General features: G+C 54.0%; 1 protein-coding gene across 5 annotated transcripts; it reads right to left on the reverse strand.

Moving 5' to 3' along the window:
- Positions 1–469: 469 nt before the first annotated feature.
- On the reverse strand, positions 470–117689 carry FBLN1 (fibulin 1). Of its 5 annotated transcripts, none has more exons than XM_035696264.2 (18): positions 117649–117689; positions 115202–115497; positions 66923–67028; positions 60829–60964; positions 58580–58751; positions 54469–54528; positions 52971–53072; positions 52256–52393; positions 50927–51064; positions 45476–45619; positions 44541–44669; positions 43736–43861; positions 41089–41208; positions 40197–40328; positions 38498–38621; positions 23531–23673; positions 21422–21553; positions 470–1274 (listed from the first exon to the last, which is right to left on the reverse strand). In XM_035696264.2, exons 1-18 carry the CDS (start codon positions 117672–117674, stop codon positions 1135–1137), a joined length of 2364 nt encoding a protein of 787 aa, XP_035552157.1. In that variant the 5' UTR covers positions 117675–117689; the 3' UTR covers positions 470–1134. The 5 variants fall into 5 exon arrangements, with proteins under 5 accessions (XP_035552157.1, XP_035552156.1, XP_025312327.1 ...); XM_035696263.2 differs by having other exon boundaries at positions 115202–115500; XM_025456542.3 differs by lacking the exons at positions 115202–115497; positions 117649–117689 and adding an exon at positions 83851–84106.
- Between the last annotated feature and the right edge of the window lie 8917 nt (positions 117690–126606).

Consider the following 126606-nt stretch of genomic DNA (forward strand, 5'->3'; position numbering starts at 1 on the left):
AAGGCTGTGTGACTTGGGCAGCTGAGTTCCTCTCTGAGCCCTGTTTGCTCATCTCAAAATTGTGTATGATCACGCCCACCTCACGGGGGTTCTGGGAGCTATAAGTGAAGTACTGCCTGCCAAGTGCCTGGGGACTCACTGTGCACGGGTGGTCCCTGCTTCCTGCTGAAGAGAATCGTTATTTCTCCCCAGGGATTTCTAGAGGGGACCAGAATCCCATAAGGAATACTCTCAGGAGCCATAGCTCCAGGCCTTGCCTAGCAGGGCAGGATGCGGGGCGTGGAGTGGGCCTGAACCACACTTCTCGGAGGGTGGGCGCAGCATCAGAAATGACATGGGTAGGAAGCTATTCCTATACACATGCCAGGCCCCACCCCAGGATCCCCCCAGGAGGGAGGAGGGGTCGTTCCCAGGTGCTGTGCTAGTGGAGAGCCCCATTCTTGAAAGACTCTTATGCACAGGCCGAGAGGAAAATCACAAAACTGTTTATTTTCCCACTCTGATAAGAAAAGATGGATGCAGGGTGCAGAGAAAACCCAGCCATTCTCTTGGTGACCACGCAGAATCCACACACAAACCCAACAGGCTGTGTCTTTCCTAAGGAATTTCTTTCTGCTTCCAGAGAACTGTAATGCACCTTCTAAGTGTTCCCCAAAGGCATTGTGTCATGCTGCTTCTGGGCAGAACTGGTCATACCTGCTACCTGACAACAGCCATGTCACTGGACATACAACATCCAACTGGCAAAAAAAAAAAAAAAAAAAGTACCAAATGTCAAATTTCATACAGTCAGTGCAAGAAACGCATTTCTCTTGGCATCTGGACTGGCTGCCCCCCGAAAAATGTCTTTCTTTCCTTGGTCCCTTGCAACGCCCCAGCCCATGGGCAGAGAAGGAGAGCAAATGTTAACCTTGGCGTAAAAAAAACAGCAATGTTTTCAACAAACAGTTGAGTAATTGGACTCATTATTTAAATATATCAGACGAACTTATTCATCTGGCCCAGCTTAATACATGTTGGCCTAACGCTACAAACAAATATGTTAATTTGAGAAACGTCAAGAGGGACAGGCATAGTTGTTGTAGCAATGACTTGGCCTGGAGGCACAGGTGTGGCTGCACCACGGATGGGCCCTCAGAACCAGTACTCGGAGACAAAGATGTGGACGTTGACAACGTTTCGGTGGGATACCACACCCCCGACCACGTAGTTCATCTCCAGCTTCAGGACAGCATGAAACGGACCCACGATGGGCCGTACTTGGCGCACAATACCTGGGGAGAGAAGAGAAGGCGTCTCAGACCTCATCACATTCCCACGCGGAGCCAACTGTTTGAGTCCCCTGCATGGCATCTACCTCCCAGGGGTCGCCCTGGGGCTCTGCTTCCACCTCCAGGGACAAATGATAGTGAGCTCACCCTGGCCATCTACCTGACAGAGGATTTGAAAGAGCCTAGAAATGGGTCTGGTGTGGCGTGGATGCCCAGTAGACGCCTGTCCCCCTCCTCCCTACCCACTGTCCCAGTCCTGACCCTTGGGAAGAAGCAAAGCAGACATGATCCTCTCTCCTGTGATATTGAAGATCACAGTGGGGTCCTGGAAGCCCTTTATCCAAGCACAGCTGTCCCCACCGCACATACCCCTGGACCCCTCACGGTCCATGCCTCTGTGGCGGATGACACCTGAGCTCATTGTAACAGATGAGCAAGAGGTGGCTCTGCCAACAGAGCCTCAGAGCAGGTCCAGCCTGAGCAGTGGAGCCTGGCCAGGGTGATGGGCAGGAGGTCAGGTGCTGGAGGGGAGACAGGTATTGGTTCCGGGGAAGCAGAAACCAATGTGTGTAGCAGCTGGGGAGGCAGGGGGTTCTGCGGCAGTGGAGGGACCACACAAAGGCCAGGACTGGCAGCCTCCTCCACCAGGGCTCAGAGTTCAGGGCACCGGCACAATCCATCTCCTGGGGTGGGTATTACCCCGGCTGGACTGTGCACGCACTGCTGCCCTTTCTGGACCTGATTTCTCAGCGAGCAGACGGTACCATGTGACCCCATCCTTGTGCACCGCCCGATCCAGACGGCCTAGCACAGCATCTGCCCCAGGTATGAGCTCTGGGTGTGCAGGGCCACCTCCCCGCCAGACCGAGGGCTCAGCTCTTCACCTCCACGTGCGTTCGTGCATTCCTCCATAGGCACCACGAGGCGTTCTCAGCGATACAGAGAAAATCACAGAATCCTGGCTTAAAGCCCACGGAGGAGCTAAGTAGGGGCAGTGTTCTGATAGAAGTCCAGCAGGGGAGAGTGGAGGAGAGCTGAGGAGTCTGAGGGAGTCAGGGAAGGCTTCTTGGAGGAGGGGGTCCCCCTCCTGCAGAGGAAGCAACGCAAGCCAAGTCTGCAGGTTGGCTGATCCCTAGTGAGTGGGCAAAGAAGCTGCTAAGGTTTAGGGAGGAATGATGTCCAGAGTCCTTTCTCCATCCCACCTGCTCTGATATTAGGGCCTGCCCAGGGTCATGTGATGTAGGGGGTGGCTCTTGGGCTGATCTTAAGCTCCTGAGGTGACATCACTGAAGGCGAGGGTGGGAAGAGTGGCCCAGTGGCCCTTGTCCGGCTGCACCACTGCACGGTGCTGGCAAAGAGCAGGCTTGGGGCCTGTAGCTCCACAACCATGTGCCGAGAGATCACCACAGATGGTTTGCTGCAGCAAACTCCAGGCTGGTTTCTACCGACATCCCTGCCACCGACCCCGGAACCCAGGAACCCAGGAACCCCAGAACTCAGGAACCCCGTGCGGGGCAGTGCAGCCAGGCCCAGGGGCCCGCCTCTGCTGCGTCATGGGCTTGGGGAGTCCCCCGCTCACGAAGGCCCTTCCCCACCAGCGCGGGGTCCCGGTTAGGAACACCGAGTTCACGCTCAGAAGGGGAGTTTGGGTGTGCCATCCCCCCCACCCCTTACACTCCCCGGGCTTATGTTTCAAAAGTGAAATGCCCAGCAGCAGGGGTGGAATTCCAGGCTATTCTAAGTAAACAGGGGCTTTAGCTCTGATGGAGAGATATTGTGCAGGCTGTCAGCACCCTTTCTCTGCCCCTGCCCGGCAGTGACATTGTAGCTTTGTCCTGGGTGAACGCCCTCGAACATCTTTATAGCTCACTGCTAAAGACGCAGGCTTGTCAGTGGCCCTCCGTCTGCCAGCGGCCCCCATGACCCGGCCACTCCCGCCTGCCCTGCTCTGGGCACAGAATCCAGGCTGGGTCATGGCGGGGGGGGGGCGGGGAGCTCGTGGGGAGTGCCTCCCCTGCTGTGTCCCCTCCCTGCTTCTTGTCACCCTCTCCCCACCCCTGGCCCGGGGCCCACAGTGGTGCCCACCAGACTCAGTGGCCTGGGTCACCTTCTGACTTCACCCACCCTGGGGACAGAGGCCATGACTCTGCTTCCAGTGCTCAGAGGAGTTTCCAGGTCTCCAAGGAAGAGGTGAGAGGCTGCAGGAGCCTGAGAACTATTTTAGGACAGAGGAGCGGTGGAGTGGAGGGTATACGTCTGCATGCTGTGGTTGGATGTGTATTTATTTCTATGTATCATTATTATATTTATATAGCATATAATTAATGCATGATATATATTCTAAATAACTTTGTTATTATTGTAATGCCAAATATATAACTACATAATATGAAATATGTAAATATACTTATTAAAAATATATTAGGGGCGCCTACGTGGCTCAGTTGGTTACGGGTCTGCCTTCAGCTCAGGTCATGATCTCAGGGTCCTGGGATCGAGTTCCACATCAGGCTCCCTGCTCAGCAAGGAGTCTGCTTCTCCTTCTCCCTCTGTCCCTGTCCCAGTATATGTTCTCTCTCTCAAAAAGCTGTTTATTTTATTTAAAATCTTTAAAATATATGTATTAAAACCTAACATATATGAATATTATTGTATTATATATAAAATTAGTAATTATATATTTTAAATTTATATAAACTGCAATATATCTGTTATATAAATGTTTATATAAATTTATGATTATATAAAAAGATAAAATGTACTTATGAACGTATATGTAAAATAGAAATGTTATAAAAAAATTTTACACACACATTTGAATAGCATGAACAGTTCAGACCCATAGATGTTTCTAGGCATGTATATGTGTGCCAAGCATGGCGCTAAGTTAAGTATGTAAAGGAAATGATGGGCTATCCTCATGGCTCAGAGAGGGGACAGGGAATAGTAGTACGATCCCAGAAGAGTTTGTTAACCTTCCTGCGTTTTAATTTGCTCTTCTGTGAAACAGGGATTAAAAATAGCAACCTTGGGACACCTGGGTGGCTCAGCGGTTGAGTGTCTGCCTTTGGCCCATGACGTGATCCCGGAGTCCCGGGATCGAGTCCCACATCAGGCTCCCTGCACGGAGCCTGCTTCTCCCTCTGCCTGTGTCTCTGCTTTTCTCTTCGTGTCTCTCATGAATAAATAAATAAAATTTAAAAATAAAAAAATAAAAACAGCAACCTTCAAAATCAGAAACAAAACAAGCAGAAGGACATACTCCTCTGTCCCCTTCAGAAATGATTACTGTCCAGCAAAAAGCATTCTAATTCCAATTTAAATGGGATCTGATTTTCAAAGTATGGCTGATTTCTTGCATGATGGAAAAATAGAGCAAGTATTGGGGATTTTTATTGGATTTGATTTTAAAATCGTACTGAAAGGAAAGCCCCGAATGTGTAGAAAGTGCTTGCATCTGAATCTATCACGTTGGGCGCTTTCTGAGGTTTGGTCTCTGCCAAGCAGTGGCTCGTTGTTCGGCCACAGCTGAGTGCTGCGACAAAAGAGGCACAGAAAGGAGCCAGGGGCTGCGTCAGTGAAAGGGGTGCTGGGAGGGCCGCTGGGAGGTGGGCTCAGCTTCTGATGCAGGTCACATTCAGAGCCGGGGTTTCCGCAGGGGCTTTGCATTTAACCAGAGAAATGATTAAGGCGGTACAAACACGCGTGCTGCAAGTGTGAAACAAGAAGGCGTGGATGTCCATAGCTCAGAAGTGTGTCCCTTGCCTGGCCCTCTGCACCGCCCCTCCCCCCACTTCACGAGAAGGAGTTCTCTACCCCTTTCCTCTGCCCTGAATGCCCACCTCTAACCACCACCCCAGCTAACCCAGCGCTCCTTTTCCAGGCCACACCCATTCTGTGGACCTGACCGCTACTTCTTTTGCCCAGTCACGCCTCCCCTGGAGCTCTGGTTTGGGTGAACATGTTCCCTCCATTCCCAGGTAGTTGAAGCTTGAATTTCACCTCCTAGTCTTCCCTTTGACCAAACTCAGGCCTTCTCCTGGTATTACTTCTTTACAGCTTTCCTACCTACCAATCCATCCATCCATCCACCCATCCATCCATCCACTATCCATCCATCCACCCACACACCCATCCATCCATTTATCTATCCATCCATTTATCTACACATTCATCCACCATTTATCCATCTATCTACCTGCCTACTCTACTCACTCACCCATCCATCATCCATCCATCCATCCATCCATCCATCCATCCATCCACCCACCCATGCACCCATCCATCCATGCATTAGATAACATTCTGCACAGGTAAGGGTTAAGATTCTACAGACATTTAAGTTGGATTTTGAAGAATAATTATGAGCCTAGGAAGCAGGAAGGGCATGCACAAACCCCCCAAAATGATGGTTCAGGCCAGTTTTCAGAACAGTGCCAATCCTGGGGAGAGAAAGGCAGATGAGGCTAAGGAGGTGGTCACGGCCTGCTCCCAGGGCCTCACAGAACCAGGAATCTGGGTCTGCAATCTCCTGGCTTCCTCCCCACCACTGACTCTAGACCAGTGTTCATTCAGAACCACCAACAACCTTCCTACTGCTGAGAAACAACGGAGGGAGGAAGAAAGAGATATGCTGCCCATCTGTGGCACCGCAGAGACTGGAAAGCCTCCCCAGGGGCCCAGTTCCACCCATCGACTTGATTCTGCAGATATAATATTGTCATCTGCTATGTGCCAGGCACTGGGGACCAGCTGGACTGCTTATGTCCTCTTTTATGAAGCCTCCCCAGCCCTGGGGTACCTGATACCCGGTGTCCCTTGGCTGTAATGCCACATCTGCCTGTGGCAGGGAAGCTACACAGTTGGCTCCTCCTTCAGGGGCAGCATCTGCACCTGGTTCATCTCTGTCCCACACTCCCCAGCACAGGGCCTGGGGCGGGGCACAGTAGGAGCTCCATCATGATTATTGAGTGGGATAAAGGCGGAGGAGGAAAGAAGACAAGAGGAAAGAAAGAAGAGCAGAGCTTGAGCTTTCCCCCAACCTAGGAGGGAAGACAAAACTCCGTCCTGAAGGAAGGAGGAGCCACTGAAGGCTCCAAAGGACGGTACTTAATGACCAGCCTGGCAGCAAAATGCATTTCCATCATGCCTGGCGTGTCCGTCTGACCCGCTGGGGTGTGTCCCTCCCCAGCTCTCCAGAGCCCCAGAAGAAAAAAAAAAAGGCCGTGGTGCCGAGTTCAACTGCGTTAATCTTCCAAATCCTTGTCCTTGGCATTTCTGCTTCGGGTCTCAGACGCTGCTGGTATTTCTCGGCGTGTCTGTGCCTCTTAAAGATATAATTAAGCCTTTTTTTTCCCCTTTGAAAAATGTAGGCCCCTCGGGCACTTCGCCTTCACGTCTCGTCTCTGCTTTGTGCATTGCAGCTGAGGCACCGGATCCAGGACCTGAAACGAAGCACATGGGTCCAACAGGGGGACCTTCATCACCTCATGGGGTCTGAGGTCTGCACTCCTGGCACTCCCGGGCATCCCCCGGCGTCTGCTGCTTGGCGCGGCACTCGATGCCCATCTGTTGTGTGCAAGGATGAAAAGCAGCGATGGAGCTGTCTGCATGGGTCTCACAGTGAGACGCTGAACTAGAGAGAGAGACCCGTGGGTTCCTCGGCTGGTTCCGTGCTGACCAGTGGTGTGACCCTGTGCAAGTCGCCGTGCGCTCTCGAGTTCAGCCTTCAACCCAGAAGTCCTGTGATTCCGACTGACAAGGAATACTGGCGTGAACGGGGCTGTCAGAGAGGATTTTAGGAAACCAGGTGATGAATCAAGAGACGTTGTGGTTCTCTCATGTCAGTGGACATTAACTGTGCTTTTAAGAGAGACCCGGCTTAGCAAAGATAGAGGTAAGAAAGTCACGAGCCCACGTCATAAAAAGACTGAGAAGCTGTCACTGCTTGAAACCAGATTAGGGAGCTATTTGCTCTCCTGGTGGCCAGCAGTCCCCCCACGGCTCTATCTTTCTTGGCCACTCCTGTGTCTCTGGTCTGTGGCACAGAGAGGGCCCTTCGTTCTACTTTGTACCGGACGCACAGGAGGCCCTCAGCCCACATTTGCTGAACGCATGAGTGAATGAACGTGACACCAAAGCACAAAGCACAGTTTATAAAATGGAAAAGTGTCACCCAGAAAGCGGAGCGTGGGGAAAGAACGCACAGTGGCAATGGTCACCGAGTTTTCCGTGGTGGTCGGGGGAGTGGGGACGAGGGAGAGCTGGGCCGCACTGTCTGGCCCTGGTGGCTGCCACGCAGAGCCCAGGACAGGGAGGGCCGGGAGGAAGGGGGAGCGCCGGGCCCTGAGGACGAGGTGCAGGGACAGACGACCCCTAGGTCAGAGGAGACCCAAGCGGTCACACCAAACACACGCATGACGGGCAACCAAGAAGGAGCAAATCATCGCCCATGTCTCAAGTTCCTTTGGCACAAATAACGATCCCTGCACATGAGGGTTATGGGCGTAGACGAGTGGCAGAGGAGAACTCGAGGAAACGAAGATACACTGCTGTATGTTGTATGCTGATATAAAAAAGCCAGAAAACTAGATGGGGCGCTGGCCAGCTCAGGCAAGAGTGTGCGACTCATCTCGGGCTTGCGAGTTCGAGCCCCATGTCAGGCCTAGAGATTACTTAGAACAGAACAAAACTAGAGCCTGGATGGTCTGGGGGAGGGACACACAGCAGGAGAAGGGGAAGGGGAAGGGGAAGGGGAAGGGGAAGGGGAAGGGGAAGGGGAAGGGGAAGGGGTGGATCCCCTATGCCCATCGCTTCTGCAGTCCTCACCACAGTGCGGAGGGGAACAGGCCATCCCCGCCCTTCCTGGGGGGAGGAGAGGGGGCTCTGAAGGCCTGATGTCCCAGGTCACACGGTGCACAGCTCTGGAAGCCATCCAGCTGGGACTGACCCCAAAGGCCAGCTCTTCCCACCTCCCCACCGCGTCTCTTCCCTCCTCACAATGCCACGTGATGTGCAGGAATCTTCCAGAACGTGCTGCCCTCGGCCGGGTCAAGCACGGGAGAAAGGAGCCATGAAGCAGTCACATCTGTAATCGGCGGCAGGGGAACTGAGCTCCCGAGACCTTGTCTTCTCTTCCTGTCCTGAGAAAACCCAGGCTTGGACGGAAGGGGGACAGATGTCTGGGCTGCATATTTAAAATACCAATTGGCACTCGACATGTCTCCGCAGAACTCACCATCCATACTCCTGGGCTGTTAGAAACATGCTGCCCCCAGCGGCCCCCCGTGAGCTGCAGCAGCTTGGACGGGGCAGGTGCAGGCAGCTGCGACAGCAGCCCCGCAGCCACCCTGCCCGTCTGGGAGAGCGACACGGCCCTGCGCTAGGCCTCCCTGCCTCCCTCCCACCCTCCCTCATGTGGAAGCTGACATTTCCACAGTGCTTTGTCCTCGGGCCGCCCACTCCCGTCCACTGGTCCGTCCTCCTTGTCGTGTGTGCTCCTGTAGGAGGAAGCAGGCTTGGTGGGTCCAGTGCGTGAGCTCTGAGCATCAGGGAGCCGGCCCCGGGCCACCGCCCCTTCCACCGAGCTGCGTGGCTCACCAGAGGAAGAGAAGGCCGGGCACTTTTCTGGAAGGATTCACCGTCTAATGCACCGACTTTAACGGAGTTGGCCAGAAATGTGGCCGTGACGGGAGGGATGAGAAATAGTTCCTGCCCCTACCACCTGCCTGCTGGGGTCCTTGCGGCCCAGACTCAAGCTCACCAGCACTCGCATCTCCCCAGATGGCCTCTTGCCCCAAAGCTGCTGTCCTCCAGCTCTAGAGAACTGGGACCCCTCTCAGCGGCCCCCCGGCTTCCATCCCTCCCGCTCAGTCACCACGGAGGCAGACGGGTTCCATTTGCCAGACTCTGCAGACCCCCCATCTGCTCCAGGCCCGGCCCCGCTCTGCTCAGGTCAGGGCCCACTGCCCTGCTGTGGCTGCACCCAGGCTTCCAGAACACAGGTCGAATCCAAAGGTTGCACCCTGGGGGTGTGGTGTGGCTCTGCCAAAAAAAAAATCACGTCTCACCCACCATGGCCCCCAGCTCACAGCAGGTGGAGCTCACCTTGCTGTCAACCTGACTTAGAGTTAGAAACCTGGGGGTGCCAGAGAGGGGCAGGTCCCGCCCTCCGCTCTCCAGAGGGCCCTCCTTCTGCGCAGGCATGCAGCATGGGCACCCCGAAGCCCAGGTCCCGACCACAGCACGGTGCCCTCTCCCTCCTTTGCAAGCACGATGCCCTCGGTCTGGGCGTGCACTATGCTGGGTGCCGTGGTGACAAACACCAACCTGAGCACCTCCTGCGGATGGTGTGGCAGCAGAGGCTGGGGAGTAAGGAGAGCAGCTTCGGTGGAGCTTGGGACAAGTGCTCACCCCAGCCCGGACACTGCAGCCCTCGGAAGCTTCGAGAGGGAGTTAGTCTGGAAAGAACAGCGCGGGGGCCAGGGGCAGGGAGTGCTCAGAAATTCAGATACGCAGAGGACCCGGCTGGACCCCCCGAGTAGGCCTTCATCTTGCCCAGGGTCGCACGGGAAGGTCACGGCACAGGAACCCCACATGGGGTCCCGACAGCATGCACGCATTCCTGAGCATGCCACCGAGTCCAGCAGGAATGCACAAGGCCACGGGCACGGTGCCCCGGCTACAGGCATGAGTATTTCTCTGTTCCCGTGCCTCAGTGTCTCCTCTGTTGATGGGGAGAATCACCTGCCAGGTTGCTACAGGCAGCATCTCTAATGTTCTGGAAGAGGGCCTGGCACCCAGCAGGGCCCTGGAGGGTTAGCTATTAGTCCGATGACGGTGATAACTAGGACGCCACTTGGGGTCCCGAGTCCCCGCCTCGAGGGGACGCTCCTTGCAGAGTCCGTCTGGAAACGCCCGACATCGAGGCTGGGAAACTCTTCCTGATGAGGGGGGGACGATGAGTGTCTGGGTCCTTGGCACATTCACGGTCATCAGGTGAGGCTGCTGTAAGACCCGAATTATCATCAAATTTTTCTTTCCTTCTGAGTTTGCAGGACATGCCTCTACTGCTCTTTGGCCAAAACAAGTTCGTTTTTTTGTTTTGTTTTAATAAAGAATGATTTATGAATGTGCCCGCTGATATCGAAGGCTTTTCCAAAGGTGGGTGACCGCAGCAGCGGTAGGAGGGTCAGCGGTCACCCTGGGGGGAACACGGAGCCTCTGCTCTGGGCTCGCGTTAACCCCATGGTGACTGGAAGTCAGCAGGTGCGTGTGGCTCTGCAGCGGGCCGGGGGCCGGGCCTGGGTGACCTCCTCGTGCGTGTGGTGGGTGTGTGCACGCACGTGTGCAAGAAAGGAAAACAAGCAGGGTGATGGAGCGGGGCGCTGCACAGGTGAGCCCCTGGAGGTCCTGCCTCAAGGAATTCACAACTCGTGGAAGAGCAAGTCTGGCAGGAATGCACAAGGCCACGGGCACAGCACCCCGGCCACAGGCATGGGTATTTCTCTGCTCTTGTTCACGGATCTTCCAGAAGGGACCTCCAGCGACCCTGCTCGGAGCATCTCCCCTCCACCCCGTCCACCGGGAGGGCCTTGCCAAGGTCACCAGCGGCCTGGGTGTCACCGAATCCAAGGGGTGTGCCGTCCTCCAGGAAATGCCGACCCCTCCTCCAGGACATCGGGCTCCGGGCTCCTACCCTGCCCGACCTGTGGCGCCTGCTCTTGGCCGCTGCTCTCTGTGTCCACAGCTGCTCCCTCCGTGAGCTCGTGGGGTCTTGGCTCCAACCACCGTCCCCACGCTAACCTCTCCCAAGCTCATCTACTCCACATCGCACCACCGTGGGGCCGTGGCACCTCGATCCTGGAGTCCAAACTGAACTCCTGGCCTCCCCAAAGCTCCCATAGCACAGCCTTCCCGCCTCAGCAGACGGCAACGCCAGTCTTCTCTTTTTCAGACCAAAGTCTGTGTGGTTATCTGCTCCACATCCAGCTCAGAGCAAAACGTGGCACTCCCTCCCAGTGACGCCCGAATCTGTCTCCCTGTCACCCCTTCTGCTGGACCCACATGGGGTCCACCATCACCTCGGCCTAGCTGGCAACGAGAGCCTTGGGCCTGCACACAGAGGGAGCCTTGGAAGTATTAAGTCATCGTACACCTCACCTCAGGACCCTTGGGTGTTGGACAACTGTCTCCGACGACCAAATTTAAAGCTGCTCCTTGAGCAGCCCGGGTGGCTCTGTGGTTCAGCACCGCCTTTGGCCCAGGGCCTGATCCTGGAGACCCGGGATCGAGTCCCACTTCAGGCTCTCTGCATGGAGCCTGCTTCTCCCTCTGCCTGTGTCTCTGCCTCTCTGTCTCTCTCTGTGTCTCTCATGAATAAAATAAAATCTTCAAAAAAATAAAAATAAAAAAATATAGCCACTCCTCTGCTCTCACTCGCCTCCCCTGACCATGAACACATTCTACTCGTTTCTTGTCTGTTCCTGCCCTCTGGAATAAAATGTGTATGTGGCAGGGATTCATGCCTGCCTGCCTGTCTGTCTGTCCTGCTGTGTCCCCTGGGCCAGGACCTGCCCCTGCAGGGCACAGACACTGTTTGCCGGAAGAAGGGATATGAGAAGAGTCCCTAAAGAGGCCCATCAGGGTGCCTGGAACACAGGGGAGGAGACGAATGCTCCGCCTGTGGGGGTGTGGAGGGCAGGCAAGAGGAGATGGCACTGACCTGGGCTTTGAGGGGTGCATAGGAGTGTCCCCAGAGGAGGAAGAGGGGAATATCATAGCTAATGTCCAGGAGAAGAGAGGGGCCTGAGGCACGGGCTGGTGTGGCTGGAGTGCAGTGGAGGGAAAGAAGGGACGAGAGTGCTGAGGATGTCTCTGTGGCTGGGCAGCCGGCAGTCCCAGCAACGGCTGGCTGTAGGGGTGCGAGGGGAGCTATGGCAGAGGGTCCCTGGCTGCACTGTTAGGAACTGAGTGGTTAGAGCACCATCTGCCATGACCTGGAAGCATAACTGCAGAGGGAGGGGGGATGCTTTGGGCCGTTGGGGCAGCAAAGGCAGGAGCAGGGTTGCCAGCGCCACTTGGGTGGACTCTAAAGCACTGAGCCCCGCTGAGCCCTGGGAGGGTCCAGCGTGAGCCCGGGGGGCTGCCTGGAGGCATCATCAGCTGTGAGAGTCTGCGCCTGGGAGCTTGGTGGCGAGCGCCCTCCCCGTAGGGCTCCAGCTCTGCAGGGTTGCGGGGTCAGGTGCGCGCGGGGCCCCAGGCCCCCCAGCTCACGGCCGCCTCTCACCCTCATCCCGTCCCCTGTCCCCTCGGAGGGACCCTCCCGCCTGCCCTCCTTGCCCCTCCACCCTCAGGGGGAAGTCAGGCCGCGGCGCATCCCAGGCCCAGAGGCGGCGGGGCCGGCACCCGGGAAGCACGCTGGCTGCCGGCCAGGGTGTGGCCCGGGGTGACGGGCGGGCTGCGCCTCCGGGAGAAGAGAGGGCGCCTAATCCCCGGGATTTGCCGTGAAAGCAGGGAGAGGGCCAATCACTCGTCACCCGGCAGGGACAGCCGCGCTGTTGTTTTTAGGTGGAATTTCTGAATGTCATCTGTAATGTGTACTGATCCCGGGCCAAGCTTTCTGAATCAGGCTGCAGGACAGGGTCAGCCGCACATGGTTAACCCCTTAGGGGGTGATGATTTTAAAGAGGGGATCTGCGCCCCGCCGGCCGGACCCAGCAATGGTGGCCTGAAGCCGGATGGTTGGGCAAACAAGCACTTTGCTCTGAAAGAGGCCTCCTCTGGCGGGGGGCAGAGGCGCCGAGAGGTGGCATCTTCGCTCACCAGCTGTAGCAGGGCTGCAGCGTGCCAGTCTGTATGTTGCGCACGCACTGCCCATGGAAGAGGCTGCACGCGGTACCCCACTAGGGCTTGGCAGTGCACAGCACACGCAGCTGGATGCGGCGGCCCTGCCACGCCCCACTTCTCTCTCTCCCTGAGACATGAACAGGTACGGAGCCTACAGGAGCTCGGACGGCAGGATACTGGGGAGGCCAGGAGGCAGCTTCGTGAAAGCGGCTCTGTGGCTTGGGTGTCAGTTTGCCGCCGGGCACCCAGCCCAGGGCTTGGCCTGGAGCAGGAACTCGGGATGTTCTTGTTGAGTGAGGTAAGTCGAGGATGGCACGACCTGGAAGGCAGGCCCTCCAGCACCCCGCTTCGGCTTGGCCTGCCTTGCCCGCCCAGGCCGCCAGGATAGCTCCCAGGGAGCCGGAGCCGCTTTGGGGTGAACGCTCTCGGTGCTGCCTCACCCTGGCCTGTCGTCCCCTCAGGGGGCACCGAGCTCTCACCAGCTCCAGCTCCAAAGGGCTTCCTCGCTGACGCTCATGGATCTCCTAACGACCCACCCAGCTGTGTTCAAATACGCACGGGTGGCTGTTAGCCCAGCAAGGCATGTATGACGGCGATTTTGCGGAGATGACGGCTGAGGCTCAGAGAGGTTGCCTGGGTCACACAGCTGCGAACAGTGAAGCAGGAATCAAGCCCAGAACGTCCAGCGCTCGCACTGCGGCCACAGAGACTCCATCACATTTTGCCCCAAGAGGGCCACCCCCAACTACTAGTATCTTTCAAAAGATAACCTTGAAACAGAGTGAACGGTAAACTTGAACCAGTAATAATCCTTACATATATTAAAAATCTCCCGGAGAAGTTTCAGTCCCATCAGTACTCATTTTCTGCACACTCATTGTGCGCCAGGCGCTGCTAGGAGCTTTCACATAATCATTTCGCCTAATTACGTTAATGGGTGTCTATAATTAGGGCACATCCCTTCTACTCCTGACATAGGTAACCATCCCTAAGGTGAGTGGGACAATCACGTGATCCTCCATTCATTCAGACTTTACGGAGCACAGGACTAGCTGCCACAGTGCCCGGGGCAAGAACAGGGATGCTTCAGTTTCTCGGGGACCTTGGGGCCCTCAGAGCTGCCCACGAGGCCAAGGACCTCGGGGCAGGCCCCCCTGCTTGGGAGCTGCAGCTCTGAAGCACTGGCTGCAGGCCCCGGGGCCAGCCCTCTGATTTTCTCTTACAGAAGCAGCGACACCATCCCGCAGGGCAGCGCAAGGGGTGCTCACAAGCGGTGGGCTCTGTGCGTGGGGATGAGGGGATGCACACGGGGGCACCAGGCGACTTGCCCACTCCCCAGCAAAACCTCCAGATCCTGCCCCTGGGCTCAGGGCGGCCTTGCATCGGGGACGGGAGGCCAAGGCTTGATGTTACGGTGTTATCCCTCCTCCAGCAAGTACCAAACATCTGGAAATCAAACCCCGTGTGCGTCCACACGCTCATCTGCATCCTCATGCCAACCCTTAGCCACACCCATGCCTACGCACACCTGTATACACTCACTCCTAAACTCACAACACCCCAGACACACATGCTGCACGTGCACACACACTGTCGGACCCGAGGGCTTTCCCAGGAACAAATTCACAAATGGAGTGGGGTCCGAATTTGTCTTCAGATTCGTAGGTTATAATTAACGCGAGTCTCCAGCCAGAGCGTCCTGCCCAGCCCACCAACAAACCCCCTTCGCTGCAAGTGCCCATAAGGGGTGCAGCTCAGCCCCGGGCTGAGCGGCCCCCCAGTACAGCCCTGGACCCCCCTCACCTGCCCCCTGTGGGCAGACTGGGAAGAGGCAGGCCCAAGGGTGCCGAGCAGTGGCCCCCTGGTGTGGCCGCCTGTGGGAACAAAAATGAGTCAGGACCGTGCAGGTGGAGAAGCAGAGAAGCCTGCTCCCTCCCTCAGCATGGGTCAAACCTCACCTCTTGACCACCTGGGCTTGCCCACAAGCAAGGGGCTCTTTACTCACAAAGGGGTGGCCCGAGGCCCAAGACCCCATGGCCAGGAGCACCACCGCTGCTCAAAAGGAGAGGCTTCACTACCTACCCCGTCTGACTGCTGCTGACAGAGGCCAGTGGTATAGATGCTGGCTGGTGTAGACCAGATGAAAACAGGGCTGTGCCATGAGGTCCACAGGGGTGGGAGGCCCTGGAGACAGGTGGCTCAGGTCTAACTTGCATCCTCAAATGCTCCCCAGCTGAGAGGCCCTGGCAAGCAAGCAGCCTAGTTCCACTGACCTCAGTTTTCTCATCTGCGAAGTGGGGACAACCACCAGCTCTGGCTGCAGGAGGCTGCAGAGGGATCTAGAAGCACTGCGGGCAGTGGGAGCCTCCCAAGGAGCATGGCAGACCTCCAGTAGCTCCCTGCTGGCCATAGAAGTCCGTGGAGGCCTGGCCCTGGGACCCCTTGCCACTTCTCTTCTTGCTCCCGTAGTTTATCCTCCATACTCTGGTAGCACCGGCTGTGCAGGGTGCTTCCCACCCACTGCCTCTTGTGCTGCCTCTGGGCCAGGGATACCTCTGCCTGGCTCACCCCTACTCGGCTCTCAAGACCCAAGGCTTGCGTTACCTCTTCCGAGAAGCCTCCCTTGACTGCTCTGCGAGGCCAGCTGGGCTGCCTCTCGTCTGCATGTCCAGCACATTCCACACTGTACGGGAAGCCTCTGGTTTGGTGTCTGCCTCCCTCTCGGGCTGGGAGCAAGCAGATGGTGTGGGATGTATCCCTCTCAGCTACCTCAGGCTCCTAGAGCCGACCGAGGCCTGGCCACAGGAGGCCTCCACGTGTTTCCTGGGCTACACGGGAGGTTTGGTGGTAGGGCGACAGCGTCGGCGAGACCTCCAGGTACAACACACTCGGTGGGCAGCAGAGGGAGAGCTGGTGCGTGTGCACGCATGTGCAGGTGTGCGGTCACCGGGGATCAAAACCCGACCTGCATCTGGCCCCTGTGCTGCCAGGTGCCTGGGTCCGTGAAGAGCGTGACATTATTGCAAACCCCAGAACTTTCAGAGGTTACCGTTGAGAGCTGCTGCCCTGCGCCCACACTGACGGCGCCCCGCCGAGTGACACCTGGGCAGAGACAGACCAAGACTCACGTGGGAGAGGCTGTCTTGAAGCTTCAGGGCCACACTTTCTGAGTTAAGACCACACCCACCCCCTTGAAACGTATATATATACGGTCAGGATGTTTAAAACACCACCCCACCGAGGGAGGAGACAAGGTCCTGGGGCAGCCTGCCCTGACGCTTCACCCAGCCAGGGCTGCACCATCCAGGGGCTGCCTCCTCCATGCAGCATGCAAAGATTTGCCCCAGTGGGGTGACCAGGCTCTGCCCCCACAGCACCTCTGCGCTCTCCTGCCACTATCTAGGGACGGTCAGCCTCCCTAGAGGCTGAGACTGCGTGCTCCCCTCCCAGCACATAGTAGGTGCTCAGGAAGCACTGTGGAGTGGGGGAGACAGCTAACTGCTCACTCCCGGTGCCCCTACCCCGGCGATGCCCACTGCCAACCCCCCTGACTCCGGCCCTGAGGCTGCCCGGGCACCAGGGAGCCACGTTGGCGCGGCCAACATTGGCTGCTTGCAGATTCCTCGATGTGATCAGAGGGAAGGGAGGACGGCTGCTGGAAGAGACACGCGGGCAGCTCAGGGGAGCAGCCTGCGTGGGGAGCTGCTGCTCGCGCCTGCTGGAAAGCTACACGCCATCGTTTACTTCCAGGGTCTCCGAAGCCATGGGGCGTGGACGCTCAGGGCCCAGGTCAATGGGAAAGACTGGTGAAAACCTCACGAGGCCCGAGGCTGACACCGTGGGGAATGCCGACGCTTATTTGTTCTTTTGGGTTCGCCGTTTTTAGCACAATTAGAGCCTTCCCGGTAATTATGCAAAGACTCAAAAACAAAACTCCCCACTCTACTGGGGGAGAACAATTAGCAAGTCCATCTCTTTTATTTCAGCTCATTTCAGAGGCTGGGAGAGCTAACTACCTAGTAGTTTTAGGGCTGTTCTCTCCAGGGGCCGGGCGTGAAGGATTCCAGTAAGAACAGGACATGTGAGATGTTATGACCCAGGGTGGACCTTGCGGAATCATGGCTCGGTCACATCCTGGTGGCCCTTTCTTGCCAGGGAGGGTCCGCGCTACAGGAGGCTGTGACCTACGGAGCCCGTGCGAGCCGGGGCGCTCCTGTCTTTCCAGCACGGCCTTGGGTAGTCGATCGCTTACTGTATGTCCATGCCTGATGGGGAAGCGGGGTCCCAGCCCCCACGGTGCTCGGGCTCCACGAGGACCCTCAGTGCACGAGACGGGTGTGTGGCCGGTGGGGATGCTTCTCGAGAAGCCACTAGGTCCCCCGTCCACCTGCCCGCGGGCCAAGGATCACGCGGGCCTCTACACAATTGAAAGATGAGTCTAGAAAGCAACTAGCTCCTCTTGGCTTTGCGGGGCAGGGAGGTCTTCACAGAAATGCTGGCAAAGCTGACCCCTGGTATAGACAGATTTCCTGTCCTTGGAGGGAGGGTGGCAGGGAGGGCCGGGGCTCCGTGGGCAGCCGTGGCCCAGTGGCCTGGGGAGGGGGTGGCCCTCGGCAGTGGGTGTGGAGGTGCTGAAGGGACCCTGCCCGTGCCCGTCTCAGCCAGGGTGCCCCCCCATCCCGAGCTACTACCTGTAGGACCTCCTAACTGCAGCCAGTAGCCCGCAGAGAGAGGCACGAATCCGGGGCTGGATGCAGGAGGCTTTGTCGTGGCCCCAGAATACCTGAGGCATTAAGAGGGCATTTTTGCACAAGCTAAAAATGCTTTCTTCATTTTTCACTGACAGCTGGTTAAGGAGGAATGCAAGAGGATGGCCGCTCGGGCTTTCTGCAGACAGCAGGCTCGGCCCTGCTGCAGAGCCGCCTTTATCCCCCCTAAGAATGGGCTTTTCAAGGATACATTAGGGGAAGGCCTGGCCCTTTTAGGTTCTGAGTGGACTCGGGGCACTTTCTTCTGCTGTTATTTGGGGCAAGGATGAGCTCCATGGCCTCAGGGTCCTGGCAGCCTGTACACGCCTTATTTCTCTGGGACCCAAACCCTCAGTCACTTTGCCCAAGTCAGCCCGAGCAGTCGGTGGGCTCCAGGTGTTTGGGGAGCATCCAGCTCTGGCCCACTTTGTCCCCAACGCCAAGGAGCGGAGGACGAGCCTCTTGCTGTCTCTGGCCCTTCCTCCCACAGGGTTGTGGCGGGGAGGAAACACATCTGTGGAGATTCAGCTCAGACCTCACCTCCTCCACGGAGCCTTCCTGACCTCGGTGTCCAGTGCCCGTACGGGGCACGGCCTACAGTGGGCAGGTGTTCAGCCAACACCTGTGAGTAGGTCTGGGTCCCTTCCCAGGCACTACAGGCAGCATGGGGCTGCACACTGGTTCTCGCGGGGCCCAGGAGTCCCCTAAATCCTGCCAGGCACAGCAGATACAGAGGCTTGAGTGGCCCTGGAAAACATTTTCTTCCCTTCCACTGACATAAAGCGTTTCTGTCTAAGACACTGCTTGAAATGAGAACCAAGCCACCAAAAACAAGTTTGCAAACACCCAGGCCCCACAGTGTTTCAGAGGCTCCTCTCAGGTGGTTATTTATCTGCCTTCCCTCCTTTGTCCAAGGGCGACAATCACACCCATCCCTGGAGGCACTTGTGAGAGCTGAGTGGGGTGCAGGTAAACATGCTTGGCTGTGGCTCGCAGGCCGCTCCTGCCTGGGCTCAAGTCCAGCAGCGAACCAGCCACGGCAGGTGGACAGGCCTGTCGCTGTAGAGCTGTGCCCGTGTCCAGTGCCAGCAATGCCAGCCCAGCTACCCCCGGGGCCCAGAAGCTCCCAGGGGACACAGGAGTTTTTTGGGACAGAGGAGGAAAAGGGAAAGAGGTGGGAAGAGACCTGAGCAGAGAAATAAGGGAGTGACCGGCGGGCAAGGAGATGAGAGTCCAACCCGAAACATGGCCCCGAGTCCCACCTCGGTGAGACCCTGGCATCTGGACTCCTCTGGCCTCCGGCCTCTACTTGGGGGATGACACTGGCAGGAGGCAAACTCTGGGACCCTGGTCAGATGCGTGTGTTGCAATAGACTGAGGGGCAGGGGGTGCCGGGCCTACCTGGAAGCAGGACGACTCCTCCAGGGCCACCCCGGGCCCCCCTCCACGCAGAACCAGCCCAGATTCCAAAGACCAGGGCACGCGTGACCAGGTGCAGTGAGGGACGGCCGCTCAGTCTTTGTGGCCTTACCCACATTCCTCCCAGGGGCTCCCCACTGTGCCTTGCTCTGCCCTGAGGCACCATGAGAAACCCGGCACACCCTCCTCCCTCTCCGGGCCTCGATTTACCCCTCTACAGAAAAGCGGGAAGGGATGGTCTCCAGGAGCCTCCAGGCTCCGACACGCCGAGATTTTCTGCCCCAGTGGATGGGAAGCCGAGAGACAGAGGCTCCCAGGTGAAGTCTGTCTGGAGCACGGATGTGGCTAGAAAAATGCACTGGTGGGCACTGAATCTGGGCCCAGCTGCTGCCAGGCCCGACTTGGGTGACCCAGGAGGGATGAAGCTGGGAACGGAAGGTGTCAGCCCTGCAAGGAGCCCCCGTGGGCCCTTGGGTGCGTTTGTGGGGCCACCTCTCTCCTCCGCTGGAATGCAAAGCCCTCGGGGGCAGGCAGTGGTGCTCATTCACCTCTGTCCCCACGAATGTCCAGCCCGGGCCCAGCGACAGATGGGGGCTCGGGAAAGGAGCAAAATGGAGAGAGTGAATGAGGGAAGCAGAAGGCTCTGAGTCCAGCTCTTGGGGTTCCAGGCCAGGATTCACCCCGCAAGGCCGCTCGCAGCCATGCCCGCCGGCCTAGCATCGGAGCGCAGGGCTGGCAGGAATGCCCGCGTTGCAGGTGGGTCGCCACCACCCCCGCCCAAGCGGGACACAGCCTGACCCTGCGCCCCCAGCCCCCGACCATCTGCCCTCATCCTCAGGCCCCCAGGCCTCTTCATACAGCATGGGGGAAACAGCCCCGGGGTGGGCAGTGACTCAAGGGTAAGCAGCAGGTTTTATGGCTGCTGACAGCCAAACTGCACGCCCTCCCCTCCCCGTGGAATCCTAGCGAGGACTAATGTGCCATTAATTGTAATTAACTAATTATTCCTGCTGCCAACTAGCGGAGGAGGCGGCTGGGGGTGGGGAGCCCCTAAATGACTCAGTCATGTTTACAACATGCAAACCCATTTAAGAGCTTGTAAAGTCGCTATAAATGGCTCTTTGGCAACAGGGGAATAACGATCCCCTGTCTCCAGCTGCGGGTTTAACAACGGTCGAGGACGGCCGGGGCACAGGGACCCGGCTTCTGAGATCCAACAGCGCCACCTAGAGACCTCGTTCCCAAACACTCTGCTCCAGGGCCACCCGCATGGATGCTGCTCCTTCTGGTCACCAGCTCACAGAATCCAGGGCCTGGGACAGCATGGGGCCCAATGCGCCCCCCACCATTCTCAATGGAGGAGCTGAGGCCCACGTGAGGGCAGGGCCTGGCCCTCAATGCTCAGCTGCTTTGAAAAATACTCAGAGTCCGAAAGCTAAGTCCCGAATGGGAGCTGCGATGGTTTCCAATCCACGCACCACCACACTCCCCCCAGTGACAGTTCGGGAGAGGCTTATGACCCAGTTCCCCAGACTCACCTGCTTCCCTGCCCGGGCCTCCACGGCGCCTCCCCATCTTGCCCCCCATCCCCAGAGCTCGGCCCCAGCCCTGGTCTGTGCTTCCAGCAGGCTCCTCGCCCAAGGGCTGTGTGTGACCCGTCAGGAGGGATAACAGGACACACGGCAAGGTGAGCGGTCTGGGGCCGAGACCAGAGCGCAGGCTCTGACTCCCCGTTTGCTATCCCTCCTGTTGTGCCACAAGAATAAGAATCCTATCGGGTCCGGTCCCACTGACCCGGGGACCACCTGGGCCCTGAGACAAGCACCTCCCCTGTGTCATATTGTCAGTTCACAGCCATGAGACACAGAGATCTACTTAATCACCCACTGGCAGGCAGGAGGCCTGGCGGCACAGGCAGGAGCAGATCCCCCTCCTCGCCGGTGATGGCCTTGGGGGGGGCGGGGGGGGGTCCAGCTGTCCCTGAAGGACGGGAGGGTGTGAGGAGGGAGGCTCAGATGCGACCTGGGCTGCTCCAAAGAGGTTTCCCAGCAGCCTAGCCAAACGGTCCCCCGCGAGGCCGCTGGCTGGGAGGACGAGGAGGCGTCCGGGTGGACCTGAACGTCTCCGGCCACTCACCCACAGTCATGCCGTCCATGTAGCGCTTGATGATGTCAAAGGAGTCCCGCAGGTTTCCTTCTGTGATGTCGAAGATAATGTCGGCGTGGTTGGCAGGGTACACGGGCATGACGGCCCGGAGGAAGATGATCTCTGGCAAGAGAAGCACGGCATGGGAACCCCGGCAATGCACCCTTGGGTCACGAGAGCCCAGCGCCCGGGAGCCCTGTATGGACGGGGTGGTGGGGTCCTGAGGGCTCACAGGTCATGGCCTACCCCCCTTCCAATCAGCGGGAAACGGAAGCCTGCATTGGTTTTGGATCTTCCCTAAGGTCCTGCAGCTTAAGGGATAGAGGTGCGGGGGCCAGGGAGCAATCGGGAATTAGTCATAAATCTTCACGAAACTGCAAAGAAGGGGGAGGGAAGTGGATGTGGGGACAAGGGGACAGAGGTCAGCAAGGGCAACAGAGCAGGCTGGTCTCCGCCCCTGGGGCAAAGCAGGTTAGAAAAGCCCCTTCCTGGGGTGGGCTGGGCAGCTCGGTGGCCGTGTTCATCACCAGGCCCCCATCCTAACCTGGCTCTGGGCGATCTGGACATGGCACCTGTGTGGGCCTCAGTTTCCCCATCTGCAGAGGGAAGGGGGCAGACCACCAGTGCCCTCCCTCTAAAGGTCAAGGTCAGGATTTCCTGGGCCTGAGATGTTAAGGGGCATCTCTGGCCACACTCGACTCCCTGCAGAATCAACTCACACAGCAGCATGGCCGGGAGGCCACACAAGCGGCCGTTAGGGGTTTGGGAAGGATTTGTATGTGGTTTGGTGGAAACTGTCATTTTGCACAAGGCAAACACTAGTCAGTGATTTTTCTAAAACCCACGTCCGTGCCACCCTGCAGGGATCCTGTGCCTCCTCTCTCCAGAGGAACAAGTTAGTGGGTAGGGGAGCAGGGGGCCACCTGCCCTTTCAGGCAACCACGTCCTCGGGGAGCCTCTCCTGCCCTTGCCACCAACCCCCCAACCGGGTGCTATGTTCCGACGTGCTCCTGTGTTACCCCAGGGAACACTGCACAGCATGTAGATGTGGGATTAGTCATGCTGGCTCAATCAGACACCTTCCCTCAGAGGGTCAGGGGGCTCTTTCTTATCATTAAGCCTCTGAGCTTGGCCCTGAGCCTGACACGTAGGTGGCTCAGGCAACATCTGCTGCATGAATCCCTCATGGTGAGCTCCTCCCAAGGCCAGAGATGAAGACCCCACAGAGGAGGCGGTGCTGGAGACCACAGCAGCCTCAGCATGGGGGCTGCACGCCCCGAAGCAAGGCATGCAGAACAGCACCCACGCATAGCCTTCCACCAGGGGCCAGGAGGGTGCCGTGCCCCAGGTCCCACCCCGGCGGAAAGGGTGCCACGATGGCAGGTCTACACAGCAGGCTAGGAGCCGCCTGCAGGGTGGGGCTGGGAACATTGCTTTACCCCTGGGCTACCTGGGTACAATCTAGTGCCTCGGTCTCCAGGGTGACATTTCTGTCCACAAATAGCATCAGGTGCAGCCCTGTGATGGCTCCCAGAAGCCTTGGAATGGAAGCCCCAACCCCAAGTCAAGGCTCTTGCCAAGACTCTACTGCTCCAGCCAGCAAAACTTGGCTTAGTTCCTCAAAGACCCAGTGCCCCTCCAGACCTTTCCAGATGAGTTCTGCTCCGCTTGGCAGAGCTCCTCCTCTCTCCCTGCTCTTTATTTTTTTTTCTTCTGCTCCCCATTTTCATTACTTATCTCCTACTGATCACTTAGGCCCCAGCGTGGAAGTCACTTCCTCCCAGAAGCCCTCCCTGACGCCCCAGAGCTCAGCATAGAACCAGCACTCAACAGACGTTTGCTGAGCAGCTGTGACCCACAAGAAGTGGCCTCCTGAGCTGAGCCAGGAACAGGCCGGCATGAGGCCGTGCACTCTTGGGGACACCGGGGAGATGCAGAGGCAAGTCTACTTCTTACCAGGGAGGAGTTCCTTAGGGCCGAGCTCTCAGCTCAAGCACCGGGAGGCCCCAGTGGCGGCTGCCTCGCAGGGATGTCTGTCTAGCAGATGCGACCTGCCCTGGGGCCCCCACGCCAGTTGTAGCCGTGGGAGTAGCCACTCACCTTCAGGGCGGGTGAACTCTCGGAAGGTGGGCAGCGACACAACGGTATGGGAGATGGTGTGCACGGGGTCCAACACGCAGGTGACATCGTTGGGGCGGCAGGACTTGATGCAGCGGACAGTGTCTGTCTTCTCTTGGCGGAGCCTGAGGGGAACCACAGCACAAGAGGTGGATGGGAAAGTCAGAATCGCCACTCCCACGGAGACCCAAGTCCCAGGAGGAGCAGCAGGTGGGCCAGGTGGACCTGGCTGCTCGGCGGGGATGCCACGTAGCCCTCCCTGCAGACCCGGCCGGCACCCATGCTCTGCTTTCCATCCGCCCTGTCTAGGGACAAGCGGAGCTTTGCTATTTGCCCAACTGTACGGACCGGGCGTCAGTTTCTTTTTTTTTTTTTTTTTTTTTTTTCGGGCGTCAGTTTCTATAACTGTAGACGAATTCCCTCACTCGACAAGTGTGTTTTGAAGGCCTGCTGGGTGCGAGGCGCCAGGGACGCCAAAGCAAACGTGGGACATGTGGTCCTGCCTCCCCGGAGCCCTGGGTCAGGTGGGTCTCGGGGGTAGTAAGTGAGGGAGCGTATATGCCACGCTCAGCACGGTGCCCAGCACAAAGAGGTCAAACCCACAGTGTCATGCCACACACCGGGACGGGGGAGCATTTTAGCTAGACATGTTTTGAATCCTCTTTATTGTAAAATAAAACACAGATGCTAAACCTACCCAGAACAACGATGTAATTTAGTGAGTATTATAATCGCCACTCAGGTTGAGAAAGAGATCTTCCATCCGCCACCCGAGGCCCCTTCATGTGCCCATACCCGTCTCTGCACCCTTCTCCATGCCCCCACGCCCCCACCACCCCCGACCTCTGACCCGACTGTTCCAGAAGCCGCCTACCTGGGTTTCTTTATAGCTCGTATCACACAAGTGTGCACCCTGAGACACCATCATTTAGATTTGTCCATGAGAAAAGTGTGCTGTCTCTTGAGCCCTTTTTAATCTACAGGTTCCCTCTCTATCCCTTCATTTCCCAGACAGTTGATCTGTTAAGGAACTGGAAGCCTCTGAGCGACAGAGCTTCCTCCATGTGGACATGCCGACTGCATCCTTGTGGTGCAATGCAGCGTGTTCCCCCATCCTCTGCATTTCTGGCGTGCTGGCTGCCCCATCCAGACCTGAGCCGATGAAGGCCCAGTCCCTTTGGCAAGATGACAGTTGGTAGTATGTCATCCATTGGAGGGCACTTGGTATCTGTTTGTCTCTCTCTCTCAGTGACGTCAGCAGCTGTTGATGCTCAGGACCTAGATCCAGTGATTCATCGGGGATTGCAAAATGCTGGTAGTTGGATTCTATCATTTTTTAGTGTGTTAGTTGGAACACTTCTGTAAAGGGTGCTTCCCCTCATACACTATCTGGTTACCACGGGATATCGTTCATAGAAGAAAAGCCAGATCAATGCCTGATTTCTTGCCTTGTTTTTACAAGTGTTTCAGGATCATGAACTAGCTCTCTATCATCATCCAGAGGTTACCAGTTGATTTTTTTAAAATATCAGTATCAACTCATGGATTTAAACTATCGGATGGATTTCAATCCATGGCAATCATTATCCTTTGTTGGATGTTGAGCTTTCCCATCTTTGGCCAGAGGACAGATCAGGATGGCTCCAGCCATCGTCAGTAGCTCTCCTGCTCTCTGGAACAACAGGGTGGTCCAGCCTCATATTATACTTCCCCTGCCCCAGGTACTTCTCCAAGAAGTCTTGGGTTTGTTTTTGTTCTGTTTTTTTATTTTTTTTTATTTATTTTTTAGTGGAAAATGGTATTTCAAGACCACAGCCTAGATGCCCAATGTGGTCGGTGCTGCTGGGTTGGCCATTGCTTCCAGGCCTCTTCAGTGGACAGGCTTAAAGGTAAACTTCATCATGAGTTCCTAGTGATATTTCTGACTCAAAGCAAGAACCACACAGACTTTTAATCTCTTCTATATTACAAAGGAATCTCTTTTCTTCCATATCAGAATCCTGGTTTTCAGCAACACAGGAGAGGATAGAACATCCTGCAATTACTGATGTAGTTAATTCCATATTCTGACTCGGTAGTCTCAGGAGAGCAATAGTAAAATTGCCACCAGTGACACAATTACTTAAAATAATGTTTGCTTGAGGATGTCTGGGTGGCCCAGTGGTTGAGCATCTGCCTTCGGCTCACCTGGGATCGAGTCCCGCATCAGGCTCCCCACAGGGAGCCTGCCTCTCTCTCTGCCTGTGTCTCTGCTTCAATCTCTGTCTCTGTCATGAAAAAATAAATAAAATCTTTTTAAAACTAATGTTTGTTTGGATATGTCCTCCCTATTCTACCGGCATTTTTTAATAGATATGCTGATTCTACATTGTTTGAACATACAGCAATTCATAATATATGTTTTCCTTATAACATTCAGTTGTAGTTGGATGAGTAACGATGCCTAATGTTGGCCTGTTGCTACTTGTGTGTATTGGTAATACTTGTATCCTTTGCACACACAAGTCTCTTTTGTTGGGTCGACAATCCTTGGCTCATGTTTCCTTGAGGATCCTAAGTATTTGCCTTCTTCCAAAATAAGTTTTGCTGTGAAAAAGTCAGATGGCAATATAATTTTTCCCCTTAAATGTTGTTCCTGGTTTTGCTTAGATGCCCACTGGATGTTTGGCTCCCCTTTTCTTCAAAGTCCAATAATTTTACGAGACTATGTCTCGGTATTTGCTGCTCTGAGCAGATATGTTCAGGTATGCTGTGTGTTCTCTCAATGTGGATTTTTCTAATTTAATTTCTGGAAACTTCCTTGAGTTAATCATTTACTTATTTCTTTCCTTTGTTGTGGGTTCATTCCTCAGAGATTTCTATTATCCGTATGTTGGGTCTTCAGTGTCTGTCACTTCAAGCTTTTTCATCTCTTCTATTTCCTTATTTATAAAATTTGTCTTCTTCTGGGTCATGCTTTTTCTCAAGTATTTACTTCTGCAATTGCTTTTTGTTTTAATTTTAAATTATTTCCTGGGTTCCGTCGCTTCATGTCTCAATTTAGTTCATTCTGAATTGCAGTTCTCTTCCATTTTTGATCATTTTCTTAGTGTTTTTGCTTTGTTTTGATATAGGTCACAGTTTTGATCTAGACTCTGAGCATATCTTTCTGGTGTGTTTTCATTATCCAGAAGGATGTCATTCTGTTTCTTATTATCCTTCCTCTTACAATAATTTTGTATGAGATTCAACATTGATGCTTTTTGGTTGATCATTTTCAAGTGAAATTGAAATTTCACTTTCCTGACATTTTAGAAAAAGACATATTCACAGAAGTTTTCCTGACTTCACAGAGCTTCCTTATCTGACATTTTGGGCAGCCTGCTTTCTGATAGTCCTCTACATTTACCTGGACCTTCATTATCCGTGGTCTATTGTCTCTCTCCTACTCAATTCTGCATTTCACTTCCAGCAGCTTCTCCAAACCATGACCTTAAGGGAAGTCCTGCTGGGTCAGTTTCAAGAGTTCCTAGAGGCTAGATGGGGCCATTCCCTCAACACTTCCACGAGCTCCTTGCACACACTGGAATGGAATGAGTAAAATCTTTCCCAGCTTCAAATGCTGCTCTGAAATTTTTCTACTAGGGAGCAGCTGTTGACTGTTCTGGAGTCTCCCACTGCTCTCTCCTGCACAGGTGCTGATAACATGGAAGTGGACATAAACTGTATCTTGGGGTTCATAGGGATGTCATGTCACCTTGTTTAGTTGGGCATGTTTTCCACGGACTTTACAATTTTCTGTCCAGCCATCAGCGTGTTTTGGGTTGCGATCCAGAGAGCTTCAAACACTATGCTGCTTCATCTTTCCAGATTCTCTGTGCTAGAGTTTGCACCCATTGTCTCACTTAATCTCCACAGCTCTTCCCTCTACACCATACTGCCTCCTTCTTTAGCTAATAAAATGTCCTGTTCTATACTTGGGAATTATAGAATAGGGCTTGTATCCAGTAATTTAGAGATGAGGCCAGAGTAACAATCCGACCAGCACTTACCAAGCACTTACTCATCCCAGCAATCATGCCCCCTTCACAGCATTCAAGGCAGCAGGGGGCAGGGTTTCAGAGAACAGACTCCAGAGCCAGGCTGCCTGGATTTGAATCCCAGCCCCACCGGATACCAGCTGTGGGACTCTGGGCAGGTTACTCATCCGCTCTATGCCTCCATGTCTCCCATGTGGAATGGGGATCCTAATAGTATTTTCCTCACAAGGTTGTTGGGAGGGCTAATTGAGTTAAATGCTTGGAGCAGTGCCTGGCCCTCAGTAAGCAGTACACGTGTTAGATATCACAGCTATGATCATTATCATTATACTAATGACAATCATGATTATTATCATTTGCCCTTGGGAGCTGGGGTTAGTACAGTGATCAAGTCAGAAGAGCAGAGGCCTAGGGGTCAGAGGTGATGGCAGTGACCTTGGACACATCCAAACCCTATGAACCTTCATTCCCCATTTAACTCAAGATCCAAATGAACACTCACGTTCCTTCTAATGAGTGAAGAAACCAACACTTATTGACTGCCTACTATATATACCACATAGTGCCTCATCCGCAATTGCATGTAATCTTCAAAATAATCCATGAGGGGGTCATGAAGATCTGAAAGGCACTTATCTATGACTTTGGATAAGTCATACAACTAGTAAGTGGTAAGGAGGACATTCAAACTTTTATTTTTTTCTGCACTGCATGATCTCAGCAGCACTATGTAGCCCCAACAAACTGCAGGGCAGAGATGAGCCTGCACGTAATGCGGATAGAGCCTCACGTGTGCACTCGGGCACACACACAGAGACAGCAGGGGTGTCCTAAAATGGAATCGGCCACCTCAAGAGGAGTTCCACAAACAAAGGAGCGGGTAAGCAAAGCTGAATGGTCAGTTGGTGGTTATGTTGTACGGGGGACTCTGGCAAACTCTGTAAGGTCACTGCATGGCCTCTAAAGCCCTGATACTCCTATGGACATGAAGAAAAAGTGCTTCTTTCAATCAGAATAATCTGGAACATGATGAAAGAATAACTGAATACAGTAACTAGATCCCTGCTATAACTTGCTGACTTCACAGAAGAGGTGATATTTGAACCAAGCCTTGAAAATATCATCCATCCACCTGTTCATCTATCCATCCATGCATCCGTCCATCCGTCCATCCATTTGTCTATTCATATGTTTATTCAGATGCTTACTGAACTCCTACAGGCCAAACATTCTGAAATTATAGAGAATACAGACATAACCCCCTGTCTTCAAAAAAGCCCCAGTGCACGAGGGATAATAAAAAGTAACAACCAGAAGATAACAGAGAAAATGTCTGGATGGAATATGTCCAGGGCAACGTGAGCTCAGATGAAGGAAAGGCTTCATGGAGGAGGTGACCTTTGAGATAACGCTTCAGGGAGAATAGCAGTCTGCAAAGGTTTGGCAGGGCACATGCTAAAGCCGAGGGCAGCACATTCAGGGGAGGGGAAGCATCTCTGCGTGACTAGAACAAAAAGGATGAGTAGGATGGAGCTGAAAGAGGGGGCAGAGGCTAAATGGGGCAGGGCCTTGAATATCATTCCAGGGAGCTGGACTTCATCTGCTCGTACAAGAGAACCAAGAAGGTCCTAACGAGAGAGGGACGTAACCAGACTGGCCCTTCAGAGGGGTCCTCCAGCTGTAGCTTGGAGAATGCACTGGAAGCTGGGAGACTGGGAGCTACTGGTCCAGACCAGACATGATAAAAGAGGTAGGGGAGACAGAGTGGGAGGCCTGAGGTGGCTGGCTGACTAGAAGTGTGTACATTTCCATGGCAACTTAACTGCTGCTTCTGTCAAAAAGTAGAAGGTGGAGAGTTTCCCGTAGGTCCACCTTCCCTACCAGACAGCAAGGCCAGGACACTCTCCCCCAGCAGTGTACACATAAGCGTAGGAAGGATCTGAGGATCCTGAAACACCCTCTACTTGATTCCTCTGTGGCACTTTGCCTTCCCCTCTCATTTCTGCTCGGAAATAGCATTGGCAGCCACAGAAATGCTAGTGACAGAGGCCAGGGTGGGCACAAAGTCATCCATCCCCTCAACAGAGCACCTATGGTGCATTGGGCACCTGGCCAGGAGCTAGGGACACATCACTGAAGGAGATGGACTGGTCTCTGCCGTCACGGAGCCTTCAGGGTGGCGGGAAGACAGATGGGAAACACAGATAAGCGGGAATTGCAAACTGCGATAAGCGTAACAAAGAAGCGTCAACGGAAAGATGGACAAGGGAGAGAATGCAAAGGTGTTGAGGAAGGCCTCATGGGGGAAAGGAACACTTAAGCTGGGCTTTAGCCAACTTCTAAGCCGAGGGCGTAAAGCACGTGCAAAGGGCCTGGGGCAGCAAAGACCTCAGCAGTGTGGCTCAAGGGAAATGAGCAAGGGGAGAACAGTTGGAAGTACAGGACCTCGAAAGGCACTATGGGGACTTGTGACAATGGTTTGGCTGGAATTATGGCGGAGAAGACAAAGAGAGGTAGGTGGGTCGAGGCCCACGTTGGAGATATTGTGGTAGATGGAATAGTCAGAGTTGTGAAGTCAGCAAAGCCAGAGTTCAAATACCAGCTGTGTGACCTTGGGCAAACCACTTGGCCTCTCTGAGTGTCTACGGGATGGACACCTGCCTTGCACCCACCGGACCCGAAGTGCGCTCAGCGGTTCCCAGGAGTGGCACACGTGTTGTGTCGTCCTTCGCTGCCTCCCACGTGGGGGTAAGGTCCCCAGCGGAGGCAACTAACCTTATTCAGGCAAGAGCTGTCTCCAAGCTTCGGCAGCCTTTCAGTATTTTTCCACAAGTGCAGGCTTCTCATCAAGACAAACAGCGAGAGGCGTGACTCTCAGGATAAGAGCTTTTTTCTGACACTGTGAGATGTCAGCTCCGTGCGACACAGCGGGGAAGCCACGCGGAGTCCGAGGACCCCGTCCCGGGGGGCCCAGCTCTGCCACAAATAGGCCCCCAAACCTTGGCCACGTCCCTTCCCCCTCTCTGGGCCTTGGTGTCCCCACATTTATAAAATGAGAGAGGGAGGAGCTCAATGATCTCTCTGTGGGGATCGCCTCCTCCTTTGGGCTCAACACAAAGAGATCACGCATGTGAAGTGATACACGCGAGCCTCCTCGTCCCCACCCCCGGGGCTCCCTGGTGGGGTGTTCGGTGACCTCCAGCAACAGGGCCCCCCAAATACATACTACCTACTACCGTGTGAAAAAACACCCCTCCGTCACCACGGCAGGTGCCAGCTCACCCCAGGGTGGTGACCAACAGCACGGAACCCCCATCATGCGAAATAAGACCAAGGCACATGAGGCATGCTGGGTAGGGATCACCCGCTACAACTTTATTAAAATCCCAGAGGGGAGGGTTAGGAAAGCGACAGGAGGGAGCCCCCGGCGGCCCAAAGCAAGTGCTCAGAGCTCTGCGGACACAAAGATGTAAAGCTTGGCCACAAAGGAGCTGACGGTGCCGTGGCGGTAGAGGTCCATCTTGACGGTCAGGAGCAAGTCCCTGGGCTCAGGGACGGGCTTGGTGAGGGCCACCACCCCGCTGTGGTGGCTCACCTTCCGGGTGGTGAAAAAGCCCTCCTCGTTGCCGCCGACGATAGCCAGCTGCATGCTGTCCCCGGGGACGGCATTGGAGGGGCCCATGCGGAAAACTACCGCGGGCACTTGGATGTTGGTAGGGAAAGAGAGGTGGTAGTAGGTTATTCTCAGAGGCAGCTTGGGGCACTCCTGAGTCTCATGGCAAGGCAAGCGCTCGCAGCGGCTGCAAGAAAAGTGGACAGAGAGACAAGAAGAGGGTTAGCGCCAACTCAGCAAGCGCAGGGCCAAGAGAGCGTGAGGGAAAGCGGGGGCTCGCTGTGCGGGGCCTCCCGCCCCCCTCCGGGTTCGGCCACCGGGAAGAACACCCCTCACTCACCTGCGGGAGGTGCCGAGGACCTCCAGGCCGCTGGCTCAGGCACTAGCCTCTTCCAACACCCTCAGGGGGCGCTGGGCGGCTGGTGGGGGGCTAGGGCCGGCGGCAGTGAGGCGCGTCCCCTCTCGCGGGCCGGGCCCCAGCCCAGGACCCACTCCCCAGGCGCGCCCTGCCCTCGGAGTGGCATCCGGGCGCTGGTCCCTCACCCAGACAGTGCTCGGGGCCACACGGGGCTGGCGGTGGGGTCACGGAGACGACCCTGGGAGTGACCTTGTCCGCCACCAGTGGGCACAGCTGCGGCCCTCTATCAAGCGCTTGGCCGTTCGTCACTGAGCCTTCTCTAGTGTGATCACTGTGGCTGCACCGGGACACTGGCTGCAGTGCCAGTCTTCGGATGAGGAGACCGAGGCTGAAAGAGTGGGGGGGCCTTCCCGAGGCCACAGAGGGAGGGAGGAAGCCAGATTGAGGTCTGCTCCCCATCGTCTCACTGAGTCTGGTGCTCCAGGCCCAGCTTCCTGCGTGTCCAAAGGGACAGCCAGGGCTTAGAACGGAGAAGGAGACAGGTTCTAACTTGCTCTGACAGGATGGAAAGAGGTTCTGACTTCCTCCTGTGACAGGGTGTAAAGAGGTTCTGACTTCCTGTGACAGGTTCTAAGTCCTGCGACAGGTTGGTGAGAGCTCCTAACTTTCTGTGACAGGATGGAAAGAGGTTCTAACTTCCTGTACACAGTGGAAAGAGGTTCTGACTTCCTCTGACAGGGTGGAAAGAGGTTCTGACTTCCTGTGACAGAGAGGAAAGAGGTTCTGACTTCCTGTGCCAGGTTCTAAGTCCTGCGACAGGTTGGTGAGAGCTCCTAACTTCCTGTGACAGGATGGAAAGAGGTTCTGAATTCCTGTGAACACAGTAGAAAGAGGTTCTGACTTCCTGTGACAGGGTGGGAAGAGGTTCTGACTTCCTGTGACAGGGTGGGAAGAGGTTCTGACTTCCTCCTGTGACAGGGTGGGAAAAGGTTCTGACTTCCTGTGACAGAGTGGAAAGAGGTTCTGACTTCCTGTGCCACGTTCTAAGTCCTGCGACAGGTTGGTGAGAGCTCCTAACTTCCTGTGACAGAGTGGAAAGAGCTCCTAACTTCCTGTGAAAGGATGGAAAGAGGTTCTGACTTCCTGTGCCACGTTCTAAGTCCTGTGAAGGGTTGGTGAGAGCTCCTGACTTCCTGTGAAAGGATGGAAAGAGGTTATGACTTCCTGTGCCAGGTTCTAAGTCCTGCGACAGGTTGGTGAGAGCTCCTAACTTCCTGTTACATGGTGGAAAGAGGTTCTAACTTCTTCCTGTGACAGGGTGGAAAGAGGTTCTGACTTCCTGTGACAGAGTGGAAATAGGTTCTAACTTCCTCTGACACAGTGGAAAGAGGTTCTAACTTCCTCCTGTGACAGAGTGGAAAGAGGTTCTGACTTCCTGTGCCAGGTTCTAAGTCCTGCGACAGGTTGGTGAGAGCTCCTAACTTCCTGTGACAGGATGGACAGAGGTTCTGACTTCCCGCGACAGGATAATGATAGCTCCTAACTTCTTGTAATAGGATGGAAAGAGCTAACTTCCTGTTACAGGCCCCAGCTTCCTGTGACAGGGTGGCGAGAGCTCCTAACTTCCTCCGACAGGAGATGATAGCTCTAACTTCCTGTAGTGGAGATGCACGCAGGTTGTAACCTCCTGCTAGAGGACGGGGACACGAACTATCTCGTGCCTCCCGAACGCCAGGCCTTCCCACTCGGACGGCAGCTGCCTTAGGAGGTGGAGCCGAAGTGCAGAGCCGTCTGGGACTCGGCGGAGCACGTCCCAGGAAGTTCTGCCATTTTGACCTTGTTGGGACGCTCTAGCCAGGAGCACGTCCCGTCCTGTCTTCCATCCCTTTCAGCTCTTTAAGTTTCCACGCCTCGTGCTGGGTCCCCTGGACTCCCCTGCACTTGGCGTTTACTGTGCGTGTGGTCTCTTTCTACGTCCTACTTCCAGCTCTTTATCGGGACTGGTAGGAACCATTTCGTTAACTTGGCCAGTTACCTTTGGAGCACTCAGAGCCCTGGGAGCGAGCTCCATGGACCTCCCTGGGTGGGGATGAGCCTCCAGGGTGGGTGAGGAGTCACGCATGGCAGGGGCCCCGAGGGCAGTGGGGGGACAGAGGACAGTAGGTAAGCAGAAGAAGGGTGCTGCTGAGGGGCGGCTTACCCCCAGAGACCCTAGGTCCAGGCCAAATGGGAGCGTTCCAGGCGATTTGGGAGACACCGCAGGATGGTGCCCGGCCTCATGCCGGGTGTATCGGGGTTTCTCCTTCCATTAGCTCACGTCACTGTCCCACTTTGTCCCCCTGTTCTACTGACGGGAAAATCAAAGCTCAATGAGGACACCTACATGACTCCAGAGTCTGTAGTGAGGGGCAGACGCAAAGTTGGCCTCACTTGAAAGCCTGGTTGCGCGTGCGCGTGCATCCACACCCCAGCTGCTCGAGGAAGGGCTTGGTGGGTCTGGCCAGCAGGTGGCACTAGAGTCTCCTTCATGTGACACCGGCTTTCCGTCCTGTGTGGCCTGTACCCCGTCCAAGGACACGGTTGTGATGTGTCGGGGGAGAAGCTTTAACCCGGTGTGTGTGGAGGGAGCGAACGCGAGGTGTGCGTCATGCTCTGGGTATAGTCATTAACCCAGAGCACCCCAAGCTCTTTCCCACACTAGGCATTTCTGAGCCGGCTCCTTCTAGAGCACTCCCTTCCCAGGGGCCGGCAAGGGCTCCTTGGCTTTACCTCCAGTACCTGGCATGGGCTCGACACCTGCTACGTGCTTTAGAAGATGTGCACGGTTAAGTACGGCCCCGATTCTCCTGCTCAGTTCCAACTGCAGCCCTGCTATCCTGCTTTACCCGAAATTTCCTGAAACAGCACAGAAATCACAACTCCTGCCTCTGGCAAGCCACCTGCCTGCCTGACTGTGCGAGACATAAAAGTCTTTGCTAGCCGGTACGCGTGGACCGAGGAGGGGCCGTTGGGGCTCAGAGAAGCACCAGGTTCCCGGGACCGCACGTCTTGGTTTACATCTCATCGTGTACAAGACAACAACGTGTCCCAATTTCTCTGTTCAACCCGTTTGATCGGAACACTGTATTTTCTGTGAAAACGCAATTATTGAAAACCGCCACGCGCCAGAAAAACAATGTCCTCCAGGCCTTGTCCCTGCTCCTGGGAGGCCCAGCCCCTCCGGCCACCCATCCCCAAGCTGTCTCATGCTTACAGCCTTCCCTGCTGGCACCTCCCTGACTGCCATGCTCTCGTCGTTCTGGAGAGACGCCCCAGGAACAGGCCCAGGCGGGGCTCCACCCCTCCATCCACCCGCGTTACACCCTCAGGCCCAGAGCCGTGCCAACCAAGGCTGCCCAGCCTCGCTCTGGCTTCCAAGACCATGAGTCTCAGGGCTCGGGCCTGCTGAGCAGATAAAGAGGATGCTTTCAGTCCCATCCCAGGCCCTGGAACACTCTGACATTCCTCCTGCGGGTCGGAGGGAATCGTGTGGTCAGGATCTTAATAGCCTGGAGGATCCACGCGTCCCAGCCCTGTGGTCTGTGGCCCAGCCTGCTGGGTCATGCTCCAGTTACCGCCCCTTGGCTGCCAGGGACACTGCCCAGAAGGAGACGGTGTGGAGAGAAAGAGAAGGCTGAGCCCCAGAGAGAGAGAGAGAATGTGCGCACACAAATGTGTGTGTGCGCGTGCTTTAAATCTTCCCTCTCGAGGCACCCTAAACACTAACCTCAGAAGTGCCGGCTCCTGGGTCTTTCCTAATACAGCTCTTTAGAATTTTACAAATTGCTTTCTGAAGGTCAGATGAGACATTCTTCATGAGAATTTTTGAGGAGGAAAAAAAGCTATAAAAATAGACAAAAAGTCCAGCCTGAGCAGTTAGTAGCGCTGGGACTAGCCAGTCCTTGCTTGGAGCTCTGGCCTGCATCCTGCCCAAGCTGGTTCAGAGGCTTGTCACTACGCTCACACTAGGCCAGGAGCTCCCGTGGTCCCCTCACTAGGAGGGGGCAGCTGGATAAGACCCTCCTATGGCCACTCAACTTGGGGTTCCAGCCCAGCTCCCCCTTCCTACGCTGGGCTCCTGGCTGGCCCACGATGCCCCACGGGGAGCAGCGAAGGACAAGACTGCAACCAGATGGATTTGTGTGTGCAGCAGTGACGGCCCCAACCACACAGCCCTGCAGGAGCCCGTGTCCCGTCACCCGCCTGAGGGCCTGACCACTCCACCAGCCGCAGTCAGGAGCGGCAGAGCCAGAGCAGCAAAGTCACCCCAAGGAGCCTCCGTGTTGGCTTTGCGGTGCCCCTGAGGCAGAGAAATGGCGTGGTTAGTGAGCATCCTCACTGCGACTTTTTCTGAGCATTGACTACATGCTGGCTGGCGCTGGGCTGGATGCCTGGAGCTCATTACCACTAATCCTCGCTAATCCTCAAGGCCTCACCGAGCAGGTGTTGCAGACAGACAGAGGGCCCCTGGGTGGCCAAGCCACTGACCTGAGGCCGCAGCGCCGGGGAGCAGGACAGCGAGGCTGGAAACCTGGAATCCCTGCCCCAGTTCTTCCCCTTTCTACGCAGCCTCTCAGGCCATGCCGGGACCCGGACACCAGGGGTATCACCCACCTTCCCTTCATCCATAAAAACTGTCTACCCACACCCCAGCGGGGCAGAACCCAGCGTGAGTGTTACGAGGGGGCTTTGCCCCACCATCACCCCTCAGCACCCATGACCCTGAGACGTCACCACCCCCCTTGCAGCTGGAGTGTGGAGGTCCTAAGAAGTCAAGAGACCCGGAATGGACTGAGCGGGAAGGCAAACCCAAGGGAACCCGACTCCAAGCCGGCATCTTCCCAGGATGCCCCAGCATCCCCACGAGGCTCCAGAACAGTCAGCGGGCTGGTGCACCAGGAGTTGGGGCAGACTCCGCGCAGCTCTCTGCTCTGCTCTGCTCTCACCACTGGGGGGCGCTGGCGAGCAGGACCGGGCATTAATCTTGGCCAGCTTCCTGGGAGGGGTGGCTTGGAGCCTCATCCTCCCCCTCGTGCCTGAATCCCAGTCCTGACTCACAGAAAGTGACGAGCCCCCTCGATATCAGGCCCGGGGACAGGGGTGGGGACAGATGGAGCCCTGGGGCACCAACCCCCTAGTGAGCACCACGTGGGTCCAGGTTCCCTGCGGAAACACTCCGCATCCTGGCTGTAAGCCCTTCGCCCCCCCTGTCCATAGGCCTACTTCAGTCCTGTCCCCCATGTCCCCCCACCCTGCCTCCCCGCCTAACTCAGCTCTTCCCTCCCCTTCTCTCTAGCATTGCCTACTGCAGGCACCCCACACCCCCCACCCCGGCCAGCCGGGAGCCCTGCTGCACCTGGGGGCCTCTGCTGTTCTGGCCTGTGCTCCTACTGGGCTCAGTGCCAGGGAATGGGGGGCCTTTGTGGGCCCACTCTGCGCCTGGACTCCGGCACATGGTATGCCCGCGGTCCCCAAACAAGTAGATGACTTTCTCCAGCACCGAGAAGCAGAGCCTTCCACGGCACACACCAACACGCACGGAGGAGCTGGGTCTGCCGATCTGGGCTGTGGCCTCGGCACACAGCGCCCACCCTCAGCCCTTGGGCTCAGGGGGTGTGCAGACGCCCCCAGGGCAGCCGCCTCCCACATGGGTCTCGTGGCTGTGCGTGAGTTACAAGTCCACGCCCAGGGCCGGCGGGTCTTCCAGAGCCCTCAAACCCAGACGCAGACACAGGGTCACAACACGGAACAGCAGCCCAGCCTCAAACTGAGGACACAACTTTCCCAGCAGTCAGAGGACTATCCCCGCCGCCCTCCGGACCTCTGTGTGACCCGCGAGGTCTCCGGAAGGCCGCACACCCGCAAACCCAGCTCTGGAGGGGCCCCTCCCTAACCGGGCGCAGGGAGGACCTGAGCGGTGGGCTTTCCAGGCGGACGGACACACCCGCACTGGGGCCGCGGAGCAGGCCCGCGGGGACAGCGAGGCCCGAGGATGAGCGCGCCGTCACCGGGAAGGGCCCAAAGGGCCACCGGGGAGATGGGCTCTCAGAGCATCTCCCGTTCTGGCATCCAGCAAGCCGGAGGCCCGGCCAGAACCACAGGCCAGGGTGGCCCCCCCCACAAGGCGGAGGAAGCGGACAGCGAGACCAGGGGCACCAGCCAAGGAGGTCCTGACCCCCGGCAGGAGCAGCAGACTGCAGGTCAAGAGGCCGAGTGGCGGTCAGCCTCGCTGGCTTGGAGCTTTCCAGGGGGCGGAGGGAGGGCTCACCCCTCCGTGCTCCGGAATCTGCCCCCCTGGAGAGCTCTTCCTGCAGCTACTGACCGGGGCACCAAGCACAACTCGCTGAATAAACGTAGGGGCAGGGTGGCCTGGAGGGAGACAGAGGGTCCTCCCCAGGTCCTGAGGAAGGGGCTTCCTGGACCCTCCGGCAGCCATCCCAGCGGCCTGGGAGGGAGGGACCTTACAGTGACATGACAACACTCAGCTTCAGGTTTGGGACATAGAACGTGAACAGAATCCGGCTTCTAAGAGGTGGGGTGGGGGGGATGGCCTACTGACGACGCCCCGGCAACCATGTCAGCTCACCCAGAACCAGCACCACCCTCATCTGGGTCAGAGCATGTCCCGACACCTGTGTCCTGCAGGTGAGGAAGCCAAGGCCCAGAGCGCTGCCCCGCGGCCCCGTCTTATCCTGGGCAACTAGAGGCCTGAGGGCTCCCTCCACGCACAGGGCAGGCCCACCCACCTTGACGTCACTCCGTGGCTCTACAGCCAGGCTGCTGGAGACTCGGGGTCCTCCAGTTTCCCGGGACCCCCGGGGGAGGGCACTGATCATGAACCGCCCTCCCCAGCCCGGAGCCGTGCCCCCTTCCCCGGAAGGCCGACGCAGGCAGACCGCGGTGGGGCCCGTGGGACTTACGTGTCTGCGGAGCGGCGGTAGTTCTTGGGGCACTCGAAGGCCAGGCAGCGGAAGCCCCCCTGGATGTTGAAGCAGGTCTCGTTGATGGAGCAATTGTGGATGCCGGTCACACACTCGTCGATGTCTGTGAGAGACCCCGAGGCGCCCAGTGAAGGCCGAGGCCGCCTGCGTGTCCCCATCTGCAGACGGGGAGCCTCCCACCCGCAGGACCGCACCGGCTGTTTCACCCCCAGGATCTGTCAGTGTTTATAGAGTTTTCACTTATTATTCATAGTTCGTGGGATGAGGGTGACAAGAACGGCCCTGGAAGTGCTTCGAGGAGTCCTGTCCTTTCTCCTAACGCTTCAATGGGCAATGCTATCATCGTCTCATTTTAGGGAGGAGCCCACAGAGGTTCGGTGACTCTCCTAAGGTCACACGTTCTGTAAGCGGCGCTGAACCCATGTGGGCTGGTGCCAGGGTCAGCACACCCTCCCCTCATGTGGGACTCGACGCATCCCAGTGGGGACATAGCAGAAGCCACCAGTCCCGCGGTACAGGGGAGGGGACTGGGATTCTACGGTGTGCTCGGGCCCAGGGTTGGGGAAGCTGGGGGCACCGTCCCGAGAGGACCCAGGACAGCGGGAGCAGCCCCACGCTGGGGTCTGGGGGACACCACCCAGCCTGGGAAGCATCTGTGAAGTGATGCCAGATGCCTCATCCTGGTGGCAAAAACAACACTCCTAATCTCAAAGGCTGAGGTTCAGGAATGTGTTTCTGCCGGGCTTGGCAGAACCCCAGGCTGTGGTGAGGGAGGCCAGCCAGGAGCAAGGAAGTCATCTCCTCCGCCAGAAAGGCGAAAACAAAGTGACTTCCATCCAGCGCTGTGGGCGAGCGGAGTGGGTCCCTCCCAGGAAGGGCCACAGCTCCTGCCTGCCTTTGATCAAAGTCCCCTACTTCACCACCAGGGTTGACAAGTGCAGACCCCAGGCCCTCAGGAGCCTCTGGGTCGACGGTCCTGTGTCGGGGGCTGGTGAGGAAGGGGCCGACAGACCCAGCCTCCATGACTGAGCTCCTGGGGCCGTCCCCGGATCCGTCCCAGGCCCTTCATCCACACGAGTATCTACTCAGCACCCCCTCTCGCTTATCGAAGGGCTCAGTCACAGGGCCCGCGATGCCCCCTAGAGTGCTGGGAGCGGGGTACAGGGGGCTGCCACTGGCCCCCTCGTTTAGCCCACGCTGGAGCCAACCCACAGCCCCAGTAGGGCCCTCATGGCCTCAGAGCTCAGCACTATAGAGACTCAGGGCTGCTGCCCACCAGAACGCACCCATCCCCTGCCTGGGCCCTGCTCTGCTCCCAGCAAGTCGAGTGGGCGCGTGAAAGTTTGAACAAGCAGCTCCGTGCTGTGGAATGGGGTCTTCTGGGCACCAAGTTCCCACTTCCTCCTTGGCTGGAATCTCCCTAAAGGCTGTCATCCCCTGTCCTGGTCCCTGGGGGGCTGCTGAAGGCCTGGCCGGGGAGTCAGAACCCACTGGAGACAGATGTGCCAGGTCTGGGAGACCAGGGGTGTGTGGACCCCAGAACACACGTGGGATGCAGAGGCCTCCTTTCCCCCTCCCAGTTGCACCCCGTCTGTGGTGTGGCCCCTGGGTCAGGGAAGTGCAACCCCCTGGGCTGGGGGCTGCCCCAGCGACCCCCCAGGGGTTCCACAGTGCTCACCTTGGCAGTTGCGGCCGTTGGGGGCCAGCCTGTATCCAGATGAAGGGCAGCTGCACTGGAAGCTTCCAGGGATGTTGATGCAGCGATAAGAGCAGATATGGCCACCAGTGGGCAGGGCGCACTCGTCAATGTCTGTGACAGCAGAGCCCACCCTTAGTGTCCTGTGTGGACCCCGGCTGGGCTACATTCCCAACAGGGGGCAGGTCGAGGCCTGGGACGGTAGCCAAGTGGAGCACCTGGGACACGGGAAGCCTCAAAGTGCTGGGCGGCCTCGGAAGCCCTTACGCCAGAGAAGGGAAGGGCCTCGCCTAGGGTCACACAGCAAGTTCCTGGTGTGAAGTACGCACAGGTGGGGAAGGAGGCAGACTGGCGGCTGAGGGAGGGAAAGGCCCAGGGCTTCAGGAGAGCTCATAGGACAAATGTGCTAATAAAAAATACACCTGCCAGGAAAAGATAGGAACCCCAATAGCAGGTGTCCCTGAAGCACCTACGCTGCACCTGAAACCATACAAAGCTTTCCTGGTTTAATCCTCTGACAGCCTGGTGGGTCTGGAGTCAGCCCTCAGACAGCAGGGGAGGGATGGCCCCAGCCAAGGACAAGCAGAGTCCGGAGTCACGCGTGCGGCTGGCCCTGAGCCTCCACCTTGTGCCCGGGTCACCACCACCAGGCCCTATCACGTGCGGTTCCTGCCCCGTGCAGGTCAAGGTCCCGGCATGCACTTCGATCCCCAGTTACGTGTCTGCTATTTCCTAAACCTCACTCTCAATGACTTATTTGTATCCAAACAAATCTCAGTTGGACAGGGAAAAACCCTCACCACCCGCCAGCCTGGAAGGGCGTTAAGTCGAAGGGGGTGGGTGATCTCCCCTCTGCCGAGTGGGGCACCCTCACCTTCGCAGGTGACCCCGTCCACGTCACTCAGCTGGTAGCCTCGCCGGCAGTAGCACTGGTAGGAGCCGTACACGTTGGCACACTCCTGGCTGCAAGGACTGCTGCTGCATTCATTCACGTCTGAAAACGAGAGGGTCCCCGAGGTCACCGCCCGATGACCCAGCCTGGCCCCTGGCAGGGCTGTAAGCACAGCACCTCCCTCAAGCTAACACAGAGGAAGGGCCAGAGGTCCTGAGGTCGGGGCTGGGGGCCTGTCTGGGGTCGCCCCATGGGAAAGAGCTTCCTTCTCAGTCCCCTGTGGTTGATGGATCTGGAACCTCTCATCAGGATGACAGTAGAGCCTCCGTCTCGGTTCCTCCAGTGGGGTCCTGTGGGGCCACTGCCAGGTCAGTTCTGGCCCTCAAATGGAGATCCGATCGCGGCCCTCCCCACTTCACCTCTGCAGAGAGGGAGGCCTGGGCAAGCAGCCGATGTGCCAATATTCCCAACACTCCAATACCTGGCGCTCGCCAGGCTACTCAGCAGCTCTGGGCTTCGGCTCGTCTGTTCCCTTCCCTTAGAGCAGGGATCAGCACACATCTGGCCCACCGCTTGGTTTTGTAAATAGTTTTATTGGCACACAGCCACGCTCACTCATATAGCCCGATCTGTGGCTGCTCTTGCACTGCAGCCACAGAGGTGAGTAGGTGCGACAGACTGCAGCCAGCAGAGCCAAAATCAGTTACTATGTGGCTTTTAGAGAATTTTTTTTTTTTTTTTTTGCCAACCTCTGGCCTAGAAGGCCCTACTCACATGCATTTATGGCTAACCCCTAGCAGGGCAGGAGGGGCGAGCAGCTGAGAATGTCCATTGGCCTCTCACCCGGTGTTTTATCCTGCTGCACCCCCGGTGCCCAGCCTGGCTGCCAGCTGTTCACCCGGTTCCCTGCTTACCTCTGACCCCGTGTGGCTTCTCGCCACAGCCTAGACACTCCCTGAAGGCAGGAACCACATTCTCACTACACACCCTGTTGGGTGTGCTTTATAAATGCTTAGGGGATGACAGGGCACAGCTGGCCAGGCCCTGGTTCTCTGTCCTTACTGTTGCCACTAATGTAGACATGAGTGTGTCCTTTGCAGTCCACTTAGGAAGAGGAACAGCATAAGCCATGAACGATTACAGCAAGAGCACCAGTGGTCTCCACAGCTGGCACTTTGTGTCAGCGCAGGTCACTGGGATGAGCTCTTCACAGGCTTCATCCTCATGCCTCCCAATAACATGGGTCCTGCCACCCCGACTGGGGTCCCAGATGAGGACACTGGGGCCCAGAAACACCGAGGTACTTCTTAACCCAAGCTAGGGTTTTGAACCCAAGCTCTAGGGAGACTGTCACCCCCCCATGCGTGAATCTGTTTCCTTGCTGATACGTGTGCATTGGGTCTGGTTCTTGGGGACAGATTCTAAACTCTTGGAGGGACTCTCGGGCCCAGGATCCTGTCATACTGTCCACCCTTCCATCTGGGTGCATCTGGGCCTATCGGACTTTTGTGATCGTCCTGCCAAGTGTCCAGGGGGAGGGGATTGCTGAGGGCTGTCAAAGCTCTGACCTCAGAACCTCATCCCCGTAGAACATGTGACACCTGTTGAGCACCTACTGCATGCCAGGCCCTGTGCTGAATGCACGTGATGTCAGCTCAGTCCAACCCCAGAGGAGGCTGGTGCTGTGTGATCACCCGAAGACTCTGCTTGAACAACTCTGCCCAACCCCCCACCCAGCGGCCAGAGAGACCCGACTGCACTTTACCATTACGGCTTCTACCGGCCCGAGAGGGGTGCCTGGGATGATGACCTCAGACCCCTGAGAGGCCCGCCTGGGAAAGGTCAGCGCTGCCCAAAGATACTCGGCGCTCCAGCCAACACCTGACTACACACCCTGGCCTCCCTTGTTTCTTGCAAGTATTTACTTTGGAAAACTTGCAAATGTAAAGCCTTTCTTTGTTCCTTTGAGATGTATCCTCTGCACCCAAGAGTCTTTCTCCAGGGACACAGGTGCCATGCCTTGGAGATGCGATCATCAAGGAGGGTAGGCCCCCATCTCCCAGTCTCTGTGGGAGGGTAGGAGTCACTTAGCAGGTGCAGCTAGCCTAAATAGGCTGCGCCCCACTTGGCATCCTGCAGCACTTCCCCTCGGCTCGCCCCAGCATCTAAAAAGCCTCCTGCCTTTGGCTTCTGCATGGCTGAGATGGATTGACACTGATGTCTCTCTGCGACTGCAACGAGGAGGAAAACCCGACTTTCCAACTTACTTGAAAATCTGACCTATCAACCCCATTTCTCCTGTTAGGACACAGAGGCAGCCACTCCCCATGGTCACGTGAATACAGGGTGGGAGGTCAGATGCCTCCAGATCGCACACTCTTAGCCACGGCCCACACAGTCTCTTTGGGTTATTGATCCCCATGTGCGCGGCCCTGGGCATGTGCCACCAGGCACTCGGGGGCCAGGAGCGGCAGGTGAGGAGTCGTCGCTGACAAGCCAGCTTTTACAGGCGATTTCCCCACCAGGTGTCATGTAGTATGTCCTTGGGAAACAAACCTGAGTCTGTCCCTATGTGTCTGCAGGTGGAGCGGGGTCCCGGGCCCCCCCCATCCCACCTGCACAGCCTCACCTTCGCACGACCGGCCGTCTGCAGAGAGCCGGAAGCCCACGGTGCAGCTGCAGAAGTAGGAGCCTGGCGTGTTCTCGCACTTGTGGCCGCACAGGCGCCCAGGGTAGCGCCGACACTCGTTGATGTCTGTAATGGGGCAGGCGGGCTGGCTCAGGGCAGCGCCCAACCTGCCGCAGTGCCCCCCACTGCCTCTGCTCACCACCTCCATCCCCCACCTCCCGTGGCCCCACCTTGGGCAGAGTAACCTGTCCCAAGCCCGTGGCAAGTCAGCAGGGGAGCTGGGGCCACATGCGGCCTCCCTGTCCACCTGACGTGCCCACCTGCCCATTCTCTACCCCAAAGCCCCAAAAGGGGGGTCCGCTGGGGTCTGACATGGGGCTCTGGGGCGGTGGGCAGGGCAGCTGCCAGCCTTCCCGAGCAGCCTGGATTGGGGATGGCAGGTGCCGGCCAGCACGGCCTCTGTCCCTGATCCTGGAGGTCAGGCCACCATACCACCTTTGGTTCTTTTGTTGTGGGCTATACACAGAGCCCCCAGCCCTGGGGGTGAGCAGTGACTCTGGGAAATCCCTAATGCTTCTGGACATGTGTAGAGCAGGCTTGCAGGTCTTGGGTCAAGCAGAGCACCTGCTGTACAGGTGGGAGGCAGCTCACACCTGGGGGCACAGCAGCAGGGCTGGAACCAGAGGGGGGGCGTCCTGTGACATGGGATCTGTTCTCTGGGGCTGCCGTGCCAGGACTTCTCAGGTGAGGCACGGACTATGGTCACCCCAGGGGGGCCACCTGGCCTGCGGGGAAACCCACGTACCCACGCACGTCCTGCTGATGCCATCGAAATAGTATCCAGCCTTGCACTCACAACGGAAACTTCCAGGGGAGTTCACACACAGGTGCCCTGGCCCACAAGGCTCAGAGGGTGCTGCACACTCATCCACATCTTGCAAAAGAGAAGGACACATTGAAAAACGTTTAGTGTGGGGATCCCCCCTCCCCTCGAAGATGATACGAAAGGAAGACAAGAAAGCAGCAAACTGAGATGTACACTGACAGCAGCATTATTTATTCTTCAGCATGTCACAGAGTGCCTACTGTGTGACCCAGATGCAGCCCCTACCCTCGGGAGCCTCCTGCTCCAGGTGGCCAGCAGTGGCCCTAGCTAAGGCAGGAAGTGCCCAGTGACCAGGAGAGATGCTAGGGAAGTGCTCTGGGAGGCATAGGGAGAAAGACTCCTTCCCACTAGCAGGGATCTGGATCTAGCAGGAATCTGGATGGAAAGGAATGTAGCAGCAGGTGGGCAGAGGGAATGATGGAAACGCAGAAAACCACCCAGAGAGGAAAGGGCAGGGCTCATTTAAGGAGCAGCAAGGCCTATGTCATCTGAATTATAAGGTTTGTGAAGTTGGGGCCACCTCAGGGAACTAAATTCTAAGCAGAGAACTTCTATGCTCTGTCTCTCACCAGTGGGGACTGTGGGCTGGGGGGCACAAGGGAGATTGCAGCTCAGGACACCTCAGACAGACTGAAAGGGACAAGGCGGGGGGCAGTGGTAGGCTGGCATCCTACTGCAATAGTCCAAGCAATGGATGATAAAGGTTTATGCTTGGAGATGAGCGATGGGATGGATGGACAGGTGGAAACAGCTTCGCTTTGGGGAACCCCCTCTCCCCATCCAGAGAAGGGAGGGGTGCATTGGGAGCAGTTAGAAAGGCTGATTTCAGATTGGTTTCCTTTTTTAATACCAACCAACACAGCGGGTTCCCTCCTCGTTGAGATGGTAGCCACGGCCACAGTTGGGCACGTTCTTCTGGCATGTGTAGGAGCCCTCCGTGTTGATGCATGTCTGCCCAACGGGGCACGGGGCACTGATACTTAGACACTCATTGATATCTACAGCGGGGAAGATTGAGACAACGTGGTTAAACACGGAGGGCTCCAAAACCCAACCACTGGATCTCCAAAAAACCCCATGTCCCCCCTCGCTGCAAAACCACACACAGAGGCACTATACGCGGCCTCCCAACTGGCTCCCGGATCTCGCCCACACACGCCAGCTTAAATACCACCTGCCTGGGCCACCTCCTTGCTCCTAAACCTTCTTTCCTTGCACCAGATCTGGGGCCGCCCGCCTGCCTCCTCTCAGGCCTGCCCACGATCGCGTGGCTACGTCCCTTCTGAATCCCACAGGACTCAATGTCTACACCACCGACTTGGCAATTGGGGCACCACCCTGTATTCACTCACTCCCACGCTGGGTTCAGGGAGACAGAGGTGGCCGTACCCTCGCCCCTGTGAGGTTCTGGGCTCCTCCGACGCCCGGCCCGGCCCCACCCGGCTTCGGCCTCACTCTGGCCAGTAGCTCCTGCAGCCAGGCTTGGGCCTTTATAGCATACCCACGGCTCCCGGGCAGGCCCCCCAGGCCCCACATCTCACGGTCCCCACCTGGGAAGCCATGTGCCCCGTCTCCCTGGGAAACACGTCTACAGCTCGAGTGCCACTTCCTCGAGACCCCTTCCTGCCTGGACCCTCTGATCTGGGCCCCTCGGGCCCGAGCTGACCTGGGCCCACCCGGGAGGGGCTGCTGGCCCCACATTCAGGGCACAGCCCTCTCCCTCCATGACTGCACCTGCCTGGGTGGGGCGTTCACCTCTGCAGAGCACACGGCTAGTGAGCACCAACCAGTGCACATACGAGGATAACTGTTCGCTCCAGTTCCAATTTGTGCCACAAAACCACGCCTGGGCGGCTTAGTCGGTTAAGCGTCTGACTCTTGACTTCAGCCCAGGTCATGATCTCAGCGTCCTGGGATCGAGCCCCAACTCAGGCTCCACGCTCAGCAGGGCGGTCTGCTTGAGAGTCTCTCTCTCCCACTCCATCTGCCCTGCCCCCTGCTCAGGGTCTCCACCCCCCTCTTTCTCTCTCAACCAACAATAACAAAAAACCACAGAGGCTGAACTTCTCACTAGGGGGAGACTTCTCAAAGGACTGCTCTTTTTAACAGTCCCCTTGCTCAGACACCTACAAGGCCCCTAGGGGACCAAGGACCAAGAGGAGCGAGTGATGGTACAAGGGCCTGAGCTGAAGTCGAAAACAAGGATCAGCTGTACCTCCCTGCCACACCCCACCCTCCTGGGACGGTCCGTGACCAGCTGCATCCCCCCTCCAGTCAGCCTTCTTGCACTGGTGCAGCACTTAACAGTTTACACGAGCCTTTCGGTTCTGCCTGCCGTCGCCTGCCACAGCTGGCCTGCGAGTCAGGCAGGGCCAGGATTCTTTTTTTTTTTTAAGATTTCATATATTTATTCATGAGAGACACAGAGAGAGAGAGAGGCAGAGACACAGGCAGAGGGAGAAGCAGGCTCCCTGCGGGGAGCCTGACATGGGACTCGATCCCGGGTCTCCAGGATCACACCCTGGGCTGAAGGCGGCGCTAAACCACTGAGCCAACAGGGCTGCCCAGGGCCAGGATTCTTATCTGCATTTTATACACAAGGCAACTCCGCAAGCACGAGGGTGAGCTCAGGGCCCACTCGGCTCTAGAACCGTGAGTCCAGCCCTCAAATCAGGGGTCGGGAAGCTACAGCTGCCAGCCAAATCCAGCCCCGCCGCTGACTGTTTTTGTCAATAAAGCTTTACTGGAAGCCAGCCACGCTCGTTCTTTTACATACTGTCTACAGCTGTTCTCACGAGCTGCGCCAGAGACCCTCTAGCACACGAGGCTGGTCCTATTTAGCCCTTTACAGAAAAAAAAACTTGTGTCGAGATTAAATACAGTGTTTAGCAGCAATGGGACTGCCTTCCCTCTAAGCCTTGCACTCGCCTTTCAGGTCTACAGCTCCCAAACTCTGCCCCAGGACCTGTGAGTGTCCCAAGACAGAGTGGGCCACGTGCGGGAGGCCCACGCTCTGGCCCTTTCTGTTGTCCTAACACAGAAAGGAAGACGGTGGGCACTGATCAGAAAATCCGAAGAAACAGGAAAAAGAAAACCAACAAAGACGGGATCGCCTCAAGGACCTCAGCAAACAAACCTCAAGGTTCTAGAACATTCTATGTCTTCTAATAAGGAAAGAGGGCTCTGCCTTCTCAGAGGCTGGCCATCCTGGTGCGGGCCCCCCTGGGCAGAGCTCTGCAGCTGCCGGGCTGGCTGCTGGTGGCTGGAGGGGAACAAACAGGCCTGTGGGGCACCAGGGGCGGTCCTGGAAATTCCAGGAAGATGGATTTGGCTACCTGTGAGGTCAGAGCTTCCCAGCACATCACACTGTTCTGGGGGGGAGTGAGGGTGCCATTGGCGGAGGTGTGCAAGCAGAAGACCAGGATGCACACAGGAGGGGAAGTGAAACCAGCCTTCTATCTTGACACTGTTTCCTCATAAAGAAGTATTTGGGATGAGTCAGTTTATTTAAAAAAAGACGACGTAAAGGTACTGGCATAAAATGTCGAAGTATGTTCTAAGGGATGAGAGGAAACAAGTGGCAGATCAGTCTGGTCCCATTTCCTTTCCTTTTTTTTTTTTAAGATTGTATTTATTCATGAGAAACACAGACAAGAGGCAGAGACACAGCCTCTCTCTCTCTCTCTGTGTGACTATCATAAATAAATAAATAATTAAAAAAAAAAAAAGAGTCAGAGACACAGGCAGAGGGAGAAGCAGGCTCCCCGTGGGGACCCCAATGTGGGACTCGATCCCAGGACCCCGTGATCATGTCCTGAGCCAAAGGTAGACGCTCCATCGCTGAGCCTCCCAGGCGTCCCAGTCTGGTCCCATAGTCATCAGAAACAAAGTTTTGGGAGAGCAGGAGCCCAGAAGGGCACAGACACTGCTTAGCAAGAAACTTATCCATTCTGCACTTTGAGTTTTGCTTGCACTTTTGTAAATGAAGATATATATATATATATATAACTTTCAAAAAAATTTAAAGAAAGAATCCTGAGTTTGGTTGCAAGGACTGTGGGTGATGTAAGGGGGGCCGCCCCAGGGCTGAGACGAGGGGCACCTCATGGCTGGTTTGCAGACCCTCCAAATAACCAGATACTGGCAGGGGGTGAGGGGGGCTTCTTCGGGGCTTTGTTTAGCTCTCCCAGGCTCTCCCTGCATCTAGGGGAGGACACCGAGGGGACTGTCCCCTCCCACTACGTATCTCACACCTTGTCCCTGCACAGTCTGCACCCCTGTGGAGGGGGAGGTGGGGGGGCACGCCGGGACTTGCAAATGTTCCTTCCCTCTTTGTGGAAATCTGGGCTGATTTTTGCCATGAGTCAGGGTTTCCGTCCTGAACAGATGCCAGCCTCCTCGGCGGAGCCCCCTCCAAGGCCCTACAAGTCTGGGCAGGACCCTCCTCCCTGCTGGCCCCAGGGAAGGCCGTCAGCCTCCTGCTCACTGGTCCCCTGAGCTGGGTGACGACAGCCCCGCCAGCAGGAGGCTGGCCACGGACCAACCCCAGCTGAGCAGAGCTCCCCCCATGGCTCCGACGCCTCCCCACCCTCCCCACACCGGGTGACAGGGGAGCTTTAAAGACGCAGGTTGGGGTAGGGTTCTCAGGAGACCCCTGTCCAAGTGGGGGGGGGGGGGTCACTGTTCTATTTGTCTTTATTTTTTTTTTCTACTTGTCTTTAGCCCAGGGTGGTTAAAAGAATTAAAACAAACAAACAAACAAAAAAAAAAAAACACGAGTCCAAACTACCATTTCAAATCAAAAATCAATACAGAGGGACACCCAGGTGGCTCAGTGGTTGAGCATCTGCTTTCAGCTCAGGGCGTGATCCTGGGGTCCCGGGATAGAGTCCCATGTAGGGCTCCCTGCATGGAGCCTGCTTCTCCCTCTGCCTGTGTCTCTGCCTCTTTCTATGTCTCTCATGAATAAATAAATAAAATCTTTACAACAAAAAAAATCAATACTGATTTCTCTGAGAGTGGACGGGCTGGACCTAAGACAGAAGCCCCCCATCCCACGGTCACGGAGCTGCCAACCTCTCGTGGGGGGCGGGTAACGGGGCAGCGCCAGGGAGGCTGGGTTCTAACTGGTGGCGTCTGCCACTCTCAGGACCTAGAAGCTTCTGCTGAGCAGAGGCCAAGGCCAGGCCGGCCAATCTGGACGCAAATGCCCACGGCAAACGGTGACGGAGCAGGTGGCTAGCCGGGGTGAGTCCAGGAGGAAGAGGAGCCACCTGCCGGGTGCAGCACAGGCACCGTGTCCACCCAGCTCCCCGCCCTCCCGCGTCCACTAATCTACAGCATCCACACCGGATTCTCCTTCATTCCACATCAGTCTTCCTCTGACATCAACACAGTAGTCGTGTGTGTTTGTGGGGAGACATAACATCTGCCATCTTTGCAATTTTTAACAGTGCAGACAGGTGGCATTAACTACGTTCACGCTGTCGAGCGACCATCCCCACCATCCAACCAGGCCGCGTTTGTATTTTCCCGGCTGACACCCCGGCCCCATAGACACCGGCTCCCTGCGCCCCTGCCCCAGCCCCCCCAGCTCCGCCTCTTCTCTGCACCACCTCTGGGAACCTGACTACTAATACGGAGTATTCGTTACAGCCAATATCCCAGGCACTTCGCAACCATCTCGTTTGATCCTTGCCTCAAGCCTCGCAGGCAGATATGATTATTCCCATTTTATAAAGACAGAAATTCAGGGTCAGAGGAAGGAAGTAAATGGCTTTGCGTCATTCAGTTCTAAACCAGGTGTCTCTGGGACACCCAGGTGGCTCAGCGGTTGGGGGTCCGCCTTTGACTCAGGTCCTGGGATCGAGTCCCGCATTGGGCTCCCCACAGGGAGCCTGCTTCTCCTTCTGCCTGTGTCTCTGCCTCTCTCTCGGTCTCTCTCATGAATTTAAAAAAGAAAAAAAATCTTAAACCAGGTGTCTGTGACTCTAAAATTGAATTCCTAATTCTAGCACTGGGGCGACCCCAGCCTCTCTCCCTGTGTCTATATATGAAGTTTCATGGGGACACAGCACGGCCCATTCGTTCACATATCTGTGGCCGAGTTCCAGCTTCAAAAGCAGAGCCGAGTAGCCGCAACAGAGACCAGATGGCCCACGTGGCCTAAATATTTGCTCCCCAGCCCCTTAGAGGGTATGCCTGGTGATCTCTGCTCGGCAGCCCCCCACGTTCTAGAGACGTGGCCCAGCACCGGAGCGTCTGCCCGGCCTGGGGGACCCTGGCAGCCCTGGCGAGTGTCTTACCAATACAGTTGCCTAGAGCATCTTGTATAAAGCCACTCTTGCACTGTAGCTTGGGTCTGCAGCGGAAGGATCCCAGAGTATTCTGACAGATAAAATCGGGGAGGCAGTTATGAATACCACTCTCACACTCGTCAATATCTGGTACATCATAAAAAAAGGAAATTGTTAGCAAGAGTCCTGCCAGAAGCAACTCACAACATTTAAAAATCACAAGAAAGTTTTCTTCTTTCAATGCTCATTACTCAGACTACAACCCAAAACATTCCAATAGAGAAGTCACAATTAAAAAAAAAAAAGAGCCTTAGTTAGCCAAATAAGTGCTCACAATGCTAAAGATTGAAAACTCTTTTTTTTTCTTTATTCCCCCAAGGCTCTTATGAGGCAAACTTTCTGTTACATAATAAATAACCCAGGCATTTTCCTGGCAGTATATGGGATTTTTTTTGCACTTTAGGTTAAGTGCATGTTTAGTTTAGATAATAAGCAATGATCTTAGTGGCAATAAACGCGGTCCCCATAAACTTATTCATTCTGAAATTGTCACAACTTTTCAAATGTGAACAATGGGGATTGTCATGATCAGACATGTTGGCTGCTCTTCCCCTGAAGTTCGTGGCTGTCAAATGTTCAAAAGTGTATACTCAGCTGGCTGGGTCCCTGGGTTCTCAGGGCCCAAGCCGCCCAGCGAGGGTGGAGCAAAGTGAGCCGGCCCAAAGGCCCTCAGACGTCAGGAGGGTGTGCCTGGCTTTTGAGCTACCCTCGTAACTCAACCAGAATGTTCACACAAGTGGTTTTGTCATTCTGAAGGGCTGGAAACCCTCAGAAGAAAACTATGTTCTAATAGATCCTCATCAAAGCCTTATCTGCCAAATAACATCTATGGCTTGGTGGGGAAAAGGCCAGCAGCCAGAAATGTCATGTTTTTATGCAGCGGAAGAGACTATGCTTTGAACTTCAAGGAAGCCTGGAGTCAGATGGAAGGCAGCTGTTGTATAAAAAAAAAAATTTTTTTTTTTTTTTTTTTTTTTTTTTTTGCGTGGTGGGTAGAAAGTCCATGTGAGCACCTGGAATTCACCTCTGCTCTTGTTTTGAAATGATCCTGCCCTGAACCTTTTCAGAAGTGCAAACTCACCCTTGTCATTAACTCAACCTTACAGTAAAGAAGGTAAATCTTTACTAACAATATAGCTGGCCAGTGCCCCCCCAGGAAGTCCTGGGGCCCCGGGGCGCCAAGGGAGCCCAGAGCCCGGGGAGCCCGGTGCTGCCTTTAGCAGCACATCCTATCTACTCCTGGGGAGCTGAGGTGTGTAGGCTCGGAGCATGTTATACCTTTGCAGTCATTGTCCTCTGTGAGTTCATAGCCAGTCCCACAGCTGCTGTCTCTCTGGCAGCGGAAAGAGCCCACCGTATTGACGCAGGACTCTCCGAGCCGGCAGTTGTGGTTGCCCGTGATGCATTCATTGATATCTAGGAGAGACAGAGGCAAAGCAGGAGTAACCAGCCAGAACCATGGCCCCCCTGAGCTTTAACAAAAGGAATGTACCAGAAGCATGGGGCAACTGGGTCCCAGCATCTGTGAAGTGCCCTCCGCCACGTGCATATTCGGGATGGAAGGGGTCCTGGGCACTCATTACCAATGGCATCCTCCCCCTGCTATGTCTCAGATCTATTGCTCCCTCTGAGCACCTGCTAAACACATGCCAGGCCCCGAACTGGAGTCATGTGATCATTAAGGCCTCCCCCAGGAGAAGCGATCACCTGCCTCCATCTCCCCCACCTCAAGAGGGGCTGAGGGACTTGCTGAGGGCCAGAGCCTGGTCAGACCCCAAAGCCAACCCTCCTTCCCGACACTGTATTCATATGTTCCTGGAGGAGAGCCGTGGCTGGGCGCCACGCGCTGTAGACTCCAGGGAATGCTGTTCTTCACCCACAGATGGGGCCCCGACGTGCGCCAAGTGGGGCCTGCCCAGGTGTCAATCGGAGGCCGAGGCTCCCAGTGCGGCTGCGTGCCGTTGTGCTGTCGCTGGAGCTCAGTGACCGTTACCTTCACAGGACACGCTGTCAGGCAGCAGCTGGTAGCCCACGAAGCAAGAGCACACGACCTCCTCGCCCGTGTCCCGGCACTGCTGCTTGCAGGGCCCCCCGCCTGGGATCAGAGCAAATCAGAGCGAATGTTAGCCAGGAGCCCAACACACACCAGAGACCTTCTGGGTTTCCGGTTCTGTTTGGACTGGGCCAGAGCAAATGCACTCAGGGTGGACAACATACAAAGGCAGGCTCCCCATCGTGGAGCCCAGCCTCTCTGGCCTCGTACCCCCTCCCCTCTCATGGGAGACCCCCAGGATCCGGTCCCTGGGCAAACCCCAGGGCTGCTGCTTCAGGTCTGAGCCCTGGTCCAACAAGCTGGCGGCATGCAGGGCCATCCCTGCCGGTTGTAGTGAGGCTGGGAGGGACAAGGCGGAGAAGCCAGCGATGCTGCTGGCTTCGTGCCCAGCACAGACACAGAGGGGCAGTCCCGTGAGGCCCCTCTCCCTGCAGAGGTGAGCTGTGATGGCCTTCTGGGTGGCCCTGCTACCTCCCCTCCACCCATGCTTCCCACGGGGCAGCTGAGTGATGCTCAAAGAGCAGATCTCCCCGGGACAAACCTCCACCAACTAGAGCCGCTACCACAGTTCTGACCACTGCCCGGGGCCCGATGACCCCGGCCCGCCTCCCCAGCCTCTCCCTCTGCCCCCACCGCACCCCTCCCTGCACCATGGCCCACCAGCTGCGGTGGGTCTGGGTGTGCACGTCTCCGCTCCTGCTGCCCAAATCTCCGTCCACCCTCACTCGTCGCAAACCAGCTACTTCCTCCCCCAGGAAGACCCTCCCACCCACCCCCACACCCCCAGGGAGCTTTCTGGGCTCTCTGCCCTCCACCAGTCCCACCCCTACCCCCCACCCCGCCCCTGTGCCAACTGTCCCTGTGCGCTGACCACATCATTTTGTGATTACACTGGCTCCCAATTAACGCTCCAACCACAGGCAGGGCAAGGCTCCGAATGAAGCTTTGGAGACGACTTGCCAGTCTAGACATGTGGGAATGCTCCGGGAAAGAGAAATAAAGTTTTATCATCTGAAAAACAAATCTGCCAGGCCCGTTGTGCTCACTTTACGTTTGCAAACGTCTCCCTTGCGAGACACGGATACGTGGACACGGTCCCTGGCACTGCTGGGGCTCCAGGACACAAAGTCAAGCAATACTCACCCCTCCCCAGATGGTCCCCCTCCCCGGAGCCTGTGTTTAGGGGGTCGCCATAGTGGGGAGGCTTGTGATGCCCACTTCCCGCGTGGCCTCCTCCCTGTGCACCCACCAGTCCCAGGCTTGGAGGGAAGGAGGAGGTGGGGAGCCCAGGAGTGCCGGGGGGATGGGGCAGAGGGACCTCAGCGGACTCCAAGCCAAAGGGCTCTTCCCAGGAGAACCCGAGTGAAACGAGAGGTCAAGCTCCCAGTGGGATTAGTGCCGTGTCCCCTGGGGTGGGGGACGGTTACCAGGGCCTCACCTCTGCAGCGGTCATTCAGGTATGGGTCCTCCTGTTCCTCCTCGATCTCCGAAATCTTGGCTGAGGGGAAAGAGGGGCAAAAGGGACATTTACCCAAACGCGGTGTCTCATCTCGTTTCTGCAGAAACCCGGAATAAATACTCCCCCTCCTTATAAATAGCAGGCAGTTGTGCCCATTTGGGGAGCTCGGTGCCCAAACGGCATGGGGGTCAGGCAACCTGCCTCACTTGCCTATTTCAGCAAATGCAGCCACGGCCCCCAGACCTTCAACGGTGCACCTGGTAAAGGCTTGTTGTCATGGGTTGAATGGGGTCTCCCCCCACAAAGATGGTGCAGCTCTAACCTCCAGCACCTATGGCTGTGACCCTTCCCTGGAGCAGACTGTTTGCAGAGGACGGAGCTAAGGGGCGTTAGGGTGGGGTCCGAGAGGCCGTGTCTGTGTCCTTAGAGAAAGAGGAGGGATGTCTGGGTGGCTCAGCGGCTGAGCGGCTGCCTTTAGCTCAGGGTGTGACCCTGGGGTCCCGGGATCGAGTCCCACACCAGGGTCCCTGCAGGGAGCCTGCTTCTCCCTCTGCCTGTGTCTCTGCCTCTCTCTCTGTGTCTCTCATGAATAAATAAAATCTTTAAAAATAAAAAAATAAAAAAAAAGAAAGAAAGGGGAAACCGGAGATAGACACACACGGAGGAGCAATGACGTGAAGACAGGCAGGAGATGCACCAGCCAAGGAGCACGCGAGGCCACCAGAAGCCAGAAGAGCCCAGCCTGGATCTGCGGCCTCAGAGGGACGTAGCCCTGCCATCACCTTGATCGGGGGCATCTGGCCTCCAGACCGGGAGACAGAACATTTCTGTTGCTTAAGCTCCCCCCACACCAACCCCAGTCTGCGGAGCCCCAGGAAATGCACTGCGAAGTAGCCGGGCATCAGCAGGGACTCACTGGGTGCACTCGGACAGGGGCCCGAGCTCTGCTCTGTGGGCCGAGCACTCGGCAGAGCCTTCAACAGGGCACCGGGAGACGGTGAGGGTACGGGGGGCAGTGGGGTACCCTGATGTGATCTAATAGCATGGATTTCCACTTTAGTTCTGGAGGAAGAGAACTAGTCCCTTCGGCTCACATCAGCCAAGGGTGGGAGGGATCCCTGCAAATCCCCGAAAGCCGTGCCCTGGGAAGTGGAAGACCCTTCTACAAGCGAAGGTGACAGAGATCACAAGTCAGTCACGAGCTGACAGCAGGATGCGACAGCCCTGGGTGGGAAAGCGTAAATCAGAGCGCACCCCGATGAAGAAAAACAAGGAAAGGAAATGCGACCTAATGGAAACCATGGAAACAATATTCCTCCCAGTGTCATGTCCTCTTCCCTCTGCTTTCTGTATCTTCAGTGAGAGTGTAACACACCCACACCAGAGAAATAAACATCGTGAAGAAGAAACATTAGCAATTCTGCTATAAAATTCAATAGGGCAGGGACCCCTGGGTGGCTCAGCGGTTAGCGTCTGCCTTAGGCTCAGGACGTGATCCTGGGGTCCTGGGATCGAGTCCCGCGTGGGGAGCCTTCTTCTCCCTCTGCCCGTGTCTCTGCCTCTCTCTCTCTCTGTCTCTCATGAATAAAACCTTTAAAAATATTCAATGGGAAGTAACCTATATACATGATGTACAAGGCATTTTTTTTTCCGGCCGTTAAACTGCGGCCATGGTCCCTACATAAACTTTTCACTTGGCCAGGAACTAAACAAAAGACTTTGAGAGTGTGAATCAGCTCTCCCAGGTGAGGGGGCTGGGAGCACCTTTGCTGAGGTTATTCAGCTCGGGGACTCCTCGCTCGCTTGAGGCATTATTCGGTCTAGGTCAAGGTGTAGGTTGGGGGCGTCCGCCAGGAGGACCTGCAAGGAGCCACTTCTCGCCAGAGTGATGAGGCCATCGAGGTTTGCACGGTGATCTGTGGGAGCCAGCAAGCCTGGCACAGACACCACCATTCCTGCCAGAAAGCAAATCTCGAACATGGGCTTCCCCAGCCTCAATCTTCTGGTCTGTAGACTGGGGGTAACCAGTCCATGTCCCAGCACGGTTCCTCCCAAACTCTCTGCGGTAAAGGGACAGGGCTCTTTCCCCCATCTTAAGCCAATACTCTGATAACCTGTAATATAAATGCATTACCAGATAAACTAAGTAATGGAAATGGGCATCTTAGCCCCCACGTAGATGAAACAGACCTAAGTCACGCTATCATGTGCTTATACAAGTTCCTAAAGGTTTACACTGAATTCCTCTACTTATTTTGGCAGAGGCCGGCAGGGATCTGGGGACCCTCTGTGTGGCCCCACGGCAGCACACAGTAGGCCCGCGATAAACCTTCCTGGAAGGAAGTCATGTCTGTGTCTACGAGGAGGGAGGGCAGGGAGTCCTCACAGGGCCTTTGAGAAAAGTCTGGTGCAAGAATTGAGGCAGATAGAAGACAGCAGAGAAATAAGACATCTGGAGCTGCAAAAAAGTTCAGAGATCGTTATGGAAACAAGACATAAATCAACAAAAATCCTCCCCAGAAACACAGGAGAAATTCTCCACCAGGACGAACAGTTTGGGTTTGTTTAAAGTGAAAATGTCATCCCTGGTTTCAAAAGTCAAGGAGGGAGCCAGAATGTGGTTCCAGGCCTTCTTTCCGACTGAGATATCTGAAATCAGCCCCACGGCATCCATGAGAAATTAAAAACAAAGAGAGACTCGGTCCACTCGACCCAGGGCCACAAAGCCACGAGGGTCATGAGGCGGGGGTGATGGACAGTCCGACACAGGGAGCACGGGTCTGTGAGCTCCCCCATCCAAAGGCCTTCCTGCCCTTTACCCACCACGGTGGGAAGCGGGGAAGGAGCCCAAAGTCACAGGGCAAGCCCGGGGCACGGCACATCCCACAAAGTTTCCAGGGTTATCTCCATTACGGCCCCGGAAACCACCGCAGGAGAGAAAGAGGTTATTAGACAGACAAGAAGTTTCCTGAATCGTGTAACTGAGCCACGGCCAGAGGCTTCAGGATTCATCTTGGCCCTGGACAGATGGAGGGTGGTAGACGCACAGCTGGGAGCACCCTTAAAGCTGTTCTTGGGGTCACGCACCAATAAGTACGAGTTGAAAGAGCACAGCCGGCTAGTAATGAGTGATACCCCTGCCCCGCTTCTTCTCGACACATCACTGGCACCAGACGGACAGAGAAAGGGCGCTGGCCAGGGGGCGGAGGGCCAGTATCCTCCCTCCTGTGTGTGTCACCAAGTGACCTCAAGCACCAGGCCCTCATCCGCAGAATGGGAGCAACGCCAGCCACCATGCTGCCCGGGGCCGTGGGACAGACCGGGAAAGGTCGTGAAGGCAAACATTTACGGAGTCACCCCAAACGCTTTACACTCACTCTCCCATATATGAAGCAGGACTATAATTATCCCTATTTCACAGATGAGGAAACTGAGGTCTGCATAAGTTAGTTTACCTAAAATGCATGTCAAGACAGGGACATGGACCCAGATTTGTCAGATCCCAGATCCCAAGCCTTCGGTCCCACCCCAGGGCCGTGGCTCTCAGAGGAGGTAACCAACATGAAACTGCTCGGAGAGCTAGAACCAGCCTCCGTTGAGTTAAGGCAACGAACGGTCAACGTGTGTACGCACACCACCGTGGTCGTTCCCTTTACGTGTTAACTTGGTTGGGCCACGGTACCTAGATATTTGGTCAAACACCAGTCTGTGTTTACTGTGACAGTATTTTAGATGAGATTAGCATTTAAATCAACAGACTCTGAGTAAAGCCGATTGCCCTCCATGATGTGGGTGGGCCTCGTCTAATCTGGTGAAGGCCTTCAGAGAAAGACTGACGTCCTCCAAGCAAAAAGGAATTCCGCCACCGGATGGCCCTTGGACTCAAGCCGCAACAACAGCTCTCCCTTGGGTCTCTGGCCTTTTCGCCCAACCTGCAGGTTTCAGACTTGCCAGCCCCCACAAGTGAGCCAAGTCCTTAAAATAAATATCTTCCTCTCTCTCCGTATATATATCTACACACATCCTCTTGGGTTTTTTAGGATAACCCCGACTAATGCACTGCCCGAAAGGGAGAAGAGGGGGAGATTACCTGCTTCTTGGAGGTCCCCAATGTCCCCGGGGGCGAAGTCTGCTGTCTCCTGGCCCTTGACGCAGCACGCCCGGAAGACCAGCCCACACTGGTAGCCGACCATGAGTGTGTACTCACAGCTCTGGCCCTGGGCCTGGGCCGCCCTCCCCAGCAGGCAGCAGTGGCAGCACCTCTGCAAACACAGGCAGACACCGGATGGAGAAGCCACACAACACAGCAGAGCCCCCCGGCCTCTCGGATCCCAGTATCCACTCGGCCTGCACAACGACACTGCTGGGGCTTGGCTATCTCTTCCAAACGCTGGCAGCAAGCAGCTCAGCAGGCCGAGCCCGGGGCGTGCTGGCCCCCAAACCTCACAGGTCCTGGTGCTGGGAGCAGCCTTCAAGGGGGTGCACCCAACATATGCCCCACCACCAGCCTGTCCCACTCAACACCCCTGCTCTGTCTGGCTCATACACCTCCAGGAGGAATTAGCCATGACAGGGACCCTGTGAGGGTCACACAAGAGCCCCCTGCAGGTACACTCCTTGTGTGGGGGCTAAGATTTCTCCCCCAGGCGCACAAAAATGAATATGCACTGGTCTCTTCCCTCCGATTCAGGTGGTTTGGGCAGCAGGAGGTGCATCGCACATTTGAAAAGCACGAGACCCTCAGGACAAGTCATCAAACGAGGGACAGAGTCACTGCCCAGAGTCACTGTCCGTCACCTGGACCCCCAGTGATCCTGAAAGTGATGCCTGAGTTCTGCAGACGGCATTTAGCCTGCTTTATGAAAAGCCTCATTTCAGTCCTTACTGTCTTATCCATGGAAAGGCACAGAACTTTCCAAAAGGTCCAGAGTGGGAGAGCCAGGAGGTGGGGCTCTGCTTGCATTTCCGTGGGGGCTGATGGGGCTTCCATCCCGCCAGAAAGAGGGAGGCATCAGTTACCGCCTCCACCTTCCAGGGCATGAGTCATCCTTCCCGGAAACACAAATCACACATCTGCCAAAGTGGCCTGTTTCTTCTCCCGTTAGAATACTCCAAGCCTTCTCTCCACCTCCCTTTTCTTTCTAGTCTGGGGACAAGGGCAGAGCTGTCTGGCAGGCAGACAGTGTCTGCAGAGCCCCGGCCCTGCCCGGGGAGGCGGCCGCTGGACGCTCTGGCTCCTGGCTCCGGGGTCCCCCTCTATGACCAGCGCTCCCTGCCCTCACCCCACCCAGCTCCCTCACACCAGAAGCCTCCTCCCATGGAGGCCCCCAAAGGCTGAGGGTGGGTGGAGGGGCTCCGGACCCCCGACTCCCCACGCGGAAGCCCCCTCCACCCTAGTCTGCATGAAGAGAGGATCCCCAGAAAGGACCCCACACCCCCCTCCAGGAATCCAGACTTCATTCCCATTCACACTCCGTGAAATGGCTCCTGGCCTTCCTGAGTGGGAATGGGAAATCTTCCTGGAAGTGCACCTCCAGAGGCTCCCAGCTGACCAGGTTAAGTGTCCAGCTCCTCCTGGTTGGCCTGGTTTTTCTCTCTCAGTGGGTGGTGAGGGCGGGACAGCCCAGTGAATGTGCGGTTTGCAGGCCCCAGGAAGCGGTCAGGGGCTCCTCCTCCCTCACGCCAGGACGCAGACCTTCCACGGGGACAGAGGCCCTGAGGGGCCCGGCGCGGACCCGGGATGGATGACATCACCCTCGCAGAGCTCGCTTCCCCCTGGGCCCAACGACCCCACGCCGGGCCCTGCCTGGCCGGACGCCTGCCCTTGCCGGTCCTGACACTACCTCAGCCAGGCCACTGCGGAGCGTGGGCCTCTCTGAACCTCCCTCTTCTCTTCTAGGGCAGCTATGGAGGCCCCGTGTTATCAGAGGCCCCGGTGGACCGGGGTGGGGGGGCCAGGGGGGGGTACGGACGGTGGAGGGGAGGGCAGGGGGTACCATTCTGGGCTCCGGGCAGGCAGGAAAGCTGGAGGGCCTGCCTTGAACTTGGAGAGGCTCGGGTCCCTCCCCCCTCCCAGCCCAGGTAACCTCTGCCCTAATTTCAGTCTTCCTGCTGGAAGCCCGGGCACTGGAGGTCCTCGGGGCAAGGCTGGGTCCCTTCCTCCCCATCTCCCTGGTGTCATCCAGGGTTTTCTGACTAAACCGCAGGGGGCGGGGGACCAGACAGGCCCCTGGGCCCTCCTGCTGCTCTAAAGGACAGGCCTGGGCAGGCGGTGCAGGCAGGAGGGCAGCCAGGCCTCCCACTGGGGACGGCGCTGCTGGCGGCAGGACAGGTCTTCACCTTCACGAACGTAGCCTCCAGGCTGGTGTTGTCCCCGTGTGACGTGGCGCAGCTGTCTTGCTCGTTGGCCAGGTTGATGCCTGTGGCGCAGTGCAGCTCCTCCAGCTGGCTGTGGCAGCACTGCTCCTGGACCATCCTGCGGGCGGAGGGCGGCCGGGCTGAGGGCAGGGCCCGGAAGGGTGGGGGTCCCGCGGGGGGCACACAGGGCCTGGGAGCAGTCGCCCCTCAGGGATGGGGGCCCTGTCATCTTTTGGCACCTCCCCTTCTCAACCGACTCCCACTTTCACACACACTAGGGCACACACATTTGCACACACACTAGTGCACACACACTCCCGTGCACGCACACACACACCAGTGCACTCCCATGCACATGCACACACACTCGTGCACACACACATGCTTCGATATGCACACACTCCCATGCACTCACATACCTACACACAGTGCTCACACTCGCTCCCATGCACGTGCACACACACACACTGGAGCACATGCATGCTCCTATGTGCGCACACACTCCCGTGCACTCACACACCTACACAGTGCTCACAGTCGTTCCCATGCACGTGCATACACACACACTGGTGCACACACACTCCCGTGTATTCACACACCTACACAGTGCGGACACACACACTGTTGCACATGCTGCTCCTGTGTGCACACACACTGCCATGCACTCACATCCCTACACACAGTGCACACCCTCGCTCCCACACATACACACAATAGTTGGCACACAGAAGGTGCTCAAGAAGCGTACAATTAGAAAGACCGAAGCAGGTGGTGTCTGGGGGTGGAGTTGGGAGACCCCGATTCCTGTCTCTGAGTGTTGCCCTACAAAATGTTCCCACCCAGTTAAAAAGCCACCCCTTCCGATTGCTGACGCTGGACCAGACACCCTCACCCTTCACCACTCATCTGTCTCTTCCAGACTCAGAGGAAATCGCTCCCGAGGTGGAGGAGCTGCCTGAGGCCACGCAGCGAGGGACGGTGGCAACCGTGACGCGGGGCCGTCCACATGTCCTGGCCCTGCCGGGGGCTCCGGAAAGAAGGTCCTTGCAAACTAGAGGACGCCCGAGCGTAAAGGCTAGTGTCGGCAGAAGGACCATCACCTGCCAAAATTGGATCCTTGGACACAGCTCCGGGCAGGGCAGGCTGGGCCGCGGCAGGTGAGCGGGCAGGAGGTGCGTGTGAGGCCCAGGTACGGCTCCCACCAGACCCAAGCCAACGTCAGCAAGGGCGGGACGAGCCGCCCAACCACGCCAGTCCAGAGAGAATGGGGTACCCAGCCTCGCTGTGCTGCCGACCAGCCAGGCTCCCCTGCCCGGGGGAGCAGCAGCCTCTCAGCCGGTCCTACCCCCACCTCCACCCTGCGGGGCTGGAGCTCTGCACCTGGCCTCCCATGTGCTTCCAGAACCACCTGGGGCTCTAGGATGGACTCGCCTATGCTTGTGATACCACAAACTGCATTCGTGCTTTTTGGTGAATTTACAAATAATAGGTATACCACCAGATTGCCAGCAACAGCATCCAGACGGGCATCCGTCTGCGCATGTTCAAAGACAGTGGCTGCACAGAAAAGCAGAGTTAGGGAGGATCAGAAGGCTCAGGCACTGTCTGGGAGTGGCCACCATGCAAAGCGCTAGGGTAGTGCCTTGAAATATTAAATACACAACTGCCATGTGATCCAGCGATCCCACTCGTGAGTAAACAGCCAAAGGAGCTGAAACCAAGAACTCGAGATAGTTGCACATGCATATTCATGGCAGAATCATTCACAACAGCCAAAAGACGGAAGCAACCGCATGTCCACTGAGCAATGAGCACTGAGCCGAATGCGGTCCGTCCCTACGGTGGCGCACGACTCAGCCTGAACCAGCGAGGGGATCCTACACCTGTCACCACATGCATGGACCCCGAGAACATCATCCTCAGTGAAATAAGCCAGTAACGAGAGGACAAACGCCGTATGTGTGCACTTGGGTGAGGAACCCAGAGTCCTCAAAATCACAGAGACAGAAGAGAATGGGGGTGGCCGGGTGCTGGGATGGAGGTTCGGTTTGGGAAGATGAAAACCTTCTGGAGATGGGTGGCAGCGAGGGCTGGCCTGAGCGTGCTGAACCACATGCCTAAAACCGCTTCAGATGCTCAGTTATGTTATGTGTATCTCACTGCAATGAAAAGAAATTTGACTGTGTCCCTGCTGTGTGCCAGGCCCACGCCGAGGCTTCGGGGACCCGGAGCGGTGTCGCCTGGTGGAGAACAGCCTCCTGCACCGAGGGGCTCCGGCGGCCGCGGCTCCTAGGCCCTGTCCCAGTGTGGCCAGTGGCAGGAGGAGCCTGGCGTGGGGCATCTGCAGAGCGGCATGCAGATCCCCAGCCTTCCTGAGCTACCGGCCACTCGGAGCAGCAACCTGGCCTGAAATCCCACCTGGCTCACTTGCTGGCCTCCTTCAAGCTCTGCCTCCAATGTGCCGCCTCCGTGAGGCCTTCCCAACCACTCCGTCTACAATCTTCAGCCTGCCCCAACCAGGAGGAGACCCTGCCTATCGTACCCGTTTTTCCTTTCCTACGACACAGGACACCTCCTCACACACCATATAATTAACTTATTACTTTATTATCTGTGTCCTCTCTGGAAGAGATTTTGTCTTTTCTGTTCCCCAATTTATCCCCGTCTCCTGGAGCACAGTGCCTGGCACCTAGCAGGTGCAGATGTTTGCGAGTAAGAAACGAAGGCATCGGGTGCGTCAGTTGTGTTGAAAAACCTCAGCCTTGGATTCAGTGCGTATTCAAATTCCTCTGAGAGGTCGGTGGGCTACATTCAGCCCGAGGTTTTAGGCAACTTTACATTTATTTTATTTTATTTTATTTTTAAGATTTTATTTATTTATTCATGAGAGAGAGAGAAGGCAGAGATATAGGCAGAAGGAGAAGCAGGATCCCGCAGGAAGCCTGATGTGGGACACGATCCCAGGACCCCAGGATCATGCCCCGAGCCAAAGGCAGACGCTCAACCACTGAGCTACCCAGGCGTCCCACAACTTTACATTTAGATACTGAGGAACGTTGGCCCTTAGTTCAGGGCAGGGTGCAAGGTGACGTGCGCCTTGGGGAAGCATCAGAGCAGCTGTCCCCTGCCTCCCCCCAAGTGTGTCTCGTGTTAGAGGCTCCAGCAGAAGCTGAAGGCACTCGGCCAGAGCCCACGGATGCAGGAGGCTCAGCTCCTCTGAGGTCCTCTGGGGTCTCTGCTTCCCCACCAAGGGGAGCCGACCCCACCGAGCCCCTAGGACCTCCTCCCCCGACTCTGCCCAGGAGGCTCTCCTGCCTCTGTTATTTCATCCCACCCTGAATGACATCTCCCTTTGAGCCAACAGCCCAGGCTCGGCCTCTGACCTCTACAGACGATGTGGGGGCTCAAACCCCTGTGTTAACTGAGCAAAGGGGAAAACATGCAGGGGAGGCCTGAATGGGGAGCAGACGGCGACCCGGTGAGAGCCAGGCAGCTTGATACTAACACTTCATCAAGGGGTCCTGGCCCCTGAGTTCACCAGGACGAGGCAACCAGCCTCCTGGAGCCTCCGTGAAACAAAATGCTGGTCACTGCCCATCAGGGACCGTAAGTGGTGTCCTGGGAGTTCAAGAACACGTTTTGAGGACATGGTGATGCAGAAATGTACACCGCCCACCAGGATTTCTGCAGGCCCCCGTGACCAGGTGAACTCCAGCAATAAGTCGGGGGTCGGGGGAGCCTGGATTTGCAGCTACATCTCCCACAGAGAGGAGAAATGCAGCTGTTCAGATGGTATTCCCTACATGTCAGGATTTCTCTTGAGGCATGTTCGAAATTTACAGTTGAGCAAAACATAGATCATGAACCAATGCCTTCTGTGTAGCTAAGAAGGTATCTACTCTGTCATTTGGGGCCCATTGGGGATTAAAGATAACTCTGGAACATATTAAAGACTTTGGTTGGTAGAAGTAACTAATAGGGGCCCCCAGGTGGCTCAGCGGTTGAGCATTTGCCTTCAGCCCAGGTTGTGACCCTGGGGTCCCGGAATCGAGTCCCACATTGGGCTCCTGCAGGGAGCCTGCTTCTCCCTCTGCCTGTGTCTCTGCCTTTCTGTGTCTCTCAGGAATAAATAAATAAAATCTTTAAGAAAAAAAAAAAAAAGAAGTCACTAATAAATTTAGTAATGACTGAAATCCAAATTCACAAGGAGGGCTCAGCAGCCTCTAGGTCTCTCTGACCTGAGTCCCTCCCACCTGGGCGTGGAGAGGTTCGGCTGGCTGATGCCTCACTTTGAAAGTCTCTGATTTCAAGAAGTATTGATAATAGTGGCTCCCTGTTATGGCTTGAACTGAGTCCCCCCCCCCCGAGTACTACCCCAAATCCTATGTGGACATCTTCACCCCCTCATAACCTCAAATGTGACTGTATTTGGAGAGAGGGTCTGTAAAGAGGTAACTAAAGGTGAATGACCATTGGGGTGGGCGCTAATCCTGTACGACCGGGGGCCTTAAAAGGAGATCGGGACACAGATGCACGTACAGAGGGTCGAGCCTGCGAGGACACAGGGAGAGGACGGCCGTCTGCAGGCCCAGAAGAGGGGCCTTGGGAGGAACCAGCCCCGCACCCACCATGGTGCCGGACTTCTGGGCTCCGGAGCTAGGAAACCATAAGCCCCACAGTCTGTGTGGTGTTTGTGATGGCAGCCCGGGCGGACTGACACACTGTCTGGCTTCGTGGTGCTGGCTTTTTCCCTCTGTCAATGTCCCTACCCTGAAAGTATGGCATCACAGTCCTTTCCCAGTTGGGGAAATTGAGGCTCTGAGCTGGCTCAGGTGGCACAGCCAGGAATCCAGCCCCGCTCCATCCAGCTTCCAGGGGACCAGGCTGTTCCTCATGGGCAGTCAGCAAACAGAAGGCTCGGTGCTGACCACTGGCTTTGCACCAGCCCCTCTGACATTTGCAGCGCTGAGCCTCACTTGGGAGCCGAGCTCCCGGCTCTCACCCGTCAGATGCCCCGCACATCCTGACTGCGTGGCCTCCCACTCTATTCAACCGACCTTGTGTCCCATTTTCTCTTCCTTTGTTTGGTCTATAACGCTCTTGACTTTTCAAGAATTTCCTAAATCAAGATTTACATCGTCCGGCCATGCTGGCAGACTGCACGTGATGCTCGCTGCCAACATAAATGCAAAAGCCCAGAACTGAGGCGGACGAGCCTTCCCTGCACATTCTTTCCATGGCAGTTCTCCGGCCAGCTCCCCAAGGCCCCGAGGGTGGTGCGGCTTAGCCTGGGACGGGAGGAGACCTCGAACTACCCAGCGAGGGACTGCTGTCGTGCCCTCGCCTCCCTGACGCTGGCTCCCCTGGCCAGCGGATCTGGGTTCAAATCCTACTGCCATCAACTACCTGCTGTGTGTGCAGGGGGGTTAGGGGAGCTCATGTTGCTCATCTGTAAACTGGGATTAACAACAGGGTTAAATGACGTAACGTGCAACAAATACACAGTGCAAAGGAAGCGCTTCGTACAGGCTTGCTACTATTTTTACTATTACGTTTACGGTGACAATCAACATCATCGATCTTCGTCACATACCCTAAGTTTACATTCTCCCAAAACTTGGAGGGAGCTTCAGTTAATTTAAGGAAAGAGGAACGGTGGATCCAGGCGCTGCATGAGAAGAACAAGCATCTGGGGCTCGTCTGTGTGTTCCGGGTCTGAAGGCAGCCCCTACTTTGACTTGCCAGGCACATGATCTCACCCGACCCCACAACAGGCCGCTTTGTGTTAGGAGGAACCTGACTTGGCCACAGCGCCCAGCAGCGGCAGAGAGACCGGCAAGGCTGGACGTCCCTGCTCTGTGGCCCAGGGACAGGAGTGATGCCCCGGCCACCACAGGGCAGCCAGGCAGGGGGAGCCCAGTCCCGCTCGAGGACCTGGGAGCACAGAGGAAGGGGGAGGGGGTCACCCCCCACGCCTCCCACAGTGTGAGTGGACGTGGCCTGCACGCTGTCCCTCCTCCCCCATTCTGCTAAAGGAACACCACGCGGGGAGAACGGTGGCCGCTGGCACATGTACCTGCATTCCTTGGATTCCGAGGTGTACGGCAGCGAGCAGTCCCTGTGCTGGGTGGCCATTTGGTGTCCGTCAGCACAGCAAGCCTCCATGACGGTGTCTGCGGCCACTGTGTGGGGAGAGAGCAAGGTGCCTGGTCGGGGGGTGACTCGCCATGGGCCCACGTGAGGGCCCCTTTGATGTGTGGCCCCCATCCCATTGCCTCCGGCCCCCGCTACGGGCCAGGCTGGTCTGAATAGGCCTGGACACACCCGGCAGTCACTCCACAAATGTGAACTGAAAACCCACTGGGTCCTGAGCTGGAACTCATACCCGCTCCTTCCTAGAGAGGCCCGACATCTCCCAAATCCAGGCCTGATTCAGGGGGCTCAGCTCGATGCTGGGGATCCATGCTCCCCCAGGCTGAATCCCTGCTCAAGCCATGCTCCAGGGACCCTGCCCAGAGGGGGGACCTGCCCAGAGTTGGGCCTTGTCCAAAGTGGGACCTGACCAGACAGGGACCCTGCCCAGAGGGGGACCCTGCCCAGATGGGGACCCTGACCAGATGGGGACCCTACCCAGAGGGGGGCCTTGCCCAGAGGGGGGGGCCTTGCCCAGACGGGGACCCTGCCCAGACGGGGACCCTTCCCAGAGGGGGATCCTGACCAGATGAGGACCCTGCCCAGAGGGGGGCCTTGCCCAGACTGGGGGAGCCCTGCTCAGACGAGTCAGGAGGGCAGCAAAGGGGTGCAGGTAACACCAAGATGACCCTTCGAGGGTCAGGGATGGAGGCGGCCAGGAGGTTCCCAGCAGGCTGATACTGGACACTAGAACAACCCAGGGGGGTCCCCTCCTGAGGGAAGGTCTGCCTGGTGAGTGGGGAGCTCACACCAGGGAGGAGAAGCAAAGCTCAGGGACAGGATGGAAATGGAGGCCTCACAAGCCCCTCGGGTGAGGAGGAAAGAGCCAACATTTCTAGACCAGCTTCTGGGAGCCACATCCGCGTTTCCTCCTTAAAGTTTTTTTTTTTACATTTATTTATTTGACAGAGCGAGAGAAAAAGAGCACAAACAGGGTGAGTGGCCGGCAGAGGGAGAAGGAGAAGCAGATGCCTGAGCAGGGAGCCTGACATGGGGCTCGATCCCAGGACCCCAAGATCACAACCTGAACTGAAGGCAGACGCTTCACCGGCTGAGCCCCCCACGTGCCCCTCTGCTTTAATTTTTGTAAGCTCCTAGTTAGCAAGGCGTCAGTCCTCATCCTACAGTTGATTTGCACAAGATCCCGTCCCCGTCCACAAAAAGGGCAGCAGAAGGGTCCACACGGGTCAAGCAGCAGGCCCATGCGCACACTCACAGACGGACAATGGCCCTCCAGTCCCCAGGCTGGCTGGAGGAAGAGGGGTGTCACCTGGAACCAGGGCTCCCGGGGGTCTCGGAGCTGCTCCCCACAGCGAGAGACGTACCCCGGCCCATCCTCACTCTCCCGGGGCTCCCCTGGGCCGGCAGAGTGAGTCCAAGCTGGTTTGGTGAAGAGTGACATACCACCCAGTCCGCTGCCACCCGGCCCCTCGTCCCCTCCCTGCCCCCTCCTCGCCCCCCGAACGTGAGGGATTGGCCACGGGGCTGGGGCTCAGGTAAAGGGCTGGCATCTCGGGGCTCCCAGCGCAACAGCAGGAGCCCGGCCCCAGGACAGGAAGCCGCAGGGTAAGGGGCACAGTGTCCAGTGTTCCCATTCATGCACCCCCCACCTCCCACCCCCGTTCCTTCGTTCTCATCCTGAATTTAAGGCAAGTGCTCATGAAACACAGGACCTTACCTGTCAGAGGTAAAGTACGGCCTGTTGTTCATGAGTGTGACCCAGCCAGGAGGCTGATCCCCCCAACACCCCTGGAGCCGCCGAGCCCAGCTCCCCAGCCACCCCGGCTCCAGCTGGGCCCATCCAGCCCTCCCCCCACCGAGGTGTCACCCTCGGGCTTCTCACGGCCCCTCTGGTCTCCAGCACCGCCCACCCACTGGCTGGGTGCCCCCACTCCTGCAGCCGGCTGCCCCCAAATATCCTGCAGGCTGGGCCTGTCTCGTCCTCGGTCCATCGGCACAGAGCTGGCAAGAGCAGCTTCGGGGCTGAGCAGAAAGGGCACGAGCTGCTGGGGTCACAGCTCCAACCCCACCTCCGGCTCATCCTTGCTCTGTGACCCTGGCCTGGCGACGTCCCATCTCTGAGCCGCAGCCCCCTCGGTGGTGAAGACGGGGCTTGAAGCGCCTCCGGAGAGATGCTGAGCTGCTAAAGGTCTGAGCACCCAGGGATTTGCTGGCCTGGTTCCCTGGTTCTCAGGGGCCGCGGCCCCCGCCTGGGGTGCGGAAGCCCCCAGGGATGAGCAGCACCCCCAAAGCCTCCCTCCGGCCCTGGGAAAGGCTAGCACCGGGGAGGCTCAGACTCCCACGGCCACCTCAGCAGCGTGAGAACCTTGTGCCCTGAGCTGTGGAAACATTTGGAAATGATTCTCGCTGGGGAACCTGAGCACTTTGAACCTTCTTCTCAGCAGGACGATAAAAATATTAAGTCTTTTGCTCAGTCCAGAAATTGGAATGTCCCTGGAATGCTCCAAGCAGCCACAAAGCTGGAAGTTGTGCAAAGCAGAGCCGCCTGGGGGCCGCGTCTGGGGCAGGGAGGGGGGGTGGGGATCAGCATGCGCTGTCCCCACGCCCCGGGAGCCTCACAGCCCTCTGGGGTCAGCTCATCCCTCTTGGGGATGCATCCCCATCAGCCACAGGGAAGCTCTCGCACAGCCCCAGCAGATGGGCAACGGAGAGTCTGCCAGGGCCCACGGCCGGGCTGGATGGTGACAAGGCAGGGGTGCGGGGACCAGACCCGGCAGGGTGTCACTGTCCTCATTGTAACAGGCAGCCCTGACACGTGATGAGCTTCTTCGATTCACCATCTCTTTCCCCCACGAGCTCTTACCTCCCCTTTTATGCCACCACGCAGGGCACAAGGGGTCACTTGCTGGGCAGAGGAGGCATCTTTTCCAAGCCATGCCCCCTCTCTTGGCACCTCCATCCCTTCCTATATTTTACTCTCAAGGAATGAACAGCTCTGGGCTGGACATCTCTGTTCATAAACTGTCATTCCTAAAGTCCTGAGTATTTGCTTAGGCCAGAGAGGGAGGAGAGGAGCTGGATCAAAGGGAAGACATTCTCCAGACTCTCCGAACAAGCAGGGGACAGCTGTCCTGAAGGCCTCCCTGCTCACACGGCCCTGCCAGCCCCGCAGCTGGAGCACCGCTGCCAGGGTATAGGGCCAGCACCGGTGGCCAACGGGTGGCCCTTGAGAGCTGGGCTAACTGGCCAAAGTTCATGGGTTTCTGGTCAAGGCAGAGGTGCTGATGTCAGGATGAGCTGAGAGCTGGGGCTTAAAGTCAGAGGGACCAGAGGGAGACTGCCAGCCCCTGTTTATCAAGCCCTCCGGAGCATAGCAGTGCAGCGGGGAGGAAGGGGCAACATCAGGCAGATGGGGGTTCAAGCCCCTGTCCCCCCACCCCCGAGCCTACTCTGTAGCTCACCATCCCTGGAGCAAATTCCTGAAACTGTCTGCACCTCACAGGGGTGCCCCAATCTGTGAAATGGGGCTCGGACCCCTGAGTCACAGGGTTCTTGTGAGTGCCCGGCACACAGAAGGCAGCCAGGGGCTGTCCTACTCCTGTGTCTCCTCTAACCCTTTCACCACTGTCTTTAAAGCATATGCTGTGGGGGACGCTTGGGTGGCTCAGCGGTTAGCGTCTGCCTTTGGCTCAGGGTGTGATCCCGGGGTTCCTGGGATCAAGTCCCGCATCGGGCTCCCCGAGGGAGCCTGCTTCTCCCTCTGCCTGTGTGTCTGCCTCTCTCTCTGTCTCTCAAAAATAAATAAATAAAATCTTAAAAAAAAAAGATAAAGCGTATGCCTTAAGTGTTTTATCACCAAACTTGTCACCATCGGTGGCTGTAGGTATGGAACCTGGACTTCAAAGATAATTACGAACGGAAGAAGCCAAATGGAGCTAAGTCACCACACAGGGATGGGAACATAAAGGCTAGGGCGTCCTCATCCCCCCCCGGACCATGCCTTGCCCTCCCCACACCAGGGGGAGCACTCAGCTGTCACTCAAAATCCCCGATGCTTTCCAGGCCAACCTCTCGCTCTACTGCTCCTGGGCCTGGGCTCTGGCCCCTTGAGGCTCTGGTCCTTCTCCGTCCAGCCCTACACCTGCTCACCTCCAGATATCACCCAGCTCTGTCGGGATATCCTTCATCATCATGCCTCCCCACCATCACTGCCATCGCTCAGTGAGTGCTTGTCGCTGAGTGCTCACTGTGTGCTGGGCCCAGCACTTACCTCGATTCTCACAAGACCCCCAGTGAGGCCAGTTCATTATGTTCCCCATTTTGCATGTATGAAAATTGCAGCTCAGAGAGGTTAAGGAACTAGCTCAAGGTCACACGGCTGGGGGAGGTGAGTGGCAAAGCCAGGCATCAGGTTTGGTTCTGACAGCCTCCAAAGCTGGTCTGGTCTGCCTCCTGGCAAATTAGGAACTCCTCTGGGGCAGGGATGGTACCTCTGTCCTCCCGGTGACCCTGTAGCATCCGCCCACACCTGGCACAAACAGCGAGGCTCAGTATTAGTTGAACGGGACAGACTGGCCACAGGCTTCTTAACCAGGCCGGATCTGCAAGACTGTCCCTGGAGTACAAGGTTCGCCTGCAAACACACCTCTTCACGGGGAGTCAATGACTCCCCGGAATAACAACTGATTGGGGCCTACTACCCCTTAGTGTGGGGCTGCTGAGAGCCCAGGACACGCTGGGGCCATGGGTCTGAGACTCCAGAATTACCACTTTATTGGCCTTAGAGACAGTTGCCCCCCAACCCATCAGAGCTGCAGGGAAAGGAGGGGTCTCGCAGACAGAGGGGAACCCCCTGCAGAATTCTCCAGAGTCACGGCTCAAGGTGTCAACAGGTACCATCTGCAGCAGGTTGGTCTTTCACGGACATGTGCATCCCATCCAAGAGAAGGTCTGTTATTAACCTATGTTCTGAAACAAAAAAAGCCCCCTCCCCCACCTTCCCCTGGGCTCTTCCCAAGCATTTCCTTTCCCTGGGGCGGGCCCAGGGTCTCTAAAGCACCAAGGCCAATGTCACTCCCACCCCCCACACACCTCTTCCAAGACCCATCGCAATTCGATAGGGACTCCGAGCTGTCTTTGCTGTTTTCATCCTTGTCCCCTTTGTCGTGAACAAGCTTTACTCTGGGGACCAAAATCACATTAGGGCAGAAAGGAGGCATGGTGGCCCAGGGAAGGAGTGCTAGGTAGGGAGCCCAGGCTGGTGTCCCCGCCTGTCCCTGCTCTGTAGCAAGGGAAGAGCGGTCACTATAAACATTGCCATGGGCCACCCGGGTGGCTCAGCGGTTTAGCGCTGCCTTCAGCCCAGGGTGTGATCCTGGAGACCCGGAATCGAGTCCCATGTCAGGCTCCCTGAGTAGAGCCTGCTTCTCCCTCTGCCTGTGTCTCTGCCTCTCTCTCTCTGTATGTCTCTCATTAATAAATAAAATCTTAAAAAAAAAAAACATTGCCTGCATAGATAGTCTGAAAACCTGCTACGCACCGTGTTCGGATGATAGAGACCCCAGCTTCCTGTTCTACTAAAGCCACATAGAACACGACAGTCTGGACCATTGCTTACCCTTCCTCGTGCCTGGAGAATAGTGGCTACACAGGCGTCTTTGCGTTAAAATGACCTTGGCCTTCCCCACGATGGTTTAAAAGCCGAGAGCCTAATTATGAACTAAAAGCTCCGTTTAAAGTTTGGTTGTTGAAGACATCGTGCTCAGTGAAGTAAGCCGGTCAGGAAAGGATCAAGCCTGTGTGACTCCACCTACGAGGTCCCTGGAGGAGCCACAGTCAGAGACGGAAAACAGATGGTGGGCGCCAGGGGCTACGGGACAGGGTGGGGGGTGGGAGCTGTTCCGTGGGCGCAGAGCTTCAGTTTGGGGAGATGAAAAGATTCTGGGGGCGGACGGGGTGATGGTTGCACAACCATGGGAATGTACTTAATGTCACCAAACCGTGCACTTAAAAACGTTTAAAATGGTGAATTTTATGTTATGTGTATTTTACCGCAATTAAAAAAAAAACACATTTAAAAAAATTGATTGAGTGTTTGGGCACCTGGGAGGCTGTCGGTTAAGCGTCTGCTTTCAGCTCAGGTCGTGATCCCGGGGTCCTGGGATCGAGTCCCGTATCGGGCTCCCTGCTCAGTGAGGAGCCTGCTTCTACCTCTCCCTCCGCTGCTCTCCTTTCTTGTGCTCTCTCTCTCTCTCTCTCTCTCTCTCCTAAATAAATAAAATCTTTTTTAAAAATAACAATAAATTAAAAATACTATTTAGAGACAGTTCCCCCTGTAGCAGTTTGGTGGCGGCTACAGGTTTGTACGTAGCAAGCCAGGTGACCTCAGGGAAGAGGTGAAATGTTAAGGAAAGAAAGCAGAGGGCAGGGCTCACTCTCTACCCTGAGCAAGAGCCTAGGGAAGGCTTTTGGGGGGTGACAGGGAGGCCATCCTTCTGGCATCACTTCCCCAACCACATACATTAAGAATTCAGCATTGTGGGCAGCCCGGGTGGCTCAGCAGTTTAGCACCGCCTTCAGCCCAGGATGTGATCCTGGAGATCCGGGATCGAGTCCTGCGTCAGGCTTCCTGCATGGAGCCTGCTTCTCCCTCTGCCTGTGTCTCTGCCTGTGTGTGTGTGTGTGTGTCTCATGAATAAATAAATAAATAAAATCTTAAAAAAAAAAAGAATTCAGCATTGTCAGTGCAAGGGAAAGAGAGAGAGGGGGGAGCCCAGGCAGTGGTCTGCTCGGACAGGGGATATACAGCTGGGCCAGGGGGCCGGGGGTTGGGAAGCAAGAAGAGAACAGGGTGACACCTCCCACTGGACACCACATCTCACTGGCACCAACCATCAAGGATTTCACGGCGGTGGACAGCGTCAGGCCAACCAGCAGTCATAGACTGGCTGGCAGCCCTTCCAGAAGGACATCGATTCACAGAAATCCCATGCAGAGACCCCACCACATCTGAACAGCCCTCAGCCACATGGAGCAAATGAGGCTTCTTTTATCCCTAACTCCTGGGAGCAATGCCAATATCGATGACGTCACCCTCAGGTGAGCCCATGCTGGAGGCCCACGCATGCCCGATGCTGGGCCGCAGGTGCTCTTAAGAGAAGCAGGGGCCTCCGGCAGTCTGCAATCTTCTCTCTCGGACCACTTCCCTCCCTTCTGAGCAGAAGCTTCGATGGAGCACACTTTTAACCTCTGGTTCCTTGTAATCCGACTGTGAATTGGATCCACAAAGCATTACACTAAATATAAACGAAGAATAAGCTCTGCTGCAAAATCTTATTAGCCTTCGACTCAGATATTCCAAGGGAGGTGATGTGTGGGTTAAAACTGCTCAGCCCTGGACCGGCCTCCACCTCGCTGAGCCTCCTCTTCCTACCTGTCAAGTGAGGAGGTTACAGTGTTGGGCTGGGAGGCTGGATGGGATAATCCAGGCAAAATGCTTACATCAGGGTCGGACCACAGAAAGAGTCTTCGAAATGGAATCATACAGCCACACAAGTTACTGCACCAGGAATGGGAATGGGAAGAGCGTTCTTCTTCACGGGAATCACACACCCCTCCAGACCGACACATTGCCTCGTGGCCAACACCCCACCACCTCCCTTCAGGGAAGAGCCACACCTGCCAGAAATAACTGATGAGCATGTGGACATAGCCTGGTTCACCAGCTTCAGATACCACCTGTCACCTGAGACAGCAGCTAAAACTTCTGGGTGAATTAGGGCTTCGTAAAGACTAGAGGGCAGACTGTGAGTCTGGTGGTTTTGATGGACGCCAAAGGCATGCTAAGTGTTCAGGGCCACACTGTGCCTCACGGTCTAGAGCAGCACATGTTCTCATCAAGTGGTAAAGACATGCATGTTCTTCCCAACACTATAGATACTGGCTGACACTTAGAGGGCTTCTATACTGCTCCTTGGGTGGAAGCTTCCAGAATGTCAGCCTGCCATCTATTGTCATCATCACAGGGGCTCTGGGCAACGCTGGACTGGCCCATGAGCAAGTGAGAAGTAAGCCAAGTTGCTTCGTGTAGGGCGTTGCGGTGGGACATGCCCAGGGCTGGAGCTGCAGAGGCCCCGGGGTCTGGTCACAGCTCCACCAATGAGGGTCCTTTCACTTGGCACAAGGCCAGGCCTCAGTCTCCTCATCTATAAACTGGGTGGAGAGAAGTTAGCCTGCAGTCAAGCGAAGGCTTTCCAAACCTCGCCACACATATGGACACCAGTCTGACAAAATTCCCACTGGATTGCAACAAAATGGGAGAGAAAGGAAATGGCCAAGGGAGGTTTTCCACAAACCAGCCTGATCCCACTTAAAAGGCCGTCTTTTATTTATTTCTTTTATTCGGAGACCCTGCCCCTCCAAACATCCTGTATGTATATGGAATGGTTGTGGTGGTGATTGGCTGGATCTCTGCTTTCTATTTTAACAGTCTTGTTTGGCAAAACAAAAAAGTGATAAGCTCTGGTGCATAAATGAGAAGGGGGAGAAGGTGCGGCATCAGAGGCTGGCTAGCAAGTCCATTTTCTTGTTTTTCTCGTACAAGCAACAGGAAACTGCAACCAAACAGAAAACCCTGGAAGGCTCAGCCCACCCCTGCAAGGGGCCCTCCCCAACCCTTGGCCACTGCTCTCATGCTGTCCCACGTCCTCTGTGCATTCAAAACACCCCTCCGCGGCTGGCTCGGTTGGTAGAGCACATGACTTTTGATCTCAGGGTTGTGAGGTCAAGCCCCACGTTGAGTGTAGAGATTTCTTAAAAACAAAATCTTAAGAAAAAAGAAAAAAGCCCCTCTTATGACCCTTCCATGTGCAGGCTGTGGCTTGGGGAGAGGGATCCAGAGGTGGAAAGGCAGGAGGAGACTGTCCTCATAGGGACAGCCCAGGGAGACACCAGGTAATTGTCACTGGGGTCTGGTGCCTGGTACCTCCACATCCCCTGCAGGTCTAGGATAAGGACGGAGCCATCTCCCCCTTCAGGGGCACCTGACCGGCCCAGGAGGTGGGGTGCGGGGGATGCTGGAGTCTGCTCTCAGGGCTCCACACAAGGGCGGCAGGTGCCTCAAACCATCACACACAGCACGTGTCACAGACAGACAGGGGTCTCGGGCAGAGAACCAGCGACAGGAGGCAGCACAAGAGAGGGACCAGAAGGCACATCTCTGGGAAGGAGAGGAGAGGCAGCTCCCAGATCGCTCCCTCCAGGCAGTAACCTCCTGCGAGCGACCAAGGGCAGTGGACACGGGGGCCGTCCTCACCTCCTGAGGTCTCTACGGCAGCCCACCCTGCAGGGCCGTCTCCCCTGGTTGCCCCCTGCACTCTCTGGCCACCTGTCATGTGTCCTCTACACCTGGCCTTTGGAAGCTGGAGCTGGGTGGTCCCGTGTCCACTCCCTTCCTGGGACCAGCTCATTCACACCCACGTCGGTTCAAAGGTCTCTTCCTCCAGAAGTCTTCCCCAACTAAACCCCTACATGCGCGTGCACACACACACACGGTAGTTCTATGCTCTATGGTCTCTGTGCACCTCGAACTTCCCAGCACCAGCACAAATGATTAACTGCGTGTGTACTTAGTGCCACGAGGGCTGGGACAAGCTCTGCACCCTGCCCCACGCCGGCCTCCGAGCAGGCCCTCAATCGATTCCTGTAAAAGAACGAATGATCTCATGGCATCCTGGCAGCTCGAGGAAACAGGGGGTCAGGGAGAGATTAAGCAAGTCGCCTGATGCCACAGAGCAAACACAGAGGTGGCCTTGGAGTCTGGCTCGGACTCTAAAGCTCACACACACTCTGGTAACACGCGGAAGGAAACTGGCTGCCGCCGGAGCAGAACTTTCCAGAATCAAGACTTCCAGGCAGCAAGAGAGAGGAGGAGGTTTGCTGCCCTGCTGTTCCTAAACACAATTTGGGGGGGCCCATGGGTGGCTCCGTGGCTGAGCGTCTGCCTTCGGCTCAGGGTGTGATCCTGGGGTCCCAGAATCGAGTCCCCCATCGGGCTCCCTGCATGGAGCCTGCTTCTCCCTCTGCCCGTGTCTCTGCCTCTCTCTGTGTGTGTCTCTCGTGAATAAATAAATAAAATCTTTAAAGCAAAAAAAAAAAAAAAAGAACACATTTGAGAGCCATGCTTCCAGGTTTGAATCCTGGTGGCTCCACACAGCAACACAGGTGTGCGACTTGGCCTCTTTGGGCCTTGGTCGCTTCACATCCCCCTTCATGGATAATGGGGGGGAAATGACAGGAGTGGGTTGCAGAGAGACATCGTGTCAAAATCAGAAGCATATCTCCAGCTCAGTTATTAGCAACCACCACCCACCCTTCTGCTCACACCACAGTAACGGGGTCAGCCTGAACCATCCTTCTCCCTCACCCTCCATGCTCATCCCATGCAAGTCCTGTCCACTCGAGCTACCAGGCACCCTAGATCTTTGCACTTCCCAGCAGCCCCCTGACTATCACTCCACCCAGGGCAGCTTTAGCCGGGGACCCTGCAGAAGCCCCCACACTGGCTTATTCTGACCCCCCCTTGTCTGCCCATAGTCCACTCACCAAGCGGCAGTCCAGATGACTTCTAGAAACCTGAGTCAGTGTCACTTCTCTGCTTCAAATCCTCCAGCAACTTCCTAGTTCACTTTGGATAAAACCCACAGTCTGCATCCTAGTTTTTAAGACCCTCCCATCTCGGCCACCCTCTGCTCCCCGCCACTCTTTCCCAGGGGCACACACTCCCCTCTGGTCCCTCCAATACATCTGATCCCACCTGGGGCCTTGGGCTAGCTGCTCCTTTTGTCCAAATGCTGTTCTCAGGTCTTTGCAGACAGCTCCCCACCACTCACACCTCAGCTAGGTATCACCTCCCCATCCACCCACTTGAGAGGCACCTTTGTCTGCTGTCCTCGTCATGGCATGTCAGGGTCATTGCAGCACTGATTCCTACTGATACAGCCCCGGGAGGGCATGTGTTTCTGGGTTTGCTGTTAGTATGTGCGATGCCTTAAACAGTGGCCCCTAAAATGATATATCCACGTCCTAACCCTGGAATGTGGCTTTATTTGGATTAAGGGTCTTTGCAGGTGTAATTAGGATCTCAAGATGAGGGCACCTGAGTGGCTCAGCAGTTGAGCGTCTGCCTTCAGCTCAAGGCGTGATCCCGGTGTCCTGGGATTGAGCCCTGCATCAGGCTCCCGACAGGGAGCCTGCTTCTCCCTCTGCCTGTGTCTCTCCCTCTCTCTGTGTCTCTCATGAATAACTGAATAAAATCGTAAAAAAATAAATAAATATCTCAAGATGAGATCCTCCTGGATCATGTGGGTGACCCCAAATCCCATGACAAGTATCCTTAGAAGAGACACACGGTGGAAGAAAAAGCAACGTGAAGAAAGAGGGACCCACGAGCCCAGGCACACCAAGAGCCCCCAGGAGCTGGGAGAGGCAAGGATGGACACCCCCCCCACCCCCCGCCCAGAGCCTTGGTGGAGAACAAAGCCCTGCAGACACCGTAATATCTGACTTGTGGCCGCCGGGACGGTGAGAGGCTAGGCCTCTGTTGCTCTAAGCTGCTCAGTTTGCAGTCATTTGTTCTGGAGCCACATGAGACCCACACAGCACACAAGCTCCACGAGGCAGGGACCGTGTCTGTCCCGTGTCCTGGGGCCTCGAGCTTGCTGAGAACTGACAAATGATAGAGGCATTATGAAGCGCTCCTCAGGGGCCAGGCCAAGCTCATGAGGGACACTCAGGAAACATCTGCTGACAAGAACTGAGCGGATTCATGACACCACTTATCACCTCCCTTCTCCTCCTAGGCCTGTTCCCCCACCTATACAAGGAGTGGACCAGCTGACCTGTGGCTTCCATGGGCTGATAGGCAAACTGTTCTTCCCACATTCTCCTCAAATGCCCACCATAAAGCCCATCCCGGGCTCCCATCAGCCCCCAAGGCTGGTTCTCTGGATCCCCTAAAGGGCCCAGACTGCCAGCTGCGTGGTGTCCCCCCTGAGTGGCCCGAGGCTGGCAGTGCAGGGAACTATACACATCACAGACCCGCCAATGTGGAGAAAAGAAGGCTCGGCCCCTGGCTCTCAGGAGCAGTAACCCGGGCCCTTGGCAGGTGGGTCTCCCCAGAGTCAGCAACAGGGTGGGCGGGAGTCCAGCGTCCCTACTCCCGGCACTGGCCGTGTCAGCGGAGCCCTCTGGCTGGATCGCTTGGCAAGCCTGGGGCCAGATTAAGCAGGAAAATGACCTAAACAATTTCCAGGGCCGTCCTCTCCAGATGTCGGGCCCGCCCTGTTGTGTCTGGAACCCAGGACCAGCCAAGAATATTTTCCTTTATAAAGATGCCAGGAAAGGGGCGACTTTCTACCCTGTGGACAGTTCAAGACCTCACCCAGCGTCCTGTGGCCAGAGGCATCCATCCCTGCGTGCACCGCCTCCCCCTGAAGCAGGGGGAGCATGGTCAACATAGGTTCCTTGGGGGCTCCTGAGCCCACCCTGAGATGGCAGCAAGGAGGGCCTGACTTGGGCCACATCCAAGGGAGAGGCAGGTCTATGGCCAGACCCTGGGCTGGGTACCGGAGCAAACAGCCCTCCACCACCACGGCCACTGGCTTCCCAGGACAGAACAGGCAGGACAGGCTTGTCCACTAACCTGAAATAAGACAGGTGCCGTCACCTCGGGGATCATGTCCTACACCAAGCCAGCCACGAGCCCCGCAAGGGTTCTATGGTTCCCATGTATGGGAAACACCTGTTCTTCCTCAGGACCCCGTCACACATGCACTTGTGTATGGGATTCAAGTACTGTCCCACCCGCTTTGTCCCCACCCCCCACCGTTAGGTTTAAGGCAAGACGGCCGAGCAGTCAGGAGCGGGGCTCCTGCATCCCAGCCCTCCATTCACCACTGGGTTTCCCAGGCAAGTTACTTAACTGCCCTGGGCCTTCGTTTATATGTCCCTAAAATGAAAATAAGGACAGCACCTTCCTCATAGGATTGTTGAGAGGACTAAAAGAGACTAATGTAAAAATAGGTCAATTATAATAATTTCCTAGAGCAGGGTGTGTTCTCCGTACTTCAGGAAACAGAAGAAGAGAGCATGGGATCGGTCACATTCGGAATTGGGACCAGTCTCCTCACCTCCTTTGAGGGCCCACCCCCACCTCTTGATAACACGCAGGCAGCTGGAACAACAGGCACCTGACTCCATCCTGACCCAGAGCCTTGTGAGGACCAGCCCGAGGGCTAACGGAGGCGGCCCAGGAGGACGAGGGCCAGTCTACAGCGCCCAGCCCGCTGTGACTTTGGGCCGATGACCTCACCAGCCTCCCCGCCACACCCTCTCATCGCCAAGCCCCCTCCAGGCCAAAGGGTCTCCAATCCCAGGAAAGTTGCCATCATGGGTGTCCCCGTTTGGTTAGGTGGCCACATCTGAGGTCCTTACAAGGACACTGGAGTCTGTAAAAGCTTTTATTAATCAAATTGTTACAATGTGATGTGCTGCAAAGGCGAGGCTTTCCTTGTATCAAACACACTGGCGAGATGGCTGGGATACTAGTGGGCCTGTTTTCGTGTGACTTTATCCGCAAGGCTGTGCCACCCACTGTGCCCACTGCTCAGAGTCCTGCCTTCAAAGGAAGCGGAGGGAAGAGGACATGTGTCCATGTGCCCTGTCGCCTTCTGGGTGTTTACCCGTGTGCTTCCCTCCGCCCGGAGCACCATCCTCCTGGCCATGCTTCCCAGAAGCCCAGTCAGCTCCTCCTACACCTGCCAGTTGCAGGCTGTGTCCTTCGGGAGATCTTCCCTGACTCTTCCCTGACTCTCGGCCTATGGGGTTGGTTCCTAATGACCTGTTGACTCTTGGCCCTCCAGCGGGGTGGGAGCCCCTCGGGCAGAAGGGCCAGGCCTCAACTCTTCCTGGCCGTCTCCCCACGATCTAGAACAGCGTCCGGCATAGAGCAGATACCCAGCGCACGGATGCTGGAGGAGGCTGGCCCAGGCCACCGGCGTCCCCTTCCCCAGCACAGCTCTGGCTCTGGCTCTCGACAGCTGCTGGATCCAAGCCGTCCCGGGGAATTCAGTAGGACTTTCAGAGCTCTCTGTGGGGAAAGGACCCTGTCTTACCCAGGGAGGGGGCCACGCAAATACCAGGTGATACTAATCCGGCTGCCTCGGCGAGCAGGGCCCCCCCCCATCTCTCCCTCAGTCCCCAGGGCAGGCCAGGAAGAAGGTTTCTGTTATCTTCATTTTACAAATGAGAAAACCACCGGATACAGGCAAAGTTGTTTCCCGGCCCACAGAAGCTCGTGCCGGCCCGCTGGGACCCCAAGATGAGGGAGCCAGGCTTTCGCATCCCCCCTGGCCCCGCACACCACTGTCCAGAAGGGGTGGCAAACGGGGTCCTGCACTAGGGAGGCGGGGGGGGGTCCCAGGCAGTGCCAGGAGAAGGTGTCACCTGGACACCCCCACACGAGAGGATGCAGGGCTGCCCCCCACCCTGGGGGACCCCAAGTCTCTTCTCTACGCATTCAGCACTCCAGCAGCACCCCCACTCCAGCCTGTCCAGCCCCCACCACCAGCCTGGGAAAGTTCCAGCAGCGGCGCAGGCCATGTGCTTCCAAGCCAAGCCCTCTCCCGTCTTTGTTCTCCCTCCCAGCGCCTTGCCTTGCTCTGTAATCAGTCGGAAACGCTGCCCGCTGCAGCCAGAGGCCAAGAAAGTCTTGGAGAAAGCGCGGCTGTCTCTCCCAAATGCCCTCCTCCTCTCCACTCCCTCCCACCCCGCCATCGGCAAAGCCCAACAGGACAGACAGACACGGGACAGGCGGTGGCTCGGCACTGTCCCTTGGCACGGAAGACCAGTGCCCTGTTGCATCGTGGGGGCCAGGCCAAGGGAGGTTCAGCTACAGGGCTCCCCACAGGATGGCCTTTCCCCGTGACTGGTTCCAATGACATTTCCTCGTGCCCCCCATGGCCCTTGGGGGGTGGGGGTGGGACTGTGTCACCGCAGGGAACCTGACAGCTTCCAGGCTTCCAGACACAGACCCACGAGCTCCAGCTCCCTCTCCCCAGACCATGCCAAACTCAAAAGAGGGGGCCACCCCAAAAGAAACAGAAGGCCACGCCAGCCTGGGTGTGCACTTAGCAGGTCTCCTTTAGCACAGAGGCCTGAAGTCAGGGGCCTTCTGGATAAAGAAGATGGGAGCCCCTCCAGCCTGAGTCCTTCCGAGGCAGACCCCGCCAGGCCCCCACCAGGCCACAGAGGAACTTGCTCACACAGTGGGCAGGACAGCACCGTGGTGGGGGATGGGGGCACTCAGGCTTGAGAGAGTTCTCTCTACCATGCCTTCTCGCTGGGCCTGCCTCAGTTACCCGAGTTCTCTCTACCATGCCTTCTCGCTGGGCCTGCCTCAGTTACCCGTCTGTAAAATACACAGGGGCCCTGGGGCCCTTTCTACTTCCAACAAGAGTCTTGTGTGGCCTCCAAAGGGAGCCCCCCTGGGGCTTTCACTCCAGCCACTGTGATAAATGCCCCTCCTCCCTCTGCCTGCCTGACCAGCTCCTGCTCAGGCACCATCTCTTTCAACAAGCCTCCTGTGAGCCCAGAGTGTGTGTGTTGGGGGGGGGGTGCAGAATGGCTCTCTGCCAAGCTGGAGCCCTGTGCCTCCCATGCCATGTCCCCCATGAGATGCCCCACTCCCCAGAGCCAGAGCTCCTGGACCTACTGCAAGCAGTGAGCAAGCCAAGAAACCCCTGCAGGGCTCTGCCTTCTGCCCCCAACCTCTCCCCGGTGACCTTCTGACCAAGCAGGAGGGTGGTCACAGAAGACTTGCAAAGAAACAAAACTAAGCACGAGATAAAGCATCTGGGATTGTGAAGGTGGTCAGGGCTCTTGTCTGGGCCTGGCCCCAGGAAGAACAAAGCCTCCAGGCAGGGAGGCCTGACTAATGAGTGATGAGTCACAGGTCAGCAGAGAGGTCAGAGGCCATGGCTCGGGCTCACCCACTGTGGCTCTAATCCACAGGGCCCAGTGGCCACCCCACCCCCACCCCCAGGAGCTGGGCCTTGAGGATAAAGGGGGAAAGAAGGGCCAAGGGCCATCCCCACGCTGCCAGTCCTGGGCGCAGCACTCTGGCCCCTTGCCCTGGGTGGGTGGGTCTGGCAGTGGCCTGTCCCCAGCCCCAGCTGTGTGTAGCCTTGCCCAGCCCCGGTCTTGAGGCCCTCTATGTCCCAGGAGGGCAGGCAGAGGTTTCTCCACACTGGCTATCACCATAAAAATCTGCAGACTGCGCTCTTCCTTTCTGATTTTTCAAGCCCACCCCCTAACCCATGACTGGCTTTGTCCCCTGGACAAACTACTGTCCCGGGTCTCAGTTTTCTCACCAACGAGCTGGGTACAACAGCCCCTACGGAGAGGTGGAGGTGGGGGCGGCCGAGCAGATGCGCAGGGCGCTCGGACCGCAGAGCAGGGCACCCAGGGGCTCACAACCACCAGCTAGGGCTTCTCCCTAACCTCCCAACGTCGCCCCGGTGGGAAGATGGGTGGGCACTCGGCGGGGGGGGGGGGGGGGGCGGGGGGGCAGGAGAAGGAGGATGGGTCCGGGAGGAGGAAACGGCTTCTTTAAAACAATTGGCCCAGGTCACGGCGATTGGGACCAGAGCCCGGAGTGGGGCGCGGGGAGGGCGCGGCCGGCGCGCAGCACCCAGGACGGCCCGGCCCAACACTCCCACCGCTCCGGGCTCGGGGCTCGGGGCTCGGGGCTCGGGGCTCGCGGGAGAGCGGGGCCGCGGGCTGGGGCGCCCCTACCTCGGGCCGCCAGCAGCGAGAGGCCGCCGAGCAGCAGCAGCGGCAGCGGGACGGTCCTCGGCGCGGCGCGCTCCATGGGGCCGGCGGGCGGCGGGCGGCGGCGGACAAAGGCGGGGCGCGGGGCGCGGGGCGCGGGGCGCGGGGCGGGCTGCTGGCTTCCACGCTCCGGCCGGGCCTCCGCAGCCAACGCTGCGCCCCGGCCGCGCCGTTCAATTATCCCGCCCCGAGGAGGGCGCGGCGGGGGCGGGGCCGCGGGGCGCCGGGTGCCGGCCCTCCCCCCCTCCCTCCCCCCTCCCCTCCCCCCTCCCCTCCTCCCGACCTGCCCCCCCCCGCGGGCCCCCGCCACCCCCGCCACCCCGGCCCCCGAGGGGCGCGCGGGGCCACGGCCGGGGGCGGGAGCGGGGACCCCCAAACCTCTCCCCGGTGGGAGCCGAGGAGGGGGGCACCCCATCCCGGCCGCCCTCCCTCCCCCCTCCCTCCCTCCCTCCCCTCCCCACCTCGGCGCCGGTGAAACCCGATCCCTTCCCCACCCGCCCGCCCAGGGGCGCGCTGGGTACCAAAGGTTAGCTCCTCCCGGCTCCGCGGAAAGGGAGGCGGTGGGGGGAGTCGGGGACCAAGGTGGCGAGGGGTCCCCAGGGGTCAGGCGCCTTCTGGGGGGGACACAGGACGGTGTCCCTCGGAGGCAGGGGGAGGGGGGCTCCCGGAGCAAAGCCCCGCACCCCCCCCCCCCAGTGGTCGCTTCCCGCCCTGGGCCGCGCTGCGCTCACGGATGCCCCCGCGGCCTGCAAGCCCCCCGGCTGCCCCAGCTGCGTCCTGCCGTCCTGCCACCTGGTTCTGCCCTCATGAGGCCGCCCGTCGGGCCAGAGGAACTCGCAGCAGCATCCCAACCCCAGGGGAACGCGTTGAACCCAGGAGCCCTCCCCACCCCCCAAGCGCAGAGGAAGAGATTGGACTTGCAGAGAGGAAGGAGAGGAAGCAGCCTTTGGGCTGGGCCTGCAGGAGTGACCTCTTTGTGTGGGAATTCATGGCTGCAACCAGGCAGTGGTGACCCAAGGAGCATTAGTCCGGTAGGACCATAAATGCATTTGTGTTAAAAAAGAACAAAAAACAAAAAACTAGCGCAAGCGAAGGTGTGGAGCGATGAGAGGAAAGCCATGAGAACACCACTCAGTTGAATGTATGGACCCCCTGATCCAGTCACCCCACTCCCACGTTCACACCCAGCAAAAATGCACACAGGTTTAAGTGTGCATGGCAAGTCAGGTAGTAGGGTGTTGATAACAGCACGAGCACTATTCAGAACAGCTTCTAATTAGGAACTGCCAGACATCCCCAGCACTAGAATGAAAACATCCTGGGGCAGTGGCACCTCCCAGGGCCACACAGCTCTGAGAAGTGGGTGCTGAGGGGTTCTTGCAGCAAGAATGGGCCTGACAGACACAGGGCAGCCATGGAGGCACACACTAGAGAACATTCTACATGATCCGTCTATGTGAAGGACGAGAACAGCTTAGAAGTCAGGAGAGTGATGGTCCTTGGGGAGCACAAGGGGGCCTTTGGGGGGCCTGGTTGGGATCTGTTTTGTAAATCCTGGCGTTGGTTACAAGGTTGGGTTCACCATGTGACAGTTCATCCAGCTGTTCGCTCAGGCTCTGCTCTTTCCTAAATGAACGTTTGAGTCAAAAATAAAAAACAAAAAGGCAGCAAATGCACGTCTTCACTGATGCCTCCAACCTAAGTTGGAGGTTTGCAGAGAGCCTAAGAATGCTCCCGAAAGGGGGTCACTTGCCAATTCCTAGGCTAAGGACCCCTCCCAAAAGAGGTGGCTTGGGATTGGCCTTTGACAAATGAGCAGGGTTCCCTGCCCTGGGCCACTCCGCAGGACTGAGTGGTGGGCAGTGTCCGAGGCACACGCGCGTGGCAGGGTCCCGCAGGCACTTAGACGGGAGTGGGTGGGGAGCTCTGAGCTGGAGACACATTGAAGATTTGTGCTTCTGTTTTTGTTTTCGTTCTTTTTTAAGGCATGGGAGGATAAGAGGACCCCGGAGAGAATTTATAGTTCAGAGAAGGTGCAGCATGTGCCGTGCACACGACACGTTGTTTTGTTACCACGACAGCCTTAGGAGACCTTAGTGCTCACCTTCTGCAGATGAGGAAACCGAGGCTCAGAGAGGCGAGGTCACCGGTCAAATGCTCACAACTAGGTGATGGGCAGTGCCAGGACTTGAAACCAGGCTGGCTGAGTCCCAGTCTTGGGCTGGTCTGAGAGCGACTTGTATCAAGGTTCAGTGTGTCACCCAACACTGTAGCACAAACATTTCCCTGTCGTATTAAGAAACCTTTATTACACATCTAGTGAGTGAATAGTGTGAACACCGGACACATGTTTGCTTCACCACTCCCCTGAATAGTGCTTCACCGGACCCCTGAATAGTGCTTCACCACTCCCCTGGGGACTGGACATTTAGGGCATTTAAATTGGGGGGTCAGGGGGGAGTGTTTAATGAATGAGTGAAACCCCTGTGTTTGGGACACCTGGGTGGCTCAGCGGTTGAGCGTCTACCTTCCACTTGGGCGGTGATCCCGGGGTCCTGGGATCAAGTCCTACATCGGGCTCCTTGCATGGAGCCTGCTTCTCCCTCTGCCTGTGTCTCTGCCTCTCTCTGTGTCTCTCATGAATAAATAAATAAAATCTTTTTTAAAAAGAAACCTGCATGTTGTAGGCTCAGCATCTAGCCTAGAAGAGGGTGCCCTAGGAGACCAATTGCTGCCCCCAGACATGGACCGATTCACATCCCTGTGAATGGGAGGGACACAGCCAAGCCCGGAGTCTCTCCACCACAGCTCCAGCACTGAGCAACATCTTTGTTTAATTTGGGCTCTGTCCACGGGCAAGAGCGCGGGGCGTCTTGCTGTTTCAATATATCATCAATCATCGTCTGATGTATCACCCCAGAGCTTGAACATGTTTCATGGGCTTATTAGCCATTTGTATTTGTTTTCTTCGTGACTTCTTTCATAACCTTTGCTCATTTGTTTTTGTAATAACACAATTGTTTATTATAGTGAGCGATCTAGAAAAAAATGCAATGTCCGACAATAGCCTATTTATGGTGCATAGGATTAGATTCAACTCTACCGATATTCCGTGGTTCCGGAGAATATTGCACCATTGTGGAAAAGACTGAATAGGATGCCCCAGTGGAAATATGATCTTTGTGAACTAATATTATGTAAAAATAACAAACAAAACAAAACAAAAGCAGCAAAAAAAAAAAAAAACAAAACAAAATTGAGTGTGAGTGTGAGCCTGCAATTACAACCCTAGAAAAGCTATATTCATGTAGCTAAAGATCAAAAGGGAACTAAAAGAAATTGGATATTGTGTTTACTAATGAAAATTTTCTTATTTAAATTTTCTTTCTTCCTTTCTTTCTTTCTTTCTTTCTTTCTTCTTTCTTTCTTTCTTTCTTTCTTTCTTTCCTTTTCTTTTTTGGAAACAGTTGCAACAGAAAGAATAATTGTACCAGAAACCTGGAGTGTATAATCCCTATACCTACCTAAACTTGACAACCAAAGTAACTTTTGGGCAAGCAAAGTAAAATTTAAATTATGAGCACTTAAACAACTCCTGTTTTGTGACCAAAGAACGTGCACCCTTTCATCAGGAGAGACGAGCTTCTTCTGGCCCTAAGTTCTAACCATTTTCCCTCTGGATCTCTACGTAGAAGTCAAAAAACTTGAGAAGCAGGATGTTGCGTGCGGTTTGCAGAAGATGGGACTGGTCTTCAGAGAGGTTCCACTGAGGAGATTAGGGACCAGGTAGTCCCCCCTCCACCTGACAGCCCCCCCGCCGGGCCGGGGTAAGATGACACCCCCACCCCAGATTCTGCTCCAAGCAGGAAGCCATTTGTCATGTCCCTCTGTGACAGCCCAGCTTTCTCCCGTCATCGCAGAGAAGCCAGAGGACTCAATGCTCCCCACCGCCCATAACAAATTGCTCTCCGTTTGTTTGAAAGATCATTGTTGGCACATGTGGACTGTTTTTCTCCAAGTCAGAAAACAAATGGCTCTGGCGCTGCCCTGACTCTGGAGGACAAGCCTCCTGTGGTTCCTGCAGGGGTGCCCCGCCCTGGAACCACTGGCTGCCCTTGGCACCCCCACCCTTCCGGGCCTGGAAGATGGCAGAGCCCCTGACACCCCGTGTGGCTCCCTGGGCTCTGTTCTCCTCAGGCTCCTGCTGCCATTTGACCACCTGCACCCCTGGGTCCCCTCCCTGGCTTCTCTGGGTCCCTTCTCCACTCTCACCCTGGGGTCTGTTCCTTACTGGGAAGGTCCTAGGGGCAATGGCGTGACTAGAGCGACAAATGAGAAACCAGTCCTTTCCCCTCGATGAGGCTGCAGAAAATCAGAGATACCCAATTATGTCAAATATACGTAAACAATCAATAATGACACACAAGATACGGAGGACCCCCGGCCTCCCCGGGGCCCCCAGCAAACACCTCTCTCCTGAACTCCCACGCGGCGGGGCACCAAATCAAGGTTCTCCTGGATGCGTGTTTGCTTTCACGGTCAGGGGAGTGACCGCTCTTGGAGAGGCCCACGCTGGGTGCCTCCACGTCTGGTGACAACTCTGGGTCATCAGGGAAGGCCATGACCAGGGAAGCCCCTGACCAGGGAAGCCCCTGACCAGGGAAGGCCATGACCACCTCCTCACAATATTAATTTCCACACGTCCAGTGCCCTGGCGAGCCTCAGGCCTTCGACCTGATTTCACTCACATGGCCAGCCGAGAGGAAGGCGTGTCCCCCATTGTGTGACCCCTATTTCACAGGGAGCGAGGCACAATCGTGGAGGAAGCTGCCAGCTTCATGCGGACCAGCAGCAGAGCTGGGAGGCCGCCCAGGTGTGCCTAACTACCCCACCGTGCCCGCCCGGCACAGTGCCAGGTGGTCGGCTAGTGTTGGGCGCTGAATTAGGGTCTCCCCCGCCCCCCATAATCTGCATCTGTTGAAGTTCTAAGTCCCAGTACCTTTCCATTGTGAGCATATTTGGAGGTGGGCCTTTAAAAAGGTAAGTAAGGTAAGACGAGGTCATTAGGGCAGTCCTCAATCCATTAAGAGCGGGGTCTTTATAAGACGAGATTAGTACAGGAGCACTTACAGAGGGATGACCATGTGCAGACATGAGAGGAAGGCCATCTCCAAGAGAGAGGCCTCAGGAGAAGCCAACCTTGCTCACGTCTTGGTCCCAGGGGTCTAGGCTCTGGAACCGTGAGAGAATATATTTCTGTTGCTCAAACCACACAGTCTGGGGTGTTTTGTTATGCAGCTTTAGCAGACTGCTACAGGGAGAGAGAGAGGGGTGAGGAAGAGGTGGTATTTGTCATGGTCTTGGGACGTCGTAAATGGACACTGGAGCCAGGGAGGGCGAAGGAGAAGGGGGAGCATACAACGTTTCAGAAAATTCTAGAACCTCAGCTGTCCTGGGACTCTGTGGATCAGCATGATCAAGGCAAATTCACATGAAACCATAATCATTAATTTTATATGGTAACACATAGGTCCTGAGGGGCTGTGCTCTGCTTTGAAGACTGGAGCTGCAGTGCCCCCCAAAGTGGAAAGAAGTCCAGCGAACAGAAAAGCCAAGGAGATTTTGTCTTTGGGGGACCAGGCAAGGTATTTGGGCTGTCCTAAAAGTAGTTAAGTGGAAGAGGGAAGAATGATAGTCAAAAAGATTAAAAGCACGGAGCTCCTGTGGTTCGGTTGTGGGCGGGGGTGGGGGGGTGGCAGGCAGGAAGCTTTACATGCTGAAGCAGATGTAATTTTATTTTAACAAAAATGAGAGGATCTGGGGCAGCCTGGGTGGCTCAGCGGTTTAGTGTCAACTTCAGCCCAGGGCCTGATCCTAGAGACCCGGATCAAGTCCCACGTCAGGCTCCCTGCATGGAGCCTGCTTCTCCCTCTGCCTGTGTCTCTGCCTCTTTCTCTCTCTGTGTCTCTCATGAATAAATAAATAAAATCTTGTTAAACTGATTGGGTTCTGGAGAAGCTGCCCCGATGCTTTGGGGACAGTGGTGGAAACTTGGATTGCCTTTTGTTGGGGTTTTTGCTTGTTCCAGCACAGATCCACGTGTCTTTCGTTGTTTGCCAGAGACATTGCTTCAGAATGGGGATCTCGAAGCCTCCCTGTTAGTCTGGGTTGCAGGGTTACAACAATATCGACCATGTGCTCCCCCTTTGTTGGAGGAAGACCCCACCGAAGAGCCTCACGAGGCAGACCTGCTCTCTTCCCGCTACGGAGCCTAAGCTCATCCTTCTCCTTGAAACCGGGGTGCTGGCTCGTGACCGAGGGGGGCTAACCACCCACACCCGCCCCAGACTTTGTAGTGGGAGCTGGTAATGGAAAGAGGCTTGGTTGGTGGCAAATCCCTTTTGTTGACAGAAGCAGCAGCAGCAAGAATGTGGAATTTCTGGGCTCTGTGCTGGCAGCAGAGCAAGCGTGGCATTGAGGGGCTCCGCGGTGGGTGGCGGTGACATCACCTGACTGGCTTTGTGGCCTGAATTTGGCTGTGGCCTGGCTTCCCTCCAGATGTCCCTGGTCTAGCCCAGCTTCTAGGCTTGGTCTGTGCTGTTCCTGATCATTCCGCAGGCCGTCCAGGACCGTTGCAATGAACTTCTTTCCATTTATATCGACCAGAGCTGGTGGCAACTGAGAGTCCTGATAGACACTTGGGCTTGTGACGAGGAGGAGGAATGGGCATCCCGCTAAGAGCGGTGGCAGTGGGAAGAGTGGCTCTGATGTCACGGCGTGTCTGAATGTAACACCTGAGTGTGACTTTGGTTGCCTCTGATGGGAGGAACTTGGGTTCGTAGCGAATGCAAGACAGCGGGCTTGAGTTCAGCAAAGACAAGGTCGTATGTATAGAGAAAGAGTAGAGGGAAAGGAGGGTATGTTAGCGCCCCGAGAGCAGCCAACGGGCAGGATGTTGTGGGCACCGTGGGAATCACACCCCGCTCGACTCCCTCCTCTTGGACAACTGCATCCTTTATTAACATGTTGCATTTTTTGGAAGGAAAAAATCTTACAACATCCTTACTTCTTTAGTTCAAAGGGCTTTGTATGTTTGATTGACATTCCAAATGGAATATGTTTTCCATCGTGGCTTCTACTTTGTTGCTGCCAATATAAAGGAAAGCGGTAAGATTTTACGTATCCAGTCTGCACAACTCTATGCACATCATGTGCAATTATATTTTATGGCCATGAGCTTTATAATAGAAACATGAGCGTAAATGGAAACCTAACAACTAGGGTGTAGGAGACAGCGAGTTAAGTCCATCTGCGACAAATCTCCGCTATGAAATATCATGTAACTCTTTAAATTTACAAAGATGAAGACTGTGGCAACGGAGATGCTTGGGGTTTTTTGTTTTGTTTTGTTAAGATTTTATTTATTTATTTGACAGAGAGAAAGAGAGAGAGCCAGAGAATGCAAGTAGGGGGAGCGGCAGAGGAGGAAGGAGAAGCAGGCTCCCCCACTGAGCAGGGAGCTGGATGTGGGGCTTGATCCCAGGACCCTGTGATCATGACCTGATGGGTCGAGCCCCATGTCCATCTGCCCAGCTCCCTGCTCAGCGGGGAATCTGCTACTCCCTCTCTCTCTCCCTCGGCCGCTCCCCCTGCTTGTGCTCTCTTGCTCTCTCTCTCAAATAAATAAATAAAATCTTTTTTAAAAAATTAAAGCAGAATTTAAACTTGTATATTTATATTGTATATAATACACTAGGCTTTGTTAAAATATATATAAATATGGAGCGATATTGGAAGAAAAAAATGCCATTCCATTAGGATGGTGGCATTCCTCGATCTTTCTGCACTGAATATTTTTCTATCCTCCACGTGCATTACTGTTTCACTGAAGAAAAATAAAATCTAAACTAAGCCATGCCAGTGGTTCTGCAGAACTTATTTTTACAAAGTCAGGAGTTCTATCTCCACCCCAGGAAAACCAGCCATTGTTTCTTTGTTTTGACTCCTTAGTTTATAATATACTTTTAACTATAACCACATTGCAGAAAACCAGGAAAATGGAGCAAAAAAAATTATCCACGATCCCACCCTCCTGACACAAGTAGAACTGTGGTGCATTTGTTTCCCGTATTTCGTATGCATAGTTTACATAGCTCATCTCAGGGTACATAGTTTTGTAACCCAATTTCTTTAATTAACATTCTATCATAAACATGCTCTGTGTGGCTACAAAGCCTCCACAGCCATTCCTCCTCGGTGGGCAATAAAACGCCAACCAGTTGGGGAAACAACTCATTCCCCTATTGGATATTTGAGTTAATTCCAGTTTCTTTGCTGATATAAGGAATACTCCAAAGACCGTTTATTTGCTCATGAGGCTTTTCATATTCGGGATTATTTCTTTAGGACAGATTCCCAGAAGTCAGACGAATGGCTCAAAGGGCACATGCTGCTCCAATGAGCATCTCTCTCTAAGCTGGCCGAGTCACCTGCCGTTTGCTGGAAGGACAAATGGTTCTAATTAAAGGCCCAAAGCTCCCCACTAGGTTCCAGCTGTGCGTGTAGGGGGGATGGGTGGCCGGGGTCTCTGCAACCAGAGCAAACTCGCTAAACCAAGTGGTCAGTGCCAGAAGTCTCCGCAGGTAGTGTTTTCCTAAAAGGAACGCAACAGTCTTTTGTATCGACTCGTGATTGAGAAACATCCACGTAGCTGTGAGAGTGTCTCTCGTCTTAGCAAGGAGTGGGCCCAGCAGCCCTTCCCTGGAGCTGGCTTGGGAACTGTCATCACCCCTTCTTACCACCACACCCCAATTCAGTTTATCAAATGCTTTCAACCCTCTTTTCCTCAAATTGTCCCCATTGTACAGATGAGAAAACTGAGGCTCACACGGGCGAGGGGACATGCCCTGAGAGTCCACAGTGATTCTGTAACAAAAACCAACTCTCCATCTAGTCCCTCCAATCCCAGGGCCACTTCAGAATCAATCCACGTTGCATGGGATTCATTCACTCTGCAAACGCTGAGCACAGACCTGTGCCAGGACCACTCTCGGGGCGCTCGTGGTCTGGGGGAGACCTACAGCAGCCATTTCAGAACCAGGGAGAGGCGTGGGAGGCCTGGCAAGGGGCAGGCTGCAGGGAGGGGTGGCTCAGGGCTGCTCACAGAAGCATGGCAGGTGTGCAAGGAAAGGAGGAAACGCGGGAGGAGAGGGCGTGGTGAATTTGGGCAAGTGGGGTGTGGGCCTGGCTCTCAAGAACCTCGGCCCCTGGTCTCCTGGGTGGAGACAAGCGTGTGAAGCTAACCCCGAAGGAAAAACCTTCAGGATTCCCTCTATACACATAGAGCACCAGTGTTTGAGACCACACTCTCCTGTCTTGACTCACCCGTCTCGTACCCAGCAAGTCCTCCTGATGGCTATGAGCAAGCGTTGTCCTCACAGCCTCTGTTTCAATGCTGCTTCTACCAGTGACTGGCCGGGTGGCCTTAGGCAAGTCACTTATCCTCTCTGAGCTGCAGTGGCTTCTTTATAATAAAGGATATTGGCATCACACTCATACTGGTGTTGGGGGGATTAAGGAGGGTCACACGCATGAGGCTTCTGGACATGAGCATGGCACAGGGAGCCTGTCCGATGAGTGTCAGCTGTGATGGAGAAGAAGAAGGAGGGGAGGAGAAGGATGTGTGGGGAGCGCTGATCTTAGAAGACCTCGTGGAGGTCCCTGAAGCCTGACCAGGGAAGAGGGTGAAGACTTGGAGCACAGCAAAGGTTTGGACAGAGGCCTTGGCCTCCCCGGGTGGCCTGGCATTTCCGTCGCATTTTGCAATATCCCAGTGTATCTTTATGGAGCCGTGACCAAGGGCCAGTGTCATGGCACGGGGCGGGGGGGTGGGGGGTGGGCTCATCAGCTCATATGGTCTTTCTAGAACCCTGCAGACTGGGAGGGGGCCACTCAACAGAGGTCGGCATGGTGGCGCGACGCCCTCCTCCCCGGGCACCAGGCGGCCCTCCCTTGGGGTCTTGCTCTTGTCTGCTCGGCCCTCACCCTCCCTCCCGCCCCTTGGCTTTGCTGCCGTTCGCTTCCCCGTCCTCTTGCCTCCACGTGGCCACATGGCAGTGTGGCCAGGAGAAGCCTTGCACGCACACACACTTCACAGCAAGAGTCAGCCAAGGCCCTGGGTGCTCCTGGCGGGCTGCCATGGTTGTGGCTGTGGCTGTGACCCTGCCTGGGGTCCGGCGGCCCCACACCTGCCCCCATCCCAACTGCGTCTGGGCAGTTGGGCAATACCCGGGGATCTTGTTGCACCCCCGCTGGCCCCCCCACCGTCTGCAGGACGACATCCAGGACCTCAGGCTGCCACGCGAGGTCCTGCCTGTTTCCTCCAGTTTTTATCTTCAGCAGCTCCTGTCGGCACACTCAGCGGATTGCTCATGCACCCATTTGCTCAACAGGTATTTTATTGCACAACTATTATGTGCCAGGTGCTGTTGTAGATGCAGAAGTGAACCAAACAGACAAAACCCTGCCTACCTCCCTGGAGCTGGCACGGCGGGGGTGGACAGGTGGGGACACGGAATTTCCATTCAGATATGAGATAGACTTCCTTTGCCTGGGGCTGCCCATGCCCTCACCTGGGAAAGCCCTCCCATCCTGGCAAAGCCATCCTCATCCTTCTAAAGTGCCCCCAACTGTCCCCAAGTCCCCGGGGGGCAGTCTAAGGAGAGGCGTGTGGGAAGGCGTCTCGGCAGTGCCCTGCTGACCCGCCCTGACCACATGCAGAAGCTTCACCATCCGGGAGGTGCATCTGACATGGGGCGTTGTACCCCACCGTGGGATGGGCTCCGACCTTATCTTTGGTGTTAGTCTCAGTCTTAATATAAAATGTGCAGTGTTTACCCTGACATGGAAGGAGTCGGCCTGTGTTTGGGATTTCACAATTTACAAGGCTGACTTCATTTATGACCACATTTTACATGCTCTCATGTTTCAGACCCCAAACACCTTCAACTCCCTCCTGGGATTTCAGGGTTGACGTCGGGTGCAGTAGGGTGGTCTGTGGCAGAAGGGTGAGATGCGCCTCCGCGGTCCCGCTCCCCTGAACCTCACACTCACCAGCCCAGGCTGGGGTGGACCACGCACCCATCTCTCGCACCACAGGGCAGGGTGGCCTTTTGTTCATCTGGGCCTCTGGCTCAGAGCTTGCCCGGGCAAAGTGCACATTTGTCCTGCATTGAGCTACATTTAGTGTCCTGTGGAAAGGTGGGGAATGAATGAATGGGCCTAGCTCGTGTGTCTAATCAGACCAGCCCAGCGTGGCTTGGCCATGCCTGTGTCCCTCTGCTGGTGACCTGAGCCTCTGTGCCTGCCATCTGTTCCCACCTGTCGACTCCATGGCTCAAAGGCAGACTTAGCTAAGCTCTGGCAAGCCGTACACAGCGTGGCCTGGAGTCCTCAAACCATCCTGTGAGGTAAGAATATTGTGCCCACTTTACAGGTGGAGAAGCAGGGGCTCAGGAAGGCCACGGGCTCACCAGGTGCTGTGCAACCAGCCATAGGCCGAGCCTGCTGCTCCCCTCTCCCCGGCTCTCCAGGCTCTGAGTCCAGAGCTAAAGCACCAGAAAATGAATGGGAGACTCAGGTCAATATGGTTAATTGTCCCCCGCTTTTAAAAGAGTCTCAGTGAGGAGGAAGACAGGGGTCAGATGAAGCGTGGGGTTTTTCTGGAAGAGCAGGGATCACCTCGGGTGACTCAGAACGAATAGAGCCGAGGGGCGGTGGCCCATTTACAAGAACCTGGGACACTGCCGGGCAAGCAGACCTCAGGCAGAGCCACATCCCCAAGCCTTGTTTCCAAAACGATATTTTAAACAATTCCGTAAGCCACATTTTAATCACATTAAAGGAAATCAAAAGTACAGAGAAAAACAGACACTCCCACCACCCCAACCCATTAGGCTTATTTTTCACGTTCCTTTCCAGTTCTCGTTCATTTTATGGTGGATTTTTATAGTTGGAGTCATGGCATAGATATGATTGTATATTTAGGCTTTTCTCACATAAGTATGATAGGGGGGACAGAGGGAGATAGAGAATTATTTTTTTTAAAATATTATTTATTTTATAGAGAGAGGCAACACAAGGAGGGGAAGGGGCAGAGAGGGAGAGGGAGAGAGGGAATCCTCAACAGACTCCCCGCTGAGCTCCAAGCCCAATGCAGAGCCTGACAAGGGGCTTAATCCCAGGACCCCGAGATCATGACCTGAGCTGTAATCAAGAATCAGATGCTCAACCAACTGAGCTACCCAGATGCCCCAAGTATGATATTTTTTAAAAGGTAAATATGTGGATAAACTATGTAGGAGATATTTTCTTTCTATTTTTTAAAAATTAAAGTAAGTAGGTGCACCTGAATGGCTCAGTGGTGGAGCATCCGCCTTCGGCTCAGGGAGTGATCCTGGGGTCTTGGGATCAAGTCCCACATCGGGCTCCTGGTAGGGAGCCTGCTTCTCCCTCTGCCTGTGTCTCTGCCTCTCTCTCTGTGTCTCTCATGAACAAATAAATAAAATCTTTAAAAAAACTCACAAGACACAGAAAAGAGTGAAAAAAATAAAGAGAAAGCAGGGGCAAAGGATGCACTACCAGACTTGATGCAGATACTGAAACTAGACAACAGGATTGAAAATAACAATGCCAAAGGAAATAAAGAAAAATGTGGGCCAAATAACAAAAGGTAGATTTTCAACAACAGTGACAACATAAATGGAATCTTTAGAGAGGAAGAAGCAAATAAACAGGTGGACATTCTCAAGTTGAGATATTAAGTGTTTGATGGAAAGGCTTAACAATGGGTTAGGCACAGCACAACACAGGAGAGATGAACCAGTCAGTAAAAAGTATGTAAACCAAAACCTAGAAAGAAAGAATAGATTTTTAAAAATGCAAAGGTTAAAAGACTTATGGGATGAAGTCAAAAGGTCTAACATACATGTAATTGTAGCTCCAGAAAAAAAGGGAGGGGCAGAGCAATACTGAGATGATGGCCAAGGATTTCCCAAAAGCAAGGGGAAGAATCTTGTCAACCCCCAGGTTCAAGGAGCTCAGTTTACCCCAAACAGGAGAAGCACAAAGAAAAACCATATTCTAAGCACAGGATGGCCCAACTGTTGAAAAACAAACGTAAATAAAAATCTCAAAAGCAGCTTCGAGTGGGAGTAAGGGGAGGGGAAAAACGTTATCTTCCCAACAACCCCGAGCAGTGAGGATGGCCGAGGAAGGAGCAGTGGGGACATGAAGAATGCCCAGGCTCATCCCAGAAACACGAAGATGTGGTTGCTCCCAGAGGGGCTCACAGGCCGGAGTGAAGCAGAGGATTGCCGTCCCTAGAGATTTGTCCATGGCAGGTGGAGACGAGGAGAGGAGACAGGTGACCCAGTCTGGGGCTGTGCGGTCCCCCCACAGATGGGACATCCGACTGGAGTCCTGAAGAAGAGGTGAGAACCACCAACCGGAGAAACAGAGGACGTTCTAGAGAGAAGCCTCCCTGCCCCGGCTTCCGGACGGCCTCCAGCCCACCGCCCAGGGCCTCCCAGAAGGCAAGGTTCCTGTCCTTCAGGATTACCCCAGACTTCTCCTGGGAGTCAGTCGCCCCCCAGCAAGTCCTGACAGAGACAAGGGGAGTGGGGTGCAGACACTACCCAGGAACGTGGCAGCATCAGAGCTCTCTTCCTTCCCTCTCTGGAATCCCTCCCTTCAAGCAAAGCAGCTTTTTGGATTTTAAGGCCCTGTCTGCTCAGAGTTCCAAAAGTTATAGTTGAAAATGAAAGACAGGGATGCCTATGAGCAGGTCAGCGGTTGAGCATCAGCCTTTGGCTCAGGGCGCAATCCCGGAGTCCTGGGTTCGAGTCCCCATCGGGCTCCCTGCAAGGAGCCTGCTTCTCCCTCTGCCTGTGTCTCTGCCTCTCTGTGTGTGTGTCTCATGAATAAATAAAAATAAAGTCTTAAAAAAAAAGAAGAAAATGAAAGGCAGGGATGCCTGGATGGCTCAGTCAGTTAAGCAAGCATCCAATTCTTGGTTTCGGCTTAAAGTTGTGGGATGGAGCTCCTCGTCGGGCTCTGCGCCCTGTGCAGACTCTGCTTCAGATTTTCTCTCCCTCTCCCTCCCACTCACTCTCTCTCTCTCTCTCTCAAATAAACAAAATCTTAAAAAAAAAAAAAAAAATGAAAGGCAGTATGGTGTCCTTTGCCCAGAGGCATGGATCACACTCCATGGGGACCTGTCCATTTAACACACCTCTTGGTGTTGAACATTTTCAAAGAGTCCATTTTAGCCGATGTTGACTGAGCACCTAACGCTGTTGGACACTGAACTCGGGGCTGGAAATTAGGTAGAAACGAGTCCTGGGCCTGCCCTTGGGGGAAGATCCTTAATGAGAAACATTTGGGGGCCAACCATGGGGTAAACTGCTTTCAAGCCAATATGCTGTAATGCTATTTCTTTTTTTCCCCTAATGGGGTTAGCTTTAGAAGTGCATTTGGCAAGCACTTTTAACAACCTGCTCTGCTCCCAGCACATGTTCGTTACTGGCGTGCAAGAACATTGGAGCTGAGGCCATCCAAACACATGAGAAAATTGGGAGGTATACAGTCTCACAATTCTATGCCTAATCTCAAATGCCAGTTTCCCAGGTTTGAGTTTTAGCCATTTGAAGTCACAGGGGGGACATAGGCCAAACAAACAAACAAAAAAACAAGCCCAAAGCCAAAAATGGAAAAAAAATATGCGCATATATTAAAGGCCATCATCATCTATGGATGACTGAACCCTGGAATCGAATCTGAGACATCCCCCCAGAGAATGAGCGTATATTTTATGGCAGGTTTTATACATGCCTAATCTTTTTCTGCACACGAAAATCACTTTAATAAAACTTCCCCACACGCTCACATTCTAGAAAGCGAGCATCTGTTGGCAATTCTGAGATCTTATGACTTCCCTCTGAGCCAGGGAAAATGCGAAATATATTTTTTAAACGTTAATAGAAAAATGAAACAGCCCGTCCAGACACGACCCCTACTTTCGAGACCCGAGTCAGAATTTGTTCATGGTGATCCACAATTCGTAAGACTTTAGAGCCGATCAAAAAAAAAAAAGAAATCGTTTCAAAGTAGTGACATCGCCTCTGAGACCCCAAGGGAGGGGCCAGGCTGCCAGTGTGACCTCTGTGCTATCCCAGAACCTCCCAACCTCCCTTGAAAAACACCGCACAGTTAACCACTCAGTGATCGAGGGTGTTTGGGAAAGAACTGGCTTTCCCACATGAGCCGCTACGCTATCCCTGGGTTTGACGCTGCTCCCTTCGGGCGACAAGCTTGTTTTTTATTTTGACAATTTCGAATGGAGAGATTGTCAGCACATACGATAGATTTCCTTGCCTTTAAAAACGGAGTGTGAGCCTATTTCATTATGTTTCTCTTTGATCGTTTCTGGTCCTGATGATGACGGGACACAGTCGTCTGTCTTCAAGAGCAGGGCTGTGGGGACACAGGGTGGCTCAGTGGTTTAGCCCCTGCCTTTGGCCCAGGGCGTGATCCTGGGGTCCTGGGATCGAGTCCCGCATGGGGCTCCCTGCATGGAGCCTGCTTCTTCCTCTGCCTGTGTCTCTGCCTCTCTCTGTGTGTCTCTCGTGAACAAAAATAAAATAATAAAAAGAGAGAGAGAGAGCAGGGCTGTGTCTGGCTCATCCCTGAGCACCCAGCACATGGGATCCCCACGGACAGACAGACACACACTAAGGGTTTGCTGATTGACTCTTTCCAGGAGTGAAACTCAGAAGAAGATGGAGAGAGGGGGAGAGGGGCCCCAGCAGTCTTGGACCAATGACCCCAAGTTCTGTGAACGCCCCTCAGTGGATCTGCTCCCCCAAACACTTGGGGGTGTGGAACGGAGGCATCAGGACAACCCAGAACTCCAGCTCCTGCACACGCCTGGCCCGCTAGCCACAAAATGCGGCCCAAACACCGCGTGTTGCCAGCGGGACTCCTACCGGGACCTGTATCAGAGAGAACGGGAGCAGGTGTTACCCAGCCGCCCGAACCTTGGGACAAGTAGCTACACCTTTGCTGGGCAGCGGCTGCATGAAGCCAGGATGTCCCTCTCTTTTGGTTTAAAACATGCTAATGCTTTATTGGAACTTTGTGATCTCAGGGCCCTAAGAGAGAGAGAGGAGTGAGGCAGAGAAACAGGGTGAGACAGTGCAAAGAAGGCAATAGACAGAGCCATGTGTACACATTTTTAATTTCTGAGTATGACTCAGGGTTCGCAAAGCGCTCTCTCTTCTCGTCTCCAAGTCTTAGCAAAACTGGAACTAGAATTGCTTATAGGGGTTGCAAACCAAAGGTCTGCAGCCAAGATCCACAAAGAAGTTTTCTTTAAAAGTTTGAATTTGGGGTGGAGCTCCCGGGTGGCTCAGTTGGGGAAGCGTCTGCTTTCAGGTCAGGTCGTGATCCCGGGGTCCTGGGATCAAGCCCCACGTTGGGCTCCCTGCTTGGTGAGGAGCTTGTTTCTCCCTCTCCCCGCCCCTGCTTGTTCTCTCTCTCTCTCTCAAATGAATAAATGAAATATTTTAAAAGCATATAAAATTAAAAGTTTGAACTCGAATGCTTTGCTTTCTAGCCACAGACCCCACCACTCCCTATTACAGACTCGGCTGCTCCACCTGTTGATCTCACTGGTGCAGACTGGAAGCCATTCCAATTTGTAACCATTGATCCAGAAGCAAAATTCATTCATTCTGCATGTGCTGAGTACGTACTGTATCGGTAGAGGGACCGATGGTTAGAGGGGAGATTCAAAGATTAACAAAACATTTGAGATAAAAATGACACCTATTGCTCACAAACTCCGAAAACAGAGAAGGGAATACTTCTCAACCCGTTTTAAAAGGCCAACATCACTCTCTTGCTGAAACCAGACAAGAATCATAGAAGAAAAGGAAATTGCAGCTGGGCATCCCATGAATACAGACATAAATAATCCTTCACAAGATATGTCAAATCACATCCAGCAGGGTATCAAAAGGGTAACACATCGGGGCGCCTGATGGCTCAGTGGGTGGAGCAGTCCACTTCTGATCTTGGGATTGTGAGTTCAAGCCCCACAATGGATGTCAAGATTACTTAAATGATAAAAAAAAAAATTTACTTAAATGAAGACATTATAAAAGAAGAAGCCCCACCTGGGGCTCTACCCTGAGGGTATGGAGCCTCCTTAGGATTCTCTCTCTCCCTCTGCCCCTCCGTCCTTCTAAATAAAAAAATAAAAAAAAAGAAGGACAATACATCATGACCAAGTTGGAGTTATCATGGAAATGCAGTGTATGTTTAACATCTAAAAACTAATCAGTATAATTCACCAAATGACATAAATTATATAATTGTTCATATATATATGTATACACACACACACACACACACAAAGCATTTCACAAATTCAATGTCTATTCATGATAAAAAGTTTCAGCAAACTCAGGATGGAAAGGAGCCCCTCAATCTGTTAAAGGTCCTCCATACAGATTGACATGCTCAGTGAATGCACAAGGTCATCCAGGTTATTCCAGTTTGGGCCACTAAGAGTAAAGGTGCTACAAACATTGGGGTACCAGAGTTTGTGTGAACGTAAATCTTCATTTCTCTGGGATAAATACCCAGGAAGACAATTGCTTGCGGGAGTGCATATGGTAGTTGAATATTTAATTTTTAAACAAAATGCCAAATGATTTTCCAGACTGGTGATATCATTTTACGTTCCCATTAGCCATGTACAAGTATGCAGTTTCTGCACATCCTCACCAGCAGTTGGTGTTGTCATTATTTTTGTTGTTTTTTTAGTCATTTTCATAGCTGCATACTGAACCATCTCACTATGGTTTTCATCTGTGTTTTTCTGATGACTAAGGATATCGACCATCTTTTCATATGCCTAGTTGTTTTATGTATATTTTCTTTGATGAAATGTTTCTTCATTTTCTAATTGAATTGTTTGGAGTTTGTTCATTGTTGAGGTGGTTTTGTTTTGGTTTGGTTTTGGAGATTTCCTGATATCTTCTATATACTAGTCCTTGTTGGATATGTGGTTTGCAAATATTTCTTCCTAGTCTGTAGCTTGTCTTCTTATCTTTTTAACAGGATGTTTCACAGAGCAAAACTTTTACATTTTAATGAGTCAAATTTATGAACGTCCCCTTTACTGAATAACGCTGTGGATGTCACTTCTGAGAACTCTTTGCCTAGTCCCAGATCACAAAGATTTTTCTCCCATGCATTTTTCTAAAAGTTTTACACTTTATTTATTTTTTAAAGATTTCATTTATTTATTCATGAGAGACACAGAGAGAGAGAGAGAGAGAGAGGCAGAGACACAGGCAGAGGGAGAAGCAGGCTCAATGCAGGGAGCCAGATGCGGGACTCGATCCCGGGTCTCCAGGGTCACAACCTGGGCCAAAGGTGGCTCTAAACCGCTGAGCCACCCGGGCTGCCCAGTTTTACACTTTAATTCCAGTCCTGAAACCAACAGTACCCTATGTGTTACCTAACTAGAATTTAAAGAAAAATTTCGGGAAAAAAATTTTAAAGTTTTACGTTTCACACATAAGTTTGTGGTCCATTTTGAGTTAATTTTTTAATGGATGGGAAACCTAGGTTGATGTTTGTTTGTTTGTTTGTTTGTTTGCTGAGAGATGGACATCTGGGTGGCTCAGTGGTTGAGCATTTGCCTTTGGCTTAGGGAGTGATCCCAGGATCCAGGATCGAGTTCCACATTGGGCTCCCTGCGTGGAGCCTGCTTCTCTCTCTGTGTGTCTCTCATGAATAAAAGAATAAAATGTTAAAAAAATAATTTGCTGATGGATGTCCAGCTGCTTCAGCATCGTTTGTAGAAAAGGCTATCTCTCCTCTATGGGATTCTTTTATGCCTTTACCAAAAGTCAGTTGGACATAATCGAATGGGTCTATTTCTAGGCTCTTTATTCTGTTCTGTTGATCTATGTGTCTTTGCCTCTGTTGATAAAATAGTTTCAATTGCTTTAACTGTAGAATAAGTCTTCAAACTGGGTATGTGGATTCTCCCTCACTTTATTCTTCCCTTTCAAAACTGTTTTCTCTATTCGAGTTTCTTTATTTTTCCCTATAGATTTTGGAACAATCTTGTCTGTATCTATAAATTGTCTATATCTTGTTGGGGTTTTAAAAGGAATTGCATTAAACATGTATGTCCGTTTGGAGAGAATTGACGTCATTACTGTGTTGTGTCTTCCAATCCATGAACAAGGTATGTCTCTACATTTACTTAACTCTTATGTAATTTATTTCATCAGCATTATATAAATTTCATCCTGTATATGTTCTACTAGGTGTATACCTATGTATTCCATATTTTTGAGTGGTTATAAATGATACTATATTTTTAGTTTTGGCGTTCACATATTCATTGCTAATACACAGGAAAAATAGATTTCTGTGTATTTATCTTGTATTCTGAGATACTGCTGAACTCACTTATTAGTGCTAGGGTTTTTGTTTTTTGTTTTTTGTTTTTGCAGATTTCTTGGAATTTTTCTTGCAAATTATGCCATTTGTGAATAGGGACAGTATTATTTTTTCTTTTCCAATCTGTAATGTTCTTTATTCCTTTTCTTGCTTTAATATACTGGCTAGAACTTCCAATATCATGGTGAGTGAGAATGGTAAGAGCAGACCTTGCCTTGTTCCCGACTTTAGGGGGGAAGCATTCAGTCTGGTACCATTAAGTTTGAGGTTAGCTGCAGGGTTTTTGTAGATGCTCTTCATCAAGTTGAGGAAACCCCTCTCTATTTCTTTTTTCTGAGAGTTCTTTCATGAATGGGGTTGAATTTTGTCATATGCTTTTTCAGCATCAGTTGATATGATCATATTATTTTTCTTCTTTAGCTCATTAGTTTGTGCATTGATTGATTCTGAAATATTGAACCAGATTTCATTTCTGAAATAAACTCCATGTGTTATAAACCCCATGTGTCATGGTGTATAATTCTTTTTATATTGCTAAATTCTACTTACTTAGGGATATTTCGTTAGGGATGTTTGTATCTAAATTCATGAAGGATATTTGGTCCATAATTATTTTGTTTCTTTTTTTTTTATTGTCCTTTACCTTGTTTTGATATCAGTATAATACTAACTTCAAAAAAGCAAATTTGAGGTGTTCCTCCTTCTATTTCCTGGAAGAGACTGTGTAGAATTAATGTTAATTCTTCTTCTTTTTTCTTTTTTTTTGTAAAGATTTTATTTATATATTCATGAGAGACACACAGAGAGAGGCAGAGACACAGGCAGAGGGAGAAGCAGGCTCCCTGCAGGGAACCCGATGTGGGACTCAATCCCAGGATCCCTGGGTCACTCCCTGAGCCAAAGGCAGATGCTCAACCACTGAGCCACCCAGGCGTCCCGTTAATTCTTCTTTAAACATTTGGTAGTATTTTTCAGTAAAACTATCTGGGTCTGGAAAGTTCTTTCTTTCTTTTTTTTTTTTTTTTACGAATTTTAAAACAATGAATTCATTTTTCTTAATAGTTATAGGGCTGTCCAAATGATCTGTTTCATATTGAGGATTTGTGATTAGTATGTGTTTTTGGAGAAGATGGCCCCTTTCATCTAATGTGTCAAATTTACTTGTGTACAGTTGTTCATATATTTCCCTTATTAACCCTTAAAAGCAGGTTCTGGAGTGATAGTCTCTATTACATTCCAGATGTTGGCAACTTGTATATTCTCTGTAATTTGTCAGTTTTACTGAGTTATTTTATTTTCTCAAAGAACCAACTCTTTGTTTTATAGATTTTTCTCTGCTTAAATTTTTTTCTTCTGTCTTCTGATTTCTGATCTTTATTATTTCCTTACGTCTGCTTTCTTTGGGTTTATTTTTTTCTCTTCCTCTTATAGATTCTTGAGGTGGAATCCTAGATTATTGATTCAAGGTTATTCCTCTTTACTAACATATGCATATAGTGCTATAAATTTCCCTCTCGGCACTGCTTTAGCTGTTTCTCTCACATTTTGATATATTTTTATTTTAATTCAGCTCAATGTATTTTTTTTTACTTCCCTTGAGACTTCCTTTTTGACCTATGGATTATTTAGAAGCATGTTGTTTCCTTTCCAAGTGTCTGGAGATTTTCCTTTTAGCTTTTGGTCATTGGTTTCCAGTTGGCTTCCATTGTGATTAGAGAACACACCGTATGGCTTCAATTCTTTTAATTTTTTTGAGGTCTGTGTTATGGCCCAGGATATATGGTCTGTCTTGTTGCATGTTTCCTGGCAATTAAAAGAATGTGTGTCCTGCTTTTGCTGGGTAGGCTGTTCTATAAATGTTGTTTAGCTCCTGTTGGTCAGTTGTGTCATTGAGTTCTGTATCTCTGTTGATATTTTGTCTGGCTATTCTATCAATCATTAAGGAGGCATGTTGAAGTCCCCAAATATATAAATGTAGATTTATCTATTTCTTTTCTCAATCTTATCCATTTTTCTTTCACATATTTTGCAACTCTGTTATTGCACATTCAGAATTGGTGTCTCTTGTTGTTGGATCTGTCCTTTTATCATCATATAATCCCTATCTCCAGTAATTTGCTTTGCTCTGAAATCTACTTCATCTGATATTATTAATACAGCCATCTGGGGGATCCCTGGGTGGCTCAGTGGTTTGGCACCTGCCTTTGGCCCAGGGAGCGATCCTGAGGTCCTGGGATCAAGTCCCGCATTGGGGTCCCTGCAGGGAGCCTGCTTCTCCCTTTGCCTGGCTCTGCCTCTCTCTCTCTATGTCTATCGTGAATAAATAAAATCTTTAAAAAAAATACAGCCATCTGCTTTCCTTGATTAATATTTACAGGATCTTTCTCTACCCTTTTGATTCTAACCTGCCTTTACCATTGTGAGTTTCTTGTGGACAGCATATAGTTAGGTCATTTAAAAAAATCCATTATGCTGAGGTGCCTGGGTGACCCTCTGACTCTTGATTTTGGCTGGAGTTGTGGACTTGGGGTAGTGAGATTGAGCTCTGCATTGAGCCCTGCTTTGGGCTCTGAGATCAGTGTGGAGTCTGATTGGGATTCTTTCCCTCAACTTGTCCTTCAACCTCTGCTCCCTACTCCCCGCAATCTCTCTCTCTCTCTCAAATAATAAAATTAAAAAAAATTTTTTAATCCACTCTGCTACTCTCATCTTTTAATTGCCTATTTCTGTCCATTAGTGGTCTTCACATGGTAAATGACCATTTACATTTAATCTAATTACTGACATATTAGGGCTTATGTCTCCCTTTTGTTTTTCTTTTATATTTGTTCTATTTTTTTTTTCATTTCTCTGTTTCCCCCCATCATCCTGTGAGTTACTTGAATATTTTTTTGGTTACATTTTCATTTGTTTATCATGTTTTTTAATATATTGCTTTGTATAACTGTTTCTGTAGTTGCTTTAGGTATTACATCATATATACATAGCTCATCACAATCTATATTGGTATCACTTCACTTTGATCAGAATGAAGTGTAGAAATTGTACCTTCCTTCAGGTTCCTTTACTCTCTCTCTCATTTATAGTTGTTTTAAATATTCCCTCTACATATATTTGAAACCACATTAGCCAGTTTTTGCTTCAGTGTCAAACATAATTTAGAAAACTCAAGAGGAGAAGGAACACTCATCGTATTTTCCCATCCCTTTGCTTGCTTTCCCGGTGTTAGAAGGTTCTTCATTTTCTTGTTTCCTTTCGGTTTAGAAAACTTCCTTTAGCAATTATTTTAGGATAGTTTGGCTGAGAAAAATTCCTCTTAGTTTTTCTTCGTCTGATAATGTCTTGGTTTCTCTTTCATTTCAAGAATATGTTCCCTGTGTACAGAATTCTGAATTTTTCCTTTCGGTCCTGTTAAATATCATGTCACTTTCTTCTGGCCTTTGTGATTTCTGATGAGGAGTCTGCTGTTGTTGGAATGGTTTCCCCTATAGGTAGAATGTCCTTTTCCTCCTGCTTCTTTCAAGAATTTTGTCTTTGTCTTTACTTTTCAGAATTTTGACTATGATGTGTCTTGGTGTGTATTTCTTTAAATTTATCATATTTGGAATTCGCTCACCTTATTGAAGCTATAGTTTATGTTTCTTGCCAAATTTGGGAACTTTTCAGTTATTATTTCTACCCCACCCTCTTTCTCTTCCCCTTCCAAGACTCTTATGTAACAGTATTTGATCTTTGTTATAATCCCATGGATCACTGGGGCTCTGTTCATTCCCGCCCCCCTCCAATCTGTTCTCCCTCAGTTGTCCAAATCAGATGATTTGGACCTCACAGATTCTTTCCTTCATCTATCTCCTATTTCTTTGCTGAGACTTGCTATTTTTCATTTGCCTTGAGCATACTCATAATTGCTTGCTGAAGCATTTTTATCAATAGGTGCTTTGCAATCTTAGCCAGATTATGTAACACCTCTGCCATCTCAGGGTTGATATCTATTTTTTTAAAACATTTTATTTATTTATTCATGAGAGACACAGAAAGAGAGGCAGAGACATAGGCAGAGAGAGAGGCAGGCTCCCCGTGGGGAACCCGATGCAAGACTCAATCCCAGGACTCCAGGATCACGCCCTGACCCAAAGGCAGATGCCCAACCACTGAGCCACCCAGGTGCCCCTGGTTGGTATCTATTTATTGTCTTTTTTCATTCTATTTGAGATCTTTCTGGTTCTTGGTATGATGAGTGATTTTCAAGTGAAACCTGGGCATTCTCATATTACGTATGCAATTCTGGGTCTTATTTAAACCTTCTGTTTCAGCTGGCTTTCTCTCATACCATTCTGGCCAGGGAAGCAGGGGCCCTGCCTCATTATTGCCAGGTGGAGATAGACATCCTCGTTTTCCACTCAGCCTTCATTGATACCCAAGGTGGAGGCTTCCCATCCCCTCTGGGGGGTTGGGTAGGCGTTCTGGCTCCCTGTTGAGCCTCCCCTGAAATCTCCCTGGCTGGGACGGATAGAGAGGCTTTGTTACCTCTCTGCACCTGGAGCCCGGGTTGGGGTAAGGGGAGGGTGACCTGTTACTATTGGGACATGGTGAAGGTCCTAACTCTACTTGGCCTCCTCTGACAAAAGCCACATGGGGAGGAGGAAAAATGCTTTTGGCCCTGCCGAGGTGGGGTAGACGTTGAGACTGACACCACAGGAGAGGGGCCTCGTTACCAGCTGGCAGGGATGGCAGTCCTGGCTCCCCACTCGGCCCTCTCTGACACCAGCCCAGTGGGGATGTTGAGGCCCCTCATTGCAGCCTGGGGTGGGTGTGTGCGCAATGCCATGTTTTCTTCTGTGCGCTTAGCTAAAATAGGGCAGTTTTTGTCTAAAAGTTTTCTGTCTTGCTGGGTTGCCTCTTCTCGGTCCTTTGGCTAGAGAGAACAGGCTTTTGTTGGGCTTCTGGTTGCCTGTGCCTGCTGGCATTTCCAGATGGCAGCTTCCTCGGCTCCAAGTCTAGGATACGGCAAAAGAGAACGCAGGGAACTCACCACCCGTGTTGTTTCTTGGGTCTTGAGGCCCCTTGTCGGCTTTCCTGCTTCTTTCCATTGTTTAGAATCATCTTGTATAAAATGTTCAGTTTTTAACTGAACATTACTTTTAGTACTTAGTGGGAGGAATAAGGAAAAGCATATCTACTCCATCTTCCCAGAAGCAGAAAAGCCTGTGTGCTATTTTTGCAACTTCCTGTGACTCTATGACTATTTCAAAAGAAAAGGTTAAAAAGAAATTTTAACATAGGTGTCTCACCAATTTCTTCAAGTACCAGAATCTAGGAAAGTTTTGTTTTTTTTTTTTAACTCTAAAAGAAGAAAACTATCCATCGATTGAAGTTGATGTGTGATAAATTCCAAAGGACAGCAGCCCAGAGGAAGAGGCAAGCATGGGACCAACTTTGGCGGGAGTGGGTTTACCAAGGCAACGGGACCGTGAACAGCACCGGCAGTGCCCAGGGAGACAGGGCCGGGCAGGCAGCTCAGGACAGACCTGTGGGTGGTGTCTCTGAAGATTATGAAGCACTTTTTGGGGCACTTGGGTGGCTCAGTTGGGTGTCAGCCTTTGGCTCAAGTCATGATCCCTGTGTTCTGGGGTTAAGCCCCAGGTCCGGCTCCCTGCTCAGTGGGGAGTCTGCTTCTCTCTCTCTCCCTGCTCATGTGCTCTCTCTCTTTCTCCCTCTCAAATAAATAATAAAATAAAAATCTTAAAAAAAAAAAAGATTATGGGGACACCTGGGTGGCTCAGTGGTTAAGCGTCTGCCTTCGGCTCAGGGTGTGATCCTGGGATCCAGGATCGAGTTCCATATCAGGCTCCTTGCAGGGAGCCTGCTTCTCCCTCTGCCTGTGTCTCTGCCTCTCTGTGTCTCTCATAAATAAATAAATAAATAAATAAATAAATAAATAAATAAATAAATAAAATCTTTTAAAAATAAAATAAAGATTATAAAGCACTCTTCAATCAAAAGGCATTGCTACTGCTAACCCAGTGGGGGTCCTTGAGTGCCTGCCTTTGATTCTGAGGTGAGCACCAGCCCAGGAGGTACACAAGCATAGCACGAGAGCTGGAAGTGCCCATGGGTGCCACCTGCCCACCCCTCCTTTACAGCAGGAAGCGAGGTCCCAGCTGCAGCCACAGCGAGGCTGATGGCAGTGGGCCCGGGGAAGGCCGTCTGGCTGCCCGGGAGAGGGGACCAAAGGAGAGGCCTACGGCGGAGGCCCAGCTGGCCAGCCGGACTCCAGGCTAGAGGAGATGGGAGCATCTGGAAAACATCACTCACTTTGACCAATCAGTGTTTTTAAAAGCCAAACAAAGCCACAGTGAGCACAGCCGGCTTTTCTCCCCCCTTCCAAGTAGAACAGCACATCTGGGTGTTTCATCTGACTTCACAGTTGTTTGCTGCCATGGATCCCCTGGGGACCGCATGAGCCTCTTGCAGTCGGACACATTCACCCATGTTTAACTCCAGAAAGTGGCCTGATATCCCGAAAACAAATTAACACCTGCTTTAGGAAAACCGGATGGGTATTTCTGTGTTTCCATTGTTAGTGCATGGAAGGGCACCAGTGCGTGGAAGGGCACAGTGCAGGTAGAAAAAAAGCTTCTGCCTCCACAAGGAGGCCATTCGACATGGGAACCACTCCCTCTTCCTCACAGCACCCCCTTCCTGGGGGTCCCTTCTGTGACCCTCCCTCCCCTGGGGCTTCTCCTGTCCCACTGGCTACGGGTGGGACCTGGGTTGGGTTTTGGATCCTCTCTCTTCCCTGCCCACTCTCTCTCCTGAGTCCATGCTTCCTCTCCTGCAGATCCAGTTACCATCTCTTTGTCCCTCACTCCCAGATTCACAGCTCAGACCAAGCCCTTCCCTCTGAACCTAGACATACACATGCAACACCTCCTCTGGGATGTGCCCGGGATCTCAGGACCCACCACTGACTGAGGACAGTGAACACAGAGAAGCTGCAAGACGTCCCTGGACAACTGCTTGTGGTCGGAGCTCAGGGCCCAGAAGAAGGAAGGAGGGAGCTGTTCTTGGAAAAGATCAAAACCATTACTCCTGACATAGGTATTGAAAGATGAAGAAGAGGCGTTTGGCAGGTAGACCAGATGGAGAGGGATAGTCTGGCGGACAGACGGTCTATACCAAGGTTCAGAGGTATGACAGGGTTTTCTGAGTGCCACTGGGGCAGTGTGGGTGCGGGGGCCCCAGGACACTTGGCTGCACTGATGCCCAGAAGGGCAGAGACAGTCATGGAGTCAGATTTGTGTTTTTAATAGAACCTTGGACCCACGGTTCTGTACTCTCCAATAACAACCTCGGTGTCCCCATCCGGTAAATGGAAATAATAACACAACCTACCTCCTAGGATGGTGGCACAGGCTAAACAAGATTGTGTGCCTGGCACACTGTAAGAGCAGGACAACACAACCTATTTCCTTGTGTCTCTGTTGTCATTTGTCAGGCCCTGAGGCCGAAGGGCAGGTCCTGGGATGCCTGGGTGGCTCAGTGGTTGAGCGTCTGCCTCCAGCCCAGAGCATGATCCCAGGGTCCCAGGATCGAGTCCTGCATCGGGCTCCCCACAGGGAGCCTGCTTCTCCCTCTGCCTGTGTCTCTGCCTCTCTCTGTGTGTCTCTCATGAATAAATAAATAAAATCAATAAAATAAAATTAAAAAGGGCAGGTTCTGGAAGACGTGGCTGTGCTCTTGTGATTGACAGCTGCCTTGTTCAGGGAAGTCAGCACTGCACGGTGCAAAGCTGTTGACTGCACACAGATGCCAGGCTGAGGGTGCGTGGTGGCCCGGATGCCACCCTCTGCAAGCTGGCAAAGGACTACGCCCGTCCAGGGAGCAGGCAATTTTTCCCAACTTACCAAGCTCTGTGTTGGGAGTAGGACCTGGGGGCTTCTTCTAATTGACAACTGTAGTCCCGGGGCCCCTGGGAACAGCGAGGGCAACTTCATTGTCCCTTCCATTTGGTCTGAGGGCCAGAAGCCAGGAGGACTTCTCACCGTGGTGTTGGTGGGGTGCGGGACCACTGGGAGAGAGAGGGCCACTCCCTCGAGCCCCAGGACAGGGCCCCCTCCATGGAGGGCACTTCCAGGAGCAGTTAGATGCCCCGTGGAATTCCACGTTAAAATAAGGTCCTTAGACCTTTGGGAGCGAGTGCCCACGTGAGCGTCTGTCTCTCCAGCTCTACCTGACTGTTGTGTTCAATACAGAACTTAGAGCCAAATAAACCTGCATTCGATCTCAGTGTCCCCACACCCCCCGCAGCTGTGGCTTGACACCCAGGGTTTGGTTTTGTCCTCTAGAACCTGGTGCAACAGTGACCGCTGCTCCCGTCACGCACGGCGGACAGGAGCCCCAAGTGACCAAAAGCGCAGATGGTGACCAGCACAGTGCCTGGCACACAGCAGCCGCGCCAGGAACTCCAGCAACACCTCTCCACCCCAGGCGGGGAAAACATGCACCAGTACTTTCCACTGACACCGCTAGAAGGTTGCGATCTGGCCAGAGGTTTATTTTAATTAGCTAACAGCAGGAAAAGTTGATTCAGGAATGCAAGTGCTTGATGATTTCCCCAGGTGGCAGGACAAAATATCGAATGGCAAAAACAAACTGACAAACATTCTTGAGGAGAAAGAGAGAGAGAGAGAGAGAGAGAGAGAGAGAGAGAGAGAGAGAGAGAGAGAGTCCTGTTAATGGCACTGCCTAAATATAGCAAAGTGTATTTTTGTAGAACACAAAAATGGTGCCCGAGCCGTGCAGGAAAATACGGCTTCTTCCCAAATTTTCCGTCCAGCTCTTTCTTGAATCCAGCCGGGCAGCCACTTCTGGAAGCATCCAGCTGAGGAGCGTCGGCCTCATGAACCTGGGTGCTAGGCACCTAGCGGGTGGAGAGACAGGGCTCGGCAAGTTTCCGTCCCTTCTCAAAAAATCCAGTATAGCAGCCCAACTGCAAATTCTCAGTTCCATGGGGCTTGTCTCAGTCTGTGTGTTTGTTTGTTTTAGATTTTATTTATTTATTCACGAGACACACAGGGAGAGAGACAGAGACACAGGCAGAGGGAGAAGCAGGGCCCCTGCAGGGAGCCCAATGAGGGACTTGATCCCAGGACCCCGGGGTCAGGCCCTGAGCTGAAGGCAGATGCTCCACCACTGAGCCACCCAGGCACCCCCCGGTGAGCACAACCCCACGAAGGGCCCACAGAGACAGGATCTGGTCCGAGGCACGCAGACGACCGGGAGGCCCCTAATTGGGACCAGGTGAGCGGAGGCGTCCGCGGGGAGTCAGCCTGGCCTCTGACAGCAGCATTCCCCCCGAATTCCTTCGCTCTGATTTCGACACAGGCCATCACAACACCATGCAGAACCAATTAGGCCGTGCTCCGCAGAGGAGGCCAGGGCTCCGGTTGAGGCGGCTACAAGTGGGCGCCTTAGGAGCCCCTCCAGCTCCCCCCGCGGTTCTGTGACCCGCCCGGGCCCGGAGCCCACGCCTGCCTTCCCGAAGGAAAACCACACGTCGTTGATCATGAGTTCACTGAAACGGGCGAATGATCCCGTGGATGTTCGACAAATTGGTGACTGCAACGCAGGCCGCTCCTGGGAGCTGCCGGGGGACGGGGCCCCCGGAAAGGGGGGGGGTCTGTGTACGTTAGAGGAACAGAGAGTGAAGCCTCCCCCCCCCACCCCAGATAGCTGTTTGCAGCTCCCTGAGGGCCAAGGGAGGTGCTGGGGGCAGAGGGCAGGGCTTGGGGCAATGGGAGCTGTCGGGGGAGGAGGCTGGCGTCAGATCAGAGGATGCATCCCTGTGATCTTCTCAGCGAACCTCTCTCTCGAGGGCAGACTTAGGATGCTCACAGGCACGATGGGGGAAGCTAGCCCAGGCCTTCACGGGGAGGGGGGGGAGCGAGCGAGTGCTCCACACATTGAGCTTGGATAGGGTGGGCGCAGAGGCACCGCTGCCCTTGCGGTCCTCCTGGCCCTCCGCCTGCCCGCCCCCAGGTCTTAGCTCTACCAACCGAGGGCACAACCGTGGGCCAGCGACGTCGATGACCAGGGCCTCAGTTTCTCACCCGCAGATGGGCGGGGGCATGGCGTAGAGCTCACAGGCTGTTGTCGGGATTACACGGGATAATCCAGGCTGAGGGTGAAGTAGGGACTCAGCGAGCCTCAACTATTGTCCCGATTCTGCTTGACAAAACCCGCACGGAGCTCTTCTTCCTAGTTTTACCTTTCAGGGCAGACTGGTTGGGGAGCTATCTTAGGGAGGTAGGGTCTTTGCATTCACCCAGCAAATATTTATTCCCTGGCTGCCTTCTAGGAACAAAGCAAATCATACAAATCTGTTACTCATCAGAGCTCCTGGAGGCTGCAGCGAGCAAGCCTCGAGGCACCGGGGAGATGCTCGCCCAGACCCCGGCAGCCCACCCCAGGTGAGAGGTGGTGAGGGACAGAGATCACCCTGGGCAGAGTGGTCTCTGTCCCCTCTCGTGATTCGAAAGCACAAAACCCAAGTGAAAGGCCATGGTGTTCGGAGAGGGGCCGTGGGGGAGCTTGTGGCTGGGCCTACCTGTCGACCGCTCAGCTCGGCCCATCCACCGTCTTGCTAAAGCTAACTGGCTTCCCCAGCCCACAGGCATCGGCCCAACCTCTTGGCCTCCTCAGGGCTCAAGGTTCTTCTCAAGCTGGTTCTGCCTGCCTCTGGTCCCTCTTTCTAGAAACTTTCCTTTCAGTCTTCCTACCTATACATCCTTCACCCATCTGGGTCATCTCCGCGTCCTGGGTCCCGCTCAGCGTAGGTGCCAGAGTCCTGCCACCAGACCATCAATTCCATCATCTAGGATGCAGCACACAGGAAGGAGGAAGAGGCACAGTCTCACAGGGGGGTGGGGGTGTCCTGCTCTCAGGGCCATTCCTGGAAGCTCCCTTCCATCCTTACACTAAATTCTATATAAGAGTATATTGTTGTTGTTGTTCTTTACATTTTTCTCAGAAGGTGGAATTCAAGTGGAGACATCGAAAGATTCAGGTCTCGAAAAAAGCCACAGCCAAGTGGGATCTGGATTCTTCCAAAGATCCCTTCGGCTGGAGGGGCGGGGAGCAAGCTGTCGGAGGTGGGCAAGAGGAGGCTGATGTAATGGTCCAGATTCTGCAAGATGACCCACACACACACACACCAGGACAGGAGCCAAGGGGATGGAGAAGAGGGGACCGGCGCTTGGTTGACGTGGATGTGACATGGGTGGTGGAGGGGCAGATCAGGAGAGAGTCCTAGATCTCCTGCCCAGGACCAGGACCAGCGGGTGCCTTTCTCCAACGTGGGATTGGCAGATAGAAGAGCAGATCTGGGGGGAATGATGATCCAGTTCGGACACACTGAGTCTGAGGTGCCTATGGGACATCTGAGTGGAGATTTCTAGTAGCAGAAAAAGAAGCTCAGAGCAGAAGTGGGGGCTAGAGGTTTTATTTGCACTCCAGGACATTTCCTACCAGCTGGGGGACACCTTCCCCCAAGGCGCCTCACCCCAGTCTTCCGGATGCCTGGAGACAGGAGGAGGCAGGAGACCCGAGTATTGCAACATCCTGAGGTGATTTATAGGGAAAACGTCTTGTGTGTTTGTTTCTCAGCACTGCCTTCCAAGAGCGAATCTAAAACCCCACATTCTGATCCTCAGTGTAATTTCCAGTCATTCCCACCGACAACATTTGGTTCTTATTACCGAAAGATACTCACACAGATGTAGCATTAGAATCTTGGCTCTGATGGGTGAAGAAAACAAGATAATCGAGAGTCTTGCAGCAACCCTCAGACATTTACGATTCCAAGAAATGGTTGTTGGATCACGCCTCCAGAATGGCCATTTTCGGTGAGATTCTGCGTGGAAGACAGCCAGCCACTCGGGAAATTTCAGCCGGTCTGTCTGAGCTTGTACCCGGAGGCCCCTCGACGGTGAGTCCCGTAGGGACAAGGGCCTGGGCATTGTCTCTTGGCGTCCCCAGCCAGGCACACGGACAGTACTCCCTGAGGACCTGCTGACCGAGAAAAGGAACAACTGAGCCTCACAAGTCAGGACAAGCTAGTTTTTCTCATTTGACATTTCCTTCCAAAGGTTTCAAGGGCTTCTTAAAAGGAGAGGTGGCTTCTCTGAGACAGAGATGGAAAAGTGTTTACAGAGTTTTGAAATTGGATGGAGAACTTTCTCCTTGCCTTGGTCAAAATCTATAATATTCAATGATTTGGGCCCTTTCATTATACGTTATACATTACTGGTATAGCGCTCGCTCACGAACCCTGGATATCCCCCAGCGTATTTTTAAGGATTTATTTTTATTTTAGGGAGAGAGTGAGAGCGAGTGCAAGAGCTGGGGGAGGGGCAGTAGGAGAGACTCTCAAGCAGACCCCCTCCTGAGCGTGGAGCCCAGCGTGGGGCTCGATCCCAGGACCCTGAGATCATGACCTGAGCTGAAACCAAGAGTCTGACACTTAACCAACCGAGCCACCCAGGCGCCTTCCCATCCTCTTTTTCAAAGATTTATTTATTTTTATTTGAGAGAGAGAGAGAGAGAGACACTAGTCAAGTATATCCTTACATAATAATAGCTAACATTTATGACGTTTATCCTATGTGCCAAGCACTTTAGTGACCCATCTCTTTTAGTTCCCACAATTCTGGGCCAATGATATGCTTATTATCTCTATTTTATAGATGTGGAAACGGGCCTTGGAAGGTCATTTTTCCAAGGGCACATGGGTTGCAAGAGGCAGAGCTGCTATTTGAGCCCCAGGAATGTGACTCTGCAGCCCACGTACCCACAGTTTCCGACTGCTTCTGTGTGCCAATGATAAGCCACAGGTGGTGGGATGACGCCTCCAGGGACATTCATCCGCTTACTCCTCTTGGCAACTCTGACAGATAGGTCAGTGCTATGATCCCATTTTGCAGCTGGGGAAACTGAGCCTCGCAGAGATAAAGCCACTTGTGTGAAGTCACGTGAAATGACAGAGCCTGAACCCGCATCCAAGGGACAGCAGTGTGCACCTTTGTCTTCCCACAGGCCCCAGGTCTCCACACTGGACCCCATGACTTCACAGGGGTCCTGTCACACAACAGGTGTCTCCATCCAGCTCCCCCAGGGTGTGCAGGCTGACGGGGGAGGGCCTCAGCCCCGGGAACCCCCAGGACCCTCTGGGGCCCCAGTGCAATTGTGGACGAGCCAGGCATGGCTCAGGGAGCCCTGGAGAGAAGCAAAAGAAATCCGGCTATGGGGATGCTGGGTGGCTCAGCAGTTGAGAGTCTGCCTTCAGCTCTGGGAGTGATCCTGGAGACACGGGATCGAGTCCCACATGGGGCTCCCTGCATGGAGCCTGCTTCTCCCTCTGCCTGTGTCTCTGCCTCTCTGTGTGTGTGTGTGTGTGTCTCATAAATAAATAAATAAATAAATAAATAAATAAATAAATAAATAAATAAATATATAAATAAAATCTTAAAGAAAGAAAGAAAGAAAACGGGCTAGTGTAGCTAATTCTGCACCGAGGAAACCCCTAACCAAACACCGATGCCTTCCTATGTCAGTGGGGACACCTCCCCACCCCGTCTCATGCACGCTTCCATATGGAAGGAATCAGGAGTCTGATTGAATTCTGTCCCCCTTCTGGGGCTTGCTTGCCTGGCGGGACTGAGTCAAGATCAGGAAAACCTCTCTCTTCCCCAGTGATGCTTCTGTGACCACACAGCTCCGTGACCCCCTGACCCCAGGACCTACCCCTTAGCCTGCCAACTTGCAGCCCAGGAGAGAGAACTGGGCCCCAAGAGCCTCAAGTCATCTGGGATGCTGCCAGCTGTGGGGCAAGCCCCGGAGCCCATTCTTGCCTGGTAGTCAATGGATCCAGGAGTGACGGGATCCTGCATGGACCCCTGCCTGGACCAGCCAAGCAAGCAGGCTTTTCTCCAATTCAGGATGGAGAGCAGGTCTCTGCCTGTGTCGCTGCCTTTCTCTGTGTGTCTCTCATGGGTAAATAAATAAAATCTTAAAAAAAAAATAAAAAGAAGCAGATAACCTTCCCCATGTCTGCAGCATTATCTGGCTCCAGGCCACCATCACCCCCACTTGGATAATTCCTGTGGGCTCCCCTCCTGTCCTCTGCTTCATCTCTGTTTCCTTCCCACACACCAGTCTTACCGCAGCAGCCAGAGTTGTCTCCACATGCAAGTCAAATTGCACCATGCTCAAAATCCTCCAAATCACCAGTCTTACTCCCAGGGAACATTAAAATCCTTGCAAAGGCCTGTAGGCTCCTCCCTTCTCCCTTTCCCCCCACTCCTACACTGACTCAGCTCCAGCCACACTAGCCTCCTAGAACTCCCAAGCGTTGTCCCTCCCCAGGACCTTTGCATCTGATGTCCCCTCTGTCTGGAGAGGCTTTGGCCCTCATGCCCTCAGCTTCTCATTTCTACATCTCCTCCTCGCCAAAGCTTTCCCTGGCATAGTGGACACTGGGATGCATGGCCCAGGTTCCTCTTCAGGAATGGAAGACCTGATCCCTGGCTGCTCTTGCCCCCTTCGAGAATTGCCTCAGCTGAGGAAGGCCACGTCTCCTTCCAGGGGCAGGCTTGTCCAACAGCTGATCCACACAAAGTATAAAGGCCTAATTTTAGACGTTTCTGAAGGCTCGTCCATGTCCCGAGCTCCATGTGGGGCTGGCTGATGTCTTTGTCGGGCCTTGTCACAGCTCAGCTTCTCCCCCTGCCCAATCCTGTCTTCTCCCCCTCCTTCCACACATACTGATCCCAACCGCCCAGCCTGAGTAACCCCTGTGCACTAATGTCCTCATCAGTCTGCTTCCCAGGGCATCAGTGACACCAGGCACCCTACCGAAAAGTACAGAATGCCTCCTCAAACACATGCTCACTAACCCCCTTTCTCCGCTCATTAGTGCTCATCCCTACCCTCACTCACACATTTACTTGTTCATCTTATTCATTGTCCGTCCTCCCGCCCAAATGTGAGCCCCACAAGGACAGGCCTATGTGTTCTTTTGTTTTAATTTCACTGCTTAGGACAATATCTAGCACTATTAGCACCCCCTCAAAGTTTGTTGAATGAATGAGTGACAGGCCGTGCTGTCCTTGACTTGCGGACTCTGACACTGTGAGTCAGTGTAATTAGTTTGGGGAACCTGATTTCCAGATCTTGACAACTTGCTACCAGTAAATCCCATTTTGCTGCACTCCGGATTGTGTGGGTCCCGATTCTCACCCTTCTCATCTGACCACCTGAGGAGTGTATTTTTTTGTAGAGCTTCCATCCACATCATCGTGGAAAATGTTGGATAAATCAAAGTGGCTTTTGTGGCCATTTTCTTGGTGGCGTTCATGTCCACTTGAGTTGATCTTGTCCATGTGTCTGTTTGCTTGTGTACTTCCGCCCCTCTTACCTGCGTGTCTTGTTCATTGCTGCAGCCCAGGGTCCACCACCACATCTGGCACCTTATGGACCTCTTGTGGTTGGCCTCATCACCACCTCATCACCTACTCGGCAGGTGGGTGTCATGTTCCCCCCACCAAGGCTGGCTGGTCACACTCTTTGACACCTTGGGATGCCTCCCTGGTACCGCTCTGGGTCATGCTCCCTGGTGTTCCCCATGCCCATGAGTACACTGGTCCTTGGACCCCTGGCGCCCTTGCCTATCTCTCTAACAGAAGTCCCATGGAACTGAGCCACAGCTCTCTGTTGTCAACAAAGCAATTATAAATAGGACACACTGTGTGCTGGGACTGTCCTCTCCCCCTGGGTGAGTGTTTCCCTGGCAGCTCCTCAATCATCACATAAATGAGTCCCCAGTGGATTCATCCCACTTGCTCTAGGGACATGCCCTGAGTGAGCCTGAATGCTGAGTGGACCAGCTCTGGCTGTGAAAGTCACACCACACAGTTCATTAATTAGTGCAACAAATACATGTCAGGCGGTGTTCAAGGCTCTGGGAATAGAAGTGATTAAAGCTGAGCCTCTTCCCTCATGGAACTTACCTCCTAGTGGCAGGTGAGGACCGATGATAAGCATACCTATCAGGTGATGGATGCCACGGAGAAAAGCAAAGCAGGGTGGGAAGAGTGCTCTGGAGGAGGGGTGTTGTCATTGGATGTGGGAGTCAGGAAAGAGCCTCACTGAGAAGGTGACTTTTGAGCTGAGCCTGTAAGGAGAGGATAGATTTGGCCATGTGGATATCCAGAGAAAGAGCTTTAGAAGCTGAGGGAATACCGAGCTTAGAGGGCCTGGGGCAGGAATGAGGTTGGCAGGCTCAGTGAATAGCAAGGACACAAGGGTGGTCGGAGCAGAGTAAGCAAGGAGGAGACAGTAGGAGAGGAGGTCAGAGAGACGTGGGGCAGGGAATGGGGTCACGTGGAGCCTTGAAGGCAACTGGCTTGACTCCCAGCAAGTTGGGAGCCACTGGAGGGTTTGAGCTAAAAGACAGCCTGACTTGCATTTTAACTTTGTCTCTGTGGCTTCTTTGTTGAGAAAGAATGTGTGTGGATGGAGGGAGAAGCTGGGACAGCAGTGAGGAGACTAATGAAGTCAGTCAGCCAGGAGAGAACAGTCTGGACAAAGGGCCGAGAAGGCAGTAAGAAGTGGTCAGAAAATATTTTGAAATCTAGTCAATAGAATTTGCTGATGGAGTGGATGTGGGATGTGTGAGAGACAAAACCCAGGGATGAGACCCAACTTTTTGACCTGAGCATTTGGGAAAATGGGATTGCCATTGACAGAAATGGTGAAGATTTGGAGGACCGGGTTTGGGGCAGAGTTCTGTTTGGGTGCATTAACTCTGTTAGATACCCAAGTGGAGCTATCAAGTGGGCCTTTGATGCTGAGCATGGAATCCAGGCCAAAGGTCAGGCTAGAGACACACCTTCGAGAGCTGTCACCCATCCTCATGACCTGGGGCTCTGCCAACCATTCCTTCTGGGCACCCTGGGAGTTGGGGTCCAGCTCCACCTTGGAAAAGTTAATGCTATCCTTTAAATTTCCATTCCTCATCTGGGAACTAAAATTGGCCATCACGCATTACGGATCCAGGTGACCCTGGAGCTGAAAGACCTTTCTGAGCCACTTCCCACATGAGCAAACCAAGGACAGAGTAACCCTGCTGAGAGACTTAATGGTGGCTGGCTGGCTCCAGCGCTCATCCTGGGGAGGGATCAGTCCTGTCCTCAGGCTCTGCGAGTTCCCACTGGACATCCAGTCAACAAAGGCACATTTGTTGAGCTCAAGAGGCCCAATGGGAACTTTACGGGGTCACGAGTTCACAGCTCACTCTGGTGTGAAAGAGAAGGCCTGAGCTATGTCTTCTTTCTCCAATGGGTTTTGGAATGCTCCATCCCCAACAATTGTGGACAATAGGGTTGAAGTCAGTTTTGGCACTGTCAAAACAAGTGTTTCAAAAGCATTCTAGAACATCTGGTAAGAAGAAAAGATCCACTAAATCACAGGCATTCCATCTCCCCACATTCCCACCCATGTCCACATTGGAGCCGTAACCAGTACTAGCAGGGGATTGGCCCTTGGGGCTTTGGATTCAGCACTCATTTGGCAAAAGAAAAGAAGGAAGGAGGACCTACCAGACACAGTATGGGCAAAACTGACTTTGCCAGGATTTGGCAGATGGGTGGCTAGGTTCCAGGATGGGGCAGTGTGAACCTGGGGGGCTGTTGGGCAAGGATGTAGGGTGACACCTGGACCTTCGCTGAGCAGGAGATAAGCAAAGACGAAGGCCACATAGGTCCACATAGTTCATGGTCTTGCACTCTCTCAGCTTCCTCAGGCTTCTTTTCATCATTGTCTTATCATCATGTGGACACATCACAGGTCGGGAAGAAGCCTCTTTGGGAAAAAGTGCTCAGAAGGCCCTCTCACTCGACTCCACCCGTCATGCTCTCTGGTCTGTGGCCAGGCAAGAGGCGTGGGAATCAGTCATCTCTGCAGCAGCCCTGCGCGGTGTCTGTCACAGTGGGTTATACCCACAGCCTCTGCACCAGCCTCATCTATCTGCCTGGGGAGACGGGAGGCACGCAGTGAAACAAGATGGCCCGCAAAGGGTGGATGCATGCAAGACACAATGCCACCTGCTGGTGGACAGAGGCACGGCCGACAGCCGCCCCGCTCATTCCTCCGGAATCTGGTAGCAGGTGGGTTAGGGCCCCTGCCTTTGCTTACTTGATGCGGGTGAGGGCACAGAGTCTTTTTGGTTTTTTTGTTTTGTTTTTGTTTTTCCTGTACATTTCCTTCACTCCAAAAAAATTGCCTATGACTTTTGTGGTCATCACCCTATCCCAGGCAAACACTGATAGAATAGTTTTGCTGATGCTAGAATTTCACATATATAGAATTGGATTTATGTACTCTTTTTAGGTCTGGTACAATGTTACCGGTCATGTTTCTGATTCAATCATTTGGGGGGGGGCATTCTAGTGGTTTGTTCTTGTAACTGGTGAGTGGTACAGGTAGGGTATTCGTTTACCAGATCACTTTTTGGTGGGCATCCCGGTTGTTGATCCCAGTTTGGGGCTACTGTGAATACAGATGCTATGAACATCTCTGTAAGAGTCTTTTCTGTGGATGCGTGCTTTCTTTTCTCTAGGAATAGCTAGGTCACGAGGTAAATGTGTGGCCATTTTTGCTTAATGTTAAGTGCATGGTTAAATGTATAGCTAAATATATGGTTAGCTTTGTAAAAACTGCTTGTTTCCCTGCCAGTGATGGATTAAGGTTCCAGTTGCTCTGTATCTTGGTCATTATTTGGTACGGTCGGTCTTTTTAATATTAGCCATTCCAGTGGCCATGTAGTGTGGTATCTTGTGGGATTTTGAAAAATTGAGATATAATTCATATATTATAATATTCACTCTTAAAAGGATATAGTGGTTTTTATTATATTCACAGAATTGTGCAACCATGACTACTATATAATTTCAGAAAATTTTCGTCACTCCAGAAAGAAACCCTGAAACTTTTAGTCCCTGGAAAATAAACTAACCTACTTTCTGTTTCTATGGATTTGCCTATCTTGGACATTTCATATAGATGGAATCACGATATGTGCCCTTTTGTGTCTGGCTTCCTTCATTTAGTGTAATTTTTTCAAGGCTCATCTGTGTTGTAGCATGTATCAGTACTTCTATTCCGTTGTGTATATATACATACACATCTTGGTTATCCATTCATCCGTGGATGGATGTTTGTGTCATTTGCACCTTTTGGCTGTTGTAAATAATGCTGCTCTGAACATTTGTGTACAAAGTTTTGTGGGGACATACGTTTTTAATTCTCTTGGGTATATAACCAGGAATGGAATTGCTGGGTCATACAGTCACTCTGCTCCACAGATTCCTGCTGCCTCACTTCTCTGCCTCTGAGCTCTTCCTCAGCTCAGTGAGATTAGTGTACTACTCTGCTTGGGGTCCCCCTTTCTGCCAATGATAGTGATGCCCTCAGAAAGAAGTGCTGGGCAATTGTACAGCTCACCTTGTTCCCCTTCTCCCAGAGATCACAGTCCTGCCCTGTCATCAATGTCTAAAAACGGTTGTTCTGTTTATTCTGTCCAGTTTTCTGTTATTTATAGCAGGAGGGATAGTCCAGTCCTAGTTACTTCATCAAGGCTGGATGTAAAAGACCAAAAGACTTTAAAAATACCTATATCCTATAACTTCATTATCTAAAGTTCTAGGGAGATCAAATCTGAATGGTGGTTTCTACTGATGTTTACCCGTGGCGGCTTATTTGCTTGCATGTTTTGTATGTTTGTGTGAGCTTGTCTTTGGTTGAATTTAATCTGAGAGAATCCTAAAGAGTCTAAGTTGGGACTGCTTTTGCCCTGCGATTATGTTAGCCTCTAGTAGGTTCTGTGGAGGCAAAATTAATCTGAGAACACTGAGATTTAATTTTTCTGCTGGGGATTTCTCTCACCTCTTTGGAAAACATGGAAACTCTGGGGCCATGTAAAAGTGAGCAACTGGGTGTGGATTCTCAAGGACCAGTATCATCAGCATCACCACTGTCATGTCATCATCCTCATCCCCACCATCATCAGCATCACCATCAATCACCATCACCACCAGCAACATCACCATCGCCATCATCATCACTATCCCAGAGCCATGGCGGAGACTCACTGATTTCTAACAGTCTCTGCCTATCTCTCTCATATAGAGTGTAATCCAAGGTCCCAGATTAATGCAAAGGTCTCAGTTTTTGATAACCCCCTTTTATGAGGGCCTCTTATTATTTTTCTCCTAATTATTAATCCCCCAAACTCTGGATTCCTATTATCAGCCTTGGCCACCAGCACCGCCCCAGCCTCTATTTCTTATTAATGTTCCTGTTCTGGTTTCTGTTCACTGTTCTTATGTGTGTGTATAACTTCCATGGTTTCATTTACTACCTTGTGAGCTCAGCAATGCATATAAAATGCTTGTTATGATTAATCCGGGACCCAGTTGAGTGGTAGAGGACAAATATTTTAGGATATTCATTCTGCTGTATAGATCATTCCCCTTGGAAGTAGAAATCCCTCACCTCAGTGACTTCATCTGCGGAAAATGGGGACAACAATCTTGGTTTGTGAGGATTCTTGCAAAGAACTAAGACGTGTGGAAGGAATGCACTTAGCATAGTGCTTGGCACCAGTAGAGCATGCGTGCAGCATCCTTTATGATACAGGAGGTGAGGAAAAAGTACTAACTGCAACACAATGCACCGTTGACTCCTTTAACAAACATATTGCTCACGCAGGCCGTAGCTGTATATTGTATGGGTTTGGACAAATGAATGATGACCTGTTTAAATGCCCTAAAAATCCTCTATGTCACCCTTGTTCATTCCTCCCTCCCCCCAACTCCTGGCAACCACTGATCGTTTTACTGTCTCCATAGTTTTATTTTATCCAGCAGGTCATAGAATTAGAATCGCTCATTATGTAGGCTTTTCAGATTGGCTTCTTTCACCTAGTAATATGCATTTAAATTTCCTCCAAGTCTTTTTGAGGCTTGATAGCTCATTTCTGTTTATCACTGATAATATCCATTGTCTGGATTCCATTGTCTGGACATCTTGGCTATGTGCAAGTTTTTGCGAGTATGAAGAAAGCTGCTATAAACATTGGTGGGCAGATTTGTGTGTGAACATCAGTTTTCACTTTTTTGGTGTTAAGTTTAAATAACTTTGGAATCCTCTTATTTTTTTTCTATGCTGTTTTGTTTTAATGTGTCTTTCTACCTTAAAGATTTATTTACTTATTTTAGAGAGTGAGCATGAGCAGGGGGAGAGGCAGAGGGAGAAAGAGAGAAAGAATCCTCAGGCCGCCTCCCCACTCATTATGGACCTGATATGGGGCTCGATCTCACCACCCTGAGATCACAACCTGAGTTGAAACCAAGAGTCACCCAGGTGCCCCTTAGTGTGTCTTTTGTAAGCAGCATATAAGTAGAATTTTGAAAGCCTGTCTGTGAAGAGATAAGGAAGCAGATACAGCAAAATATTAATTGGAGAATATAGGTAGACGTGTATGCATCATACCCTACAATTCTACCCATTTTTCTGTGTTTGAAAATTTGTATAGTAAAATCTTGAGACAAAATTAAATAAAATAAACCCAGCTACTCTGGAGAGTGTGCGTGTGCAGGTAAGACCGCAAGGGGCCATTCAGAGGAGAGTCAGAGAGACCCCACACCTGGGCCCTGGCTCCGCCTTCCAGCCAGCGCTAAGGTGTAAGCTCTCTTCTGTTTTCTCTTGGCTGGAGGGTGATCACGACAACCAGCGGTATAAGGGCTGTGGCACCAGCCTGCCCAGTGCCTGGCCTGGGTGGATCCTTCAGTGGCTGGGTTCCTTTACCCATGCCTGAGAACCACCTGGAATGTGTTGTGCTTCTGGTCACCAGCAGAGGGCTCCCGTAAAGCAAGCCGGTGCCCAAAGTTTCCAAGCCTGTCCTTCCTCTTAGAACATTTGTTATAATGATGCAAAATTCAGAGTTAAAGCATGCCTTTCACGCTGTAGATATCATTGGTTAAGGTCACTGGGGTAGGCCTTAATCCAATATGGCTGTTATCCTTATAAAAAGGGGGAAATTTGGACACAGAAGCATGCATATGGATAATGTCATGCAGAGACGGAGGCATAGGTCAGGGTGATGCATCTACAAGCCAAGGAACCCTAAAGGTCGCCAGCAAACCCTTGGAAGCTGCAGAGCCCTCAGAAGAAGTCCACCAACACCTTGATCTCTGTCCTCCAGACTGTGAAGAAGTATAAATGTTTGTGGTTTAAGCCCACCAGTCTGTAGTCCTTTGTTATGGCAGCTCCGGGAAACTAATGCGCCCCTAACCTGCCCCCCAAAGGGAGTATACTGTCCCTGTTGATCACTTAGGAGTACCCACTCCATTGGGATGGTCAGCAGCAGTGGCAAGGGGGTGAATCACAGGACACGCACTTGATTTGGATGGATGTGGATGTCTCCTTTCCCTGCAGAGGACCATAAGTCAAAGTGAGTCTGCCCAGCTGCCTAACGGGGGCAGAAAGTCCAGAACACGCTCATCTGCACCAGGCACTAGTGAGATCCAGCATCCATTAGGTGCTAATAAATGGGCTTGCATGCTCCCCACTCCCCAGCATAAGATCACAATTGGTATCTCAGCTGCTGCACCTGCAGGAGCCCCTACCCCCCACCCCACCCCACTTCACCCTGTGGGTGGCACCATTATTAGGCTAACTCTGGGTTTGAACTAGGTCCCAGTTTACCATTCACTCAGATGCTTTGCCATTCTGGGAGCCCATGTGAGGCTGGATTGGCCGGGAGACGGTGACATGCATCTTCAAAGTCAGCCTGTCCTCTGGCAGCCCCGCTGCTGCTGAAGCCACCTTTCAGAAACATGCACACTGGACCCTGTTACTCGCTGGCCCACAGCTCCTCGGGAGCTCTCCTGGCTAGAGCCCACAGGATCCTCCCCTTCCACTTCAGCCCGTGCGGTCCCCCAGGCCATCTGCACACTGTGCTCTAACAAATAATGTTCAGCTGGACAGTCCAGCCCCAAGTGACCCAGCCAGGAAACCCTGCCAACCCTCAGGCCCCGTTAACATCAGCCGGTGAAGGGT

Source organism: Canis lupus, chromosome 10 (assembly GCF_003254725.2).
Source record: "Canis lupus dingo isolate Sandy chromosome 10, ASM325472v2, whole genome shotgun sequence".
NCBI classification, from domain to species: domain Eukaryota; kingdom Metazoa; phylum Chordata; class Mammalia; order Carnivora; family Canidae; genus Canis; species Canis lupus.

Coding starts and splice junctions, on each gene's coding strand:
- FBLN1 (XM_035696263.2), bottom strand. CDS start 117,674: ATGTGGAGACAACTCTGGCTGCTGCG. Junction 60,965..66,922: donor TCGGAATCCAAGGAATGCAG/GTACATGTGCCA, acceptor CTCCGCCCGCAG/GATGGTCCAGGAGCAGTGCT. Junction 58,752..60,828: donor TGGAGGCTACGTTCGTGAAG/GTGAAGACCTGT, acceptor CTGTGTTTGCAG/AGGTGCTGCCACTGCTGCCT.